At 39.2% G+C, this 123,207-nt stretch overlaps 2 protein-coding genes across 6 annotated transcripts in view; one reads left to right on the forward strand and one right to left on the reverse strand.

The window, feature by feature from the left end:
* G6PC2 (glucose-6-phosphatase catalytic subunit 2) overlaps positions 1-5,633 on the forward strand; it is a 6,977-nt gene extending 1,344 nt beyond the window's left edge. Inside the window, exons 3-5 of the mRNA XM_027590401.1 lie at positions 1,407-1,521; positions 3,523-3,638; positions 4,427-5,633. Of these exons, the coding sequence (XP_027446202.1) occupies positions 1,407-1,521; positions 3,523-3,638; positions 4,427-4,938 (743 nt within the window). The 3' untranslated portion in view covers positions 4,939-5,633. The remainder of the gene's footprint in view (positions 1-1,406; positions 1,522-3,522; positions 3,639-4,426) is intronic.
* Positions 5,634-15,120: 9,487 nt separating this feature from the next.
* On the reverse strand, positions 15,121-105,539 carry ABCB11 (ATP binding cassette subfamily B member 11). Of its 5 annotated transcripts, XM_027590501.2 has the most exons (28): positions 105,448-105,539; positions 95,745-95,847; positions 94,082-94,103; positions 91,592-91,643; positions 90,161-90,399; positions 78,356-78,443; positions 77,109-77,242; positions 75,244-75,415; positions 72,298-72,422; positions 70,555-70,729; positions 64,675-64,788; positions 62,116-62,226; positions 59,638-59,763; positions 58,013-58,216; positions 55,879-56,049; positions 55,169-55,370; positions 54,044-54,119; positions 49,372-49,474; positions 41,884-42,048; positions 37,036-37,140; positions 36,787-36,948; positions 31,344-31,547; positions 29,638-29,879; positions 27,277-27,433; positions 25,955-26,152; positions 22,012-22,218; positions 19,946-20,092; positions 18,842-19,096 (listed from the first exon to the last, which is right to left on the reverse strand). In XM_027590501.2, exons 2-28 carry the CDS (start codon positions 95,818-95,820, stop codon positions 18,896-18,898), a joined length of 3,978 nt encoding a protein of 1,325 aa, XP_027446302.1. In that variant the 5' UTR covers positions 95,821-95,847; positions 105,448-105,539; the 3' UTR covers positions 18,842-18,895. The 5 variants fall into 5 exon arrangements, with proteins under 5 accessions (XP_027446304.1, XP_027446302.1, XP_027446303.1 ...); XM_027590502.1 differs by lacking the exon at positions 105,448-105,539 and having other exon boundaries at positions 18,896-19,096; positions 90,161-90,427; XM_027590503.2 differs by lacking the exons at positions 36,787-36,948; positions 37,036-37,140 and having other exon boundaries at positions 15,121-19,096.
* Positions 105,540-123,207: the final 17,668 nt, after the last annotated feature.

A 123,207-nucleotide genomic window follows, 5' to 3' on the forward strand; every position in this document is an offset into this window, starting at 1 on the left:
GCCAGTAGAGATTATTTCTAATTTTAGAATTTCTTTCTTTCAAACTTCTTTTTTTGTCTTGTGTATATAGCATATAAGTAAACTTCTTGGACCGAATGTAAAATCTTTGCTATGAAAGTTGAGTTTATGAAAAGGTTTATATATATATAAGGGAAAATTGCATGTTATGTAATGTGTGATACTGTACCTTACCACAGTTTGTTACATAGCAAAAAATTCTTGCCATTTGACATCCTGAAACTAACACTGAATATAGTGAATGTATAAGTTCCTAATGAGTTCCCCAAATATATTTCTTTCTTGCTCCCATAAAAGTATACATCCATTTGTCATACTATTTATCACACTGTACTATAATTAATTCTTTACATATATATGGCTCCCCCAATAACCTGTCCCATCAGGGCAGGGATGACGTGTATTTTATCTTTGTGCAACCAATGTGGAATGGATGGATGGATGGATGGGTAACCTTTGAGACCATTGAAATACTACTTTGGTTTATCCCAGCATTTCCCAGCAATGTTCTACCTCATAAAACATTTTCTGAAGAAAAAAAAAAAAGAGAGAGAGAGATTGTATTCTACATTCACTCCCTGAAGATTTACAACTCATGTAAGCATATAAGAGGCTCTGAAAAATCCTGTATAAGATATAGCTTTGAAAGAACTATAGCTGTAAGAAATAGATTGTCTTTGTTTAATGTAGTGTTTTTAAAAAACAGACTGGTGTTTAATCTGAATAAATCTCCAGTTGGTAAAAACTCATGGTGAACATCAAAGTAAATGAATTTTTAAAAAATCAAGCTGCGTGGGAAACACATTCTGGAAGTAGGAAGGCTGCCCGGCTTCTGTCAGGATTGATGCCCTTTACAGCTTCCCTCATTCATTTAATGACAAAGACACCTGTTGCAGTGACCAGCCACAAGGTAGGCCCAGAGGTAGCCACTGGTACATGGTAGTCTCTTGTAAGTCAATTGGTAAAGCAGAACATAGTAATGATATCCTTCAGATATTTGACTTTTCAGCCCAAGGAGAATAAACTGATTGAGGATCCAATGCAGGTACTTTAATTTTCTCATCAATTAAAAACAATTAGGCATGAAAGACATGGAGGGCTGTGACAGATTTTGGTACAACAGCCTAAGTTCTTAATTAGCCTCGAACATTTTGATTTCTGGCATTTAATGAACTTGAAAATATCTGAAAAAATTTTTCTTGAAATAGTGTTTTGAGGCTCCATTTGACTCGATTTCTTTTATTTCTATCTATTTCTAAACATTACATGTAGCCTGTGGTTTTTTTCCAAGTTATGTGTAACTTTCATGGCTAATATTCTACTGTCTATTTCTGATACCGATACTCTATTAACCACCTTTCAAATGGATCGGCACTTTGTTGTTGCAGGAAGTCCATCTGGCCATGCAATGGGCTCATCATGTGTCTGGTACGTCATGGTAACCGCTGCCCTGAGCCACACTGTCAGTCAGATGGATAAGTCGTTGACAACTTACCTGCACAGGTCAGCTTTGCTCCAGTTTCTGTAGCACTGGAATGTGAATACAGAAAGTCTTGAATACAGAAAGCCCTTTAAAAATTTACTTTGGTGTATTTTTAGTTGTTGAAATGTGCTTATTCTATTCGATCATAGCCAAAATAGCAAAATGAATAGAAAGTTAATATTTTGCTTTAAGATAATGTCCTCATCAGCTCAGAGCTGTTGCCACATTATAAGGTTGGAAATGTTTAATTGATTAATGACTCGCTGGAAGTGCCTTTAGGTTTCCATAATACAATAATCACTTTGGTAGCTCATAAGTCATCTAAAATTATATAAGGAAGTATTTTTGCATGCATATTCCCTTGCTTTAAGATTAACGAGAAGTTTGGGAATTATCACTCCCCTTGAATGTATCAGTTTAGAAAAATTATGTTTCCTTCTTTGAATAACCAATGTTTTTGACATCAATAACATATATTCTAGCCTTAAAGACTAGCAACCTTTTTAATTAAAAACATTCTAAAGGCAAACTTAAATTTGTTAGTAGACTTAATGTTAGTAGAATCATAGTGTTTAGAATGACCTGGAACTTTAATATAAGATTATTCATAATTCTTATAAGAATTGGGATGTTTCCTTCTCTTTTCTCCTGAAATACTTACCTATCATTAAAACAATTCTGAGCACCACTTTAATCATACATTATTAGGCTACTGAGATAAGATTTGTCAGTTAATTGCTTAAAAAATACTATAACATATACCATTATTTAAAGTTCTTCTAAAATAAAAAAAAAAATTCCAAGATCCATCACATATTGCACTTTTTTAGAGTACTATTGGGCAATATAAGAAACCAGCCACCAAAGAAATTTGGGTATTTTCACAAAGTTTATTCTAATGAGACCACAACTTGTACACCTTAATGTGTTCGTTATCCAACCCCAAACAACCAGTCAAAAGTTATAATTTAAAGAAATTAACATTTTCTATCCATGGACACATTTTTGAAAGAGAATCTAAATAATCCTCACCTTTTCTCTGCAGTTAATTTCTTCCTCAAAGTTCCAGACCTTGCGAAACATTTGTTTCTTTTAAAAAATAAGTTCTATAATTCCCTTTAGATTTTTATAACTGCAACATTTCCTTTGTCCATCCGTATTTATTGAGTGCCTATTCTTTATCTTAATATTACCAAATCCCTGTTTATTCTTCTTCCATATGGATAACTTCTATTTACTTCCTCTTGGAAAGTCTCATTCTTTCTATTTCTTAGTTTTTCAATAACAGTTTGCTCCGATTATCAGTAAAAAACATTCAGCAGCAGAAACCCAAGGATTCCTATAACTGAATATCACTAATTCTTTATGAAAATGATGAGCTTGGACTTTAGTATTTTTGTAAGCTTTTTGCAAATTGCTGCTTCCAATCTGAAGTATATAATGTCTAAGTCAATTCCCTTGTCTCTTATTTTCCATTTGTCAAAAAACAAAGAATCAGAACTCTTGAGCATCTGTAAAATTAAACCCAGTGAAAATTTGTCCTTGATGAAATGCTTGTGTGACTTTCATCAGAGTGGTAGCTGCCTCTCCAGTGAGTTTTCTTCAGACAAAAACATGTTGGGACAGAAAAAAAAGCAGCACATACAACAGAGAGTAAAAGTGTATATGATCCATTCTAGGTCATTCTGGATTATGAGTAATTCCCCCGAATTTGAACTGCCCATATTCCATTAAAATAATTATCAGGATGTCAAATTGGCTTCCTTTTATAGCACTTATTAAAATCTCAGGATATTGCACTGGTTAAGCTTAATGCATTGCTAAATGGAAAAACCTCTGTTGAAGCTTTTCAGATCCTATGGAGCACATGAAAACATTGTGAAAAAAAATGACTCTCGAATCATAGTTATGTCACAGTTAGATGGATTCCTCTGAGAAAGATCTTCTGGTGTCACCCCCTTAATTTTAAGAGTGATACAATTTCTTTGCTTTTTACGTTTATATCTATTCTTCCATCGTAGACTGACCTGGTCATTTCTTTGGAGTCTTTTTTGGTTGATTCAAATCAGTGTCTGCATCTCCAGAGTATTCATAGCAACACATTTTCCTCATCAAGTTATTCTTGGAGTATTTGGTGGTAAATATGATCACTTACCTTGAGTTGTGTCATTGGAAAGCTTTAGTGTCATTTGTTTTATGTCGTCGGATTCTCCCTGGTAGTCAGTACCCCAGTCTCAGGTAACTCTGTCAAGCCACTGATACCAAATGCTACCCTGGGAGCATAAGGAGTTTCAACACACCTCTCAAATCCTCCATGTACACGATGGCATGGTCTCATTCGATGGCATAAAGACATAACCTCTCAGTGAGTGGGGCTTCTCTGAAGGGTGGCTAGCGCCACATCCAACACCCAAGCTATCAGCCCAGACAGAGGGCTGGTATCTTGGTTTGGGGGACTTCATAATGGCCCTCCAGGCTGCATGCCACGCCACTCTCTTCGATACACCTGAAGTGATTATTACATGACCTTGGACTTCATTGAGCAGCTGCTTTGTATTCCTGAAGCGGCGTTCAACGTGCTTGAGTTTCCGCCATTTAGCCCCACATACCTTTCAAAGGCTCTTTAGTTAATTGGCTATGGCAATTGGAATATTAATTGCGAGCACCTAGGGCTCTGCCTGTAGAGTGTTTGCCACCCAGTGCCACGGACTTCTGAACGATTCACTTGTGGATGGATGGTGGAAAAAGCATGGGGCAAGTATTTTAGCTACTGCCTAGGGAAAGGGCTTTGTAAAATGATTAGGACCTAGATGTCTAAAGCCTTTTATCATGAACACGATGGTAAATTCTTTAATACAGAGAGGAATGATTCCTGAGGAGCTCAAGGGCACATGGTCATCTGCAGTGTCTTTATCTAATCCCCAGGCATGCTTGTGGCGGAGGCCTTTGAACACACTCCAGGCATCCAAACAGCCGGCCTGAGCACATATCTGAAGACCAACCTCTTCCTCTTTCTGTTTGCGCTCGGCTTTTACCTGCTTCTCAGACTGTTTGACATTGACCTGCTGTGGTCTCTGCCCATAGCCAAGAAATGGTGTGCCAACCCTGACTGGATCCACATTGACACCACGCCTTTTGCCGGACTCGTGAGGAATCTTGGGGTGTTCTTTGGCTTGGGCTTTGCAATCAACTCAGAGATGTTCCTTAGGAGCTGCCGAGGGGAAAATGGCTACAAGCTGAGCTTCCGGCTGCTCTGTGCCGTGGCCTCGTTGATCACACTGCAGCTCTACCATTTCATCAAGATCCCCACTCATGCAGAGCATTTATTTTACGTCCTGTCTTTCTGTAAAAGTGCATCCATCCCACTGACTGTGGTCGCTCTGATTCCCTACTGTATTCATGTGTTAATGAAACCAAGTGAAAAGAAGATTAATTAGAGTTGTGCAGGGGCTTAGTGCTCAGTGGTCCCAGCTCCTCCTCCATCTTCCAGCAGAACCACAGAGCAGGGGCAGACGGGAGGCTTCCAAGCAGAGGTTACAAAACGGAGGCCACAGACCCCATCCTAACCTATGCTTAGTTTTGCCTTCACGGTGGTCTCCCCCCAGCCTCCATTTTAAATTAGTTACCAACATTTGAAAGCCGGAATATTTGACATAAAAATCTGAATTTCTGTATTTTCTTGACAAATCTGACAATATGGCACCTCAGGGCCTGCATTCCTACCTGGAAACAATCTACCGTTGCTGACCGATTATCCCCAGTAAGGAGCAGCCTTCTCCATTTTCTCACAGTCCCAACGGGAGCCTCAGTATCAGTTACGTTCATCATAGGAAGGTCAGGCCGTTTATGGCTCCTGTGGGCATTTTAGTGGGAGCCCCAGTCAAACCCAATCCTCTCAGTTTTCAGATAAGGAGAGGGAGTTTCATTCAGCTGTGAAAGCACTTGCTGTTGTCACACCATTGTCAGAACAGGAATTAGAACCCAAGTTTTCTCACGGGTATTTTCATTACACTGTTTTGTTTCTTCATTTTTAAGAAGTAAAAATCTGTTAAGAGTGAATGCTTCTGTGATGATTGCCATGTAAATCAGCTGTTTTTCCAGAAATGTCATTAAAATCCCACATCCTCTTTGACTTGCACTGTGCAGAGTGTTGATGGGGCCAGCCATGGCTCTAGGTATGGCTACATATACAGGGGAAACAGGTCAGGTTACTGTCTGGACTTGAACCTCTGCTTAATTCCTGGTCTCTGTTTTACAGTAGTGCTTTCTAATATTTCAATAAATGCTGCTGAAGATGTCCTGCTTAGAACATTATTTACCAGTCTTTCAAAGCCTAGGAAATCAAGTGCTTTCCTCAAGGTCATGCTCCAACCCAAGAAAACCATTAATTGAGTTAATCTTTGTATATACTTAGCTGTGATGAAGATCTATAGCTTTACTTTATGAAATTATTATTGAAAGAATATTGATATTATACTAAGAATTTCTCAACAAGAGTTTTTTTTCTTCTTCTTTTCCCTCATTGGATCTAATAATTCTGGACTTTAAGTTGATAATTATGTCATTTCAATCAAGTACATTTTGAGTCAGATTTTGCTACACATCCTTGTTACCTGTGGTCCACCACAATGTTTTATGTAACTCTTCTCAAGAAGATAAAGACATGAATTATTTTAGATGATGATGTATTAAATCATCCATAAATATTTATGAAAACATAACAGTTAAAGCATGTACTATTTGGCAAAATATTAGTTGAAGATAACAAAACCTCTAAAAATCAAAGTAATTATTGTTTCTTTTCTAAATGTATTTATAGAGTATATACTATTGTTTTTACAAAACGCACATAACAGCTTTGTCTTTAAAGGTAATATAACTTGATTTCAGTGGTCAGGTGATTCCTAAGCAAGAAGCTGAGGAATGATGAAAGATAATCTTAAGAATGAAATTTGTGTCGTGTTGATGGGACATTGAAGGGGAGAAAAAAATGTTCTTTTTTTTTTTAAAGATTTTATTTATTTATTTGAGAGAGAGAATGAGAGAGAGAGAGAGAGCATGAGAGGAGGGAGGGTCAGAGGGAGAAGCAGACTCCCCGCTGAGCAGGGAGCCCGATGTGGGACTCGATCCCGGGACTCCAGGATCATGACCTGAGCCGAAGGCAGTCACTTAACCAACTGAGCCACCCAGGCGCCCGAAAAAAATGTTCTTAACGTGGTGACCCTTGGTCATTGGTTCAAGTCCCCCTCCCCTAGTGTTTTCCTCAGAAGTTCACTTCAATCCTTTAACACTTTATGATGAATTTGTCTCATCTCATACTCTTCTGCACTTGTCAGAGAGCTCGTTCCTGTCTGGGATCCCTTTGTCAAAGCTTTATTTGAGATTAGTAATGTTAGTCTGGAGGAATCCTCCATTTCAACACAGTCTCAGACTGCTGTCACCAAGCATGAGAAAACTGGGGCATTAACAGCCAGGGGATTCTGCTCCAGTGCTGACTCCACCATATATTCCTCCTCGGTTCCCAGAGAGAAGCTTTCTTCACCCACCCATACTGAGGGCTATCTGTTGGGTGACATGTGATCTTTGGAAGGGGAATAAGATGAGATGTGTGTTCATTATCTATAATTAATCCCCAACAATTCCACCCCTATCTGCCATAAAGCCCAAAAGTCCCCCAGGTGATGAGATTTCCCATTTTACTCTAGTTGAAGTCTCCTGGAGGAATCCATATGGAGGCAAATTGCTTTCACAATGGAAACTGCTTAGGCAGCAAGAGGAACAGCTTCTCACAGCCTTGGAGAAAATGCCTCCCTTTAATAATGATGGAAAAGACTCTTCTGCTTCCAATTTATTTGCCAAACGTAAGTGGAATTGAGCTCATTTGACTCATTGTTAATATATCCATATATTCAAAATGTCTACATCTCCATATTCAGGAGAAAAATGTCAATATCATGAGCTTTCACGATGAGAAAATCAAGACAAGCAACTTGAGAAACTGTCCAATCAAACATACATTTGTAAAGAAAAGCGAAGTAATTTATTATTGCCAAAACTAGCTCTCAAGACGAGTGTTGAATCCCTTTCTTCTGACAAACTATTGGTTGGACATCTGCCTTGGAATGTTAAATTGGTGCCTTCTCTAGACCTATTTCAGTATAACAGAAGGGAGATTTTAAAAAATACATTATAAGATGCCCTTGAAAGTTTTATTTCTAAATGCTTTATATTTATATACAATCTGTAAATAAATTCAAGATCCAATTGGTACATACATATACAAAAAAACCTTGCCATAAGAGAAAGTCAAAGATTTGGTTTTAAAATGTGCCTCATCTCTTAAGTATTATAAAACTGTATATTCTAACACTCTTCAATGAACTTTTTACAATGATGGAAATGTTCTATATCTGTGCTGTCTAATATGGTAGCCACTAGCCACATGTGACTCTTGGGATCTTGAAATGCAACTAATGTAATTGAGGAGCTGCATTTTAAAATTTTATTTACTTTTAATTAATTTAAATCTAAATAGTCATGTGTGTCTAGTGGCTACTGACAGATCAAATTGCATAGTGCTTTTCCCTGAAAAAAAATAAAGTATTTTTTAAATTGTCACCTGTCCACCATCCTGTGTGAGACAACATGAAGGGTATAAGGGTATTAACTGCTTTATTTTACATGAAGAAAGCATCAGTGATTTGCTCATATAACATGGACAAGGTACGTTCACCCCAGCCCAGAGATCTTTAATTAACCCATGGATGTTATTTGCCAGAGGAAAATAATACTAATTACTGTTAACAAGGTCTAAGACACGTATGGTGACAGGAAAATCCCATTGTGAAATTTACATATTAAAAAAAAATCAGCTTGTGTGGTAACTGACACTAAACATTTCTGAGGCTGGAAGGACCAGAGTGTGCCTTTAGAAAGTGAGCAGTAGACTCCGCTGCATTTCCCTGGGGACCCCCTGAAGATCTAAGGTGCTGTCTGTACACAGCATCTTCTCTCTCCCTCTGTCCTGCAAGCTCGAGCCACCCTGGTCTCCCTGGACTCTCAGCTCTCTGTTGCCTCAGATCTGGGGCTCTAGGTTCCCTCTTCCGGCACTGTGTCCTAGAACCCTCAAAGGGCCACAGAGTTGGGTAGAGTTTTACCCACTATTCATGACCACATTCTGGAAGTTTGGATGACCTTCTGACCAAGCTTTCCTGCTTGTCTGGGCCTACTGCACCTGTACGCTGCACACCGGAACTTCCGTGTATATTCGGAAACTGGTCAAAATAGGATCCCTAGCGTCCAGTTGCACGTGTGGATTTTGCTCTCATTGAATGGCTGTCCTGGCCACTCTGGAAATTGCAAACAGCTTTCTGGATGAATATGTGGACCTCAGTGCTGCCAAGAAACCAAGGTGGAGTTTTAGATTTTTCCTCCTCCCTTAACTTTAATGTTTTCTGATGGTGATTTCACAATGAAAGTAATGTGGTGCCGCTTATTAATTAAAAAAAAAGACTTCTTTTTTTCTTGAAAAGAATTGTTAGCAGCAGGAGAGGTCTACAAGAAGCAGCAATTCCAGAAACTTCTGCCAAATGACAGCTACTTATGGGGAAATTCTAGGAATTAGCAATGCTTCTCTTAAGCCGCTCAAAGGACAAGTGCGGTCTCCATCAAATTTGAGGCTGGTTTGGGGTAGAGTACTAATTACTGTCTTTGCTAGTCTTTGATGGAGATCACAGTAATGACTTGGGAGGAATCACACTTCATTTCTTTTGGCAGCACAGAAGTGATTGCTCTCAGGGAGGGAGAAAATTCAAAGACTGAGGTTATCAAGGTTAGCGTAAAGGCGCTTAATTATTTTCTGTTTTGAATTTTTAAATTTCTTATAATTTTTTTTCTAATATTTTGCCATGTGATACTGAAAAGGAATCTGTCCTCAGCTCAGAAACTGTGATTATTTCCCCCAAAGAGCACTACGTTCGGAAGGAGCTGCTGGGACGGAGAAAGGTAATGAGCAAAGGGCAGCAGCTGTGGTCCTGCCGGGTGGGGTTCAGGGCACAGATCAGGGCCCAGCAAGAGGAGCGTTCCCTCAGGCAGGACCCTGGCCCAGTTCCAGGGCTGGCTCAGGAGAGAGAAGAAACCATTTCCCTGGGACAATCTGCATACTCTGCAGGAGCAGCAAGCCGTGTGTGTGCCTGGAAAATAAAGCCAGAACTCATTAAGATGAAGATCTTCTTTCCTCCGTTAGCTGTCACCTGCCCGTGCACATCACTTAGACCAATCACACTCTTAACTTCTGTCCAAGGAACTGACTTCTCCCTGGATTCACTGTGTGTCTTATGAACAGCAGTGGCCAGATTGTCATCCTTGCTCACACATTCTGCCATTAACGGGGTTTTTTCTAAAGGTGGCCATTGCATTTACATATCACTGCCTTTCCTAGACACCAGCCTTGCCCTCAAGCTCAATAATTCCACGTTAAAAGCATCTGGTCCTTGAGATTCCTTTTTCTACAGGATCGCTCCAAACTCTGCCTTTTTACAGTTTTTTGAATGAAAGAAGTGGAGGTGTTGCTATTCTTCTATATGAAGATTGCACTGACTTAAAAAAAGGGCAAGTATTCCTGTCTGACTTTGTGAGATTTTATTGTGCATCTCATTCTCTTAGCTTCGAAATGTTGACACCCTGCTCATGCTGGCCCAGTCAAGAGGCACTGTCACACATCCCTATGTGGATCCCAAAGGGGATCAGAACACAGCGGGAGAGGTGCTAGAAAATTCTAAGACGGATAGATGTATGAAAGACTTTGAGGATTTTGGCAACAACCACCCCGGACTGGAGTCATTGGACCTGCATTCAGGCTAGTCTAATGGGTTTCGGCATCTAACCACTGTGATGGTGGGAGGCCAGTTAATGTTGGAGGCCTCAGTTGAGTAATTTCTCCAGTAAGGGACTTAAAATGGGCTTAGAATGGAGGGTTCATGTGCATTCCAGCTCTGACATTCTGCAACCCTGAGGGTCTCATTCAATCAAATCGGAAGAAGAGCCGGAGCATATTAAATTTTACTTATATGCAATGAAAAAGGCTGTAAATTCTAAAAATTACTCCATTTTTAATTTGCTACTTTAATAAACAATTTTAGATTTATGGAACCCATTTCAATCTTTAAAACATTCTATTCCAATTAGAATCCAATTTTTAGAGCTATGGAAAGAGATGCATGGAATAATTTAACCGATGTTACTGGACAAAATTAACATGAGAATATTCAGACTTCCTGTTCACCTATCTTACAAAAGAGACCCTATAATTAAATTACCAGCTCCATTTCCCCTTCTTCAACGACCTAATGAGGAAATTTTCCTAGCAGGTAGAGATAATAAGGGGGTATACATACTAACAGGCTGAGTGAGAAGAAGGGAAGAGAAGGGAAGGAGAAGGGAAGTTTGCTTTGTGGCAGAGAGATTGGAAGTGCTTGACCAACTGTACCATGTGGAGAAAGTGACTAGAGGCTTGAAAGAGCATTTTAGTAGGTTTGTTGTGGACTAGTTATGGATCTCCCGAAGATGTAAAGACAAAATTTACTTCTTAACTCTTTATGGCTATCGAAACCTGTGCTTCTTGAATGTGACACGAATTCTAACACCAAATTATACGGTGCCAAGATTTTTGAGGACTGCCCGTGCTAAATGAAAATTAGAGATCTCATTCCAAATTGCTTCTAAGATCTGCAGCTCAAACAGGACCCCTTCTGCCCATGCTTATATTTCCTCTTGAATCTCCCTGGGTGCCTACCTGAAAAATACTTTATGTACTAAAAGTGCAAGGATGAGTTCAACATAGGCCTGTGGGCTTGGAAGAACTGGGTTGAGACTCTATCCAGCTACAGATTGGATGGTAACATTATTCCCCACCTCTTCCAACCCACCGTGGTTCAAGTCCATTTTCTTTTTGCATCACTTTCTTTTCAACTCTGGCTATATTGTGCCAGTAGAATCTAGATCATTCCCAGACTAACAACAATTCCATATGTGAGATGAGCCATGGTGTGTGGCTTCTGACCAGATGACCACAGCATGCCTGCTCTGCCTCCAGGAGGGAAGAAATGAGGAAGGAAATAGCCTTTCTTCAACCCACACTTTATTCCAGAAGGAACAGCCTCCAAAGAGACTTGAGCCTGTATTTCACTAATCATCACGGTATCATCTGGCCTCCCCTAGCCTCAAGGGAGTCTGGAAAGGTAAAGGCTTTACTTTCCAGCCTCTGTAACAGAGGCCAGCAAAGGAAAGCGATGTAGATTGGGGGTCAAGCCAGCCAGCCTACGATACCCACCAGAGCAATTTCTTGCATATTTAACAGTAAACGCAACTTAGGGCGGCATCCCTTCCCTGCAGCCTGCTAACTGGTTTCACAATAACATACAAAAACTATGAGGGCAAAAGACTTTTTAAAATTATGAAATGCTTTGTGAACATTACCACGGGGTAGATTTAAATGATTAATTGGATTTTCATCTTCCAAGAACTTTTATTAAGCTCATCTCTTCGTTTGATTCCGTACTTGGTATATTAGGAATACGTACTCTTGACAAATAAATTCAGAGTAGTTTCTTTCTTTCCTGTAATCATTCATAATAATTTTAGGCACTTGTTCTGGGTCACCTTGGATGAACATTTCCCTTTCTATCTCCAGCCATTCTGTTGTTCTCAAATTTATCCTTTAGTATCCGAGAGTAGGCGCTGTACCTGAATCATACAAAGGAGGGAACTGCCAATTCACCAGCCATGCATTCTTCTTCCTTTTTCTCCTGCACATTCGGTCTTCGTGCTACTTTATCGGGTTGAGTAGTTGCATCCAGACAGCTACATGCCAATCACGTGTACCCTGATTACTCATTATGAGCCTTAGGATACCAGACAACTCGCTAATGAGCACATTATAATGCTGGCCAGTGCTAATTAGATGATAATCATGTGCACTGCTTTATTTACAGTCTATCCATTTAAATTAATTGGGCATTTAATTGAACACAGTGTGCAAGAAATTGGAATTGGGTTTTAAAGTTTATTTAAGTTATTTTCACCTCCCATCTCTTATAGGCAGGTGAGATTATTCACTTGATCTGGAAATTTAGAGCAAATACAAATGGACTAAACGCTTATTTTATAATGATACACACGCATATGTAAATTTATCTCAAGATGTGTTCAGAAACAGCAACCAAATTTGCAATTTTTTTATCTCCACTAACATACTTATGTGACCTGATTACAGAAAGATTCTGCACGCATAAGAGATATTAATAAATCCAACTCTTAGTTGGAAATATGAGGTGGGATCCTAAACCAACCTGATGGAAACGTTCTGGTATTTTCTTAGGATAGGAAATTTGTATTTAATTCATGAATAAATATGTGGCCAACTATACCTAATTATGATCCTATGTATTTTCCTCTTTCAGGACACAATATCAAAATATCCCATGGTTTACATTTTTAAATGAGTGTATAATTGCCAAAAACTGCATGCATGAATGCACTACTAAATTCAAAATGTCCTTTCATTGAAATAATTTCCTAAGAGTATATGTAGAGTACACCCAGAGTAACTATATGGAAAAAAGTTTCTAGACAAAATCATGCTCAAATAATAGCATATCCGGTTTGTGGTCACCCACTCTCATGCAATTTTGAGATGTATCAAATGACTCAAGATCTCTTCTCTAAATAAGTTGGGAAACATGCTGCTCCAGTTGTTTATAAGAATTGTTCATAGAAAAAAAAACCGTAAACGGTTCTCCTAAATTAATTGAAAGAAAACATGTCTTGGGAAGGGAACTCAAGGGGATTTAGATCAAATGGCAGTTTTTGCCGTTACATTGTATTACATTAAACAATCTTAGTTTTCTCTCTTTGTTAACTCAAACAGGTAAATCAACTAAAATAAATGATGTAAAGAATGTTAATCACTCTGATAAGGGCCAATATGATTCTGTTTGTAACTTCTGACATCAGAATGTTTGATTTTGCTAGGTCCTATCATAATGCTAGTTAGTCCAAATGAGTCATGATCTTTAACCGAAACAAGTTTTACCAAGTTTCCAGGTATGGTATAAGAACATGTTCCAAGGGAGAAGCTGGGCTCATGTTTTCGTAAGAGTCAAATCATGTAGGATCAATGGAGGCCTAGACCAGGAAATTCAGGAAACTGGATATTCTAACCCTGTCTTTCCAATATAGTAGCTTCTAGTCACATGTAGCTAGCAGGAACGTGACAAGTGGCTAGTCAGTGCTGGGCTGTGCTGTAAGTATAAACACACATCTGATTTTGAATATTTAACATGATGAAGGAAACTATCTTATTAATAATTTTTATACTGATTACATATATTAATAATGTTTTGTACATACTGGGTTAAATGAAATATGTTAACATTAATTTCACCTGTTTCTTTTTTCCTTGCTGTGACTAGAAAATTTAAAATTACTGATGTACTTTGCATTAGTGACTCATATTTTTATTGGAAGACACTGGTCTAACCTAATGGATTAGTTATCTTGGGGCTGACAAATTATTGACTACTTGTAAAAATTTAAAATGACTATTCAGCCACGATGTATTGAGCTATCGCTTTATACCAAGTACTGAGTAAATTACTGGGGATATTAGGAACTAGACACAGTCCCAGTCCTCAAGGACCACAGACATTTAGTATGTGCAGGGAGCTTTGTCCATGTAGTGGATGAATGGCTGGAAATAAAGTCTACCAAAATTTTGGTAGAAATCTTTCCAGATATCTCTTTATGCATACAGGTCCATATAAGCTCATAAACACAGACACATATACACACATAACAGATGTGTGAGGTGTGTGTGTGTGTGTGTGTGTGTGTGTGTGTGTGTGGATAGAGGGAGAGAGACAGAGGGACAGATGGCATCATACCACCCATAATGATCCGAAACTCACTTCTACACAACATATAATGGACATCATTCCACAAAAACAATAAACATAGGTCAATATCATCATTTTGTTGGCTTCATGGTAAACATCACTATATATATGTATATGTGTCTCAACTAATTTTATCTTTGCCCCATCCTCCTTTTTTGAGGTTTTAGATTATTTCCAAGTTTTTCTGAGTAATGCAAGAAGAGACGACCATGCTCACTTTTGTGATTAGAAATTTAGCATACACTATGAGAACTGGGATTCCTGGTGAATCTATTTCTGGACTCTCCTTTTCCTGTGATGTGTCTTTCAAATCCTGTTTCAGTATCTACTGTTTTAAATATTGTGCCTCTGTGCTATATTTTTTCTCCTTTTGTTTTAACTTTTTAACTTTAATTTTAAATTAAAGATATGCATGTACACAAATCTTTCAGCTGCTTCTTTTGGTATTTACTTTCATCTTTTTAAAAAACTTATTTTTCTAACTTTATTGAGATATAATTGACATAAAAGATTATATTTACCTTTGTCTCTTAAAGCAATATGTTTTATTGACGTTTGTTTAAATTTTTGAAATTTAATTGTTCAATTTAATTAAATTTGTTAAATTTAATTTAAACAAATTGACATTTGTTTAAATTTGTTTAAATTTTTAAGTGTTTAATTTCTACCAGGGAATATGAGGAATACACCCATACCCAAGGAATATGAGGAATACACACATATCCTCATAGTAGAAGCTATACAAGCTTCCCCACACCTTTTTTCTCCCTTTCCATAACCTGTCTCTAATTTGGGTTTAGATCAGCATTCAGCATTTACATTGATATGGCTTTGTAAATAACATTCTTGGGTGGGTCATGTAGTATAATATAAATATATTTCCTTTCATGTATAAGTTTTCTTTTACTCCAGAGTTAATAGCTAATAATCTTCTCTCTCTTTCTCTCTTTCTCTCTCTCTCTCTCTCTCTATGTCTGTCTGCATTGCTAACACATCGGCAAACTCTGCCAGGGGGAATGTCACCATAGTCTAGCAGCATCACATTTTTCCCTAGACACAACTCTTGTGGAACCTCATTTCCTTGTTTCAGTCAGGCTTGGCTGCTCACTGAGTCGCCAGCAAACCGGGTTCCTGGGATTTGCCTTCCTAATCATCCCGGATATTCCCATCACCTCATTCTTTTATTTATTTATTTATTCAAGAGAGACAGAGTGAGGGAGAGGCAGAGGCAGAGAGAGAGGGAGAAGCAGACTCCCCGATCAGCAGGGAGACTCGATCCCAGGACCCTGAGATCATGACCTGAGCCAAAGGCAAATGCTTAACCAACTGAGCCACCCAGGCGCCCCCCCATCACCTCATTCTTGAGTTAGATCACCTGTTTCCTAGGTCCCATATCTTCCTCTTTCTTCATTTACTTTTATTTTAGGGAAAGCCTCCTGTGGCTTCCTAAGAAAAGATGTATGGGGAGGGAAAGTTTTGAAACCTTACATGACTGAGAGTTTCTTTAGGTTTCTCTCACCCCTGAGAAGAGTTTTCAGGATATGGAATTCTAGAATGGAAATAATTTTCCCTCAGAATTTTGAAGGCAAATCTTTACATCTTCTGACTTTTATTAGTGTTATTGTCAAGAGATTCTATGTCATTATGATTCTTTATTATATGTAACATGTTCTACCCTCTCCTGGAAAATTTGAGTATCTTCTTTTCCCAGTTTTCTAAGATTGCCTAATAGTGTGCCCACAGAGGATCTTTCCTTATTTATTATATTCGACATTTGTTGAACCCATTCAAGTTGAAAGTTTATATTCTCCAGTTACAGGAAATATCTTTGGACCATTTAATAATTTACTCCCCTCTAATCTTTCTTTCTGGAACTGCAATTAGCTAATTATTATACCTCCTGGGTTGTTCCTCTAAAATTTTTCTTTTTCTTTTTTTCTACTTTTTGGCTCTATATTTTTGTCTTACCTTCAGGGAAATTTCCCCAACTTTGTCTTCCAATTCTTCAATTATTTTTTCTCCTGTAAACTTTTATTATTTGGGGTTATAGCATGAACCCATCCTGAAAACATTAGAAATCATAGAAAGACTTGAGATAAGTGTCAGATAGAACAGAGAAAGCAAGTACCCCCTTTATCTGAGAAACATTAATAATGTAAAATTGCAGAGACCAAATCTTTGGCTAGCAACATTGGATGTGGGATAGATATGAAATTATTGGCGCTCCCTGGTGTTGTAAAATAAATTTGCAACTTTATTTATTCTATATTTTTAAGGTTATAATCCTTTACCTTGTCACTGAGCCTCAAAAAACAAATGTTTTCCCACATTATTTCAAACCCTCTGTGGTCAACCTTATCCCACTCGTCAATAACTTTCAAGTACCTTATTTGAAAAATGACTCTTATTCATTCATTTTTCACACCTCACACATTGCACGCCAGGAAACTGACAGCCTCCCAGCACGAAGCTTATGTTCTTCTTTGAAATGCGCACTTACACAAATGGATTTTGGTCTCCTTTCTTCAATATTACAGGACGAGCCCATGCATACTGCAAAATTTAATTCCTTCTTGCAGGCATCTTTATTCTGCAATGTACTTGTCCCTGCCATTTTTCTTGACTTAACTAAAATGCTGTCCTCTACCCTCTCCGCCCCCTGACTTGGCAACCATCATTTCTTCTGACCTGACTAGTGACCTTGCTAAACCACCTTTATGGTTATTTACCAGGGAACACTGGACAGACACATAAATAATATATCTCATTATACAACAGCTCAAGCTTAATTTGTAGGCAGAATTTCACTTGTTGGCCATGGGAAGAAAATATATATATATACACATCGAGTGCATTTGGGAAAGAGATAGAGCAGGAAGACATCTTGAGGGCGGGACGACTTGATAGGAGCTGCTACTGAATTTTTCACCTCAGTTGTCAAGAGCTCTTTTTTGTATTTTATTTGCATGTTCATTTTTATGAACTCTTGTTTTTATTTAAATAGATGGGACTATTTTCTCATCTCATTATGCGAATTTATGGGCATTCTTTGTTTTCCAAATCTTTGCATTGGCTCTGTTACCTCTAATGTCCTTGTTCTGGGCAGTCTATTGTTGTCATTTTGTTTTTTGTGTTAAAATATCTCCTCAGTGCCTGGTGATTCTTGACAATCTATTCCTATGGAAGGGTGAGACACTGAAAAGCCAAAGGGTATGTGTTTTTGGCAGGTGGGCTTCAAGGTAGAGCAATCTGGTTGGGGAGTTTCTTTGGAGGCTCTCTGCCCCTGGTAGTCTCTTTTCTGTAGTCTCTTTTATACCTCATTATACCTCATTAAAAGATAGTCTCTTTCCTTTTAACTGGATTCTCCAGTTTCCCCAGAGGCTACTCCTAAAATCTCCTGCCAGGGGAGGAGGGAGCTGGAATTTTTTTTTTTTTCTGTTCATATATCGCTTTATATTCAATCCCCTTGTCTTTAGCCACCCCTTCAAATGTGACTTGGGTCTCTAAGTGCATGTTTCTCAGTGAGCTTCCCCAATTCTTTTGCTAGAATTAGAGAAGGGCAGCCATCCTACTGCAGGAGAGGTGTGTACTTCTGTTCCCATACAGGCAACCAGTGTGGAGGGTGGTGACAAGGATTAAAGGCCTGGGATGGAACCTTTATCCCAGCGTGCTGTCCTTTGCCTCTCCAGTCTATTCCTGAAATGAAGACAGTGCCTTTTATCTTGTTGTAGCTTCATACAGTGTTATACAAAAAAAGCCACCTTGGCCAATTGTAGTGCAGTCAATGTTGACTCCACCACCCACCTACTACACCCTGAATCTATAAATCCACACTCCTAACTGGTAAGTCCCTGCAAATTCTTGCCCCTTTCTGCCTTTCCCAGCCTCAAAGCCCTCCCTTTCCTGTCCTCATCCTTACAGATGAATGAATCTGCTTTCACTTGCAAGAAAATTTTAGTCAAGAAATAGTTGGTTGTCAGTCCTCCTGTTCTCTTCACATATGACCTTGGTCCAGCTTGATAAACAGGCATTGAGTGCCTATTGTAAGTGCACTAGGCTCTGTGTACACTGAAGTTTCAAAAATTCGAAGGATAGTCCTCTGCCTTGAGGAATTCAAAGTCTCATTTACTCTGTGACTTCTTGTTGATTCCCATGTAGTAACTGGGGCTGGCTTCTGCATGGAGAAAGCCACTGGGTAATGGCTGAGCACCTGCTTGACATTGGATTCTCACTCACACTAACCCTAGTTTCTTTCATTTTCTATATACAGATTTTTAAAACTAAGATATTATTGAAGGTCATTAGAAATTAGCTTGGATCCGAGTGTATGACAATGTCTGTAAAAGTAAAATATTATCATTTCTCCTTAAAGGAAAAAAAAAAAAACCCACGGCCCTCCTGTAATTGGTGCCTCATCTGTACACGACGTTCTTGAGTCAGCTCAACTGATGGGGGCTCCTGTGGTGACGAGTTTGTAGTAGGCTCCTTTCTGGCCCATCAGTTCTTCATGGGTCCCCTTTTCAATCACTTTCCCCTGTGACATGACAGCAATGATATCTGAGTTTTGGATGGTAGACAAACGATGAGCGATGACAATGCAGGTCCGACCTTCTCTGGCTTTGTCCAGGGCGGCCTGCACCATCTGCAAAGAGAAGGTGGAAAGCTGATGCAAAGACACACGTTTGTTCCTTGGCCCTATATTGCAAGAATTCTGCTGAATGCTACTTGAGTAACATTGTGATACTCAGGGGTTAAACCCAAAGGCTTGACAAGAGGGCAAGGATGACACACGTATTTGCTGACTGCAATGCATCAGTGATTTCAATTGTGTTCTACAAGCTGAGAAATTTCAGTGAAGCAAGAATGAAGCAAACTGGAGGTCACTATGTAATTTTACAATACTTGATGGTCTAGTTGGCAAAAATGCAACCAAGGAAACCGTGTAAGGTAGCAGTTAAGTGGTCATTACTGATACTGTTCTTCGCTGAGGACATTTTAGTTTTCTCCAAAAGGAATCCTGATTTTTAAGGAGTTAATTGTAAATGGTAAATTTCATAATTTTGTTTTGCCCAATTGCATTTGCTTTCATGCAAGCTGCACATTAGACACCACCTCTTACGTTGTGTTGTATGCTGTCTACCTGCTCTGCTGTGTAACTTTGAAATTATAAAATATGAAATGCCTAACAGATGACCTAGATTACTTTATTTCACTTAAGAAAGCTAATTACTTACCCTTGAAAACGTGTCACCTAGCTTAGACAGTCTTAAAAACAATTCTTATTTTAAAGTTAAAATGCATTTTTTTTATTTGAAACAATCCCATTTTGCCTCACTTCCTCTAGATTATTGTCTTTTTGTTCCACCAAGTAGGACCATTTATACTGTCAATGAATCAGAAAATTGAAAATAGTGCCATTTTATAAGGGCATACATTACAGCAAAAGACTCATTTATAATGATCTAAGGGACTTTAGAAAATCAATACATACCTTTTCACTTTCTGTGTCTAAGGCAGAAGTAGCTTCATCTAGTAGCAAGATTTTAGGATCTCGTACAATGGCCCGAGCAATAGCAATACGTTGTTTCTCTCCTCGAGATAGTTGAGACCCTTGGGCCCCAACATTAGTTTCATATTTCTGGAAAAAGTATGGTAAGTTTGAGACACAGAAACAGTCATTTCTCCTATGCTGTATGGAGCCCACATCAAGGACCTCTCTGTGGATTTAAACAATTTTTTTGTTTTTTAAAATTGGGAATAATAAACGAGTCCTTCTCTAAAGGATGTCAAATCCACTTAGGGATATAAGAAAAATATGGGGTGTGTTGGGAAAATAGGGGATTTTATGTCCCCTTCTCTGCATTTATTTTAAGTTTGTATTTTTTTTTTCTTTTTCCCTGTCTATGAGATCTCTCTGATTTAAGATTCCCTGATTTCCAAACTCTTGTCTGGAAGATCTTTCCAAGGTAGAATGATCCTACCAATGCAAGGGCCCTTTGAGAGATCTTCTGGTCCATCCTCTTATGAGAAGGCATCATTCTGGATCACAAACCTATGTGCGAATCTCCACTCTGTTGCTTATTAGCATGAAAAATTATTTAAATTTCTTTGAGCGCCAACTTGTCTGAAAAATGCAGATATTAATAACTAGTTCATATATTTGCTGTTTTAGGTGAAGTTATGAAGGAAAATCCCTAACTAGATGCCTGGCATGACTACATAAAAAAATAGTTAACATTCACAGAATATTTACCATGCTTTGGGTATTGCATTAACTATTCCAGGCAGATGATCATTTAACATTCACAGAAATAATTTTCTCTCTACGGGTTACAAAACTTAGGCACAGACAGGTAAGAACATTGTGCAAAGACAAACAAGTACAAAGCAGTGAAGGTGAACTCTAAATCCAGGTGCGTCTTGTTTCTGAGACTTTGCCCTTGACCACTACTCTCCCCTGCCTTCCACAACAAGTGTGTTTCCTCCCCGTTTCCCCTGCCTCCTGACAATGCTAACCAGCCAGGGGAGACTCCTGACAGCCTGCTCTGTCCTCATGGAAAAACAGTGCTCAGTGAGGGGTACGATGGGTAAGTCCGTATGAGAAAGAGGCCATAAACTGCCTCCCAGCCACTGTCTCCCACAAAATGAGGACGTGCTCAGCAAAGATTCATGGAATAAATGAATCTCTCAGGGACACACAAGCTTTGCTTTTCATTCAGTAATTTCTACATGCTTGTGGATTTCACTACCCAGGCTAGAACCAGGCTAAGACTTAGGAGCCTTTGTGAGAAAGAACAAAGGAAAAAGCCCACCACAAACAGCACAAAATTTATAAACATAATCACTTACAAAGAAAAGTAATTTCCCAGTGGGATTTAAAAGAAGGGGAAAAGGTGAAAAGTTTGGTTCCTAAAATTTCATTTCCTTGTGTTAATTTTCTTTGTGATCGACCCCCAAGAGGCTCTTGGTGGATGGAAAAATGCAGAGTCAATATTGTACTAAGTTTAAATTTGGCTCTGGAAAAGTGAGAAGCACGAAGGCAGATGCAACTCACCCCACCACGCACAGTATATGCTGCCAAGTAATGCAATCATGATGATGACCATAATAATGGCCACAGTTTTCTTTGGATGGCTAATTATGTGTACTCTCTCATTTTAATGTTATTTTGTGCATTTTGCTGATGACCGAGTCTCAGAAAAGATAAGCAACTGTTATAGTTAGTAAGTGGCAGAGTTTGGGTTCAAAGCCATACCTGCTCCAAATCTCAGGATTGTTTCCCATCTTGCTACACCGATGCTCAGTGTAGTCGTGCTTTATGTACAATAAGTTTCATGGCGTCTTTTGCACTGGATAAAATAACACTTTCCAACACTAAAGAGTATGTTGATGACGGATATTTATTTTGCTTAAAAGACAGAGGCAATCCCAGAGCACCAGGAAATGACCCGTGTTGCCTTTGACCCTCTCCTTGAGCCACAGTCATAACACTTTCTGGCCATTCTACCTCTACACATCCCTGTCTCCCATAGGGAAAGACTTTGACCTAGTCCTCACCTCTGGGAGGGACATGATGAAGTCATGCAGCTGTGCCTGCTTTGCGGCTTCTATGACTTTTTCCTTGGGGATTTCCTTGGTGTTGTCTCCATACTTGATATTGTCCATGATGCTACAGGCAAACAACACTGGCTCCTGGGAAACAATCCCAATGTTCGAGCGGAGAAACTGGACATTGACTTTTTTGCTGTCATGCCCGTCTATCATCTGCCAATAGAGGGGACCAGCAGAGCATTAAGTTTTAGAATGCCAGCAGCGAAGAAAGTTCATATTCTAGAGGTAGTATTATACAAGACATTTGTTTTGCTTATGAGATAAAAATCCCAGGAATCTTATAAAGAAGTTATGTTGCCTTTGACCTCTGGAGGTAGCGTGTGTCAGGAGTGGTGTCAAAGTTATGATCAGACTATGGTTTTTGTTGTTTCCCAAACTCTAGCTTTACAGGCAATACAAAGGAGAAAGACACTCAGGACAGTATTTTGTTAAAAAAAAATTTCCCCTTATACTTTGGTGCAGCACATGCTCTACAAGTATGAAGAATTACTCAATTTTGAGACTCCACAGGTTATGAAACAGGCTCTTCTGGGGCGCCTGGATGGCTCAGTCGGTTAAGCGTTTGCCTTCGGCTCAGGTCATGATCCCAAGGTCCTGGGATCCAGCCCCACATCGAGCTCCCTGCTCAGCGGGGAACCTGCTTCTCCCTCTCCCTCTGCCGCTCCCCCAGCTTGTGCTCTCTATCTCTCTGTCAAATAAATAAATTAAAAAATCTTAAAAAAAAGAACAGGCTCTTCTATGTAAAACTATTGGACAATATAAGAATTAAAGCTGTTTCCTTGATTTTACTGACACTAACATGAGATAATAGACCCAAGTAAGAAACAAGTATATTTATTCACTTAGTCAGTCAACAAACATATATTGAATTTCCTGCCACAAGGGCACCGTGCTATGGCTGCTAATAATGAAAAAATAATTTCTGTGTTCTTGTTATTCGTGGGCCATACACTTGAGTACAGGAACTCAAATATCTACCATTTGAGCTGTTTCACTTAAAAGCCTTAAGATAGTAAAGAGACGGTATGTCTAATATACTACTATAAAGTGTTTGGCCTTCTGATTTCAGAAAAAGGTTATGTTAAATGCTGTGAACATAAGATATTTTAGATAAATACTCAACAATGGAAAAAGCAAACAAGAGTGGGAAAAAATGTAGGGCATTCCTCAGCAATTAGCCCTGGCTCATCTTCCTCTACTTATTTTCCATAGTACTTATAAATTGCAAAGCACAATTTGATACCTAAGTAAATACTGGACCTGTTTGCTAATTACTGTACATGAGGTAGTATCGTAAGCTCCTAAAAGACAGAAGACATGCTTCACGTTCCTTAGAATCTCCCACAGGGCCTAAAACGGTACTGCATATCACAGGAATTAAATGTTGAAAACATTGAAAGTTGCATTTGGTAGCTTCCTTAAAAACAAAGACAATTTTTTAAAAAATTGCATAAAAGATGGTATCTTTCCACTTAAAAAGAGTTCGCAGAAATGTTTTACAATGATACAATAAAATATATTGTATTTATGAGATGCAAGGAATCATGCTGATTTCTTCATGGGCATTGCTTCCTACCTATGACCAGAACAGGCACTGAGCACATTGAGAGAAATATACTTAATGTATATGTTAATGTCGGAAAGGTCAAACGTGAAGGATTTGGGTCCCTGTATGTCTCATAGCTCACAGTCTACCTAGGGTGATAGACGGGATGATCTGACATTTTGGGAAACTGGACCCTCTCCTTTGCAGAGATCAGACCCCAGTGCAATGACCTTTCTAGGTTCCTCAATCACTATGTACTTTTTTTTTTTAAAGATTTTATTTATTTATTTGACAGAGAGAGAGACAGTGAGAGAGGGAACACAAGCAGGAGGAGCGGGAGAGGGAGAAGCAGGCTTCCTGCTGAGCAGGGAGCCCGATGCGGGGCTCGATCCCAGGACCCCGGGATCATGACCTGAGCCGAAGGCAGACGCTTAACGACTGAGCCACCCAGGGGCCCCAATCACTATGTACTTTTAAACAAATTAAAATCTTTATACCTAAAATTAATTTAAAAAGTGATTATAAATTATATATAATCAACTCTTACTCCTTATTTGCATAATTTCCTGGATTCTACCAATATCTGTTCACTTGTTTCTTTGTTTTACTTTATTCAGGGGAGTCTTTAGTTGCCTCCTTCGAGTTTCTCTCAGAATTTCTCCTCATAATGTGACCTGTCCTCATTGCAATGAAGATCATACTACCCAGGGAACTCAAAAAGGCCTTTTTTCTCCCAAAATATTAGAATTCAGCACTCAATCAAGTGTGGAGCAGAATAAAACATGTTCAGACCTATGCCTCTGAATCATTTCTTAGAAAACTACTGGTGGATGCACTCCAACAAAATGAAAGTGAAACCCAAGAAAGAGGAAGATATGGGAATTAGGAAATGATGGATCTAATCCCAAGAAAACAGGCAGGAAACTCACAGGGTGACAAGTGTTCGGCAGCTACAGGTTGTTAATTAGTCCAGGCAGTGACAGGCATGAGAGAAAAAAGCTGGTCCCTCAGAAAAGGTAGCAGGATAGAGACATTGGAAGAATATAAACATTTTATAAAGGCAGAGGGTGCAAGAAAAAAGAAAGCCTTTAAGAAAACGATCAGGAAAGAAAATGTAATGCTGATGTACCTCACCACTTGACTATGGGATGAACAATATTTACATAATCATAACAAAAGTCGTTAGTTGATTTTTAACTTTTAGAGTCAGCCTAGAGTGAAAGCATGAAAGATAATAAATGCTTTAAACAGAATGTTAGTGTTTTGCATTTTGATAATATAAAAGTACAGTTATTAGGACTGGAGAAATAAAAGGAGGGAGGAAGAGGTGAAAATAAACATAGGATTGCTACTATCATGTCAAAAAGATGAGAATTCAAGAGATACTATCTGAAGGTGGTGGAAAAGAAGCAGAATTATATTAATTAAATTTACAAGCAGAGAAACTGTTTAAAGTGATATATCTATATTGGGAGGAGGTGTGTAAAAAGAGGGGGAGAGGGAAGGGTAAGCTAAATTTCCATCTCTTGAGAGTAAGTCAACAGAGAGTCTGAATCTGTTAAATCGTGAAACAGCTGCGTAATCATATTCTGTAGAGATGTTGAGATAATCATTGAAAGATCTAAAAACATCGTGTAGTTAAAAATAGCTGTCTTTGAACAGAGAAATGGGGAGCAGTGGAAAGGGTAAACTAAGAGGTTGCTTTTTATTACAAATCTTTCCTATTTTATTTTGTATTCTTCTGCATATATTATTTGGAAAGAAAGACAAGAAAAAAGGCAGAAAAGAGAAAGAAATGCTCTGGAAAATGAGCAACAAAGCAGTTCACCAATTTTTCAAATCTCCTTGCCAAAGCTTTGTTGGCACATAACTACCAATTTGAGTTCTTTATGTCATGTAGACATAAGCTTCTCGAACCAGGATTGTGTCAGGTTTTTCGTACTCAACCCCCCCCCACTTATTTATCATTGCATTACTTATCACCCCGTCAGTTTTTCCCTTCGCGCTCACTAGTTTCCTGATTAGTTTGCACTTTCTGCTCCATTTACAGGTAAGTGAACACTTCTGTTAAACACACTCATCTCCAGCTTTGCCGTGCGCCCAGTTTGCTTTGTCTAACTGGTCAGCAGGCCATCTGGAACTGGGAAGAATATGATGTTAGAAAGTCTGAGGTAGAATCAGGTCAACCAGCAAATGACGGGAACCGGAAAGTATCCACAGGGGTAAGCGTCCGAGGCAAGCACTTTAGAGTGAATCTGGCAAGGCGGAATCTTGAAACCACTTCGAAGGGGTTGGAGATATTCTGCAGAAAGCACAATTCTCTAAGGCATTTGCGTTACTTACCACCTCCCCTTGGTCAGGATCATAGAAACGCTCCAACAGCTGAATACTCGTGCTTTTGCCACATCCACTGCTTCCAACAAAGGCCAGCGTTTGACCTGGACGAACCGATACTGAGAGACCGTTCAGAACTTGTATATCAGGTCGAGAAGGATATGTAAATTTACAGTCAACAAAGTCAATCTGGCCCTGGAAGTTGTCCTGTGGATGGGAAGATGGGACTTACATAGGTTCCTACTAGAATCCAGAATACTGAAAATGCACCTAAATCTGAGTTTTAAGTCCTTGCTTAAGATACCTTCAACAGCACGCAGCCATAGTGCAAAGTCTAAAGACAGCCACTTGATGAAATGCCATTCTGTTCCTTATTTTGGCAGGTAGAGAATAAAGGGAGGTTTGAGCAGTGAAATGAAAGATATGTGACCTCTCATTCCCATTCTAACCTAAAGGGATGTCCTCGTCATCCTTTCCTTGATATTCCGAGTGGAAAAGAACAAATAGAAGATATGATTCCATCACAGAAGCCAAGAACTGTCCAAACCCCTAGAGTTATGCTCCCCCTAAAGATTTCTAATAATAACATTATGCTTCAAATGACTCAGAAAGTTACTTGCACCCTGTATTGCGAAGGTGGATACCTTCAGTTGGACTATCCGAATTATGAATTCCAGAAAGGGATAGAACTTAATAACAACAGAAGGAACAGGTCACTTGACCATTTTACAAAGATTTCTGAATTTTGTTCAGCTTTACTAGGGTTTAGTTTTGTTTTGCTCTCTTGAAAACACTGGAATATTAAAAAAATAGGCAGGGAATATTAAAAAACGTCTGTGAGGACTATCAGAAGAAAAGATATTTTGCTGAGATCAAATTAGTGTTCTGGGGATCCACATGAGCTAAAACTTGAGCCTAGATAAACATGAATTGAATCAATATTATTGGGCAGGAAGAACTGGTTTTTCTACATCCCGTACCAGAACACTGGTAGAAAACATGGTGGTTGAGTAGGTCTCAAAAGATATCCAGCTTCATTCGTTCTGGAACTAAGTGTGTTTTCTATTACACAGAGTTTAGCATTCACTGGATATCATTGCCTTATTCAAATGCCAGCTTTATGAATAATTTTAATGCTAATTTACTTCATTCCTTTACATTTATAAATCTACTGTCTGTGCATTCTGAGTGCATATGAATGAACCCATAAACTTCAGGAATTGAAAAACTAAGTGATATCTTCTGACCAGCTCCAAAGGCTGTTCTGCACATACACACACCCATAAGCACAGTGCCCCCCCAACCCCCTCTTTATCCCCCTCAGTACTTACCCACTTTTCACCTGCACTACTGTACACCTTGATTGGGGGGTGTCGGTCCAGCAGTTGAAAAAAGCGTGCAGCTGATATCTTGGCTTTGGCATAACTAGGGGTGTAAGAGGAGGCTCTTCCAAGAGCTGTTGCACTCAATACAACTGAAGAGATCACCCTGCAATAGACCAGACACCCGGGTGAAGAAGGAGTATGGGGTGATTGGTATGACAGCCTAAGAGGAAGGTATGGGGGGGTCTGGCCCTGGTTCTGCTAGGAAAGAACGGAGCAGCCTTGAGCAGGTCGCCTTAGACTTGTCTGGGAATGGGGGCTGGGAGAGACTAGCAGTTTGCAATGAGTTCTGTGTAAAAACGGTGAGGGGAGAATTGCACAAGGGGTGTTCACACCTCCAAACCCTGCTTTAGCTACTATAGCCTCTTATTCAAAAACTTGTTTGGGAAAAAAAAAAAAAAGACTTCTTAGAAAAAAAAAAAAAGGAGAGGGAGGGGGTTTGAAAGATCACCAGATTGCATTGAGTTCTTACAAAGCTAACATTCTTTGAATCTATGGTAAGTGTGTAAAAGACAATGATCAGTGATATAAGCATCCTTCTGTACCAAGCATGCATGTCATTCATGCTTCAGACACCATGGGAAAGATACAATTGTCTGTTTGCTTCTAAAACTTTTAACTATAGTCACTATATTCACTATAACTACATTGTGTGTTCTACTGCTCAGTTCATAAGCAAGGAATTCTTTTAGGCCAGACTTGCAAACCCAAACATCTCTAGGAGCCCAGCCCAAAACTTAAAGCAATGAAAAGCACCTGGAATAAAATGGGAAATGGTGGAAGGTGATCTTTCACCTTCTACCTTTCACCAGTTTTTTAAGAGAAGCCAGAAGTTGGGAATTTTCTATAGTTTCCCAGTTTTTACATATTGGCAAATAATTCTTCAAATATCTCACATAAACTAACAAGTCAACAGTTTGTGATTTCTGATTTGGGGGTTCACAGCTCTCAATATGCCAAAATTTAGAAAAGAGGCTTTCCTGATTGGGGGTGGGTTGAGCGGGGCAGGAGAAAAAGCTCTTCTATATTTCTAGAAGAAATATAGAAGGCAAGAGGACAGATCTCATAGCTTGAGAATGACCCCAAAAGAACAGATTTCTGTTGGGACCACTTTTCCTAATGTCCTCCCAAGGCCTTCTCAGACAACCTCTCTCTCATCCCTCTAACATCCCCCACCCCACCACACTATAGCCATATACACCCACCCCCAGTCCCTTGGTACCCTGACACCCTTTGGCTCTCACCTCTAGAAATGTGAGAAACTAATCTTATCAGAAGAGCAGACACAGACTATAAAAAAGGAACATAATTCCCCTGTCCTGGCCTTTACTTTCTCTACCTGGGAGGATTAAGCTGGAAACATGCCCTTCTTGCAAGAAGTAGATGGTTCAAAGAAGTCTCTGATTCAAGACCTCTAGATTTTCTTAGCATTAACCAGTATGACAGACTGTGTAAATGGTTCATTTATCCTATTACTCTGAACAAATCCCTTTGCAATATGACTTTTTCACTCCTCTGTGATACTGTGATTTATAGTAAGAAACATCTATTTGGTCTTTGGCTCCCATTCCTGGCACAGAGCTCTTAAATCCTCGGAAGTTCCTAAATTTGGAGAGCGATCAAGGTATCTTTGGTAATGTTAATGAGGTGACTTTGGAAGGCTGCTAGTTGCCAAGGGAAATAACCACACAATTAGAAAGGTGGAAATTTCAGTCCTCTCCCTGCCCCTGACCTCAGGAAAGGTAGGGTGTCTGAAGGGTCTAAGGAAGGTGATATGGGCAGTCTTGGCAGGACGGAGCCCTTAACCTGTGGGATCCGACGCTATCTCCTGGTAGATGGTGTCAGAATTAAGTTGGGATCCATCAGGGTTCAGAAGTGTGTGTGTGACAGCAGTGTGACCGTAAAGGAGAAACACACTCAGGTCCTCTCATTAAAAGGTAGATTCCATTCTCTTTTCTTTAAATCTGGGGTGGTTGTATGACTTTCCTCGGCCAAAGAGATATTTGAAAATGTGACGCCCACAGGGACTCGAAAAGTGCTTTCACATTGCACAACGGGGCTTGCTCTCTTTTGTTGTGCTTGGAATACTGAGACCGTGATAGGAAGAAAGGCATGCAGAAGCCTGACTGAATCAGTCTAGTCCAGAAGAACCACCCTGACAACCCAAAGAATCTTGAGAAATCATAAATCCCAACTGTTTAAGACACCAAGGTTGGTATGGTTTGTCAAGTAGCAAAGCCTACCTTACAGAGCCAGGCTATTCCTCCCTAGAGTGCTGGTCTTTTATGACCTTGGCCTGATAGTCCTCACCTGAACACATAGGTGAAATGGAGCCCTTCGTTGGGGATTAAGTAACCTCCATATCTGTAGGAAGCAGAATTAGCAACAAACACCATGCACTGGGAAAAACCAAAGCATAATCCATAAACATTCGCTTTTCGAAAGGCAGTCTTGAATGGCTTCTCCAGCTCAACCTCAAATGCTTCAATAAACTGCCTCTCCTTTCCAATCCCAGCAACAGTGCGGATATTACTGAGGGCTTCATTCGTAATCTGAAAAGTGAAAAAGAGTCTTAGGAACAAAAGAGCAGAAATAACTACTCTCATGACATTTCAGCTGCTACATGGACTCAATCTGGTGCGAATGGCAGAAGGTGGTATGAATCTGTGGCAGAAGCATTATCTGGGAACACAAAGAAGTTGTCTGAGGTCAGCTTACCTGGATCATGAGTTGGTTAACCTCAAGTTCTACTTAATACTAACATGGCTTTGTTGCCTCCACTTGTAGAAGAGAGAAAGGGGAAAATGTACCCATGCTGATCCTTGAAAGCTTTTAGCTCTTTTGTGAATTTATTTGAAATGTCTAGAATGATATCTTTAGATGTCTTCCGGCACAAAAGATACTGAACAATGTAAGTTCAAAATACGATTCTATTTTCTTAAAAAATTAATCTGACCGGGGCACCTGGGTCGCTCATTCGTTAAGCGTCTGCCTTAGGCTCAGGTCATGGTCCCAGGGTCCTGGGATCGAACCCCGCGTCAGGCTCCCTACTCCGCGGGAAGCCTGCTTCTCCCTCTCCCACTCCGCCTGCTTGTGTTCCTTCTCTCGCTGTGTCTCTCTCTGTCAAATAAATAAATAAAATCTTAAAAAACATTAATCTGGCCAAATATTACATAAGTTTAAAGTTGATCTTTAGTCTATACTATGAATTTGTATTTGTTTCAGTCTATACGCTAGGGTAAATCATCACTGTTTCTGAATTTGCATTTTCTATCCTAAAATAGCACAGAGGTGGTCCACTCTCTCCCATCGGTATATGAAATCTTCTTGGCTTCTGTCTACTTGGGCAATGTTCACATTTCCTCCCTTAAGAGACAAAACCTAGATAACAGTAAATTTGTTCAAAGAGTAAAGGTGTGTATATGTGTATGCATGACTCTTATATCTGATAAATGTTTATGCTGCCATCTCCTCATTTACCTGATAACCAGATATTCATTAGAACACACTTTTAAAAGTGCATCACCGAAAACTAAGAGTAATTGAGACCTAAACTGAATGTCATAGTTCCATTTGGGAAAGACATTTGTTATAAGTCTAGCAGGCACTAAAGTGTGAAAATTAAAAGTGTGTGCCATTCAAAAGATGATAGTGCCTCTCTCTGTGGGCAACATGACCTGCGGAAACCATTTAGCTAAGAAACCAAGCAGACAGAAAACTGAAGTCTCCACTCTTGCAAAAAAGAATACACCGAAACAGGAGGTGGAGAAAATAACCATTGGAGAGGAAATTGAATATGTAACCCACTCTGTTTGCCCCGCTATTTCTCTACATCTGCTCACACTCACTGCATCAGTTTTATTGCCACAGCTTAAAAAAGGCTAGTGGGAGGCTTCCAAGGATGAACGTTTGTAGGCTAACACCTTCCTTAAGTCTCTCTGTACTACTCATCCTTAACGGTTTGTCTGACAGCCACTGAGTTGTAAGCAGTTTGAAAATTGGGTCTGCAAGATTACCTGGCCAGCGATCTCCAGAGCCTCCTTGTCTTGAGAGGCAAATCCTGTCAACATTCTGGTCTGTATGGCTCCCGATAAAGCCAAGAAGGGAAAGAAGCACATTATGACCAGGCTTAGCTTCCAGCTAAAGAAGAAGGCAATGATCATGGCCACAGTGACGTTCGTGAAGGAATTGACCATCATTCCGATTTGAGAGCCGGTTGCCTGCAAACCAAAAGCAATCAACCGATCTGAGACACACAGTCTCTTTTACCAAATATCACTATGTGAAAAGGCAATTTTATACAAAAAAAAAGAAATTATTCTGATAAAATATGCATAACATGATGTTTCTCATTTTAGCCGTTCATAAGTATAAAATTCCGTGGCATTAAATACATTGTGTTGTGTAACCATCACCATCATCTATGCCTAAAATCTTTTTATCATCTACAAGAACTCTGTACCCATTAAATAATAACCCCTCTTCTTCCCTCTCCCTAGCCCCTGACAACCTCTATTCTACTTTCTGTCCCTATAAATTTGCCTCTTCTGAGTATCTAAGTGGAATTGTACAATAGCCTCTGTGTCTACCTTATTTTACTAAGCATAACATTTTCAAGGTCCATCCATGTTGTAGCACATATCAGAATTCCATTCCTTGAAAAGCTAAATAATATTTCTTTATATGTATGTACCACATTGCATTTATCCATTCATCTGTTGATGGACGCTTGTATTGTTTCACCTTTTGACCATATGAATAATGCTGCTATGAGCATTGATGTACAAATACCTGTTTGTGACCCTGCTTTCCTTCTTTTGGATATATGTCTAGGAGTGGAATTACTGGGTCATTCGGTAGTTCTATGTTTAAAAAGATTTTTTAAATAATGAGCTCCCTAATGCACTTGAAGACTGGATTAATAAAAGTCCATTTTATTCACAGCTTTGTGGAAGCTCATCTATTGACTGATCTTATTTCATGGGTGTCAGAGTTAGAGCAGTCAGTATGAGACTAATTCAGCCCTAAGCAAGGGCGGCATGTATGTCAGGTGACTAGGCATTTGGTCTGCTTGAAAATACCCAGGCCTTGGTCTTATGGTAATAGTTCTGATTATTCGGTGAAGATTGATGCTTGTTCTTTAATTATAGTTTTGAAATTTGTACAAGACTATTATAAGATTTTGATTCTCATTGAAGTTAACCTGCTCATTGGTGCAAAATCACATGCAGACTTAATAACTAGCTGTTCAGTCAACACAAAATGGAGAAAACGGATTCAGTCGCAATACAGGTGGAGAATGGACACTGGTGGTAATTACTACTTATAATCAAAATTATTTGATGGTTCCAAATCTCCTTTCAGTTGCAATTGTGCAGATGTGACCACAGGTTGGTGTCTTCTGTGTAGGAAAGACTTGCCTGGGTACAATTGCAAGATTTTTGTCAGTATTACAGAGACTTTAGCATTATTTAAAAAATAAAGAAGGCAAAACAATCACAGGTAAGCTTTTAGGTAACCATAGGTACTGAGGAAGTGCTATGCAAGAATAATTTGCATCTTCATACTGTATTGAAGACTCAAATGGAATATGAACTCTCTGGTCCCAAGAACTCCCATATATTGGTTATAACTTCCTTGAAGACAGGAAGGAAAAGCTAAATTAAGAATTTATTTGTACACCTATATTTATAGCAGCATTATCCACAATAGCTAAGGGGTGGAAGCAGCCCAAGTGTCCACCGATAGAAGAATGGACAAACAAAATGTGGTCTATACAAATAATGGTATATTATCCAAGCCTTTAAATAGAAATGAAATTCTGACACATGTTACAATATGGAAGAACCTTGAGGACACTAAGCCAAGTGAAATACACCAATCATGAAAGGACAAATATATGATTCTGCTTATACGAGGTTCCTGGAATAGTCAAATTCATAAAGTCAGCATGGAATGGTGGTTATCAGGGATTGGGGGGATGGGAAGTTAATATTTAATGGGTACAGAGCTTCTATTTGGGATGATAAAAAGTTCTAAATATGGACAGTGGTGATGGTTACATAACAATGTGAATACACTTAATGCCACTGAATTGTACACTTAAAAATGGTTACAATGGTAAATTTTATGTTTTGTATATTTTACTATAGTTAAAAAGAACAAAAGAATTTCTAGTTGGCAAGGACGGTCAGGCATTATAGAGAATTTGGAAAATAGCTGCATAGTTCTTTGGAATTTCATTATTTTGTTTTCTTTCACATTTTAGTCAATCAATATTTTTTAAAAATTTAAAAAGTAATACAGCTCAAGACATGTAAAATATATATACATACATAACAATAAACATTTTCATAAAAAAGGGATCAGTCTAGATATTACTTTGTACTTCGATTTTTTTTCACTTGGTGTAACGTTACCACCCCTCCAAATCATTACTTTAATACCTTTAAAAATAGCTGCCTACTTTTCCTTAGTATGGATATATTCACTCAACTATTTTCTTATTGGTGGATATTCAGGTAGTTTCCAGGGAATTTTATTAATTTTTTTGATCAATATAACATACATTTGAATGCACATTGTCACAAAATAGGAGAGAATTTACTCATATGAATTTTAGTCAGAGGCTTTGCATACCTGATTATTCTCTAAAAAATGTTGGAAGAATTCAAACTGTAACCAATATCTTACAAGACTGTCAGTTTCTCTTCATCCTCACAAATATAGGAAGTTGTCATTCATGAGAGTTTTTATTGAGTTGGTAGGTGGAAAATGGTGTTTCAATGTTTTATTAGTATTTTTCTATTAATAAGGTTATACAATTCTTCATTTGTTAATTGTTCCATTGCATTTCTTTTTTTGTTGCTTGTCCATATACCTTTTTTTAATCTTTATTATTTGGTTTATTTTTATTCTATAACCAATTTTAGGAACACTATGCATGTTAGACTTATTAGGTACATTAATCCTTGTTACAAATATTTTCATAATCCATCATTTGTTTATACAAAGTTTTAAGTTTTTTACGTAGTCTGACAAGTCTACTTTATGTATTTTTGTCTTGCTTATGAGAATCTCCTCTACTTCCTCTTAGCACTCTACTCAAGTGTTTGAAACTTCTAGTATTGAAATAAAATGAGAAAATAAAATAGTTGGTATAAGAATTGAAAAAGAAAAAAAGAGATATAATTATCTTTCTTTGCATATAATTTGATTATATACCTAGAAATTCAAAAAGACTATATTAAATTTTTTAAAAATTAGTTAATAAGAAAACTTAAAAAAGTGGATGGCAATAAGATAAATATACAAAAAGTAATAGCTAAAATCTCAATCTATGACATTCATTCAAAATTGTGAAAAAAATACATAAGAAAAAATGAACAAGATAGAGTGATATATTAATGTATCTGTGTATACATACTATACATAGCATATAGCATATCATGTAGTTATAAATCTTACTAAAAAACTAAAGATTCTTATTTATGTCTCTCTTGGGAACTGTTAGCATCCCCACAACAGCAATCTTTGTGTGTGGGGGGGGGGCGGGGGGTGCTGCATGGATGTATTCAATGGGAATTAAAATAAAATTTTTGAAGAAGCCAAGATGATTTTAAAGTACATTAGAAAAGTAATGTCCAGGAATAAATAAAAGAATTTTGAAGAGGAAAAATTATTGTGTAAGGATCTACCTTACCAGATAATAAACACTTATCATAAAGTTATATAACTAAAACAGTAATGTCCTGGCACAGAATAAATCAAACTGAGCAGTGAAAGAGAATAGAGAAACCCCATAGCCCCAAGTATCCATGGGAAGTTGATAGTCACAAAGGGGCAGGAGGATTCAAACAGCTGGAAAATGAAATCTACATTAAATTTTGGTGGGGGAATATTTTCTATTCAGCTTGAAGAAAAAAAAAGCCAGATTTCTACTTTACACCAATATTAAAATAAATTTGACCCAGGTTAGCAATCTCGTTTAAAAAAAAAAGTTTAACAAAAATATTAGAGAAACTCTTAGAAACTTTTCATTTTTTAAAAAAATAAGTAAAATTTTTGTAAGATGGTTAGATGCTACTCTCTGAATTCAAGTGAGAGTGAATAACCTTAAAAAGGCCCTTGCAGATTGAAGGATGGAAAAATAGAAGAGAGAAGGTGATGGCTTATTTATTTGACCTAAGCTCAAGAGTCAGGTAAACTGGACACTAGAATACTCAGATGGTAAAAGTGAAATTGCTACAACTTCCTTCAGACAGTAAGACAATGCACATTAAAACCCTTCAAAATGATTGTACATTCTGATCCAATGATTATATTTTGAGAACAAAAAAATAATAATCAAGGATAAGCCAAGCTTGATGTAAAATGACATAAGTTGCTTATAAGGCAGAAAAACAGACATTTAATAAGGAATTCTTAAATGATGACACATTAAGATGATGAATTATACAGCCATCAAAAATCTACTTTAGAAGAATATGTAATAACGAAAATATGCCCACATCAGATTGTTGTGGGGAAAAACAGAAAGATTACAAAACAATATGTACAGTGTGACCCAAAGTCTGTGAGAAACACATTTATACCTAGAAAAAAGCTCTGAGGAAGAGGATCCCATGCTCCTCTGAAAGTCTCTCACACCATTGTCTGTATTTCTGGTTGAACTGGCTAGGAGTCAAGACATACATTACTCAGTTTTTCAATCCGGGCAGGGGTGGGGGGGGTGGGGAGGGGGTTCTTCCAAGAACCTCACAAACTGTGGTTTTCCTTTTTCCTCTTCCTTCCTTCCTTCCTTCCTTCCTTCCTCTCTCTCTTTCTTTTTATTCCCACAGAAAGTGAGTAGAAGTGCTGGACTGCACATTTGACTCTCGTCACTTTCATACAAACCCCTGGTTTTCTAAAAGCATTGCCTCACCTTACAATGGCTGAGTCACCTGAACAAGGCTGCCGGTTCTGGGTTTCAGAAACCACAGCTCTGTCTCTACGAGTGCCTCAGGATTCTAGATGGCAATCATTTATTTCTTTTCTTCAGTTTTCTGACTAGCGTTTACAGAGGAAACTCAGATCTCTTTTCCTACGACTACCTGCACGCTGGGCACCTGTGTAAGGAAGTTTTGCTTCCACCTCTGGGGGGTGCCATTAAGTCTTATAGAATCTGAGCCTCTGGGCCTGAAAATGATCTGAGAAATAAGTCTCAGGAAAGCTCTCAGTTGCTAGACTCCCAGGAAATCTAAAACCCTGACAGATTTGGACCCGTGGCACTGAGTCTGGACATTGCCTGGGAGAGACTGCTGTTTGTCAGCATCGGAAATGGTGGGAAATGTGGCTCTGAGACATCTCAATCCCATGAGTTCCTATTTCATGGGAAACATATAGGTGATTATCAGAATGCTCAAAGGAAAGAATGTTTACTCCAGTTGATAACACCCCTGGTTTTCCCCCAGAGCTTACCCCTTGAACTTGGGAGGCATCTGTAGCAAGCCTTGTTGTTAGTGCCCCAGGACTATTTCTGAGGTCATCAAACCAGCCAATGTCTTGCCCTAACATTGCTCTGAAACCAAATTTACGTAGTCTTTTTGTAAGGAGTTCTCCAGATTTAGCAAAAGCATATTCCTGAAACATAAAGGAGTCTTTAGTGATATTTTAACATGAAATGGGAAGAAATAGCTAAATCACTTACTAAAAAATAAAATTCCTTACCTGCAGAAACTGAGTGCAAAAGGATACACAGCCCACTACTACAAAGAGCAGGCACACACCATTGATCTGTGACCTTTGTTCTTCTTTATCAGGAAGTGAAAAAGTCTTTGAAAGATAGTAAGCAAAGATACTACTTTATTATTACAAACAATAGCAAAAGAAATAAAATATGTTTAAAAGAAATTTCTCTTAAGCATTAGGTTAAGAGAACATACTAGTAATTAAACCAAAGTTAGCTGTGAATCTGTGTACCTTAATTCCCCATGGGAAAGGAAACTTGGCAAATGAAAGCCAATAGCAACAATTCGCAGAATTTTGGTCTTGTTTCTTAGCCTGATGTAGGTAACTGTGTTGGCTTTTCATTGATACGGATGAAAAACATGATTAAATATCTCAAGTCCTTTATGTAATAAGGCAAAGAAATAAGGAAGGGAAGATGGAAGGAAGGAAGAAAGGGAGGGAGGGAAGAAGGAAGGAAGGAAGATAGGAAGGAAGAGAAGAATGTTATCTGGAACAAAGCCCAGAGTATTATGATTTCTGTCCTTCTCAAATAATAGAAACAATAAAGATGACTTTTCCCACTCAGGTGCCCTACATGTTTATTAGTTTCATATATATATATATATGAATAATAGCATCATTAAAAAAAGCAACCAGCTGTCAAGTCATTAACTGGAATTGGCTTAGGAGAAAAACACTTTCCATCCATCTGAGGCTGAGGTTGTTGTTTCTAAATCAGGAGAAGTTGAAAACATCCCCCACCCCCCCCAAACAACTATGGAAGTTGTGAATGGGGTTTTTGAGTTCCATAAGAAGGAGTAAACTATACTTCATAAGTGTATTCTGAACTTGCAGGCGTATGCTCAAGCAACTGACTGGGGGACTCAGCTGTTGCAATAAACAAAGGGAGAACAGCTGCATATTCTAATGACACTGCCCTATAATGAAATGGATTCCAGGTACAACAAAATTCCTAACTTGGGCTAAGTAAAGGAACCCTGAGTTCAGAAAAAGTATGCATTAGACAGCCTTATTCATTGCTCTAAATTAATTTAAGTAACTAGAACAATACAAGCAGTTGCTCAAAAGAAACCATTTATTCAATAAATATGTATTGAGTGCCTGCCACATACCAAATAAATCTCTTGAAAACAATGTATACTACTCCATTAACAAATCCTTTTTGTAAAGCAAAGTAACATATTCAAATCATCACAAATTCCAAAGTGGAGGGAGGGGTTCTAGATTAATAAGATTAACTGTTTCAAGGACAGTTTCTAGGGTCTTCATAGTATGTTCTTAATACAGATGGAAGTAGGTTCAGAAGTTTCCACGGTCATTCTTCCCAGCATAGAATAATTCATATGTTTACTCAACAGAGTTTACAAATTCAGGGATTTAAAGACCTGTTTCATTTTGTTTTCTAAAAAATCACTATTCAAATCCCCCAAACTGTGACGCCACAATTCTCATCGCCCCCTCATGTCACCTATTATAATCATGGACTATAGGACCAGAGAAGTGCAGATGAGTCAGCTTAACTCTTATTTTATAGATGGAAAACTAGAGTCCCAAATATCAAACCTTCTAAGTTCATTTAGCTAGTGGTTATTATTAGATAAGGAAATGTCTATTTTTCTGATTCCAGTGGTTTTCTTCTTGGCAGCCTCTTTTGGCTCTTGGCATTACTCATCTTGTCAGTGTTAAACAAGTATTAGGCTAATATTAAATCCACATGACTCTCCAGTTCAAGATTGGGCATCTGTCTCTCCATAACCTTTTTTCACAAAATTCTACTCCATGAGTCCTTGGTATAACCTTGCTGAAATGCAGCACAAAAAGCTACCCATCCATAGGTTCCTCTATGATACATCTGTGCCATTTTTGTAATGATAAGTTTGTTTAAGAAGAAAAGAAACATTCACTAAACTCTTGCTATTTACCAGATGCCAAACGTGTTACTTAGCCTATTTTAACTTAAATGAAGATTTCCTTAAGTTAGGCTTCTTAAAACAACCCAGTGACGTAGATTTTCTTGCCCCTTATCACAGATGAGGAAACTAAGACTCATCAAGGAAAAGCCACTTGTTCGAATGCACACAGAGAATACAGAGCAGAGATCCAGGGCTGGCTGTCACCAAAGTTCATGTTTTCTCCCAGCATGCTACATACACATTGCTGTGCTTGGAACACTTGTACACTTTCCAAGTCAACTAGACCGATGGAAAGCGAATCAGATAAATTATGTCTTATGTGTGAATTGATGCTTCACTAGATTAACAACCAGGCTCCTAATAGCGTGCAATCATTTGCTGGGTCTACGTTCCAAACTGTGGTCTCAATACACCAAATGTGAGTATTGTGCCCTTTAGGTATGTCAGGATGAAAATAGCATAATTACAAACAGACTATTATCTGACTCATGATTATACCCTCTGAGATGAAGTATCATGAATCTACTGATGAATATGTGGTAATTATGCTAAGAGACAAACAGAAATGATCTTCTTTATCAGAGAGGAAAAATAGTACTTCGTTTAGCATCATTTGCTTAGCAAATATAACCCTGTGAGAACATTAACCGTGAGCAGACTTTGGATTTCACCAACTAGATCCTGTTACTCTGGTACTGCAGCCCTTAAGCTAATTGCTTAAGCTAAGTTTTTCCTAGGATTTCTGGTTATGACCCGAAGAATCACAGAAACTATTCTCACTACCAACAACTGGTGGGTGATCTAGGAAAGCAGGGGTTATAACTGAATCATCAATTTTTTTCTGACTTGGCCATTTCATAGACTAATAGAGCTGGAAGTTATCTTAGAAACCATTTTTGTCAATCCTTCATTTTATAGCTGAGGAACGCAAGGCCCAGAGAAATGGCATGGTGGGATCCCAGGGCATATAGTGCTTGATAAGTATCTAGAAGAGGAGCTAGTTTCAGAAAAAAAGATCTCCTGGTTGGGAGTCCAGCACTCTTTCCACAGAAGCTCATGTACAGGGTTTGGATAAGGCTGAGTGAGTATATTCTTTGCTCTGTTTTTCTAAGAAAGTGATGATCAGCAAAGAAGATGGTATCCCAGACTTATTTTAAAAGCAAACATCTACAGCATAGTTGGGTCTTTACAGAATTCAACCCTATCCACCACACCTTCTACAATCTCATCACTGTGCCCTGAGATGCATTTTCCAGAGCCTTTCCCTACTAGAATGTTAGCGTAATGAGAGCAGGGAGGGGCTTGGTTTTCTTGTTCCTCCCTCTATCTTCAATCCCAGCAACAATGTCTGACAAACAATAAGTGATTCATAAATATTTGCTGAATTATGAGTAGATTTTTATGTTTAATGTCTGTCTTCCTCATAGACTAGAAACTCTATTAGAGAAGGCAGCATGACTGAATGCAATCCCAAGTCCCTTGAACACAGTGTCTATGGGAGATAATCAACAAATACCTGTTGAGTGAATAAAAGAACATTTCCATTGTATTTAGGACATTGTACTTACCAGAAAGTAAGGAATATAAATTAATTATTTAAAAGATTGTCATCACAAACGGCTTCACACAACTAGAAATTCAATTTACCAGAGTTGAAGGGCCTCGTTTCCGATCTCCTACCTCTGCGAAACTACCGTGATTTCCTCACTTACCACAAGGGGGCAGTATGGAAGCTAAAGCGGTGACTGAGGCCTTCCCGACCCAATTGACTTGATTTTGTTTGTGGACTGTCCAGGCCTTTCTGTATGATTCATGCCCATGGGGACATTTTTCTGGTCAGGACCTCTTGAGAGAGGCCACAAAAGAAAGAGAAGTAGAGGGTAAACTAACACTCAGGACTCTTGGTAAGCTCTGACAGTGTGGTGTGCTGGCAAATCCTTTAGCCTAGGCTTCGGAAAAGCTGGATTCTAGTCCTGGCCCTACCACCTAATGCCTGTATCACCGTGAACAAATTAATTAGGTTATCTAGATTCTCGGTTTGCCCTTGTTGATCTCATGGGATCTGTGTATGTGGGTAAATTTCAACTAAAAAACTTGGCAGCATTTCGATAACTAATTTTGCAATGAGAGTTTTATTAGAACCTGGCTCTCCAGTCACACTGGATTTGAATCTCAGATCCATTATTTGCTATCTTAAGTTCTGTATACCTTGGTTCGCTTTTTTTTTTTTTGTAAAAACGGGGACAATAAGAATACCTACCTCGGTAGTTACTAGGAAAATTTAGTGAACTATTATATATAAAGTGCTTAGAGAGTGTCAAATAATGCTTGTAGTTATTATTATTTTTATTGTAGCAATGAAGTCAGATGGAGACTATCAAAACTCCTAGGGAGTGAAAAAGTGAAATAAGCTTATTTATCCATGCCTTGTTTTACTTCTCCCTTTTCCTGTTTCCTCCCCACCTTGCCATTTCAATGGTGCAATCAGCAGAGCAGACAATCCTACAACATGCACTCACACCTGCTTTTATAGGCCAACTTTGCACCTCAGCTGTTTCAGCAAGATCAAAAAGGCCCTAAAATCCTTCTGTATTATTCAACGAACCTACTTTGCATTCCGATTTTGTTTGCATATAGGGAAATTGCCCTCTCCTGACACTACCTTTGCAGCCATCGTGCAGTTTTTTACAGACACGATGACTAGGAGCGTCCTGCCAGCCCAAATGAGAGTGCTCAGCTCCCTCTTCCTACCTGCTGTGTCATGGAGACTCGGGGCACTTGGAATCCTTTAGAGATGAGGAAAAGAAAGCTAAATCCATCAAAATACAGAGCCAACCTATCAAAAAATGACAATATCCCCCAATAGAAAAACAAAAACTATCAGAAGAATAAAGCTAATCCAGCGTTTGCTTACCCCAAGAATCTGGCTGAATAAAAAGGCATAGAGTGGTGTGACCGACCCATTGACAGCAGCACCCACCGCCCCTACCAGCATGTAGGGCCACTCTGGAGCATTGAATTTCAGAATCCTCCTAACTGGGGCCGGTTCAATTTCTTCTTCCACAGGAATGTCCTTGTCCTTGAGGGGAAAAAGGGTTACATTAGTCATCCCGAGGTACACGCAGACGTTTTTGCATATGTTCTTTTCTTATACAGCAGACCCTCTGGCATTCACAGAGATTCAAAAGTCATGGTTTGATTGGTTACGAGTGACCTCAAAGTTCTATGAGATGCGGTGATTCGTTGTTTTGTTTGAAATGGTTTTGAATTGCTGGAGACAATGCCGTGACTTGGAAGGGATGCACTAGATTGGACACTCATCTGAAGGCGAGCTTGTGGTTTTCATTTCACAGTTAGATATGTGTTGAATCTAGGGGAGTAATAAGTATGTTGGACCTTTGAAAAAAAGTCCCTCTAATTTAAAAAAGTTTTTTGTGCTATGGTGGTGTTTACATATTTGAGGACTCGTAACAATTTCAAGGTACATCCTTCATAAATGGCAAAGTTCTCCAATCTAGTAACTGACTAATGTGCTAAGGCAGGGCAGTGTATCTGACACAAGGCAAAGTAATTATCAAAATGTATTAAACGGTGTCAACAGTTATCATTTACATGCTTTCTATAAGATTTTCCTTAATTAGTGCCCAGAAATAAATGGTAATCCATTTGGGATTTCTAAATTCTATGTATCCTTTGCAAGGCATGAAAACTTTTTTAATATTTCCCTATTCTGATCTCTTTAGTTGTCATTGAAGTGTCAGAGCTAACAAATTTTTATCCTCTTGAAAGCAAATATTATACTCAGAATTCCATCATTTTTCCTATCATTTTTCCTCGCTATAGATATTACTCAGTGCTTGATCTGTAGGACTAATTGTTCAGTCATTTGTTAAATGTATTACTGACTTTATTTAAGAAAGGATCTTAGGTGGCTTGTATAGATTTGCATTATTTTTTACTCTTTCTATTAAAATATACAAAAAATATAACAAATTGACTACAAAACTATTAATTAGCGCTCTCTTTCATTAATACATGGTAATTTACCCTTCAGGTAGTTGGATGTCAGGAACAGAAGCTCCAAGGAAATTCAAATACTCTCCTTTCACTTCCAAAGTCAAAGACCACATTACCAATTTAGTTTACATAAAACCTTGTGTCTTGTTACGGCATTATCATTGCAAGCCAACTCGGGTAGAGGAAGGCAGCTTGGCTGGTGATGGATTTCTTATTGCCTCCATTTCAAATTCTCTCTTGGTCTGCCCTTAACATTTGCACTTGTCACTTTACATTCATGTGGCAAATCCTTCCGTTCAATAATTTCATCTCTGACAACCTACTAACTCTAGGAAATCAATTCCAGGGAGGAAGAGGGGTGACTAGGAAAGCATGAACAGGACAAGCATAGAAAGAACGGGGTTACTGGACGAGCCCAGTGGAGCCACCCATGGAATATATCACCAAGCAACTTAGCTCTCCGGGGCTCAAGTGACCTCATCCTCAAAATGAGAGCATTGGCCTAAGTTGCTTTGGAAGACAACTCTCTGTGGGTGTCTTGTGTTTCTGCCCATCTTAGGCGAGGCATTGGCCACCTCTATTCAGACTATTTTTTTTAAGGATTGTTTGCATATCAGATAGCCTCAGAGGACAGAGATGGTATCTCCATCCTAAGAAAAGAGCAGGTGTGTTACTGTCCATTATAAAAGAATCATGCTCCTCCAGCTCAGGATTCCTCTCCTGTAACACATTCCTTTCATTTGCTGGTATCATCTGGCCCTCTTTAAATGTGGGGGTTTGCCTGGGGAACCAGTGCAAGTGATAGACTCTGGTTACTACTCTTGCCGTGAGTAATAAAGTTTTTGTCTCTGGCTCAGAGGCCTTTGTATATTCTGCCAGCATCCATGAAATTGTGTCAGGCTAACTTGGAAGCTTGCAAGAAAGCAAAATTTAGATGCTTTACACTTCTAGACAGTGGTTGGTGTCCAGATCAGGATGCTTGCCGGACTTAGGGTGGATCCGATGATTAAAAATACAGATTCCTGGGGTCCCTATCACCAGAAATTCAAATTTAGTAAGTCTGAGTGTGAATCTGTGTTTTAAAAATACTCCTCAGATAATTCTAATAATAAAGCTCAGTCTTCGAGATTCCCAGCAGTATGTAACCTCCAAGACTCCTTTAGGAGCAGAATGCCCTAGATTCCATGATTATAGGTTTGGAAAGTGTCAGCTGCGCTGTACATCCAGGCACATTAAACTCCGACATTTCCCAGAACCACTGCCCTACGAAACAGCCCACTCACAGCCTGAACATGACAGAAATTTCCCTGACCTGATTCTTGAAGGTATCCCTAGCCCTTAAGCAATAATACCTGAGACATATAAAAATAATATGAAGTGATTTTTTCCAGTAGATATCATTCCAAGATAAACTACAAGAGGCAAAATTTAATTGATTTGAATAATTGTCTTTTGTCCCCTTTCACTAGAGTTGGACTTCAAGGGAAACTGTCCCCTGATCCACACCCAAAAAGATGCACCATCAAGCCTGAATGATGCAAAAACTAGAAAATCTGTCCCTGAGTAGTTGACTTCTGATTGACTTATATTCTATAGCTAAAAAAAAAAAAAAGTAGGAGAGTTTAAAAAAAGAATAGTAGAAGAATAAAAGAACACAAAATATAAAGCCATTATGTATAGAAGATTTTTTTTCCTTTGATCTTTGCAAAGCTAAAGACAAATTTAGTCAACTAAAAAAAGCAAAGATGATTTTATTCATGTTCCCGGTATTTGGGGCAAACCAGTAAGTCACAGAGAGGGGTGAAATTTTAAAAGCTGATATGTTCCCTTTATTGTAGCAAGGTCAAGTTGCACCATGCATATGTGTTTATCACATGTAAAGAAGTATCCTGCTAGCAACTCCAGTGCAGGGAGAGGGACGGTGGCTCTTGTTCATCTTTGCATCCATAACACAATCCCTGGCCCACAACAGATGTACGATCAATATTTATTGGATGAAAGAATGAATGAAACTCTTATGCCCATGGTGCATACATGCATCGAAAAATTTATTTAAAAAAAAATACGGAGCTCCCCTTACTATGCCGATGGTTCAGTAGTAGACACTGGGCTTTTCCCAGTTTCCTTCCTTCCATCTCCTCCTATAGGTCAAGTGAAAATATAACTTCCTGCTTAAATCTTATGTTCTGCTTTCTATACTTTGTTACACTGGTTTCTGTGTGCCAATCCACAGGATCTCCTGCCTCCATAGTGACTTTAAGATTTGATGATAAGAAATGGGTAACTATGACAAAGGAGCAGAGGTTCTCCAAATGGACATATACTGAGAGTAATTTGTAAGGGTCCTGTCTCTGTCCTCTTAAACAATCCTTAACCCTATCTTCTAAATTGGCCGCGATGAAGTGATGGGTTTCAAACCTTTGAACTTGACTTGAACTCCCATAGATTCTACTTTGTTTGTTTCCCTGAGAGACATGTCTCAATATCAGACACTGGCACCTCTGGCCTGTAGGTTTCCCCTAATCCTCCACTTAATTTTATCAGCGTTATAGCTGAGATTTCACTCCACTTATGGGAGCCCAAAGCACAACTTGGAGAGTGGGAAGAAACAGGCTGCAGTCTTAGCTCTGTTATCAGCTAACTAGGAGACCCTGGTCTCATGTAACCCCGCTTAGGGTCTGGAAATACAAGCCTCTCACGCAAACATCTCTTCTAAATGCCCAGAGGCAAAACTCTTAAGAGACCAAAAGGTGGAGATAATTCCTTTGTGTAAGTAAACCTTTCGCATGGCAACATAAGATAGAACACTTCCCAATTAACAGATTAAGGTTAGAACTCCTCCATAAGATGAGAAAAAGAAGGAATTTTGCCAGTGTTGGCTTGTGGAATTCAGTTAACTTTTTAAAATGCTTTAGAATCTACTTGGGATTAGAATATTTTACATATATTAAAGTACTTTAAAATATTACTTGGGATTAGAAATTCCCTAAATTAAATGCTATCAACCCTAATTCAATTGTTTCTTTTTAAAATTAGTTGGGGGCACCTGGGTGGCCTCAGTCGGTTAAGCGTCCAACTCTTGATTTTAGCTCAGGTCATGATCTCAGGGTCTGGATCAAGCCCGCATGGGTCTCTGCGCCCAGCGTGCAGTCTGCTTGAGGATTCTCTCTCCCTCTCCCAATTCCCTCTCTTCCCTCAAATAAGTAAATAAAATCACTTTTTAAAAATTTTTAAATAGGGCGCCTGGGTGGCTCAGTTGGTTAAGCGACTGCCTTCGGCTCAGGTCACGATCCTGGAGTCCCGGGATCGAGTCCCGCATCGGGCTCCCTCCTCGGCAGGGGTCTGCTTCTCCCTCTGACCCTCTTCCTTCTTGTGCTCTCTCTTTCTCATTCTCTCTCTCTCAAATAAATAAATAAAATCTTAAAAAAATTTTTTTAAGTAAAAAAATTTGTTAATTTAAATCTAAAAAACTCTGATATTCGTTACCATACAAATGAGCAGTAATAATATAAGATTAAGATCTTATTTTCTTGGAGCTTTAGCAAGATCCCTTTTTGCCCCGTCTTCCTCTTTCTCTCTTAACTGGAGAGAGAATATGAAGTGACATCTTTTAAACATTACATTGGTTTACATTCAATTGTGTTTAATTATTCCATTCTAATTGACAAGACTGATAAGTAGACTATTATGTGGAGCATTTTTATTTCTCTAAAACTAGTCTGTATATTTGATTTAAGTTTCATTTTATTTAAATGGTTTCCTCCATGTCATGGGAACCCTGTGGGAATCTGATCTCCAGCTCTCCAGGAAGATCTGATCTCTGCAGCTGTGCTGGCCACCTGCCAGTTTTCAACAGCAACAACAAAATCAGCTTTTTTTTCTCCTTCCTCCCTCCCTTCCTCCCTCCCTTCCTCCCTCTCCTCCCTCCCTTCCTCCCTCCCTCCCTTCCTCCCTCCTCCTCCTCCTCCTTCCTCTCCTCCCTCCCTCCCTCCTTCCTCCCTCCCTTCCTCCCTCCCTCCCTCCCTCCCTCCCTTCCTCCCTCCCTTCCTTCCTTCCTTCCTTTCTTCCCTCCCTCCCTCCCTTCCTCCATTCCTTCCTTCCTCCCCCCTCCCTTTCCTCCCTCCCTTCTTCCTCCCTCCCTCCCCTTCCCTCCCTTCCTTCCTCCCTCCCCCTTCCTTCCTCCCTTCCTCCTCCCTTCCCTTTCCTTCCCTCCCTCTTCCCTTCCTCCCTCCTTCCTCTCCTCCCTCCCTTCCTCCTCCCTTCCTTCCTTCCTCCCTTCCTTCTTCCTCCCTTCCTTCCTTCCTCCCTCCTTTCCTTCCTTCCTCCCTTCCTCCCTCCCTTCCTTCTCCCCCTTCCTCCTTCCTCCCTTCCCTCCCTCCCTTCTCCCTCCCTTCCTTCCTCCCTCCCTTCCCTCCCTCCCTTCCTTCCTCCCCTCCCTTCCTCCCTCCCTCCCTCCCTCCCTCCCCTTCCTCCCATCCTTTCCTCCCTTCCTCCTCCCTTCCTTCCTCCCTTCCTTCCTCCCTCCCTTCCTTCCTTCCTTCCTCCCCTTCCTCCCTTTTTTTCCCCTCCCCTTCTCCCTCCCCCCTTCCTTCTGTCTTGCCTTCCCCTCCTTCCTTCCTTTCTCTTGCTTTTCTTGTCAAATAGTTACAGAAACTAGAAAAAAAATAATGTAAAAGTCACATACTCTCACATTTGAAATCTCAATGTAGTATTTGGTTCTTTGTCAGTGAAGCTTTACTAGGCTCCTTATATAAGGCATCTTGCCCTATTAGTGGCAACACCATGGACATAAACGGAATACCCATCTCTAGATCTAGAAGAAGATTTGACTCCTTAATGGCAAGATGCAGTAAGCAATCATGCTTGCTAAATACGTTTCCTCTCTCTGCTGCTCCTGAGAAAAAGTGTTTCTCTATGAAATTTACTTAAACCAACTCTATTGAGACATCTATTTATTCATTCTTAATACGCTAGAACAAAGAGAGCCTTGATAATCCCTCTGTCACAGTCACAAGATCATAAGGAAGACGGTACTTTATTCTACGTTTGTCAGCGTGAACAAAGGCTTCTAATTATTTCCAAAACAGATTCTCATTTAACTTTTTTTAAAGCCAGTTTGAATTGACATCATGCATAATGGATGTGCTTGTAACTGAAATATTCTCTGACTTACTTGCTTTGATAAATCTTGGGTCCCAAACCACAGGATTTAGCAAAGCTTATTTAATTGCAGAAATACAATTTTTCAGCCTAGTTTTAAAATCCCCTGATAGCCTCAGAGCTACAGGGCACTGGCCTAAGGGCCTAAGGTGATACAAACACAAAGAATATATGGTCACTAACTGTAAGAAGCTTGTCATTTAGTAAGGGACTAAGACAACATGACCCCAAATGAGGCTCAATAAGAAAACTGTCATGGAAAGGTTCAAATAAAGAGTAGTGGCAGATCAAAAGTGAGACCCTCAGGACGAAGAATAAAGTGCAGGCATTAGGAAAGGCTTCGAGGAGGGAGATTATGGGTACCTGCTGTGAAAGTAAGATGCCCATGACAGCTTTGAGGACCTGCATCCTTAGGAAGAAATATTGCTCTAACTGTTGATTCCTCTCCTATTTCTTTCATCTTTGTGTTGTTTTGAATTATATTAACATTAATAGTGTTAGTTTTAGATGTATTCTTTAAAAATTTACCTCACTACGTGAGGTAAACAACTGTCCATAAAACCTGTTCATTCAAAAATCATGACAACCGGGGCAGGCCTGGGTGGCTCAGATGGTTAAGCGACCACCTTCAGCTTAGGTCATGATCCCGGAGTCCCGGGATTGAGTCCCGCATCGGGCTCCCTGCTCAGCAGGGAGCCTGCTTCTCCCTCTGCCTCTCTCTCTGTCTCTGTCTCTTATGAATAAATAAATAAAATCTTTTAAAAAATCATGATAACTTCTATAAGGGCTAACGTTCTCAAATACCTTTGCTTGAATAACACTTTTGCCAAGGTAGTTATAATTTAAGGAGGAGATTTAAAAATTTGACAAAAATTATTTTCAAGTATTCTTAAAAACTTTTAAAATTATACATACATGATCGAATAATCTAAGCACATGTAATTTGTCTGTGTCTGTTTCAATGGTTCATCTAAAAACCATTGAATAAATGTTATAGTCCAGTTTTAGTTACCAGATGTTCTTAAAGTAATTAATTACTCTGCATTTCTTTTAATATATTGTGTAGAATTTAGAGTTTTCTCAGGTCCTCGTGGGTTCTCCCATTTAATCTGACATAGTGAACATTACTGGATATATGCCTTGAAAACTCATATTCTCAGGTTTATAGGTCATGCAATAGTCCCCGAAAGACTCCTCCAATCCCCAAGAATGACTGGTGCCTGACCTTTCTGTCTTCTTCATAAGTAGACTTATGATCTACAACAGCTAATGGAGGTTCATGTACCAAGTAAGAAAGCTGAGACTTGGAGCGTTCTCGGATTGAAGCTCTGCAAATAAACAGAAACATGAAAGAGTCTGTAGATTATGGGCAGGTTGGAACAGGACTTAACTCTTGTTCAAGCTTACATCACACGTATCAAATAAACAGGAATGTTTGACAGGTCACATCGCAACCAGGTAAGGGAGCTTCCTGTTAGGTTTCACAGAACTATTCCTATGGCGTAGCTATTTCAATTGGATCCTCTGAGTCCCGAGCTAGACTCTGACTCAGAGTGTGCTCAAGGAGGGAGGGAGAGAAGGAGAAGAAAGCTGTCCCACCAGTCTACCAACAAAAGGTCCAAGATTCAAATCCATTCCAAATCCACACGGTCTGCTAATTGCTACCATGGCAACGGCCCAGCGCCTTTACCTTCCTTTTGGTTGTAGGTTGTAGTTTTGATACCTCTTTCTTTCTATAGTTACACCTGATGTTTACTTTAGTGTAAGGCCACCTGGATACAAATGAGCTAGTAGGAGGAAAATAGGGCCCCTACTGAGATTTTCTTTCTTCTTTTTTTAAAAGATTTTATTTATTTATTTGACAGAGAGAGAGAGAGAAAGAGAGAGAGAGCACAGCAGAGGAAGAGGGAGAAGCAGGCTCTCTGCTGAGCAGGGAGCCCGATGCGGGGCTCAATCCCAGAACCCGAGGATCATGACCTGAGCCAAAGGCAGACGCTTAACTGACTGAGCCACCCAGTCGCCCCCCCAAGTGAGATTTTCTTTAGGCTATGTACTGCCCCTAGAAATGCATTTAATTAACAAATATCTTATTGAAATAAAATTTATTTGATTCGTTTATTCATTTAACAGAAGCGTATTGGGCATCTATGACATGCAAGCCAATGCCCGGTGTGGGGATTACAGAGACTGGTCAAACACAGACTTCACCCTCAAGGAGTTTAAAATCTTACAGAAGAGCAAAACATGTACTCAACCCTAACCCTGTAAGGAAGAAATGTGCTAAGTGCTATAAAGCAGGTTTGAATAGAAAGTACGAAAATTTAAAGGAAAAAGAAACATATGGCAGGTGTTCCCATGAAAGGCATCATGGAAAAGGTGGCTACGGTAGGACTTGGGTATTTGTAGGAAGAGCATTTCTGATGGAGAGGATAATATAAACCAAAGCATGGAGACAGGAGAGAACAGGGTTCCTTAGTACATATACTTAGTGTAGCACAGACATAAGAAATTGGTTCAGGTGGTTTTGTCTTTTTCCTGAGATTTCTGAGAAGGAGACTCCTACTTTCCTCTAGGTTAAACGTGAAAGTAGGCAGCGCTAGGAGTTGCTGGCAATTATGTCAAGACCCTCAAGGAAAGAAGCCTCCTGAAAAATGAGGCAAAAAAGAAGGGGGGGGAACAAAGCAGAGCTGAGAAAGAAAGAGAAACTGCGTGCATCTCGGACACCTGATTAAAACCCCAGGTTTGCCTGAAGCTAAGACATCCTTGGACTACTTCGTCAGGTAAACTGATTCTCTTCCTGGTTGAGTTAAGTTTCCAGTCATTTGCAAAAGTGGTAAGAGGCAATGCTGAAGACGAGAGGAGGGCATTACATTATTAAAGCACCTAATCTGCAGTAAAAAGGTGTAAAGAGAGAGACATAGAGCCAAGGATCTAGATGGAACCATCCACAAGTCCCTCTCCCTCATTTGTATCCAGGTGAAGACAAACGTCAGGGGCTGCTTGCTTATGACACATGTTCATCTGGCCTTCCTGGGGAGGCACTAACACCTTCATTCCTCTGCTTTGTTCCCACGTCCTGTTGGTGGCACTGCCACCCTCTTAGTCACCCAGGTTCAACAGGTGCATGTAGCTCGAGTCCTTCCTCTTCCTTGCTCTTGCACATTCACACTCTTGCCACATCTCATGATGATCGGGCCTGGAACCACTGCTCACCCCACCTCCCTGCTATCAAACTGCCGACTGGGACTCCCCAACTCCCTCCCGCCTGGCTCGAGACTCTCCAGCAATAGAGTTGCTTCTTTGGGTTAGTTAACTAAGGTCAAGAAGTCTTCTTCAGAATGCACGAGGAAGAGGCGTGTGTCAACCGGACAGAGCAGAGTACATGGTAGGGCTGAGACGTAAGGTCATGGGCCTAGAGAGACTCCCAGAGCACAGGAAGCCACGGTAGAATATGTGGGAAAGGAAGTATGGTTGACTTCCTCCCAGTCTTGAGCACGGCAAAACATATACCCTTGTTCCTTCTGGTTTCTACTACCTGAATCCTTCACAGACCATGCTACCTGTCTAGCATAGCCTGTCCCACTGAAAACCTGGGCCCACCTGGCAGCTCCCTCTGGTCCACCATAAGCACCAGAGTTAGAATTCTATCACACGCCTTTTTAGAAACCGACAACATGAGTCACATGGGTGGCTCAGTCGGTTAAGCGTCTGCCTTCGGCTCAGGTCATAATCCCAGGGTCCTGGGATCGAGCCCCGCGTTGGGCTCCCTGCTCCCTGCTCCCTGCTCCTTGCTCCCTGCTCAGCGGAGAGCCTGCTTCTTCCTCTCCCTCTGCTGCTCCCCCTGCTTGTGCTCTCTCTCTCTCTGTGTCAAATAAATAAGTAAAATCTTAAAAAAAAAAAAAAGAAAGAAACCGACAACATAGGCCAGTCCCTTTCTCAGAAGCTGTGTAGCACTTCTCTCTGCAAATAAAAACAGCTAATTCGGGGACTAAATAACTCTCCCACTTTCTCTCTCTCTCTCAACATTATTATTCAGGAAATTAGTTCCTGTTATCCATTAAATTGTTCTTGAACCCAAAATATATTACTAAAGAGAGACTGAGCTGTCAGAAAGACCAAAGCCAAGGAAATAAGATATAAATTAACATTTAATTTAGTCATCATTTAGCAAAAGTATCTGTCAGCATACACAATGAGATATTTTTTAACAGACCTTCCTACTTAAACTTATAAATCTTTCTCTGCAGGAGGTTAATAGCTACTTTCTGGGTATAGATTATATTTCTGGATTTCTCGTCCTAGTCACCAAAATGTAGAATTTGTGAGAATTAATAGCCAAATAGGAAATGTTTATATTAAAAATGGTTACTTGGTCCTAATAATAAACTGTAAGTAAACTACTTAAAACAAGTAGAATTTTGTTCATCTGAAAAGTTAAGAAAATATTTATTTTCTTGTTGACATGATGATGAAATATATCACTTCCTCTTTACAACCTTTAGCCCAGTAATCAAAAGAGGTGCCTAGCCATGTTCTGTGTTTAAGAAGGTAGTCAGTATCTTCAGGTTGTGATTCCAATGACCCTTATAATTTTTTTCCTCCAATCAGAGAAGCATGGTTAAACATAATGCCTAATATCTATAAAAATCACCTAACAATTTTGGCAATTTTTTTAGCTTTTACTTTACAGAGTAACTTGAAGTTATTGCTTTACTATTTTCCAAATTCAATAAATTTGACAAAACCAGCATTTCTTGAAATTTTTATGAATAGACTTATTCTCAAAAGGAAAAATAAAAACTAAGCATAAGCTCAGTGAACTATTCTTTTTTTTCTTTTTGAGTATAGTTGATATACAATGTTACACTGGTTTCAGGTGTGCGACATAGTGATTCAACAACTCTATATACATTATTCTTTGAATATTAAAGATAAATCTGTGTTTGAATTACTTGGGGTTGTTACCTAAATGTTTTATTTTAAGCCTCTTTAAACCAGCTTTCAATAAGCAATATACTACCTTGAAAAAGCAAGTCTTATAACTGAGCCTTTGCCCAGAGTACAGCCTTGAATTAAACATCCTAGAAATGGTAAAGGTGACAGTAAGGAAATCTGCTGTCACCCATTGTTTATGAACAGCCTCCTAACTTAGGGAAAAAAATCTTAAGTAATATCTTCATGAAGAGAGATACTCTTGGGCAGAATTCTTCCTAATATGCAGACTTTTAACATTAAAGGAATTTTTTACTGAAACTCTTAAGTCAGGATGAAAAACTAAAACTTACAGTCTTGCTAATAGCATATTCCAAAAATATGTTTGAAAGTCAATACCCCTATATTCATCCACAAAATAAATAAATAAATAAATAGCTGGGGTTTAAGGAAATTCTTTTCAAATGCTAAAAAAAAAAAAACACTTCTTTTTTCATCTAGTTAAGTAATGATTTGAATTCAGATGGGTCACTCTGGAAGCAGGAATATTTGTATTTCAACTGCAGCTCAGCAAGTGAAAGAATGGCCCTAAAACCATGAACTTCACCTCCATGTAAAACAATGGTTTATACCATGGTTAGATCTAGGGGACAAGACCAAACAGATTTTTTAAATACCCTTTCTAAGCTCAATTAACAACATTTTAATTATAAAGCATCTCTGTCATGACCCTACCCACAATAAGACAAGAAGCTAAAGTTAAACAAAAAATCCCCATGAACTGGAAACAGAAAATGTCAATATAGCAACCAAGGATTCATTTGCACGTTCATATCACATGAAACCTGGGGCTATGCTCAAGGCTATCCTGGTTTTACCTAAGATATTCCCTGAGGATCATAGGTGCAGAGGGCTCCTAAGAATATTTTTAAAACCTTAACATCTGCCCCATGCCTTCAACTTACCTTAAACTAGCCTGGTAGCTCCCTCTGCAAAAGGTCTGTTTGTTGTCAAGTGAGGCCCCGTCCGTTTTATCTTCTCCTATTCAACAGAACATGAACGATTCCTTAGTGTATACAATAAGGAGAACCATATCAAAAGAAAACTTCTTACTGTGCTCTTGCCTAGCCTATCATTACTATGTCTGATGCTAAAACATTCTATTAACTTCATTGTGGCAAATAAAACTTAACGCGTATCCAGCACATTCTAACAAAAATAAAATGTCAAGATACTCAGCAGGGGGTGCCTGGCTGGCTCAGTCCAAAGAGCATGCAACTCTTGGACATGGGGTTGTGAGTTCCAGCCCCACCTTGGGCATAGAGATTACGTAAATAAATAAATAAATAAATAAACTTAAAAAAATACTCAGGATTGAATTTTTTGAGCTGTGTGATACCCCCTGTGTTATCTCCAACAAATAGATATCTGAAAGAATGAATCATAAAAAACGGAAGGGAAACCCACTAGAGGTCATTTCTATGGTAGAGTCACCAAATTAAAAAAGAAAAAGAAAAAAAATCTTTTCAGAAGAGATCACATATGTTAAATATACACAGTAGTTTTACCCGGTGGGGTTCACAAATCGAGATGTGGTATGTGGTATGGTAGAGAAAGTTTGAAGTGGTGGTTGGTTAATGTAGGTTGGGATAAGTTACCAAATCTGAAAATTCAAGCTAAAAAACAAAGGATGCACTAGGGCCTGATGTATCTATTTGCTATTTGCTTTAGTGAAAATGAGCAGTGTTTAGTCACTGATTGCTTTACTCAATCAGCAAGAATAGAGGTCCTACTGGGCGCCGGACACTCTAGGAAGGCTTTCCGATTTGCAAAGTGGGGAGAGGAGAACAAAGGGGGTGGCCTTAAAATCATCTTCCCCAGAAGACCTGGGTTTTAGCTCTGACTCGATCAAGTAACTGAACCTCCTGAGATTCTGTCCTTTCTCTTACCATCTATATAATGCCTCCAAGGGCTTTTGGGGGAACAAATAAGACAGTGTTTATTAAAATGTATAGAAATCCACGAAACTATGAGAGCTAACAAACATAATGCTCTACAGAATGTACAAGTGTAATGGAAAAGACACTTGCCTTTTATGCCTTCTACGTTAGCAGCCTGATCACCTTGACTCTGCAAAGTCACTAGAGTGAAGTAGACTCCTTTCCGTTCCAACAGTTCCTCATGGGTGCCTCTTTCCACCGCTGTACCATGTTCAAAACCAATAATGACATCTGCAGCTCTGACTGTGGACAGGCGATGAGCAACTGAAATGATCGTATGTCCCTGCTGAATCTGTAAGAATGTACATTGCACTGTTAACCAAACGGTAAGACAGAGCTGACATTGACATTTGGATGGTCTCAGAACCCACAAGTGATCAGAGCCTGGGTCCTTGGGAAAACCCTCAAATAGGCACTCTGCAGGCATTAGAAAAGGCCGGCGCACTTTGTCAAGGTCATGAACACCCCACACGTTGGTCCAGCTGCTGCTATTAATCAACAGCTAAAATCAAAATTGAAATTTTTGAAATCCCATATTATAAGTTAGATTTAATAAGATTTAAAATTTTGCATTTGTTGCTTTTGGAAGCAAGCCATTCTGACTTCTATTCAACTGTGAGGAGCAGTCTAGTCGGTATTTTATAAACAGTCAGACTGGAGACACTGACCCATGTAGTCCTTCTCTTTCCCTCCCCTTCTCCATCCCTCCATTCCCCCTCTCCCTCCTCTCTCAGTGAGCTGCCTTTCCCACAGCACATTTCCACATGGTCTTGTAAAATGAACTCAGACTTTCAACAGACCTTACTCAGTGCCTCTTGTACCATGGCTTCACTCTCGTTGTCCAGTGCCGAGGTGGCCATGTCCAAAAGCAGGATCTTGGGGTTTCGGACAAGGGCTCTGGCAATGGCCACTCTTTGCTTCTGGCCACCACTCATCTGGCCTCCTCCCTCTCCGACAAGAGTGTCAAATTGCTAGGAAGAAGATGACACCGGTAATGAAGACGAACAATTTGATGGCTCCTGGCAGTGATCATTACAAGATCCTTTCTAGCTCCCTTCTCAAGCATGAATTTTCACAGGCGCAACTTTCACTGAAAGAAATACCCTTTCCTGAAACAGGTTACTATCTGATCGATATTTGTGTGTAAGATAAAGAAACTGATTTATTCTTGGGGCGCTTGAGTGGCTCAGTCAGTTAAGCGTCTGCCTTTGGCTCAGGTCAGGATCCCAGGGTCCTGGGATGGAGCCCCACATTGAGCTCCCTGCTCAGCGGGGAGCCTGCTTCTCCCTCTCCCTCTGCCACTCGCCCTGCTTGTGTTCTCTCTCTCTCTCTGCCAAATAAACAAATAAAATCTTTGAAAGAAAAAAAAGAAACTAATTTATTCTTTCATTCCCGGGTTCACTGGGCTGTATAAATGTTTCTCTCAAGCTCAACTTCAAATAAAATGTTTTCACCAAAGTAGGGGCACCTGGGTGGCTCAGTTGGTTAAGCATCCGACTCTTGATCTCAGCTCGGGTCTTGATCTCAGAGTCCTGAGTTCAAGCTCTGTGTTGGGCACCACACTGCGTGTGGAGCCTACTTAAAAAAAAAAAAAAGTTTCCACCAAAGTAAAGGTTGATCAGGGTCCTGAAAACCCATTTTAAAGGGTTAAAGCACCTATCAAATTCTTCCCTCTTTTCTCTAGCTAAGCAACACAGAAAAAGAAATATTAAAGCTGTCTCTATATTACAAATGAAAGATCAAGCTGGCTGTACAATCATTACCATCGACAGCAAAAAGTTACTGAGTATCTTTCATGTCTAGCATTATATTGGAATCTCACAATGATGTCAGGCTCTTGTCTTGTTTATTATTAGCCAACATGAGTTGAGCATTTACCATGTATAAAGCATGAAGTTGAGCTCTTTACACATATCACCTCATTAGTCCTCCCAGATGCCCCATGGGGCAGGTACTACTGTTCTCCTCAATCAACGGGTAAGGAAATGCTGGGGTGTAAGGGGCTAAAGTAACTTGCCCAAGTTTATAGAGCTTGCAAATGGAGAAGCTGGGATTTTCATGGAGGCAGTCTGATTCCAAAGCTTTATACTCTTTACCACTGGACTATATCATACTCACAGCTGCAATCCTATTCACACAGGTAATCTAGAAGGCTGAATAGGAAATGATCTAGAGCACAGACTCTGGAGCCAGACCACCTGGATGTGAACCTTGACTCTCCTGCCTTGAGCAAGTTATCTGACTTCTTGGAACCTTAGTTCTCTCTTCACAGATGGAAATAATAATAGTAGCTGCCAGCAGGATGGTTGTGAGAGTTAAATGAGATGTAAAGTGCTTAGAACAGCGTCTGGTAGGTAGTAAGCACTATACATATGTTAACTGGTAATAACAGCTCTTCTTTGACTTAGGAGACCATTTGACTTAGAAGCCACAAAATACATATAAGTGTAATAATATAGAGTTGGTTTTTGTTGTCATTGTCTAAAATGAAGATAAATGAGGAATTTTTGAATATGTGAGATACAGTACTGAGGCCACAGAATTAGCTGCCTAAGCCCAAGAAAAGGAAAGAACAATGACACTGGTAGGCATCAATGAACATTGTGTAAGTCATTGCCACATAACAAATTTATCAATTGCTTAGACAAATGCTCAACAGATGGAGTAAGAAGATTGTACCTCTGTCAAAGGGAGCTTTTAAAAGAAAGTTCCCCTGTTTGTAGATTTTAATATATCAACAACAATACGCTTTCAGGCAAAGGGGAAAACTCATGGTACATTTCCAGGAATGAAACCTAGCATGGCATTAAGAATTTAATGATTTGGGATTCAAATGGAAAGAAATGTATAGTATCGTGTAACTTTTTCTTTTTCCTTTTACAACTTTCTGAGTTTTGCTCCCCCACCCCACCCAGGATGAGAGGCCAGGGGTACCTGTGGCAGGTCCATGATGAAGCTGTAGGCATTGGCTGCCTTGGCAGCTCGAACTATATCTTCCATTGTTGCGTCCTCTCTGCCATAACGAATGTTCTCTGCAATGGTGGTGGAGAACAGAACGGGCTCTTGCTCCACCAACCCAATCTGAGCTCTAAGCCACTGAATGTTAAGAGAGCGAAGGTCATGGCCATCTAAAGTCACCTAGAGACCATAAGCACAACGTCACATCTCTTGGAACCCTTCAGGGTTCTGAATCAAAATGTTATGTTCTACTTGACCTATGGGGAGAAATAATAGAGACCCACAGGATTATAACAGAAATCATTCCTCCCATAACGAGGTTGTTTATATAGGAGTGTTGATATATAGTTGAAATCAAGTCTAGCTGTAGAACAATTCGTTGTAAAAACACAAATGATATAAAGGTCATTTAATGTAATATGACTGGCCCAGGAATGGAAAAAAAAATCTAATTCTTCAATAGAGTCAAGTCAGTTATTCACCATACTTTATATATTTTTATTATCGTTTGACTTCTGACCTAAAATGGACTTCAAAAGCTACAAAGAAAAGAAGACATGGTCCCTATCGTGTAGGTATGGTTTACAGTAACTCTTACTTTCTGGCCGGATTCATCAAATAGAACTTTACTGTTCAAAAGTAATTGAAAATGTAAGTGGGATAAACAAAAATCACTATTAGCAAAAAAAGTAAAAATCTTACATCAAGAGACCATGATTTCTATGTATTCAAGAGTATAGTTATGCTGGTATGTAGCAAAGAATACCTGTAGGATGAACCGTCCATAACAAAGAAACATTCCATTATGTTTGTCATGTCAGTGTAACAGCACACCCATGACAGGGAACGCCTTGCATTGAAGCCACTTGATACACACTCAGATGATTCTATCTCAAAGCATCAAGGAGATGTTGACAAGAATGACTTGGAGAGCGTAGAAAGAGCAGAGCCTTTGACATCTCAGGGCCCTGGGTTCAAATCAGAAGCAGGTCTCAATCTCTCTGACTCTGCTTCCTTTTCATAAAATGAGCATATATACCTTGGGGCTCATTTTGAAAATAAGTAATCATCTTCACAAAGGACTTGACATATGTGATAAACAAATGGCAATGGTGGCTATTTATTTTCTTAGTTTCAGTCTATGTTTATAGGCAAGTAAACACACAAGGAAAAAAGAGATGAAGGAGTTGGTGAAATTATATGATTTGTCTTTAAAACCTAAATTCTCAAAGCAGTCATCATTCATTCATTCATTCATTCCAGCCATGCAACTTTTCCTATACTTGGCATTTGGAAAACTTGAAGAGACAATAATGATTTTGTTACAATACAAAGAAGGAAATGGAAATGCAAATTCACTGACAAGGCAGCAACACCATTTTGAATGTGTGTGCACATCCCTGAGCAAACGGGCTGGTCGTTCATTGAACACGACCGCCGTGCAGGGAATCAGTCCAGTCAATTCAGTCAAAACCTCAGGAAGTCAATTCTGTGTGCGTCAGGACGGTCTCTGTGTACCCTAGGCCTTTGTGCTTGACCAATGTATCCGCATTTGCACTCTCCCATCCCCATGCATTGAGAGGCTTCTGGAAGACACCCACCATGCCTTCACTGGGGTCGTAGAAACGCTGAATAAGCTGCAAGGCTGTGCTTTTGCCGGATCCACTGGATCCTACCACAGCTGTCATTTCCCCTGATTTAACGACCATGCTGAGGTTATCTAAAATCTGCAGAGAAAAGAAAAGAACAATGTTCAGATTGTCAGCAATTAGACTTGTAAGTTAGGACGCTTTGTGACGAAACTCTGTATGTATTTACTTATGCCCTCAAAGCAGTAACTATCAATATCTGTCAATAACCAGAAAATCAGCAAACAGTGCCTATGATGAGGTTTTAGCATTTAGCACATTACTCATTAATAAATTGATAGTGGCACCCAAGAAAGAAAATGATGTGTGGTAACACTGTTGAAGTAAATAAACCACGCCAACTTGTAAAAGTACGCTCCAGAATCCACATTTAAAACATTTCTGATAGGGATGCCTGGGTGGCTCAGTCGATTAAGTGTCTGCCTTTGGCTCAGGTCATGATCCCAGGGTCCTGGGACCCAGCGCCTGATCAGGGAGCGCACTTCTCCCTCTGCCTGCTGCACCTCCTGCTTGTGTTCTCTTTCTCTCTCTCTGACAAATAAATAAATAAAATCTTTTAAAAAAAATGAAACACTTCTGATATACTAGGATGCCTCAAGGAGACTGTCCCAATTAAGGAAAGAAAGCCATTAAGTTAGAAATACAATACTAATTTACTGATCATGGATTAACAATAAACTAATGTACAAATTTTAAGCTGTCATACACTTGTATTGCATGTGAACATCTTATCTGAAAAACTTTCCCTAACAAATGTTTGTGATGTGTTTATTAAGTTTAAAGCACTGTTAAAGGTAGAGACTGAATGCTGGTAGGTCTAGAAAGGGAAGAACAGGAATCTAATTCAGAAGCATCTGTTGGATATTTTCACCAATTCAGTGGTAATTTTTATACCTCTTATGTAAAGGTGGTTTGGGGTCCTTTGTGTGACAGAATCTCACGTCTTTCATTTCACACTAGAGAGTTAGGCTTGCAAATATACCTTCATTTACTGTAATCTCCCCCAGGGCGGGCAAGCGTAGTGTGTGCTTTTTCTCATTATAGCCCGGGACGTGCGGCACCCAGCAGGGCTGAGTACATATAGGTGTAAGTAAGAAGATTTTATTAAAACAAACCACTGGTGTTGGGAATAGAGGATAAAACAGAAATGAAATAAATGTGTTTTAATTCAACTGGTATTTATGAAACAGCTATTATGAGCTAGTTCTGAACAGATTTTCTAAAGCAAGTTTTAGCCATCCATTAAAAAATCTTTACTGAGTACTATCTTGTGGTTTATCTTTCACAAGGTACTTTGACATATGTTGTGACATTTAATGTTTCCATATATATGTGATATGTAACAGTAATAGAAAATATACTTCAGCAATTTAATCAGAATATATAGGTACCTGTGTTTTATATATATATATATATATATATATATATAATGTATGTGTGTATGTTTGTGTGTGTATGTATGTGTTTACCTATGTTTTAGGTATGTAGTATCAGAATTAGGTTGCAAGGGATTTAGTTCCCATAACAGAAATATTAAAAAAGGGTGGCTAGAGGTATTCTTCTTTTTTTTAAGATTTTATTTATTTATTTGACAAAGAGACACAGTGAGAGAGAGAACACAAGCAGGGGGAGTGGGAGAGGGAGAAGCAGGTTTCCCGTGGAGCAGGGAGCCCGATGCGGGGCTCCATCCCAAGACCTGGGATGTGACCTGAGCTGAAGGCAGACGCTTAACGACTGAGCCACCCAGGCGCCCCGGCTAGAGGTATTCTGTTAAAAAATTAGGAATAAATCTCATTTTGAAGTCAACCTACTCAAGGAGAGTAGATCCTAATTTTCCTATAGATGAAATTGCCTTTAAAAATACTTGCTCTGTAGGTACAGGAAAACTAAATGTTCTTCCGCATGTGCCCTGGGCAATCACCTAGCCCAAGACACATGAGCATGAGGCCACAAGATTACCCTTCCTCCAAAGACTGATCTAGTGACCCTTGTGAACTTACAGATAGGAAGCGAAAAACTACAAAGGCAGCAGCTTTTCTTTGCCAGAAGTACCCTACCCACTCAGTGTTCCGCCTTCTGCATCTGTACTTCTGGATTGTTCTGATTGCCTTGCAGTTTATTCAGCTTATGCTTACAATGACAGGCCCTGCCACTCATTTCAACAGAGGATCGTACTTAATTTGACCTAACCTGAATGGGTTGCCAGACTGTGTCCTCCCCAGAGGGATTTGCACATTGTCTACTACAAAGGAATGTGACTTGTTGCCTAAGAAATGACATGATGCCTAAGGGTACTTCTAGACAAACGTGCTTCTATTCCTTCTTCCTGCAAACTGTCATGCTTCAGAAAAACAAGTAACTTGTGGCCCTGGATATGAATCATCAAAGAAGAAAAATGCCGTCATTCCTAGAGAAAAGATGAACACTTACCTTCACCTCTGGCCTGGAAGGGTAGTGGAAGGTCACATTATGGAATTCAATTTCACCCTTAATTCGATCCAACTTGTAACCCTCCTCTGACATGCAGTCAATGATGGGTTTCTGGAGTAGAATATAAAAGGAATATAGCTACAACAAAGGTATATGCATCTGTTGTCCATCCTGGTTTGAATTTGTTCATAAAACAGAACAACAACCAGGTAAAACACTGCACCAAAGGTGCTTCCAGATTAAATATTTATTAATAATAGTAATAATACTAACATTTACTGAGATATTAATATGACATATTATATTACTAGATATGAATAGTATTAGCATATCATATTACACACATAATATATTAATAGATAACCAAATATACACAAAGAATTAATACATAATTAATTATAATGAATATGAAGTACATGTCAATATATAATTGACATATACCTTCACATTAATTAAATGGAATCAACTTAATTATTATTACCATTTGTTGATATATTGCTATGACATATATTATTATATAACAATATAATAACAATATATAACAATATTATAATATGTAGTATTGATCTATAGTTATGTTAGTATATAACATATTATTATTATGTATTATTATATTATTGCGATACCATGGAAGAAAATTTACAATTGTCTTTTTTCATTTATGTGATTGTCACTATAACCTAACTAGACAGGTGATACGCTCAATTGTTCGTTGAGGAAGTAGAGAACTCTCAGAGAGGTTAAGTATCTTTCCTAAAGCCACACAACTAGTCAGCCAAGCTGGAGTCCAATAGTACTCTACATCTGAATACCTATCGTAGATGATAATTAAAACTAACTGAATGTCCTTAAGTGGTATCCTCAAATACTACCAACCTTTAGTGGTTATTCTGAATTTCACCTCTGTTGTTGTTAGTGTGAGCCTAATCTAGAATTTAAACATTCTAGTTAATCAGACAAGAATGAGGGCTACCCCCTGCCACCAGAACACTCCAGGGTCAGCTTCTTCTCCCTTCTACACTTGTGAGAGAAATTCATCATCATATCTCTATCTGGGGCAATAGTGTAATCTACTTTCTTCCTCTTGGGTCTCTCGTAAAGATAATAAAGTAATTTTTAAAGGCCTTAGTTTTTTGTAATAGCTTCAAAGGCCTTTTAGACTCATCATCTTATCTGAGCATATAATAACCCTAAGAATGAGGTAGAATTTGGATAACTCAATGTGTCTATGTGGTTTTCAACAATCTGTTTATACTGCAATATATGAAGCCCCAGATATAAAACAGATAAAGCGATGAGCAGTCTCCTCACGCAGGTTTTATGCTTCATAAATACTGAAGATTTAGGGGACCAAAGAAACACTTCCGGCTTTCCATGGCTTCCAGAGAGGAAGAACAACACATCTTGCCCGCTTCCTCCTTCTATTCTCAGATTTTGACTTTCTAGCTGGATCTCCAATGCGCTTCAGTAGATTAAATCCTAGCTAGGCTACCAGAATCCTTTACAAGCTTGTAGAAGCTTTCTGTCACAGTTAGAAGATAATCTAAACCTATGAACTTGGCTTTAAAGACCTGCATTATCTGGCCCCTTCCTCTCCCTCCAGCCTCTGTACTCTTGCTCACTCTGCTCAGACACACTGACCTTGTTTTAGGTCCTTGCATTCACCAATCCTTTTCCAACCAGAAGTGCTCTCTTCCAGGAATAGCCTCCCTGCCCTCACTTCCCACGCACGGCTCCTCCCCTAAACCTCACTTTGCATGGCTGACTCTCCCTGCGGTTCTCAGCGCAAATACTACCTCCTCAGAGATGATGTTCCCCTCACTTGAAGACTCCTCCCCTCACCCCAACCGTTACCACGCTATTTTATTCCCTTTATTGCACTGATATTATCCTAGCTTTGAATGTACTTACTTCTTTTTTCAACTTTTATTTTTCACTGAAGTATGTTTGGTTTCAGGTGTACAGCATAGTGATTCGACAATTACATTACCAAATGCTCACCAAGATATGTGTAGTTACCTTCTGTCATACAAAGTTATTATGGTATCACTGGCTACATTCTCTATGCTGTACTTTTCATCCCAGTGACTTATTTATTTTACAACTGGCAGTTTATCCCCTTCACCCCAACCCCCTAGCCCCCTCCTCTCTGGAAACCACATTTGTTGTCTGTATTTATGAGTCTATTTCTGTTTTTTTGTTTGTCCACTTGCTTTGCTTTTTGGATTCTCCATATAAGTGAGATCATATGGTATTTGTCTTTCTCTGTCTGACTTATTTCACTCAGCATAATACCCTCTAGATCCATAAACGTGCTTACTTCTTTATTGCCTGTTTTCTAGTATGATAAGAGAGCAAGGGCCTTATTTGTTCTATTTCACTCCTGCAGTCCCATCTCACTATGGGGTCTGGCTGATGACAGCCCCTATTAAGTATTGCTGAATTAAGGTCATTGTGATAGCCCCTCATTTTTCTTAACATTGAGGGTAAATTCCTCAGAACTTCATTTTTCTCCCCACCCCCAACCTGTTCATGGCCTTTACTTTGGCTTTCACCTACCCGGTCTATTGTCTGAAAAATGCTGGTGGCCGCTGCACGCCCAGTCGCAAAGGCTTCCAGACAAGAAGATGCATTGCCAAGATTTAAAGCTCCTAATAGAATACTGAGGAAAATCTGAAATGAAAAGAGACAAACATAGTTTTCGTGTGTTTTTGTCAATTTGTAAATAGTGCCATCATTTGGGCTATCCACGTGAGCTCAGATATTTCTCAGAAATATTCTTCCATGGGAGTTTGAAAGCTAAATAGCTCTTTCGAAACACCTGGAATAGTTTTTGTTCTGCAAAGTATCTCCAATTTTTCTATTGTTATGGTTTAAAAGACTACATTATATTTAAATGACCATCTATGTGTAGAACACGACACTACAAGAGTGTAGAACAGTATTCTACAAAGAAGAACATATTTTGAAATGAGTATGAGGTCTAAGCAAGGCAGCATACAGACACAAAGTGAGTTAGAATGGTGATATGATAATTCAGTTTGTAATATAAACAGGCTTATATAGTCTTCTGGTTAAAGGGTAACTGAAGCAATGAAGACAGCGATCAGCTTGATTGCTCTAGAGATAGGTACAAGCAATATAGGTTTGCTACTATATTGTTGCTACTAGTAGACTATTACTAGGATAACTACCGCTGTTACTACCACTACTACCTTTACTATTGTATATTTCTAAGTGCTTTACCTGTATTACTTCACTTAATCCATACAACAGAAGAGAAAACCAAGGTGTATGGACGTTCCCTAACTTACCCTACATTACAACATTTATTAAGTGGTAGAGCAGTATTTGAACCCAGGCTCTTGACTGACATTCTGTTTCGCAAACAGGCCCATCTGCTGCTGGTGGCATGCAGTTGGTATGGCGAGGTTCCTGGGCAATGCTGAGGAAACTGTCCTTTAACTCACCAACCCAGTCATCTCATTAAGTTAGGGGAAGGCGACTTGATCATGAGCAGATGTTCCTACCAAATAGCGCTCTGTGTTTATCAGTGCTGTTTCTAAAGGAAGAAGCAATGAGGCAATTTGTCACATGCCTCTAGGAGGAGCACAAGAGTTCTTTTGACCAAATGGGTGCTGGTCACATGATGCTTACGGGGGATGTTTCATTGACCACCATCCTTCATGGACCGGAGTTACTTGCTGAGCTGAAGATCGGCCGCTGCCTGAATGTAGTCTTCAGGCAGTCAAATGAACCCAGTCTGTGATGGTTTCCCTGCTTTCTTTCGATCTTCTGTCTGGACCATGAGACTCCTCAGAGCCTCCCAGCTACCTCCCTTCGTCTTCAGTAACCTCCATTCCACATATCATGATGATGTACACCAGTGCCCTCTTGCCTTCTCCCTGAATTCCCCGCTCCATGTGTGGGACAAACATTCCCTTTTCATCTTTCTTGTTCCTTGTCCTGAATTACACAAAGTAGTTCCTCCTATGGGCAGATTACTTCATCTTTCAAGCCCCAATTTCTTTATCTGTAACACAGGGGTACTAAAAGCATACACCCCATGGGACTTTTATGAGCATTAAATGAAATAATTAGTTTAAAGGTGATGAATCCAGTGTTAGCCACATAAATAATAGTGATGTTGAAAGAAGCAAGATTCCACACTTAGGAAGTGATACAGTGAATAGACAGAACAGTACATCTCTAAATTGGGTTAAGACCACATTTATCAGATTTCTTTCCAACTGAGCAAAGGAAACCTTCCACATGTCCTAGATCAGGGGTCAGGAAACATTTTCTATAACACGCCAGAGAGTATGTATTTTAGGCTTTTTAAGGCCAAATGGGCTCCGAAGCAATTACACAACTCTGCTATGTACTACAAAAGCAGCCATAGACAATAGTGAACAGATAATTGTGGCTGTGTTCCAATAAAACTTTATTTACAAAAACAGGCATCAGGCTGGGTTTGGCTGGGGGATCATAGTTTGCTGACTCCTGCTCTAGATTCTAGGTTGAATCACTAGGGGCCTAGGCTGAGGTTTGCAATCAAACCCTGCTCAGCCTGGCTTTGCAAATGTCTCCCTCGGGGTACTTAGGGAAAGAGTGCGTGGGACAGGACAGAGGCCTATACCTAGTATCATCACAATGGCTAGCACCCATCCCAACAGACCATCATTTCCCACCCCAAACATTTTACTCTAGCCCCGTGGACAGCAGCGTGGGAGTGCGAAAGGCCCGGGAGACCACTGGGGAACAATCTATCTATGGGTGTGCTGTGTTGAGGAAAAGGTGGCTCCTTGGAAGTCAGACCCAGAAGCAGGAAAACAGTGGTTAATGAGTCAGGCCCCCGGAGGCACAGGCATGTGAATTTATATCCCCCTCCATGCCTCTCAACACATATTTTTCAACCTCGTGGCTCCATTTCATTTTTAAGTGGTAGTACAACGACATCAATACAGAATGAAGTTTTGATATGACATATGGTATTTATATGAAATATGCTACTTAGTGCTTGACACCTTATACACACTGAATAATGTTACTATCTATTCCTGCTGTTATTTTTTATTATTGAGTCCTGAAACCTGGGGAGCACAACAGAGCAGCCTTCTGCACTCTTCAATTCCCTTTCATCTTCTCTCCTAATAGATCACAGGGTTTGTTTTTTGTCTGTGTACAGGTGATACCAATCACAGTCATTTATGTGAACCACTTACCATGTATGCTCAATTACCATGCAGCCAATAACGATTTTATTCATGAAAAAATATATTCGGTTAACCTAATTGTTAATTACTTTAGTGGATTGATAACACTCAACTCAGCTCATGTATACTCAGACTTCATAGTTTGCTACTCAGAAGTATGGCCAAAGATGTGCCTGCAAACATGACTGAGAGAAAGAGAGAGATGGAGGGGTGGAGGAAGGGAGGGAGGAAGAGAGAGAAAGAATAATCAATGATTATACTGTTAATGGGGAGGTCTCTCATTTTCCCAAAGGGATCTTTCTTAAGGTGTAAGCAGAGGCTTGTAGGAAGGTGTTGGAGTAAGAGGTAAGGTTAACAATTGATGATTAAAATGTTAGAGACACATAGTATGTCACATCTGCACATAATAAGTACTCTCTCAGCCCAATTATTTACAGAAGGTATAGACAAGAGTGGACACTTGAAGCTGAGGAGTGTCAGATTCGTTAAACAAGGAGGCCATTAGGCTGAGGTTGATTTAATGCCTTAGTAGCCTGCATGAGCAAACCAAAACCTAAGCGCAAATGCCTCAAGGTTAGGACATCAAGAACCTAAGGGCATCCAATCACAAATGGTCAATTAAGCTTCCCCAGGCAAGGCAACTGCTTAAGCCAGAGCCAATCAAATCACTGTTTTGCTTTCCTTCTGCCTCTTCTCTATAAAAGTCTCCCCCACCTCCCACCCCTGGCCTCTGTAGGTAGAGAGTGGCTTCTCATCACTTCTGGCTTGATGCTGCCTGATTGGAATTATTTTTGCTTAAAGAATCTCCTAAAAATTTTAGTATGCCTCAATTTATCTTAGAACCATAACACTGGATTCCTGCTAAAGAGAGTAACCAAGGCGTTTTTAAATTCAGTGTTTCCAACTAGAATTGTGTATTATTTAATTTTCAATTTACCAATTCATTCTTCCCTCTGAACTGTTATTTGGGCACACCTTTGTCCTCTCCTTGCAGTCATGGAATGACGGAAGGATGTCTTTTCTCAGCGCATGTTTTTCTGCAGAACGAGCAGATAGAAGCATCTGGGACTGCAGTCAACTGGTAAATGTTGAAAGTTCTTAAGAGTCATTAGACCAACAAAGATGAGGGATTTTGTAGTCAGGTTTCTGACCTGAAATACTTTCACTGGACTTTCAAATGTGCAAAGCTATGTTAGAGTTGTTAAGAAAGTGCTTAAATTGTAATAACAGCAACATTTTCCATCTATACTATCCATTTAAGGTTCAAAAGACACTTTAACACGTCTTATCATATTTAATTTTTTAAAACAAGTTCAAGTGATGCCAATTGTTCATCTTGCAAAGAAGAACTGAATTTTAAAAAGTTGTTCTTAGTGTATCATCAAGCTGTTAACGAGATAAAGTCAGTAGCTTAGATTGACTATGGTTTGACCTCACCACTGATAATCATTTGTAAATAAATACATTTATTTGTTTAATAAATTTAAACAAATAAATAAAATTCCATTCAACTTTCCCTAGAAATGTATTTATATTAAAGCAGTAGATCTCAAATTATAAGCTATCAGCTAGCAAATTTCTAGTAGATAAGATTTTGGCATTTTTCATTGTTTAATGAACAATGAAAATCTATCTCACCTAGAATCTTTTTTTTTTTTAGATTTTATTTATTTGACAGAGAGTGAGAGAGAGAGCTAGAGAGGGAACACAAGCAGGGAGAGTGGGAGAGGGAGAAACAGGCTTCCCGCTGAGCAGGGAGCCCGATGCGGGGCTTGATTCCAGGACCCTGGGATCATGACCTGAGCCGAAGGCAGACGCTTAACGACTGGGCCACCCAGGCTCCCCCTCACCTAGAATCTTGAGCCAAAATATTTTATTTAAGAATCATATATGAAACTGCTTCACATCTCCATGCTTTAAAAATTAATATACTTAATTACGGGGCACCTGGGTGGCTCAGTCGGTTAAGCATCCGACTCCTGATTTCAGCTCTGGTCATGATCTCAGGGCTGTGAGATTGAGCCCTGCATCAGGCTCTGCCCTCAGTGCAGGGTCTGCTTGAGATTCTCTCTCTCTCTCCTTCCCTCTCCCTCTGCTCCTCCCACCCCTTGTGTGTGCGTGCTCAATCTCTCCTCTCAAATAAATAAATAAAATCTAAAAAAAAAAGATTAATATATGTAATTAAATAATTAATAGGCCAAATGAAACATGTATTTCATGTTTTATCTCCCTGGCCTCCTGTGTGGGGGCAGGAAGCGGTGGGCACAAATGTAAACAAACCCAAATGGTCAATTTCATTCAAGGGCTCTGAAGGAAAAGTTCAGCAAGCCATACAAGAGAATAAAAGATTGGGTGAGCACGGGAGGTCTTACTGGGAAGGTGCTGTTGAGCTGAGAATTAGAACAATGACAAGAGTCCCACTGTTATGAGAGGAGCTGTAAGCTAAGGAGGAAAAACGTTGGGTTTGTGAGCCGGAAGAAGAGATTTCTCTGATCCTAGCCACACTCGGTTACCCTGCTATTCACTGCTAACATCCTTGTCTTCTATAGCATTGTCATTAAGCATTGATGGGGTTGTTTAATTATTGCCTCTCTTCCCCACTGATCTATAAATCACACCAGGAAAAGATCACATTTCTTTTGTTCACTATTGAATCCTCTGTGCTGGCATATAGTAGATGCTCAAAAATTCTTGAAAGAACAACGGAAAAAATTCAGAAAATTAAAGCAACCAAGGCATTCATGATAGCATGGCTCTAGCACAAGTGAACAATAAAATAGGGTCGTATTACCTGTTCAGTTGAAGATATTATTGGCTTGGTATTTTAGTAACTCATTGTGTTTCACAAATACATCCATTAGCACATATCTTGTACTATTATTAAGCTTAAATACATGAGCTATTAATTTTTAGCTGAGAGATCCCTGACTTCCCATTATCGTGGCATATTATCTTTTGAACTCAGTCAGAAAATCATTGTTTTACAGCTATAGAATTTTTAGTTAAGCGGAAATCATTAAATCACTGGTCTCATCAATTCAAATGCTCAGTGTTCCTTTACTATAAAATGTGTAAGCATTGCTTGTTTCTGCAGATGGACTCCATCAAATCGTTGCTGTTTTCCTCCCTCAGGCGCTAAATGAATAAACAAAATGCCTTAACTGTAGGTTTTTCCGAGATTCCAGCAGGAAAAGTTATGTTTAGGTCAGTAAGATCAAAGTACCTGGACAAGGGTTCCTGGCGTATATTCTCCATCCTCTAGGACAAGTTTGGAGCCATACCAGAAGGCCAGTGCATAACAGAGGAAGATGAGACACCACATGAATCCAGTAAAGAATCCCATCACGATCCCTTTTCTAATTCCCCAACGCTGGGCAAACACAAGATTTTTCTCGTACCTGTGAAGAGAAAGCATTTGTGTCTACATCGGCAGCAGCAGCAGCTCAAGTTAGAATGTTTAAATCAGCCACAATGCTGTGCTTTTACTCAATGGTCATAAAAATCACCCCAGACACACAGCAGCTTTCGGAAAAGAAAATGACAAACTTCCGTGTAGTTATTTAGCTTATTTCAACCTGGCAATGAAATGTGTTGAAGGAACAATGCCTAACCAAACCTCACAGCTGATTACTTCTTGGAAAAGAACAGTGTGAGAAAAGTGGGAACTTTACCCCAAGAGAAAAGAATTTTCAACACAAATGTTTGGACGTGAGGGATTTAGTACTATTTGTGCTTGGATTGTTTTTACCAAGTCACATGGCATGCTTTCTATCAGAAAATGATGCAACTTTTTCCCCCAGGTTCAGAACCAGTGTTTGCACCAACTCATCTCCGTACACTCACCCATCTGCCCCGTGACCAAGAATGCTATGTTGTAACATGACCGGTCAGGTTCACAGCCATGGGATACGGATAACTATGTAGAAATTCAATCTAAGCACTAGGCTGCAGTGATTCTATGATCTAGCCATTAATAACTGGCATTGTCTTGAAGTTCAGACATTCTGTAACTGCCTTCCTTCATCTCAAAAAATATTCATGGAGAACTTTTAATATTTTGCAGGACAAAGTGAAGGTCTATCCTATGTTCCATTTTCAAAACATTTACAAAGCTGCTATTAATAACAATAATGAGTATCTTTTGTGGTGGAGGAAGTATGCTACTGAAATTTTTTGTGAGAAACTAGGTAACTTCACTCTATAAACCAAAAGAAGGAAAACAAACAAACAAAAAAAAAAGGAAAAGAGAATAGAAATTGTAAATTCTATTCTCTTTTTTATTTGGTAACAATTGAGACTGACATCGTCATACTAGATCTCAAACTCATGAAATAAGAATTGAATTAAATTGGTGGCTATTTTATGAAATCAGTACCTGGCACTGGTACTTAAAAAATACTAGGTAAGAGGAAGAATTAACAAAATCAAATTCTCAACAACTGTGTTGTTTGGGTTTCATTAAGAATTAATCTTCTGGAATGATGGTCTGTAATATACCAACGCTAAATTTTCTTTGAGTAAATGGAAATTTCATCAGACTTTATAAAGAGCATGTAGTACAGTAGCTGAATAAAAGACACTGAATAAAAATGTGGTGAACTGCATTTTAGGTATCTCGCAGCAAACAGTGTTATGGGCCATGAGGTATAATATGCATACATACCATGAGGTATAATATGCATACATATGCATACATACACACCACCAGAGTTGAAATAAATCCCTAACCTAAAATGGCATTCTAAAAACCTCCAACTACAATGTTTTCAAAAACACACAGCTAAAGGCTTGGGGGTCCTTGTAGTGCTTTGCCCAACTAATTACTCTCAGCTACCTCTTGAATAAAATCTCTCTCACGGTAAACAGACCAAGGTAAATCTGCCACTTTGTACAAAATAAGGAAGATTCAGGGTAGTAGGCCAAACGACGAAATTCAGGAAAGTGGCGGACGTTTCAATAAACCAACCTTTCAACCTCTTTTTTTTCACCACCAAAAGCAGCCACCGTTCGCATAGATGAAATGACTTCATCAGCCACTGACCCTGCTCTGGCATAGGCCTTCAATTCATAGTCCGTAAACTTGGACACACTCTAAAATTCAAAAGAAGAAAACAAAACCAGGGAATTAAGTAAGTCAGTCTGTCATTCAGTGATTCATTTAGCAGAGTAAGTACGTGGTGTGCTTTCGTACAAGACTAGATTCTCGCCGTTAACGGTGTTCACGGAGGAAAGAATCTGGTCCAAGTTTGACCCGTGTTAAGCCCCATCCACGAATGTCTGGTTGTTAGCATACCAAAATGACTTCTTTAGAAGTCAGCCTCAAAAACCTCACAGAGTAAGTCCCCAATAGGGAATTCTGTGAGACCACAGTGTTTCATTCATCATACTAATGAAGTTTGCAGGTGACTCCATATCACATTGCATTGCTATTGACCACAGGACGTTTGCACAATTTACGGACAAACACCAGAGACAGAGACTGGAGGTTAGTCAGAGTATATAATTGGGAGAGAAGTCCTGACCATACAGAGGCTCATGATACTGCAGAGGTAATTGCACAGGAGAAAGCTCCAGATAAATATTACACCATTTTGACTCAACTGTAGGGGCTCAACTAACTAGTTTTGCTCTTTACAAAAGGAACCAAAAAGACATTACACTTAATATTTAACAAATTACTTTTTCTAAAATTGGACTTGGACTGAGTTGTAATTAGAATTAATCACCAAAGAAATCCCTGGCACAGATGAAGATACCAGAATGAACAAAAGCAAATATTGTAGAAGTTCGACTAACTCAGAAATCTAAAATATATATAGTACCCAGACTAAAGGAGTTTATCTTCCAAGTTTTTCCAAACTTTTAGCAGCTTAACTCTTCTCAAACAAAATCTTAAACGGAATTCTAAGATATAAAATAAGTAAATGTAGTATTGTTACAACAAATTTATGTCACAAGTCCACACTTTATAAAAGTTGTGAATTGAAAAGGCAACAATAGGGAAAGTAGGGCTATTTTCATCAACATGAAAATATGAATTTAGGTGTTACGAATGACGTTACAGTTTTTACCACAATCCTCTTCTAATTTATTTCTAAATTATGTATTGACGAAATTAAGTAGTTGTGAATATTAATAGTTTTACTGTAATTTAATGTACATTAAATAATCTCAGGATACTCCCATTAAATTGATACAGGAGTTTAAAGATGTAAATTGGAAAATATTTAATGATTGTTCATGATTCTCATGGTAAATATAAAAGTTAGACGCAGGCATACAAAACCCACAATAACATGTAACATGTCATATATTTTGCCCGCTCTTACTTTTTTTTTTTCCTTTGGGTCCTGCTTTTGAACTGCTTAGTGAAGTTGCTTATATCATTTTATACAAACATGCACAGACTTGAATTCAAGAAGAAACCAGTGCAGAGCTACAACATTCCAAATCAGTGACACATTTACAAGAACTTGGAATATGGGCACTTGAGATAGCAAGAGAAACCATGCCCTAAGCCTGTTAAAATCAAGTTACCCAGGCTACATCTCCACTGTGTTGAAATGTGACATCTGACTCATCTGAGTATGAATATTAACCACAGGTTTGAGGAAAGAAATTAAGTATATGGGGGCGGGGGGAAGCTGAATCAAATGTTCGCAGAATCCCTGAAGATCCCCCACGGATGGTGAGGCTTCCCTGGAGTGAAGCTTGAGAGTGTTTAGTAGGAAAGACTATCAAAAAGCTCACACGTTATGGTGGATTGGAAAAAATAAAAGCTAGTGTCTCTCGAGCAATTAATTCTGTGCCAGATGCCACACTAAATTCATAACATGGATTATGCCTTAAGTCATCACAATGACCTTTATCCTTCTCTTCAAGATGAGGAAGCTAAAGTTTTGACAAGCTAAATACATCTTTCTTGAGCCAGATGGTAGAGTCAGGGGCTGACCTATTGAGAGGAGTGAGCTCTTTGCCTTTGTCAGTCTGTACTACCTGGGAAACATTTGAGTAATATAGCCAGTCGATTGTTGAGAATATTTTGCTAGAAACTATTATGGAGATTGGTTTCCTGCTGCCCAATGATGGGAGTGTATTCAGCTTTCCACCTGAATTCTATTCTCATTTACAGCAAATTATTAGTTTGCCTGATCCTGTGACCTGCTATCTGATGTGTCTGCTCTAAAAGTATGATATAAGAATTTATTAATCCTTGGGAGTGTTTTCTAATGGATGACCCAAAATTCCTACTCCTACACTTTTTCTTGGCCTGCATGCCTGGGGAATGGGGATACCGCTGGGAATGGGTCAAGTGACCTCTTCCTGAAACTGATCAGACTGCATGGAGAGCACAGATGTGAATGCAGAAATCTCCTTTATGTGTTTGTTACTGATCTGAGTACATCTGTTGGGCCTTTTTGAAGAAAACATCTGAGCTTGGGAGACCATGGGAAGCAACAGGCATATGAGAGAGTGGATGGGGATTTGGAATCAGGCTCCTTTGTATTTGAATCCAGTTTTGTCACTCACTAGCTGTGCAGTCCCAGACAAGTCTCTTTACCTCTCTGAGCCTCCATTTCTTATGTTTAAAATGGCATTAATGCTTTATAAGATTGTTGTAAAGATTAGAGATAATAAATATGAAGTTCCTAATAGTGCGTGGCAAAAGAGTAAATGCTCAATAAATGTAGTTGTTATTGTTATTAATACAATAATAGTTATGTTATTAAAATATCATCAGTCCCTGGATTGATGGAATGTTATTTGATACTGAGGAATAACCAAACAAAATAAATCAAAACAGTGATAAATAATATTGACTAAACATACACAGGAAAAAAGAATCAAGTTTCACATTTCTGGCTGTTTCTCAGGGCAGATGTCCTGGAGAAAAGTGATAAGACATTCTTACCAGACCAATGATGGCCGCTCCAATCCCGATGAGAGGACTCACAGAGATAATGACCAGGGTCAGTTTCCAACCCTGGTAAAATCCCAGCAGGAACCCACAGATGCTCGTGGTCATGCGCTGAATGAAAACGGCCATTTGGTCGGCAATGGCATCATTGACTTTGTTAATATCCCTAGAAACAAGAGACTTGGATCACTAAAACTGAATTTGGTCAATTCAAATGCCTTGTTGAGAAATCCCAGCCTTTCCCTTCTACTGCCATCTCTGTACCCCATTGCCTAGGAGAAACATAACAGCCTTTCACATGTGAAGAAACCTGCTATAGCTTGTGAGGCCATCAAGCCTCTCCCTCCCTCACAGCCAAGTAAAGTTTTCCTCAACCCAGGTTTGCCAAATGGTGTCCATTCAATGTTGACAAAGACTTTCAGAAACCATCTTATCCGTGCCTTTCTTTCTTATAGTTCATATTCTTGGTCTGTCCTGAAGAGCCCTACTTTCCTTCTTTATACCTGCTAAATCCTTTCAGCCTCAAGGTGCAACCCACACACTACCTAATTCATAAAAACCCTCCAGGAAAAACTAATATCGTCCTCCCTGTGTTTGCATAGCAATGTAATGAGTCTGTGTTTGTGTGTGTACGGGTATATAATTATTGCATTCTGCTTATAGGCAGTATAGAATAGTGGTTAAGATCACAGACTGTGGGGCCAGACTCTGAATTTGAGCACAAGCTTTTCCTGGGCAAATTACTTAAACTTTCTGTGCCTTAGTTTCCTCATCTGTAAAACAGGGATAAAGACAGAACCTACCTCAATGGGTTGTAATGAGGATTAGTTAATATATATTAAGTATATAGAAGAGTGCTTAGAGTATAGTAAGCTATCAATGTGTCAGCTTTGTTTATTTATTTGCTTGCAAATTTTATCCCTCCTACAAGGCTGTAAGTTCCCTGAGATCAGGAGTTGTGTGGTTTATCTTTATGGCTTACATATGGTAAGTCCTCTAGAATATTGGTTGAATATAATTACATTAAATTCATATTCCTAGGAACATTCTCATAATCTCTTGTTTAGATGGAGCAAACAGGGCTTAGGACTTAATAGCAAAAAAAGGACCTAAGATATTACCCAGAGATTTGACAATTGTATTCCAGCAAGGTTAAGTATTTATTCAAAGTCACAGTAAGTAAGGGGCAGAATGAGTGCTAGAATCTAAGTATCCCAACATTCAGTCTTTGATCTTCACTATACTACACACATGGGACCTCATGGGACTCCAAAGTTCAATTCAATAGGGTTCAATTGCTTCTAATTACTCAGGGCTCTTTCAGAATACTTGGAGGAGGAAGGGAAGGGGGGGCTATCAATCACCCCAACTGGTCTTTAGGTATAAACCAGATTTAAATCCAATTGTTTAGTTTCAATCTTTCTCAAACTACTTTGGATTTTTTTTTTTTTTGGTCTTTGTTTTTATGTGCAGAAATGGCCTCAACAGACAAGGCAAGATAATTCATTCTAAGTACATTGTTTTTCCCTATACACACATGGACTGTGACATCTCTCAGTCTCTCTTTTAGAGGCCAAATAGCCCTACTTCTTTAAACTCTCTTCTGTAATCCTTCATTTCTAATATTTTAATCAAGGGCCTACAAACAAAATTGTAGTATCCTGGCTTTCAATTGTTAATGATCATATCGGATAAAGCATTACCTATGAAAAAACATGCTACCCGTAAAAGCCCAACTTAAGAGACAAAATGTATCCAAAATAACTGAAAATGTGTTTCTAATTGTTATTTAATTTAGAAACAAGTGTTCTATGATCAAAAGCGGACACATATATTAAAACCTCCTACCAGCCACTTACTCAGAAAATCTTGTATTCAGCTCTCCCACGGAATTGCAGTCGAACCATCCTATTTCCATTCGCATTACTTTCCTAAAGGAAATTTTTCTCATTTTCTGTATCTGACGAGCTGCAGCAATCACCCAAAAGCATATCTGAAAATGGAGCAAGGATGTTTGGCATTGTGGTGTTAAAAATATTCATTCATTCCTTCTCTTTTCAGAAGAAAATACTTTCAATATAAGCCTTGAGAAATAGAGGAAAGTGATTCACAGAATGCCGAGTCATGGGACGTGCTGTGTGAGCTCAGGCACCTGCTGCTGAAAGCGGGGTGAGCAGAACAGCTGTGGCCAGGGAAACCGGAAGGTTTGGGTGTGAATTTGGTTTTGCCACCTGTAGATCTAGCCTTACCAAGCTTCACTTTCTGCATGTGTAAAGGAAGGCTCACAGTGCCAAAAAGAAATTCTTGCTCTTATATCCCTATTTTTGCAAGGAGCTTCTGAGTGTATTCCCCCCCGCCGTCGCCCGAGAGGCCTGCCAACAAGTATGTATGCATAGTTTTCAGACTGTTGGACAGTGATTTTTCAGAGAAAGGAAGACAAAAACAAATTAGCTGTCCCCAACCAAGCAAAGTCAGGCTGTAATTAAAACTCTCAGTACCAGAATGGGAAAAATGGATTCATTTCTCTTTACAATGAACATGAACTTCCCGGAAATCTTGAATGAATGCGGGTTGAGGGGATTCATTATTTCTTCTACAGAATAAGGTAAAAGATGAAATATTTTTCTTCTTTAATAAGGGTTAAGCAACTCCAGGCCCTTCCATGGCTTAAATCTAGACTAGATTCACTTTACAGAATTGGGATTGGGACACAGATTGGTGAGATTTTAGCAGTGAAAGAGAAAAAAAAGTAAAGTTTGCTTTCCTCCAACTCCTCGTGCCTGGCTTTCTCCAGGGTGCCCACACTCCCTTTACAAACACACCTACAACGGCCTATTTTTGAGTTTAGAAGATGAGATAGAGGGGGTGGGGGAGGACAGGGCACTGAAATTCAGTCTAGTCACTGTCCCTCTAGACAACTGCATGTATTTTCCTCCCTGTCTGAGAAGAATCCTTCCCCATTCTCTCACCGCCCCCCACCTCCAAATAAAACTGTAGTCCTTAGGGCTTCCAAACAACTTAAAAGTTAAAGAGTGCACTTTGCAGTTCGTTGTAATGTCTCTGAGCCCAGATGTTGTTCTATAAATAAAATGGAGGCACCACTCACTTGCATATATCCTGTGATAAGTACTACCAAAGCGATCCCAGCATAGTAACTGGCAAATTTGATCATTTCACTTTCAATGTCCAGCAACCTTCAAAAGAGGGGGGGTGTAAATGTTAAGATTCAGAAGTAGGGTCAAGCTTACCAAAGATTACATTTGCGGGTACAGAGGAAAATAAAATATGAAATATGGGTAAGGCTTCTTACCTATGTAGAATTATCATCGATCCAACCAAATCTCTACCTAGACCTCGTGTGGTACCAACTCCAGCAAAGCTGCCTACTCCCTTCGTTTTCATTTTGTTTTTTTAAAAGAGATTATCTATTTATTTGAGAGAAGGAGAGAGCGCATCAGTGGTGGGGGGGAAGGGCAGAGAAAGGGAGAAGCAGACTCCCCGCTGAGCAGGGAACCCCATGCAGGGCTCAATCCCAGGACCTCGGGATCATGACCTGAGCTGAAGGCAGACGCTTCACCAACTGAGCCCCCCAGGCGCGCCCGCCCTCTTCCTGCTTATAGGCAGAAATGACTCACTGGCAGTTGGAAGCCAGGGGCAGTAGACAGCAGCCCAGTGCTCTGTCTACCGAGGCCCTTCACTCCAGCTCGTTACTCAGTGATGGAGTAATCAGTGCTAGGGAGAGGTTTTAAAAAGCCAGACTGGTGTCTGCAAAGACACTGACGTGAACTGTAAATCAGGAGGCTTTACTATTACCTCCTCCAGGAATCTAAGCCAGCTTTCCAACTCTTCCATCTCAAAGTGACACTCAAAAAATGTGTGTGTCATCATCCCAAAGAAGGACAAAAACACTTTATCAGCCAGTCCTTCTGCTGACTGTAGCCCAGGGGGTTTCACTCTGTGGGACAATTTCTAAGGTGAGAATTTGTGGGGAATAGCGAGAAAGCTCCACAGCGTTTTTTTCAGCGCAACTACCACGCTGTGGCACAGAGCTTGGGGATTGGCAAGGCTAGGGAGGGGAGGCACAAAGTAGTCTGAAATTGCTTTCAGAAAATAAAGAATAGGGTACTTGGAACATTGACATCTTGGTTGATAACAATTCTGACCCTTGAGGATGCTCTAAACGATAGCAAATCCATTTCTTTAGAAAACCAGAAAGCAGCATCTTCCACAGAGATGCTCTCATCCTCCGAGCTCTCTGCTTCCCGTCAGGCCTCTCTTCTGCAACACAAGCTTGAATTGTTCTCTCCCTCTACTGAACTTGGACTACGTGGTGAAGTAAAATTTCTTTAATTCAGAACAAGCTATTATTATTATCATGCCAGATTTTATTGCCATCTTGCACTATTATTCAATATCTTCATTGAATGTATTTATACTGAATAGATTTATGTTTATTTGCTAGATTGCAAGCCACTTGAGGGCAAGGGCTTGGTTTAGGCTGCTTGCTCACACTGCCCGAAGCCTTGCACAATACCTTACACATAGCAGACACAATACCTCAACAAATGTTTCTTTATTTCGCTTTGACTTTTAAAATACTTATATGGAAGGGATATAATTGCCTTGGTCAACCTTCTTTGGAGGGATAGTCTCCAAAACAGCTAATATGTCTGTTCACCACATTTCTGGTCTTTTATGATGGTTTAAGGGAACCCCAAGAATGAACAAGACCTAAAAACCTTATATATAAGTATCCACAATCAGAGGTTCTCACAAAAGTTAAGTATCTCTGGATAGGATGCATAATGAAGAAAAAGACTTCTAATGTGTAAATGAGGCCATACTCTTAGTTTTCTGTGAAATCTTTCATTGTGAAATGAAATTAGGGTGTCCAAAAACAGAGAACTTGGAGTATTTGTCAAAAAAAGTTTTACTTAGATTTCCTGTGGTGCATTCCTTCTACACACGCTCTAAGCAGAGGGGACAAAATGGCTGCCATGAAAGACACAGCTGCCAGGTACAAACAGACCCACTCACGCTGAAAATACTGAGCACTGACCCAGCTCCAGAATTTATTGGGGCAAACTTCAGGAGAATTATGTCATTGCTGGATGGTATGGTTAAGGACATGTGTAGTTTATGATTCAGTTCATTCCTGAGGCAACCCAGAGATGAATGGTGAACTCATTTTTATTTTATTCTTGGGGATAAGAAGTTATTAGGATTTTAGAAACTACTTGAGAATATTTCTGGAACAACAGGACAAACCTGTCAGACTGATAGGAAGGAAACAAGCAGGCTGGCTTGGCTCCTTTGACTGCACACCAAATTTTTTATCATCTGGTGGAAAGTTTTCCTGTGGTTATAAAATCCTGGAAAGGATTTTTTAAAGTATGCAGGCAATTTGGCTCACCAAATGGGTGCCTTTCTTTTTAACAGCAAAATTGACGTACATCTACTTAACTAAATTAAGATTCTCCTGGCTCATTTGTTGAAGAGAGGAGAGGGCAGAAAGATGACAATTAGGGGGGAAAGGTAAGATATATTTTACAAATTATTAAGATACGTGGATTCTTACTTGCTTTTAATGAAAAATAAATGCAGCATAAAATCAAAGTACTCATTTTATACCTCAAGGTTTCAGATTTACTAAAGCCATAGGACTTTCGTTTTAAATACCTAGGAGGTCTTTATGACAAGGTGCATTGCTTAACATGGAGTTTTCCTTTCAGTGGTTTTCATGCACAGTAGACCCGGTAGCATTAACATTTTAGAGTGAAATCAGTGTCAACTCCAAAATGAGCAATACAGGTTGGCAGAAACGTGCCCACATCCTACTCTCAGAATGTTGGAGGCTCTGTCTTAATGCACAGGACATCAACCTGTGGACAAATGGCTGATCACTGGGTAAAGCTGCTTTACAGAACATCTATACACTGTGGTAGCTTACTGTCAGAATGGCTGGAATTTCCTTTCAGAGAATCTATGACAATTTTTTTCACCCAGGAGGCTATTTTTTTGTCGGTTTGTTTTTCATGCAACTTTTTCATTTGAGGTAAGTGTGGATTCTCATGCAATTGTGAGAAGTAATACAAAAAGATATACACCCTTTGGTAATACCTTGCAAAACAACAGGACAATATCACAACCAGGATGTTGACATTGATATAATCAAGATCAGAATGTTCTCATCACCCCAACGATTGTTCATGTCACCCTTTTACATCTACACATGCTTGCATCCAGCCTCCACTCTCCCCTTAGTCCCTGGCTACCTCCTATCTGTTCTCTATTGCTACAGTTTTGTCATTTGAAGAATATTATACAAATGGAATCACACAGTATATAACTTTGGTATTGGTTGGATTTTTTTTTACTCAGCATAATTCTTTAACGTTTCATAAGTTATTTGTTCCTCTCTATTGTTAAGTAGTATGCCATGGTATAGATATATCACAGTTGGTTTAACCACTCACCCATTGAAGGATATCTGGGCTGATTCCAGTTTTTGTTACAAATAAAGCATCTATAACCTTTATGTATAGCTTTTTATGTATACATAGTTTTCATTTCTCTGGGATAAATCCCCAACAGTAGAATTTCTGGGTTATATAACACTTGCATGCTTTTTTTTTTTTTTAAATTGCCAAACTATTTTCCAGAGTGGCTGCACCATTTTGCATTCCCACCAGCAGGGTATAAGTGATCCATTCCTCCACATCCCCACCAGCTCTGGTGTTATTACTATTTTTATTTTAGCCATTCTGATAGATTTGTGCTGATATCTCATTTTTATTTTAATTTGTATTCCCTAACCACCAATGTTGCTAAATACCTTTTCATGTGCTCATTTGCTGTCTTTATATCCTTAGTGAAATGTCTGTTCATGTGTTTTTCCCATTATTCAAATTGGAGTTTTTCTAACCATTGAATTTGGAGAGCTCTTTTTATTTTCTAGATCCTAGTCCTTTGTTAGATACATAATTCACAAATATGCTCTCCCAGTCTGTAGATTTTCTTTTCATCCTCTTCACAAGGTCTTTTGCGGAGCAAAAGTTTTTCATTTTGATGAAATCCAATTCAACAATTTTTCTTTTTATGGATTGTACTTTTAGTGTCAAGTCTGAAAGCTCTTTGTCTAGCCTTAGACACGAAAATGATCGCCTACATATTTTTCTAAAAGCTTATAGTTTATTTCTAACATTTAAGTCCAAAATCCATTTTGAGCTATTTTTTGTATGGGTTCATTTTTTCCCTATGGATGTCCAACTAGTCATGCACCATTTGATAAAAAGTTTATATTTTCTCCATTGAATTTCCTTTCCACCTTTGCCAACAATTAACTGGACACGTTTGCTTGGGTCTATGTTTGAGTTCTCTGCTCTGTTCCTCTGTCAATACCACACAACCTTAATTGCTGTAGCTATATGTCTTGAAATCAGGTAGACTGTTTCCTCACACTTTATTCTTCTTTTTTAAAGTTGTTTTAGATATTCTAGTTCTTTTGCCTTTTGATATAAATTTTAGAGTTATCTTGTCTATATCTATAAAAATATCTTGCTGAGATTTTGATAGGAATTTTATTATAGCTATATATCAGTTTGGGGGAATTGACATCTTTATTATACTGAATTTGCCAGTTCATTAGCAAGGTATGTCTCTCCATCTATTTAGGTCTTAGATTTCTTTCATCAGCATGTTGCATTTTTCAGCATATAAATCCTGTACATGTTTTGTTAGATTTACACCTAAATAAATTTTTTGAGCAATTGTAAATGACATTGTATTTTGTTTTGTTTTTTTTTAATTTTTGGCATTATATTTTGAATTTTGGTGCCCATATGTTCAATGCTAGTATGTAGAAATACCACTAAATTTTGTATATTTATCTGGTATTTTATGACTTTGCTAAACTCATTTATTGGTTCTAGGATATTTTTGTAGATGCTTTGGAATTTTCTATGTTGACAATAATATCATGTCCAACATAAATAGGTGTATTTCTTCCTTTTAGATTTGTATTTTTTTTCATTAAAAATTTTTTGACTGTGATAAAGAACACATAACATAAAATTTACCAACTTAACCATTTTTAAGTGTACAGTTCAGTAGTGTATTAAGTATTAAATCAATATTCCTTTCCTTCCTTATTGTATAAGCTGGAACTTTGAGTATTGTGTTGAACAATAGCAGTGAAGGCATCTCTCCTTGCCTTGTTTCCAGCCTTAGGGAGAAAATATTCAATCTTCCACCTTTAAGTATAATGTTAGCCATAGGACTTTTTTGTAGATGTCCTTTTTAAAGTTGAAGAAGTTCCTTTCCATTCTTAGTTTTCTGAGAGTTTTTATTATGGATGGATATTGAAATTTTAAATGCTTTTTCTACATCAATAGAGATCATCACGTGGTTTTCTGTATTGGCCTGTTAACATGGTGGATTACATTGACTGTTTTTCTTATACTGAACCACGTATGCTTCTCTAGAAATACACTCTACTTGGTTATGGTGTATTTCATTGATTTCCTGTTATTTGTTTGTTTTACCTTTATTATATCCTCTCATACATTTTCTGCAGACTTATTTTGCTCTTCTTCTAGGTTCTTGAGTTGGAAGCTTAGGTGTTTAATTTGAGATGTTTCCTCTTTTGTAATGTATGCATTTAGTGCTATAAATTTTCCTCTCAGCCCTGGATGAGCTGTGTCCTACAGATTTTTACATTTTCTGTTTTCCTTTTCATCCAGCTCAATTTTTAAAACTTTTCCCTTGAGACTTCATCTTTGACCTATGGATTTTTAGAAGTCTATTGTCTGATTCCCAAGAATTTGGAGGTTTTCCATTATCTCTCGTTTTGATTTCTACTTTGATTCCACTGTGGTCAGAGAATGCACTCTATTATTTCAGTTATTTTACATTTGTTGAGGTTTGTTTCATGGCTCAGGGTATGGTCTATCTGTAGGCACTTGAAAAAAATATGTATTATGTGGTTGTTGAGTGGAAGGTTCTATAGATGTCAATTAGATCCTGTTGGTTGCTGGTGTTGAGTTCTTCTATATCCTTGATAATTTTATGTCTACCTGTTCTATAAATTGGTGAGAGATGGATATTTAAGGGGTCTACTATAATTTTGATTTGTCTCTTTTTTCTTTCCATTCTATCAGTTATTGCTTCACATGTTTTGCAGTTCTGTTGTTTGGTGAGTACACATTTAAGATTGCTGTGTCTTCCTGGCAGACTGACCCTTTTATCACTGTATAATGTCCCTCTTTGTCTCTGGAATTTTCTTTGTTCCAAAGTCTATTTTATCTCATATCAATATAGCCATTTCTGCTTTCTTTTGATTGTTTGCATGATAAATCTTTTTCCATTCTTTAGAGAGAGAAAGTGCAAGCAGGAGGAGGGGCAGAGGGAGAGAGAGAAGAAAGTATCTCAAGGAGACTCCCAGCTGAACACAGAGCCCAAGACGGGGTTCCATCTCATAACCTGGAGATCATGACCTGAGCCAAAACCAAGAGTCAGACACTTAACCGACTGAGCCACCCAGGCACCCCTCAACTTGCCTATATTTTTTAGTTAAAGTGATTTTCTCATAAATAGCATGTAGTTGGATTATCATAAAACCCATTCTGCCAATCTCTGTCTTATTTAGTATATTTAAATCATTTAAATTTAATATAATTTTTGATATGTTAGGGTTCAAATGTAACATTTTATTTTTCGTGTTCTGTTTGTTCTCTCTGTTTTTTATTTTTCTGTTTTCTTCCCCCTGATTTCTTATGGGCTACTCAAACTTTTTAAAAATTTTTATATTTTATTTAATCTTATTATTTTATTTTAAGTAGGCTCCATGCCTAGCATGTAGCCCAATGCTGGGCTTGAACTCACAACCCTGAGATCAAGACCTGAGCTGAGATCAAGAGTCAGATGCTTAACTGACTGAGCCAGCCAGGTACCCCTCAAACATTTGTTAGCATTCAATTTTAATTTATCTGTAGGGTTTTGACTGTATCTCTTTGTATAGCTTTTTTAGTCGTTGCTCTAGGAATTCCATTATAGGAATATCACTTAATATAGTCAGCTAGTGTTGTCATTTTACCAGTTTGCACAGGGTATAACAACACTGACTCCCGGGGCGCCTGGGTGGCTCAGTCATTAAGTGGCTGCCTTTGGCTCAGGACATGATCCCGGGGTCCTGCGATCGAGCCCTGCATCGGGCTCCCTGCTCAGCGGGAAGCCTGCTTCTCCCTCTCCCACTCCCCCTGCTTGTGTTCCCTCTCTTGCTGTCTCTCTCTGTCAAATAAATAAATAATATCTTTAGAAAACAAACAAACAAAATTAACTCCCTTTATGTACCCTTGCTCTCCCCTGTTAATGACTTAATTGTCTTTAATATTTCCAAATCACACTCACCTCAGACAGTGTGTTACAATAGGACCATATCAGACAGTGTTTGCATTTTTGCTTCCACCATCAAACATAATTTAGAAAACTCAGGAGGAGGAGGAAAGTCTATTATATTTACCCATGGTTTTGCTTACCATGTTCTTCCTACTTAATATCCAAGATTTCTTTTATTGTTTCCTTTCTATTCAAAGAACTTCCTTTAGCCATTCCTTTAGGTAAGTCAGCTGGCAATAAATTCTCTTCATCTCCCTCATCTGAAAATGTCTTGATTTTCTCTTCCACAGGGGTGGTGATGAATGTCCTGACTCTCTGATCCTACCCAAGCAGGTAGGGAGAGAGGTTTCTCATTACATTGGGGGTGGTTGAAGCCTCCACATATTCTTCACTGACACCAGAGGAGTTGGGTAGGGGAGAGACACAGCAGGGGCTCATTGATACCTGGCAAAGACGAAAGTCTAGGCCCCCAACTCAACCTTTGCTGGCAGGGGTAAGAGTGAGGTTATTTGTCTTTTGTTTTGTTCTGTGGTGTTGGCTGGAGTAGAATAGTTATTGCCTGAAATTCATCTGTCAGGCTGCGTCTTTGTGGTCTATTATCTAAAGAGAGCAGAATTTTATTGAGTTTTGTGGTCTGTGCTCATTGGTATTTCTAGGTACAGCTTTCCCAACACCCAATCTAGTACATATAAGGCCTAAAGAAAATCCAAGGAACTCACAACCATGTCATTATTTGGGTCCTGAGATCTCTAACCTTCTTTTATCCACTCTTTTAGACTCAGGTAGGTTGGTTTTATATGTAATGGATTAAATAATCCAGTCAAAAGGCAGAGATTGTCAGACTGGATAAATTAAAAAAAAAAAAAAGCTCCAACTATAGGCTGTCTACAAGAGACACATTTTAGATTAAAAAATTTGAACAAGTTGAAAGTAGTATGGAAAAAGATGTGTCATGGTAAAGAGCAACCATAACAAACCAAGAGTGGCTATACTAATATAAGATGAAATAAACTTTAAAAAATTGTTACTAGAAATAAAAATCATTTGGTAATGATAAAAGGGTCAATCTATCGAAAGATTATAGCAATTTTAAGCATATATGCATCTAAAAACAGAGCCCCCAAACACATGAAGCAAAGTGTGACAGATTCAAGGGTAGAAATAGATAGTTCAATGATAATAGTCAGAGATCACAACTCCATACTTTCAGTATTGGATACAACAACTAGGAATAGAAGACTTGAATAACACCATAAACCAATTAGATCTACCAAACATCTTTTGAACATTCTATCCAATAATAGCAAAATACATATTCCCCAGAAGTGCACATGGAGCATTCTCCAGGATAGACACATGCTAGGCTGTCCTAATTCATGCTACAGTATGATGAACCTTGAAAACATTAAGTTAAAGAAGCCAATCACAAAGGACCACATATTGTGGGATTCCATTTGTATGGAATGTCCAGAATAGGCAAATCTACAGAGCCAGAAAGTAGCTTAGTGGTTGTCTAGGGCTGAGGAGAGAATGGGGGAATTGGAGAGTTACCGCTAAGCGGTATGGGTTTCTTTTCGTAGTAATAAAAATGTTCTAAAATTGATTATAGTGGTGGGTGCACAACTCTGTGAAATACTAAAAACCATTGAGTTGTACACCTGAAGTTGGTAAATTTCATGGTATGTGAATTGTGTCTCAATAAAGCTGTTTTAAAAATGTATGGTTTTACAGTGTCTAACTTCAACATAGTGCTTGAATGCTTACACTAACTGAACATTGCTAACAAAACAGACTGAAATCCAAGAGAAAATGCAGGCTGGTTTCTACTTTGATGCATTCACATGTAGGGGAAATGAGGAATCAATCTTCTCAATGGCTGCAGTAGTCAGTCTCTAAGGAGCCCCTAATTGTTCTTGTCTCCTGGTATTCACACTGTTGTATGGTCCCTTCCCAGATTATACCAGGGTTGGTTGTGTGACTAATAGAAAATGGCAGCAATTATGGTATGTCACTTCCACAATTAAGTCACAAGACTTTGTGGTTTCCATTTGAGTTTTTACACTTCAGTTGGATAAAAGAAAATAAAAAGAAGCAGCACTGTGGTATTTGGACTCTTTGGACTTCCCCTTCAGTCATTTCTCATTCTTTTGCCTTATTATTTGACTATTAGGGGCAAATAAATTCTGATAAACTAATCAGGAGGCCTGATGTTCTATAATACTTTTCAGCATTATGCACTGAAAGCCATTTGGAAGGCTTTGCCTAAAAATTCCATCCAATGGATTACAATTGATATGTAGAAACCAACCAGTGAAATGAAAGAGAAAAACCTGCTCCTACCATTACACATGCATGCTTATGTTGATAAAATCATGGAGTAGCCTTGTCCAAGACTAATATACCTAATATAATAGGTGGAGAAATTGTACTTTTAATGATATACTTTTTCCAAGAAAAAAGGTGCCAAAGAGTTGAGTAATTCTGGAGGCTTGTTAATTACTTACAGGTAGGAAAGTGTCCACTCCCTTCTATTCTGTTCCACCCAAGTCCATTTTCACAGTGATCTTAACTACATAAAAGCCAAACAAATATTTACCCAGAAGTAAAACAGTAGTCATGTCAGGGACCATAATAATTCACAGTTAAAGTATTTAACTCATCAAAGGAGATCCTGGTAAAGAAAAGGCCTGAGAAAGATGTGGTCTACACAATTCCAGATACTCGCATGAAATTTTTTTAAAAAAGGACAATTATCCATTTACATGTTCTGTATCATATGAATTCAGCAAAAGCCAATGAGCTTCTGAAAGCCCCTACTTGCTTTGCACTATTTGCTCACCTTCAAGTGTATGACCTAGTAAGAATAAATAAAGTGTGAGTAATGGGTAGCCACAGTAAATTCCTTTCTACTGGATGTTAGTGATACAGATGTTAATGGTAGATTCATTCTTTAAATCATCTAATAAATATTTATGAGCACTTGTTATCACGGATATGTCTCAAATTTTGGCCCCTCTAACATTTATTACCAAATTTTAAGGCATAACAGGCTATACTTTCAGGAATTTTCCCTAGAAAATTTTACCTTCATAAATGTTATTAATGATTTGGGTCAATTTACATCGTACATAAGTCCGAATGCCTTTTTTTCAAAGGGGGAAGTAATTTAACCTTACATTTTGTAGTCAAACTACTCTGTAAAAAGCAATTCATTTTTGTCCTGCAACATAAAAGAAAGACTTAAAAGACTGTTATTGACAACAGTAATTCTTTTATACAAACTGTTCTGAATCTTACTTCCAAATTTAGAATACATACACATTAGGAAATTTATTTCTAATAGTAAGCTTATTATTTTTTAAAGGGTAATTCTGCACTTTGCATATTGTCTTGTATTTTTCTGTCAAGTACTAACCAACTGTAACTACATATTTATTTGAATGGTCTTTGATTTAATGATGATTTTACCGACTAGACCTAAACACCATGTTGAAGATAAGGACCATGACTCAAGATAACCACTGTATCCTTGAGGCTTATACAAGTTCCTGGCGTGTAGTTGATGTTCAAAAAATTTTGGTTGAATGAGTGAATGAATGAAAGACCCTAACAGTAGATAATATTATGGAACAGATCGGTGGTTTAGAAGGATTTGTTCATAATCTAAATGAAATATGTAGAAAAAATTTTAAATGAAGGTAAAAAATATAAATTCGCCTAAGGGAGCTATTCCAAGTGACTTTCTAGTCAGGATGTGCCCTGCCCTTGGCTCTTGAACCTGAGTGTGCCGGTTCATACATGCAAATGAGCTTGTTCTGGCCCTGAGGCAGTGTGAGCCAGGCTGCAAAGTTCATGCTGTGACAGTGAGTCAGCACCATGAACACTACGGACTCACTGCTTACAAGGCAGCCTGTTGGGCTTATCACAAAATGAATAGTACCACAGTGGTTTCTAGTTAATACGGCGTGGCTCCCTTCTGTTGATAGCACCACACCACTCTTCCATAGAAACTCAACTACTGAGACAAAGCAGCCCCTACTCCAAGTGCTGTAGCACACTAATGAATTTCCCATTATGGAAAGAAGGCTGGGAAGATCAAGTTGACCATTAGCCACAGCCACAGAAGCCAAGAAACAGAAAGGAGTTAAGAAACTAAAAGAAGTCTTGCATATAAGACATGAGACATGACAAGGACTCAAGTAAAATTCATGACTCACCTTCCTAGTATACTGGTAGTGTCCATCCTCAAGCCTATAGTCTATCAAGTGCTTAAATTTGGGTGACACATTTAATGGATAATTTCCAATTCTGTTTTTTTGTTAGGATTTAAAAACCTGGTAAGATAGGAAGAACCTCAGGGCAGAGTAATTTGCAGAAATATGGGTTAAATTTATGTTTCTGTTCGCTCTGTGTTGGATATCACTCCAGTTCAGCTAATAAAATCCCATTTACACATTTTGAGTTACAATTTAATATATGAGCAAAAAAAGCAAAAAATAAAAAAAAAGCAGCTTACCCACACTGAGTTCCATTTGTCACATTCTGGTTAAGGGAGCTGTTGAGCCATACTATAGTGTTGTTCACACATGCTTTTCCAGGGATCTTGAGTTGTTGTAATTCAGTGTCATATTCAATAAAAACATCTGTCATTGTGCCAAAAATGAGCAGCACGCCTGGATGGGATAGTCCATGGAGAAATGCACATAAACTTCCCACAAACATCAGCCAAATGTCAGTCGTTGAAGAGAATCGAAACTTGAAAAACAAAGGATTCAGAGATCATCTATGGTGAAAAGCAGGAGAAGTAGGACTATTTAATTTTAGTTACTAGATTCTGATAAATAGCATTCAGCACCAAATTTTATTAGAATCATCTTCATTGAAAAGTAGAGTTTTCACTAATTATATCAACATAAATGGTATATCGGGGGACCTGGGTGGCCCAGTTGGTTAAGCATCTGTCTTCGGCTCAGGTCATGATCCCAGGGTTCTGGGAACAAGCCCCACATTGGTCTCTCTGCTTAGTGGGGAGTCTGTTTACCCTCTGTCTCTCCCTCTGTGATCTCTCTCACTTTTGCTCTCTCTCAAATAAATAAAATCTCTTTTTAAAAAAAGTCATATATCAATTATCTAAAACACTAGACTCTTACATTGCTAGTTTATGTTATTTCTTTCCTAGTCTTTGAATTCATTCTCTTTACCTCAAGAACTGACTTCAGGTCTTAGCCATTGATTCACAACTTCAGTGGGAAGTGGTCACTGGCATTGATGCCATTGCTGTGTAGAAAGACTGTGTGAAGCATTCAGCAATAGCATGAATTTATCCCAGAACTGATATTGACAAACAAGAGTGACTATTCGTGCCTAGAGATGCCTCTACCTTGTGAAAATTTGGGGAAAATACCACACTATGGAATTTCCAAAGATATGTCATAAGGATAAATATACATCATATGATTACTGTGATGATTTTCTTTACTAAAATAATTATGGGCTTAGTGATTATTTTCCAGGACACATTTCTAATCTATCAGATAGGATTTATGTGTTTAATATTATTTTATTTATTTATTTATTTATTTATTTAGAGGTGGGGAGAGAGAGAGTGGGGAGGGACAGAGGGAAAGGGAGAGAGAGAATCTTAAGCAGGCTCCACACCCAGTGTGGAACCCAACACAGGGCTCAATCTCACAACCCTGAGATCATGACCTGAGCTGAAATTAAGAGTTGGATGCTTAACCAACTGCGAAACCCAGGCGCCCCAGGATTTATGTTTAATTACCAATATACTCTAACCATTTAGCATGTTATTACATAAAGTTTCTGACCGAAAAAGTGAACACTGTACTTAAAAACCTGCCAGTGACTAAAGATTTAACACTCCCTCCATGATCTGAACAATTTGCAGTTGCAAAATTTATGTCAAAAATCAGCACAGTTTTATTACCAATTGAAAGAAGCCAACTGGACTGCTGTCACCTTTCCTCTCATCTTGTAACCTGAGGAGAAAAACATATGGATTTATAGACCATTCTTTCCAAAACAAAGAGAAATTCTCCCTGGGTAAGAATTTTATGAATCATCCTTTAGTGAGAAATAAAGTCCCCACTGACTGAGAAATTCTTGCCAAACCTGGCATCCTAAAAACAAGCTCTTATTTTTCAGATTTACCTCTTCCAGAGATTTCAGTATAGCTATATCTCATGTTCAGCAGAGATTCAGTGAAGTTTTTCTGAGAGGTATTGAAAGAAAATAAAAAGTGCTCTGTACTCCCAGTTATTCTAACATAAAACTGTTGGACCTCAGCCTTGACCCTCAACCTGTTTCTGTTTACATTTCATTGTAATGTAACTTGAGGTGGTTGGATTAGCTGATTTAAAGCTTCCTTCTAACACTTAAAAACCTTCAAATACATTAAATAGTATTGATATGATGGGAAAGTTTTAAGAACTCCCATACTTCCCATAAAATTGTATTTCCTTAGTATTTCTTACTCATTTCATGTCTCATAAAGTTGTATCTAACCCATCTTTGACCATCTCCACTCCAGGGATCTCTACTTCACCTGAGTCATCCATTCATGGAAACACCCTGGACCTTTCTTTCACCAGAAACTACTCCGTTGGCATTCTGGGACAGCCTATGCAGCCTGTTTTGTCACTTCCTTCCTCCTTCTACACCTGTTTGTCATCTTAGTTGAGATCTGCAGTCCTTTAAACCCTCATTAATTTCCAAATGTTAAAACCCCATCAAGATTGTGCTTCCTTCCCCATGCCTCCCAGATCCCACACCAGCCATTTGGACTACATTCTTACCATCACCATCATCCTTAATCCTTTTCCCCACTACATCTTTGGAAACTCCATCTCTGCCTCCATGCAGCTGTTTGCCCCTGTCCTCCCAAAGCCAGGCTGTGGGGCCTGCTGGAGACAAGCTCTCCACCATGTGAACTGATGCCAACACATGCCATGCCTGACAGTCAGCTGCCCTAAGCTTCCCCTCCAGCTCAGAGTAGAATCCCAAGTCCTTGCTGAGATGCCCAAGGCCCTCCACGGTATGGCCAATTGGCTCTCTGACCTTGTCTCCTCCTACTGCACTCCAATTCTCAGCACCCGAGCCACTTGGCCTCTTTGCTGATCTTTGTTCAGGTCAAATTTATTCTCACTTCCGACCATTTGCACTTGCTGTTTCCTCTCGCCAGAATGCTCTTTCTTCAGATACCTGCATGACCAACCCCCTCATCTCCTTCAGACTTTCCCTCATAAGTCACCTTCTCAATGGGACCTTCCCTGGCCAAAGCCTTTAAAATTTCAGCTTTCTCCCCACATCATTCCATATCTCCATTCCATGTTTGCTTTTTTTCTTCTTAGAAAGAAAGTGATAGATTATTACTAGCTACCATGCTATATATTGTATTTATTTTTGGTGCATATTATGTCACCCTCACTAAAATGTAAACTCCTCAAGGACAGATATATTGGCTCATTTTGTTCTTTTCTGTATCCTAAGCACTTTAATAGTGCCTGACATCTGGTAGGCACTTAATTAATATTTGTGAAATGAATGGATGCATGAATGAATGAATGAATGAGTATGATCTCCAGTCTTAGCTCAATCTACAGCGCTGTACTTCATCTGTCTACAGATTGTTCCATTTCCCTCCACAGCTTTCTCAAACTTTCACCATGATCTTCTCATTCTACATTACCACATGTATCAGAAGATGGATTCATCTCCTCTAAAAACTGAAGAATTCACTCAAACTTCCTATTCATTCTCTCATTGCCATTCATCTACACCCACACCTATTTTTATCTTTTTTCTACCCAGTGAGAAAAGCGTGGTTCTTCTAGGCCCAGGCTGACCCTAGCACTCTACTTACTTAGAATTTCCTATGTAATTACTTAGAATTTCCTATATAACTTCAACCTCTGCCTTCCTACCACCTCTTTCTAGGAACTTGCCTGGTGCCTGCCTTCTGTCTTCTCAGATTACTCTGTCTAGTCCTACTTTTATACCAGTGTATGATTAACTGACATTTTTATATGAGGATTTAAACTTTCAAACTAAAGAGAAGTATCTAATAATTAAATTTTAGGGTTCTAGTATTTGTCTGTGGGAAGAATTTGAGGTTTATGGATCTCCCCTGTGCTCATGAAATCATACTTGTTCAACTTTTCCTCTGCCCATATAGGTTAGAAATTCTGTGTGTTGCTGGATACACGGAGGAGATTTGGACTCAATACAGAAGGAATATTTCAAAAGGTTTTTGAAATCAAATTACAGCAATGTTTTAAAGAGAAAAGGAATGGATTACCTATGCCATTTTATAGGAAGTACAAGATGCATGAAAATATTATTTCTGCTTTGTGCCTTTAAAAGGAATATTAAGGAGTTATTCTAGAAAAGATGATGTATTGTTAAAATAGTCACTTACCTTGAATTCTTATCATTGTTATCTGTCAGGATAAAAACAATGCACAAAACAGTTAGTAATGACAAAACAACATAATCATTAACAATTTTGCTCCAGGAAAACATTCCCATAAATTAGCTTTATTCATGGAACACAGCAAAATGACTATTTGCCTTTTTCTCCTTTTTTTTCATTCTCTCTCTCTGTGTGTCTCTCATTACACAAGAAAACACTCTGTCAGGTTCAGGACTGCTAGCTTGATTACATTTTTCAATATTTCTACAGGATATGAGATATTTGTATTTTCTGGATGTCAGCTGGAGACCAACATTTTTAAGTTAGCTGAAGAAAATCTAATTTTTTTAACTACTGAGTAAAATGAGTATTTATTGTTTTGTTCCTTGGAGACATCAGAATTTATCTGTTTAAAACTGAGACTACAAATTAACTAGACAATAAGATGGTGATGACACTCCCATGCCAGGAGAAACCACAGGATTGAGCTGGATATGATTTTCCCCAGCATAGATGAGAGCAAAAGGAGGGTAGGAAGTGAAAGTGGAGGTGCAGGGTCATGGGTATAGGGAAGAAACAGGGAAGGGAATTTCATGGTGCTAATGTCAACCAACGCCATGGAACAACACATCCCGATTCCCTGCCATTTTAATTCATTTAATTTAAGTAAGTGTAAAGAGACTTTATAGTACAGATAGAGATTAAACATCCTGGGTTTGGGAATCAGAACTGGATTAGGATGATGGCTCCATTAATTATTGGTTATGTAATCTTTGTCAAGTTTTAAAAAATTTATTCAAGTCTCATTTTTTCTTCTGTAAGTTGTAAAATCATAGGATTTGTTTAAAAAACTAATAATTGCAGGGCACCTGGGTGGCTCAATCAGTTAAGCGTCCGACTCTTGGTTTAGGCTCAGGTCATGGTCTCAGGATCCTGAGATGGAGCCCCCTCAGTTGGGCTCCCCCTCAGCACTCAGTGGGGAGTCTGCTTCCCCTGTGTTTTCCCTCTGCCCCTCCCCCTGCTTCGGCACTCTCTCTCCCTCCCTCAAATAAGTAAATAAATCTTTAAAAAATAATAATAATAATAATAATAATTGCTTGGAATCACTTGTGCTCACTAGATGTTAGGTCCTCTTTCCCATTATCTCATTCTGGCCAGCATAGTCTTGGTAGTTTCTCACTAAATAATTACTACTATAATCAATTATAACAATCAATGGATAAAGGCAATAATAATAACAATGCTGGATATTTACAGATGAGATACTTTCATTCACCCACACTTTGTGCGTTTTTTTTTTTCCCCTAGGTTCTTAATTTACTGTACAGGTTGAGAATTACACGATGAGGTGACATTAGCTTCTCCAGGCATGGGAACTTAACAGGTAGCACCTGCCATGATTTCAGTCTTGCAAAAGGTAACCAATTCCACTGGCTGTGTCCTTCAGTGTACGCAGCCACCCCGCATTCACCCACACATCATGTGTTTTTCCTATCATTTTCAAACATTCCATTACATTGATTCTGGAGAGAACCACCCATTTGTGGGTAAGAAATGCATCCAGTAATTGTTCTCCATATTATTGTTGGTTTTCTTCTGCCCCTTGAAAGTTCACTAGCTTGTCTAACCTCTTTTTATATGAGACAGTAAGAGGAAAAAGGCCACTTACGGAATCTTTCTGACTCTAAACCATAATTGTCCTCTCCAAATTTCTTCACACTGCGAAGAATTACTGAGTCAGACATGGTGACTGCAATCTGCAGTCAATAACCCTATAAAATAAAATAACCATTGCAATTATTTCTTTTCTCTTCTTTAAACAAAGTAGTCAAATGAAAGAACAGTTTGGTACAAGAAATAACTTTCACTAACAATTTTAATCTTCACTAAAAAGCAGATTTTTTAATCGGTCAATAACTCCATGAGTCTAATTATTAGGAAAGATAAAGCCAAACCATTGATACGGCTTTCTCTAGTTGATGAATGGAGAGTTACTTTTTATTCGTTTGTCCTTTCTGCTTGTCTATCCTACCATCTTTCCTTCCATCCTCCCTTCCTTCCTTCCTTCCTTCCTTCCTTCCTTCCTTCCTTCCTTCCTTCCTTCCTTCCTTCCCTCCTTTCATGAGTAAAAATAAAAACCACTAGAGCTGCACAATCAACTGGTGACATTCTTGGGTCAGTGTCTGGAAGGACGACACTTAACACTGGTGAGTAACCTGCAGTGCTCCTTTGTAAATGCATCTTCAAGACTGAGGATATGCTAAGTCCCACGTGGACCAGGGGAAGAGCTATTCAACTCATTTTATAAAACAAGTATAACCTTGACATTGAAACAAACAAGAATGTTATAAGAAAAAATAAGAGTTATAATTACTTTTTGAAAATAGATTTAAAATTGCTACATACATTAAGTATAATTCAGCAGTTTATGAACAAAATATAATGAGCAATGTTGATCCCAGAATGCAATAATCATTTACTGAAAAATTTGATCATTTTGATAGATGCAAAAAAGGTATTCAATAACAATCAGTATCCATTGCTGATTTCTAAAACCCCATAAAATTAGAGAAATCATTATTTACAACTCCAATGAATAGATTTTGGGTAATGATCAGCAACGAATGCTAAAACCATTCACTGAAATCCTGGCAAAGATTCAGTATCTGGTAATACAAAGTATTGCAAAGATGTAGAGGGAAAACATTATATTAAGTCATTATATCTCCTTAAGCTCCTCTTGGCTCTCACCATTTCTCAGACGTTCCTTGTTTTTGATGACCTTGACAGTTTTGAGGAGTATTGAGCAGTTATTTTGTAGAATGTCCCCTAAAATGGGACTTATCTGATATTTTTCTCAGGACTTTTCTCAGGATTAGACAGGCGTTGTATATTTTGGGGAGAAAACCACAGAGGCAAAGTACCCTTCTCATTACATCTTATCAAAGGAACTATCAACATAATAGTACCAATCAACATGATTTATAAAAAATAAATTTTAAAAAATAAACTAAATATTAAGAAGTAGAGTGAGAAATATCATTTCATTAAGCAATTTAGGAGGTCAGTAAAATTTTAAAAAGAACATCAACTAGATTCAAAATTCTTTTATTCACCAACAAAATTTATTCACTATAGCAGTATTACATTCACAGAATGCAATGCTCTCGGGTTATATCATTTTTGAAATTTTAACCAAAAATTTATTTTTCAAAAGGAAAAGAAATACTTGGATAATGAGAAAATAAGAATACTTTAACAATAGTTGTACTATTACATATAATTTTAAAAGAAGACTTTAAAAAAAATTCAGTATTCAATGGTTTTTTTTCCTGGCTTAGCTCCTCATTTAAAAAAGGTTTCTTTCCACTGGTGTGCAAATATTTGACAGCACTTAGAGGCCAGTGGTGTAGCGTCTTGTCCATGAACTTCAGAGTCTCACAGACCCTCTGGCTTCTCTCCATGTTGTTGCATATGTTTTTTAACCTCTCTCCAGGCCCTGGATTCTCCATCATTCAAGTCAGTGGTGGTGACGGTGATAAAATCTGCCTTGCAGGACTAGTGTGAGAATGACATGAAACTGTGTCTGCACATCAGTTGGCAAAAAGGGAGAAAATGGCTAACATTCCTTTTGGGCTTCAAGCCTAGAAACTGTCTTCCTACCCCTCCCTCTGGGGTCACTTGCAGTAACTCACCCTCTATCAAGGAGGAGACTGATGATCAACCAACCTACTCTCTTCATTTTCCCTCTCTGTGCCCTCCGCAATTCTGTACACTTGCTTTCACACTGGGTTTGCTTACATTTCGTTTCTTTCTGAATGCAATGATTTTTGGGATCTCTATTTTACTATTAAAGAGTAATATTCTCAAACACAAAAATTCATCTATAACATGGATTTCCATCCCCATAGCATTGACAGTGCCCTTCAGCCAAAGACCACTGGGAGCACAACTGTAGTTGAACAATCTGGATTTGTTACTTATTGCAGTGAGGAAGAACATGTGGTGGAGATCATGGGGGCCTCAGTAAGAGGGTGTTAGAAAGAACATCTTTATAGGAATTGGACTTCAGTTAGGTGATTTGGGAGAGGATCCAAGAAAGTGGGGGTTTGCTCCAAATTGGATGCTGTCAGAAAACCAGAGCAATTTCATGATTGGGTGCAGAAATAGTCACTCATAGCAAGAGAGAGGGATGTTTGGTATTTTGGGGGGTTGCACAACGAATTTGTTTTTGCCTGTGCCTGGGCAAAATTATGCACTGGACTTGCTTTGTTTCATTTTTATCCTGGTTTCATAGTGAGTTTGTCTGAGGTTGGTGGGATGGTTAATTTTATGTATCAATTTGAGTGAACTAAGGGATGCCCAGATAGCTGGTAAAGCATTATTTCTGGGTATGGCTGTGATGGTGTTTCCAGAAGAGATTAACAGTTGAATCTGTAGAATACTGTCCTGACCAGTGCAGATGGGCATTATTCATTCAATCCTTTGAAGGCCTGAATAAAGCAAAGTGGCAGAGAAACTAAATAGACATTTTTCTAAAGAAGACATCAAAATGGCCAACAGGTACATGAAAAGATGCTCAACATCACTAATCATCAGGAAAACCCATATCAAAACCATAATGACATATCACCTCATATCTGTTAGAATGGCTATCATTAAGCAGACAAGAAATAACCAGTGTTGATAACCATTTGGAGAAAAGGGAAACTTCGTGCCCTGTTGATGGGAATATAAACTGGTTTAGCCACTATGGAAATCAGTATGGAGGTTCCTTAAGAAATAAAATACAAGGGGCACCTGGGTGGCTCAGTCATTAAGCATCTGCCTTTGGCTCAGGTCATGATCCCAGGGTCCTGAGATCAAGCCCTACATCGGGCTCGCTGCTCCGCGGGAAGCCTGCTTCTCCCTCTCCCACTCCCCCTCCTGCTTGTGTTCCCTCTCTCGCTGTCTCTCTCTCTGTCAAAATAAATAAATAAAATCTTTTAAAAAATAAATAAATAAAAATAAAATAAAATACAAGGGTGCCTGCATGGCTCAGTCGGTTAAGCGTCGGCTCAGGTCATGATCTCGGTGTCCTGGGATTGAGTCCCATATCCGGCCCCCTGCTTAGCGGGGAGTCTGCTTCTCCCTCTCCTTCTCCCTTTGCCCCTGCTCGTGCTCTCTCTCTCTCTCTTTCTTTCTCTTTCTCCCTCAAATAAATAAATAAAATCTTTAAAAAAATAATAAAAAATACAGCTATCATATGATCCAGCAATCCTACTTCTGGATACATACCTGAAAGAAATTAAAATAGGATATTGAAAAAAAAATAGGATATTGAAGAGATAACTGCACTCCTGTGTTTATTGCAGCGTTATTCACGATGGCCAAGATAGAGAAAAAACCTAAGTGCCCATCAATGGATGAATGGATAAAAAAGATGTGGCATATATATATATATATACACACACACACATATATAGAATATATAAAAAACTATATACATATATATACACACACATACATATACACATATATACAATGGAATATTAGTCAGCAATAAGAAAGAAGGAAATCCTGTTATTTGTGACAACATGGATGGACCTTGAAGGCATTATGTTTAATGAGATAAACCAGACAGAGAAAGACAAATATTATATGATATCGCCTGTATGTGGAATCTAAAAAAGCTGAACTCATAGAAATACTAGAATAGTGGTTACCAGAGGTTGAGGGGTGGAGGGATTGGGAAGATGTTAAAGGATACAAACTTGCAACTAGAAGATGTTAAAGGATACAAACTTGCAACATCTTCTAGTTGTGCAATCTAATGCACAACATAGTGATTATAGTCAACAATACCACATTGTATACTTCAAAATTGCTAAGAGGCTATATCTTAAACGTTCTTACCACAAAAAAGAGATGACAATTATGTGACATAATAGAGGTGTTAGTTAAAGCTAGGGTGGTGATTATATTGCCATATATAAATGTATCAAAGCAACAAATTGTATACCTTAAAATTTTAAAATGTTATATGTCAAATACATCTGAGTAAAAAGTTAATTTTTTTGAAGTCAGGAAAGGATGAATTTGCTCTTTTACTTTAGCTGGGACATCCATCCTTTCCTGCCCTTGGACGTCAGAGCTGCTGGTTCTTGGCCCTTCAGTTGGTTGCTCAGTCAGAAACTGGAGCTAGTTCCCTTATCTCTGCCCAGCTCAGAAATGGCAGTGATGACTTTTGAAGGACATGGTGTTGAAAAAGTTTATGACTTGCTGCATCCACAAAGACAGTGGCAATTTTATAATGTTCAATCTGGGAAAGTGCAATGAGATACAAAAATTACTAGAATGAATAAGCAAAAGCCTTGCTTATGATATTTTCCCGGAAAGACGATGTTTCCAGATGTTAGTTGAATTGCCTCATATCATTATAAGCATAGAATGAAATTCTGGTATATCATTAGACCATGTGTTCTTCCACTGGTTAGTTCCCTTTTTATTAGATGAGATCCCGGGAAACATAGCAGATGCTGGAAAGTATCTCTGATAGTTTCTGAAACCCTGGAAACAGAGTGGGAATCTAGTTTTCAGTGATAAACAGGTTTGTTTCACAGGGTCGCAAGAATGTGTCTCCTCCTCACCAGGTACATTCCATCATTTAAGCGTGCTATGGTGTTTTGTCACATCATTTCCCCATCAATATCAGCAGATGTAATGTCATCTAATTCTACTCTCTCAGTTGTTATCTATAGTACCTAAGCTAACAATTTTGTTCTTGAGCTTCCTAAAGTGTGTGAAAGGTTCTTGGGTATCACACATTGCAGGAAGCTTTAATTAAGGTTTCCCAACAATTTACAATAACAAAATTTTACTTTAACCACACAGAAGAACTCAGAATTGAAAATAAGTTACCATGCTATTTTCTTTTCACTCTGCCTTTTCATAAAGTAAATGATTTTAATCTGCAAAAAAAAAAAAAAAATCTCTTTGGAAACAGATTGAGAACTTTCAAGTCTTCCAGGAAGATGGTCTTTCAATAAACTTAGAAAATCTAGGAGTTGAAAGTCAGAAACCAAGATTTCTAAGCACTGACTGGCAGACTTTGGCCACCTAATTGTGGAACGCCCCAAGAATTTTTAATTGTCCATGCCAGCACCACCGTCCCTCTTTGCTAAATGGCATGTGGTCTATGTGCAGACTATCTGTAGTTCTGTTTAACTACCCAGGGTTGAAGTTTTCTTTTCTTTGATAAGATGTGTAATCTTATCAACACAGGACAGTCTCCTGACCTTTACTGGTAGACACATCACAGATAATTCTACTTTAGAACACTAGCAACAATATTCTGGAAGACCACTACTGGGGAGGAGAGAATTCAGAAAGTAACACCTGAATGGGTTGCCTGACAGAACCTAGCACACTGACAAACCTCAGAAAGGGGATAAATAAGCAGTTCCATGGAGGACTTGAAGCTGTCAAAATTAGATGAGATAAAGTTCTATAAGCCATATCAGGGACAAACCAAAAATCCAAAGAATACAAAATGTCAGTGTCCACCATGGACCATTATATCAAGGCTGCTAAGTGTGACTTCAAGATACCAGTCTGGCTATTGATGCTGCAGGAGAGCTGAAAGAAAGAAAGAAAGAAGAGAGAAAGAAAGAGAGAAAGAAAGAAAGAAAGAAAGAAAGAAAGAAAGAAAGAAAGAAAGAAAGAGAGAGAGAGAGAGAGAGAAAGAAAGAAGGAAGGAAGGAGGGAAGGAAGGAAGGAAGGAAGGAAGGAAGGAAGGAAGGAAGAAAGAAAGAAAGAAAGAAAGAAAGAAAGAAAGAAAGAAAGAAAGAAAGAAAGAAAGAAAGAAAGAAAGAAAGAAAAGAAAGAAAGAAAGAAAGAAAGAAAGAAAGAAAGAAAGAAAGAAAGAAGAAAGAAAGAAAGAAAGAAAGAAGAAAGAAAGAAAGAAAGAAAGAAAGAAAGAAAGAAAGAAAGAAAGAAAGAAAGAAAGAAAGAAAGAAGGAAGGAAGGAAGGAAGGAAGGAAGGAAGGAAGGAAGAAAGAAAGAAAGAAAGAAAGAAAGAAAGAAAGAAAGAAAGAAAGAAAGAAAGAAAGAAAGAAAGAAAGAAAGAAAGAAAGAAAGAAGAAAGAAAGAAAAAGAAAAGAAAGAAAGAAAGAGGAGAGGGGAGAGGGAGGGAGGAAAGAAGGAAGGAAGGAAAGAAGAGAGAGAAAAAAAAAAAAAAAAAAACAGGTCAGGGGTGAAAATAGTTCTTTCAGACGGTGGAATCCTTCCAGGCTGAAGATACAAATATAATAGGAGCATTCGGCCCACTGCCTGTTTTTGTAAATAAAGCTTTATTGGAACTCAATCATGTCTATTAGTTTTAATTTTGTCTTTGGCTGTTCTTGTGCTACAATGGAGGAGTTGAGTAGCTGTGACAGAGACTATACTTACGTCCCCCCACCCACCCACCAATGCTTAAACCATTTATTTTCTAGCCTTCTGCAGAAACTGTTTGCTGACTCCTCTATTATGAGGTCAGTTCAGGACAGCTTGGTGCCTGGGGAGAAATATTGCCTGATTTACCCAACCTAAAAATCATATGGAGCACCAGGCCTCCAACCTGCCCTGTCCTTGGGGAACTCACAGTGTGGCAGGGAAGACAGGTGCCACATAAGAAATGACAAGCATGGTGATTGTGAGTGAAGGGAGAGCATGGGCATCTCCTAGATCCTCAAGCAGAGGCCCTGCCCTGGTCTAGAGAGCTGGGGGAGGCTTTGGAGCCAATGCATTTTCAGCATGGGACATAGGAGATGAGGGTGAGTTAGCCAAGGAAACAGGAGAGAGAAAAGCATCCCAGCCAGGGAAGAGCACATGAAAAGACCCAGACCCCAGAGAGAGCACATAGGCTCAAGGACAGAAGAATGTCCAGTGAGTGTGAGGGAAAGTGGATGGACATCTCTGAAGGATGTGGTTGCTGGATTCCTCGGGGCCTCATCTTTAACACTGAGGACTTGGGACCTTATCCCAATGGCAAGGGAACTAATAAGGACTTTTAGGCAAGATAAATATATGATCATTTTTATACTTGTTAAAAAAAAAAGCCACTGCTCTGATAAGGCTTGGAACTTGAGAGCCCACACACAGAGGGACTAGGAAATCTGGTTGGGAAGGGTGAAACATTCTGCCAGGCCAGGCAGCAGGCACCCTCATTTAGCAGGGCATGGACCACACAGTTCATCTGTCTCCCGGGCAGATAGGCCTGAAGCGACCAAATGAAATAGGCTTGTGGTGCCCCATAGCTAAGCCATCAGTGCCCAGCTCCTGTCACTTTAAGCTCTTGTCAGTTCTCTACTCTATCAGTGTTTCATGTTTTCAGTTGTCTCTGGGGAGATTTGTTCTGCTTTCCATCTCATTTTCTCCCGAATACTATCTTTGAAACATGTTGATCTTGCTTCTACTGAATTCAGGAGGAAGAGGCTGAGGTTTGTCTCATCCAGACCAAGATAATAAGGAAGATCTAAATGCCCTACCAGCCATTGAGGTGCTGGAGGGATAGTGAGGGGTACAAGCCAAGCTCAGGGGTGGAGTGGCCTTCACCCCACCCCACAGCACGCTGTGAATATTCTCCTTGGCTTTTCTCTTGTGAGGCCTTTGCTTTTGTAAAAGCTATCAAGGCCGCCAGCACCACACGCTCCCCCTTCCCTGGACTGCTCAGAGAGACAAGCAGAACTGCTCCTGGTCCTTTTGAATTTGAAAGTCACCTCCTAAGCCACAAATTCTGATTTTTTTTTAAGCCCTGACAATGCCTTTCACTGCTGACATGTAGAAATGCAGGTAGCACACTTTTGATATTATTAAACCCAGCAAATGATTTGTTTCTCCCAAGGATCATTGAAAGGAGGAAAGAAATATTAGTTTATGCTAAGAAGTAAGAAAAATAGAAAACTACTGCCTTGCAGATAAGCCGGTTGTAGCGTGATAGTGTGTGTCGACAATGTGGAAGATAGGCTAGGATAAAAATGAGGCCCCTTTAGCCCCGAGGGCTGCAGCTGATGGGCAAGGGAATGAAATTAAATGGAGGACTAAAGAATTGCTCTCAAACAAAAGAGTTTAAGGTCAACGTCACTCCCAGCTTTTCTTGGTCTCTACACCCATAGTTTTCCCATCTTCGCAAAGCAACACCCAACTCTAACACTTAATTCTTGCAATGGAACTTGGACATTTTTTTTCTTTTTCTTTTTTTTTTTTAGCAATTTCAGTGTCTTTTAAAACCATGGAGTGAGCAGGGTTTTTTTTTTTTTTCCCTAAATTACTTCCTAATCTACTTCCAGCGTTCATCAGCAAATATTTGTCGCCATTACTGTTAGTAGGAGGACACACAAATTATTCCAAGGCCTTACAATCAAGTGGGGGGGCAGGGCATGTAAACAGTAACTCCCAGGCAGGGAAATGGGGGCTCCGGAGATAACAGCAGAGGGTTACATACAGAGCAGAGGAGGAGGGTACCCAAGTCTGGAGGGGTAGGGGGCATGTGGGGCTGAGGTGGGGGTGTGGCTGCACACAGAAAGAACTATTAAACAAGAGCCTATAAATAAGTTAATACTTTATAAGTTTAATGATAACCACTATTACATCCCAATATTAAGAGTTTGGGGTGCAGTCATTATAATTTGTCTCTAATATGTCTAGTAAGCTGGTCTTCCCTCAAAACACTTGGAAATAGCATACCTTATTCCCAGATATCATTCAATATTTGATCAAGGTGTTCAAATCATCAACAACATGTGATTTCTACTAGCTAGGAACCTAAAAAGGGAAATTAGTTTCCAGAAATCAACCTTTCCCCCTCTAGCCATGCATCCAGAGCTCTTATTTTTTAGTATCTAAATTATTGAAAACTGGGAGAATGAGGAAATGAGCATGGTGTTGGAGAAAAGAGAAAGCCAGTATAGTTCTCTATTAAACCAGCACCAGCTTTCTGGGATGGGATTTGTGGTTATCTGTGCAAATAGCATTGTGCTTTCATAAAACCAAGATTTAGAAGTTCACTAGCTTTTTTACTTTGGGCAGATTATTCGATCCGTTCACCCATTCACACCACACACCCCATACACCACACGCACACACACACAGATTCTCAAGACAGCTGATGCATAAAGTAGTATTGCTTTATAAATGAGACAGCGACCAAGAGCCATCTGTATTGTACATCATATTATGAAGTTATCGGTGTACTCTGCAAGTTCCTATCCAAGCATTACAGTATTGTTTATCACATGACAAGAGGACAGCCTTTAGTGAACCAGAAACACAACACCCCACGAAGTAGAAGCTAGAGGACATGGACTTGCAGAATGTAGTTCTCAATGCTATAGAGAGTAGAAGTCACTTACCTGCGAGTGTGAACTTGAGGAAGCCAGAGAAACAAGAGACTCTACTGTGGAGAGTCAAAGGGTTTTACAATCTTTTCCAACTTCAGTTTTCATCATTATAAAACACTGAACAGAATTCAAGCTTTTTTGAAAACATTATCTATTTGCTGACAGGTCAATGCCCCGAAGGCCAACCCAAGCACAGTTCAGTGACATCTGAGGAAAGGTTGAGCACACTGGAAACAATAACCCCAAACAACAGTGTGCTTGGGAAGTCGTCTGAGGGTGCCAACAGGCTTTGGAAGGTGTAGATTCCCTTGAAAGGAGACAGAGACCCTGGCACGGCCCGCCCCTCCCCACCCTCAAGAGCGCTGTGATTTTGGCTCCCTCCACCCCTTCTTATCATAAGCCCTTGGTCTTAAGAAGTTACTGTAAAACATGACAAGACCAAAACTGAAAAACCTTGAGACTTTTCCCCTCAATTTGAAATATTACTCTTGGAAAATCCTTATGTTGCAGGCCCTGATATTCCTGTTGGAGATAGATAACCAGGAAGAGCACCTGAAACAGCCTTTTGCTCAAAACTCTGCGTGCTCACATGACCCTTGCACCCTGGCCTCCACAGTCAATGACCTCAGACTCTACCTGCCAGAGGAAGCCTTGTGTAAGGAGAGATAAATGATTTTTTAAAAGTTTTAAATTAACAGAAATCCAAGTCAAATAAACACATATAGCTTCTCCAATGGCTTTGTGTACGTATTAGAGACAAATCCGGATCTGTTCTTCTCCCTTCTTGTTAATTCTTCCATTTTCTCAAATGCTCTTATTTTTTCTCTCTCCTTGCCTGAGCTAATCCTTTCCTGAGTGCGCCTCACTCTGGCCTTCAACAATGAATAATAATAGCCAATGTTGGTCAAGCCCTTGTTGAGTACCTGGCTCAGGTGAAGAGTTTTATTTTTACCCCCCTTATTTGGATTTCTCAATAACCATAGGGGTTAGGTACTATCATCATCATCCCCATTGTATAGTGGAGGGAACTGAAGCACAGAGAAGATAAATAACTCACCCAAGGTCTTACAGCTAAGGTATAGAACCTATGCCCCTAACCACTCTTTGTAAAATTCCCCCCCATGCTCTAAAATGCAGGTGATGGGCTAGTGCTTCTCAGTTTACAGAAAAGAAGATCAAATAATAAGATTAAATTTTCTCAACTTAAAATTTGTCAGCCATAAACTTTTTAAAAATTCAGAATCCACAGGACACCTCGGTGGCTCAGTCAGTTAAGCATCTGCCTTCAGCTCAGGTCATGATCCCAGGGTCCTTGGGATCGATACCTGCGTGGGGCTCCCTGCTCAGCAGGGAGTCTGCTTCTCCCTCTCTCTCTGCCCCTCCCCCTCTGCTTGTGCTCTCTCTCTTTCTCTCAAATAAATAAATTAAAAATCTTTAAAAAAAATTCAGCATCCACTACTGTTTGTCTCTACTGGAATCCATATATATGATGGTTTATAATTTAGCCCCAAATTTTGTATGTTATTATATGTATACGTTAAAATTTCCATATATCAAGGTCAGCAAACATAAGAACATTCTAACATGTTCCGCTCTCTGAACTGGTTTGAGAAGCCCTGAGACAGGTTGACTTCTGAGGCAACACAAATGTAGTGATATTGGGTTTGGCACCAGTTAGGACCCAGGACAAAGAAATTTTCTCTACACAAAACCAAAAAGACAGCACAGCTGGGGGGTTGTAGCCTTGATTGGGAGAAGATTCTCAGTAGAATGTTGTGACCTTTGTTCTGGTAAAATTGTTGATAATAAGCCACAGGATGGAAAGGAGCTTCTCACTGGCCCCAGTGTCCTAAGCCTTCCCTTTGTGTGACATGTAGATGTACGGGAAGATTAAAAAAAGAGAGTTCTAGAGCTAGAAACAATATTGCAGATATTTTGTTCAGCCACCTTATCTTGTAGATGCAAAAACTGAGGACAGTGCAATGACCTGTCCTGAGTGCCTTGGAGGTTTAATAACATCTTCTTCTGCTCCTTCAACTCTGGCCCCTCGACTAGCCAGGACAGGACGAATACCAAGTTAATCATTCCTATTTTGTTTCAGCAGTAGGTGAGCTTTCTTTATGGCTTGTGGTCTGAAAACAGGTAGGGCTGTGGTACCTGCTGTCTTCCAGTTAAAACGTCAGCTGAAACACTTTTGAGTTCTTACTGTGTGACAAACACTGTTCTAAACTCTGGGATACAGTATGAGCAAAACTGATGTGAATTCCTGCCATCAGGTATCCTATATTCTGGTGGGGGTAGGGGCAGAGGTAGATAGTAAACAACAAGCACAACATATGTGCAGATGGTGATAAATGCTACGGAGAAAAAGATTAGAGGAAAGGAATGGGATAGGGAGTATGTGGATGTGTGAATGTGTGTTTGTGAGGTGAGCAGGAGGTTCACCATCTTAAGTCAGGTGGTTAGAGAAGGTGACATATGAGGAACAACCTGAGGTGAGGGAGGAAGTACATGAGAGTCTGAAGGAACAGTAAGTGCAAAGCCCTGGGGCAGGGGAGCACCTGCTATCTTTAAGGAACCACAGGGAAGTCCGTATAGCTGGAGTAGAGTAAGAAAGAAAGAGAACAGTAGTAAATGGTATCATTGTAATGGCAGTAGGGCAGTGGTTCTCAAAGTATGATTACTAGACCAGCAGCATCAGTGTTAGCTGTTAAAAATATGAATTCTGGGGCCCACCTTAGATGTCCTGAAAAAACCTCTTGGTGTGGCACTCAGCATGCTGAAGTTGGAGAACCACTATCATAGAAGCTTGGAGGTCACTTTAGACCAATTAGGACCATGGTTCAAACTCATACCCAAAAATGCCTCAGGGAAGGCCCCAAATGATGAATATAGAATTCAGCCAAAAATTGTTCCAGAAACTGTACTGAGGAAGAAAAAAACTGTATTGAGGATCATTCCGGACACTTTGGAAGAAACAAACGAAATCACTATTACTTTCATTCTTTGAATCATTCAAACACAAATCATTGAGCATCTTCTATTTGCAAGATACCATGTCAGATGTTATGCTGGTTGCCGACTTGTACACATTAGAGTTAGTGTCTTCGAGAATGTATAAATCTTAAAGGGAAGATAAAGCTCCACATAAAAAGCAATTAAGAATAAGGCAGAACAACATCAAGTCAAAATGTTCAATGCATCTCTTAAATATTTTTTAAAAATGACACATCAGTGGGGAGAGGAATCACCAGGGAAAGAGTTTCCGAGGAGAGGGAATTGGAGTTATGTGTCAGAGTATGAGGAGGAGCCAGTCAGGAACACAGCATGAGCAAGGTCATAGAACACACACAGGCAGCATTAAGAAGAACCAGATGAGAGAAGAGGGTAGAAAACAGTGGGGTTGTTTTGTTTGTTGGCAAACAGTGGCGTTTAAGTTTGCTGAGGTAGGTGAAGACAGGCAAAGAAGGGTTTTCAGTGCCAGTAAGATGAGTTGCAGATAGTCTGACCGAAGCTTCAGTCCAGAGGAAGTCATGCACATGTACACCAAAGACAGGCTCTTTTGCTTGGTCATTACTATCCTGAAAAGTCAATATAAATTGTGAAAATCCAGCTTGACACAATATAATTGGCTGTGTTGTTGTGGCATAAAGACTAGTAGAGAGAAAATGTTGGAATTAGAACTTCCTTGGGTAACTTTCTGTTTTTAAAGCAACCCATGTGGAAGGATACAATCTCCATAGTTTAGTTCACTGCAAAAGGAGGCAGAACAGACCGTACAGTGAAAAGAGCACAGGTTTATGGGGTAATGAGAACTGGGCTCATATCCTGCTTCTGTCACTTACTTGTGATGTGATTTTAGTTTAGGTAATGATACTTACCAATTATTTCCCCCTCACATCAAGTTCAACAGTCTTTGAGTGAAGGGAAGTTGATGGCCAGAGAAGGTGCTCGGCTCTATAAGTCACTCAGAAATCCAGGCTGATAGAGCCTCTGCTATCCTCAACGTGTGACTTTCTAGGTCTTGGACATTGGCGTCTAGCCATCACACAGTGGAAGAGAAAATATGGAGTGTTGCATATGGACAGTGTCCACAGACCAAACCTAGAAGTGGCATCCATATGCCATTGGCCAGGACTCTGTCACACGGCCCCATCTAACTGCTGAAGAGACTAGGAAATGAGGTTTAGCTGTGCACCCAGGAGGTGTGGTTAAAAGCTAGCCAATCTCAAGAGATGGGCTTTGGAATCACAGCAATTTGAATTCACTTCCCAGCCATGTGACTTTGGGCAGGTTACTTAATCTCCACCAGCCTCAGTTCCTTCATCAGTAAAATGGAAGTAGTAATAGCTTCATTAGAGGGTGATGAAGTCTGCTTGAACTTACCTGTGCCAAGAGCCTGGGCAAACATGCTGCATGTGGGAAAGAAAGTATTTTGGATGCGGGGACATCCTTTTACCTAATCCTCAAAGGAATCCTCTAGAAGTGCCCACCACTAGTTGATCTGACCCCCAGGGATTATGCCCTAAAATGGGTAAGTTTCAGTTTGGAGTCTGAGATTTCAGTCTATCTGGATGGCATGTGGATATTCACCCCCGACCCAACATGCCCCAAGCTAATGATTGGTGTAACCTCCTTAATCATACTGCACTGTGAGTCTGGCTGGCTCTGCCCTAAAAATACATGCTTAAGATTTTTTTAATGAATTTCCTCAGTCTCATTCCATCTAGTTAAAGGTATCCACAATTGATACCCATGATAAGATATTAATAGCACATATTTTCCCAGAAGCCCTTCCAAATAAGTCAGTGCTATCCAAAAAAGCTTGGCTCTCTGGTTGTGCAGGGGTGATCCAGTGTTAGTGTAGTAGGAACACTGTGAACCAATGACCTGTATATTTTTCTCTTCCCCTTTCCTTATCCTGTGATTCTTCTCCAGTCAGGCAGTTAGGTGAATTTTGTATAGCTTGTATCTACCAAAATCCGTATATTCCTAATTTTGTTTTGTAGACATGTAAAAAAGACTAGCAGAAAAATATAAATGTGATTATCTGCAAGTTATAAAAATTGAGTGTGGATGAGTTTTATCTGCTTCTTTGTGCTTTCCTGCATCTTCTAAACTGTATACAATAAAAGCAAACTATTTTTAATATACGATTTATTAAATGAAAAGAATAAAGTATATGACAAAAATAATGCTTAATAAAATTTGAACTAATAATAATTTTTTAAGTCTATCTGGAGGTTTTGAATGCTCTCCAAATATGAGCTCTTCTCCCTGAAGCCTCTAGTGTCTGCAAAAAATATGGACCCCTCATTTGGACATCACAGGCAAAATTTCTGTGGATTCGAAGTCTCTGTCTGCATTGCAATCCTGGTTTATCCTAATGCAGATAAGTCCCATGTGGTGGTGCGTGAAGCTCCTACTCGGTGGTATGGTCCAGTGGTCCTAAATCTAGAGGCAGCCCCATCCCACTCCAGACCTGTGCCCCTGGGCCCACTTCTCCCAAAAGCTGGCTCTAATCTGAACAGGCTTCGGGGTCCTCTTTGGCTCTTGTACAGTCTGTCTCAACCCTAGGTCATGTCTGGCTTTGGCTCCTGGTCCTTCTCCAGACCGCCACTTGTTTGGCCATTTAGAGTAAAACATTTGGCACATAAAACACTTCATGTTGGTCTTCAAATCATGCTTCCTTTAAGATGGTTATGGAGATAAAAGTTAAAAATAGTGAATTAGGTCACCTCAGTATATTTTTAGGTGTTTTATGCTCCCCCTATAGAACTAACAACACCAAATGAGAGTTATTCATCACACTCTCAGCAAGTTGTAGCTTACAATTATCTGATGAGATGCATTGAAATCCACAGCTATTTATCTTCTTCAGCTCTCAGTACTTGGCCAGAATTTCTATTTCTGATTCCCTCTCTAATGAGGAAAACTGACACAAAAAATGTAGACTTTATTCATGAGCAAATCTTTTCATACCTTCAAGTGAGCTAGTTCTCATTTTCCCCTGAAGGCTCATAAAAATTATGAAGGAACATTAGTATCTGGAGAAGAGAGAAGAGTAGGTGAAAAAAAAATAAAGAGAAAGAAAATCAGAGACAATCCTGCTACAGAACAACATTTGTTACCCAGTGATTGTGCCTATGGCGTCAAGTAGTCATTTGAACGGTAAAATGAGTTCATTTCTCACGGGAGAGGGACAAGCCTGCTGAGGCTCTGGGAAGATTGGGTTTTCGTATCTTAGCTTCACCCAGAACACCTCCCTCCTTAAAGTGATGTATCAGTTTTGGAAACTATAGTCAAGCATAGGTCATAATGATCTATGCCAAGTGGTTATAAACGTGTGAGTGGGAGTATCTACTACTCCCTAGCTTAATGCAAGGCAATTCGTTCTTAATACAACATGCCTTGGCAACAAGGAACCAGTTTTACCAAATTAGCCCATCGTATCTTCGGACAACAATCTAATAGCCTCATCAAACCAAAATCTACTTCTCTTTTCAGTAAGCTTTTCAATCCAGGTGGATGTTGGTAAACTAGTATTTTTAGCTTTGAGGAGAAAAATTGAAGTTACATTATTTTTACTGTTCTCTTGCAAATAGCCATTCAGAGCTCCCCAGTTCCACTCTTACTAACTCAGGGTGACTCCTTACTACACAGGAAACTTAGTTTGTGAAATGCTACCTTAAAGCAAGGAGCTATCTAGACCTAATTCCCTAATTCACTGCTCCTCATTGACACTTGTCTAGGCACACATTTGAAAATGTCACAATTCCAAATAACAATGATTTAGAGTGATTAATTAGGGGACCCTGGTCATAAGCATCAAATCTCAAACTAAAGTAGGATAAAATTAAGGACTTGCAGCCAAATTAAACCTGCATCTGACTCTGCTAGAAATGTTGAGGTTGCTGCCATAGTACAAGGAAATCTTCCAGTTCAGACCAGGCTTTCAGTTGACCTCATGTCAGAGTCCATACTTATCTCTCCCAGGATGTAGTCAGCCAGGCTTACCTTTAGACCACAGTCCATCCCACGTTCACTGATTCGGCACATCCTCACTTCCTTATTGAGTATGGAAGGGCGGCTGCCTAAGTTCTCAGAAATTCATTTTGGGATTTCCCGTGTCATTTATGGGCATGTACAAATGACAGTCACTAGGTCCTTTCTCTTCTGGAATGTTGCATATGTCTTTATTTTTAGTATAAATGAGTGTGTATGGAGTTGTGTGTGTGTGTGTGTGTGTGTATACAAGTGTTCCAAGCAGAGCACAACTCATAACATCTCATATACTAAGTTATAGTATTTCCCTCCAAGTCAGACCTCAAGGAATTATATCTACATATATCTATAAGGGCTACATGCTAAGAATAATGGGGCAAAAAGAAAGAGCATGGGCCTTGATGATAGGATTGGGCCACTGAACCAACCCTGAAACCAAATACCTCCAGATTTCATACAATGTGAAATCATTGCTCTTATTACTAATGTCACCACCACTAGGATATGCAGCCAGATATATGCTAACTGATACTCCTTACATTCCTAGATAGCTCCAGAAACTACTCCGCATCATTACTTCTCAAGGAAGTATAGGTGCATGCACATGCGCACACACACACATACACATGCACACAAAATTTTATACATTCTGCAGATTTTGTGAAGGAGAATTCAGAAGATGCCACAAGAAATTAAGTAAGAAGAGGGCTCCTGGGTGGCTCAGATGGTTAAGCGTCTGCCTTCGGCTCAGGTCATGATCCCAGGGTCCTGGGATCTAGTCCCGCATCGGGCTCCCTGCTCCTTGGGAGCCTGCTTCTCCCTCTGCTTCTCTCACTCTCTCTCTCTCTCTGTCTCTCATGAATAAATAAATAAAATATTAAAAAAAGAACTATATTAAAAAAAGAAATTAAGTAAGAAGAGTAAATAAGGAAAAAAACAGTCTAACTAAATGGCTCCTTGATGATTCATCTCAAATCTTCATTCCCATCACTTATTACGGCTTCTCCCAGTAATTCCCCCACCTAAGTGAATATTGACTTTCCCCTCACCACTCCCCTTAATTCCTGATGTGTCACTGCCAATTCAAGTTTATTGTTGAAGCATTAAGCTTTTCTCTCCTCCACTCCTCTGCTTCCTAGATCCCTTTTGTATTATCAGTCTTGTAAAATATCTAATCTTGAAAAAATCTAGACCTGATTCAGCCAGCCACTCAGGGTGACAAACTTTCCATCCTAGCATCATGGTGTTATTTGCCCATTACCTCACTGAGAAGGCTCTGGTGCTGATCAATGCTGTTTTGACTCACTCAAAGCCTGGATTAGCCACCGTTGGGCATGATTTTAAGGTTAAGCTGGTTCCTCCAACCCCTGCTGAGATTCCTGGAACTACTTAGAGCCCGAAAAATAATCATCAATAGTGCTCAAACTGGTAGCTACAAACAGCTCACAGGTAAGGAAGCTGGGCTGAGTGGTTTGGTGGCCACTGATGTATGGATGTGGTTTTATATCAGTGAGACCATGCGCAAGCACTGCATCATTGGCGGTAATGTCTGAGGACCAGTCTTCAACATCTGATCATATTTCATGTACTATTTGAGTGTTCTTGGACCATGTGTGATCACACTGGTATCTGAATAAAATAAAGTGTAATAAAAAATACCTATACCTTCTTCATGCATAAAACCCCATTTATAACTTCTAATATCTCCTACTAGATCCTAAATTCCAAAACATTCTCATTTAAGTGTCATAATAGGGATAAAATTCACAGCAGTGCTGTTTGCACAGCCTTCCTTATGATTTCCAGCATTGTTTCTCAGTGTGGCCTTTAAATCTCTGAGCCCTGAAATTTCTGATAATTTCCAATTCTGAGAAACCACTTCCTCTTTTCTTCACATTCCCATTGGATTCACATTTTTTTTCTTTCCCCTTGTGAGGATCTGCAGCTGTGTTTTTTGACACAACTATTGAATTTTACCCTAATTCCAGTGTTATTTTCTCTCATTTTGTTTCATTTATATTATTATAACATTTCTGATAAATCATTTGTATAAATGCATGGCTTTTTAAACTTCCTAAATCATCCAGTGGCTTTTCTCCTTCATTGGCAATTAACCAATTCATCCTGAGCATCTTGAGTCCTCTCTCACCCTTGGCTCATCTTGGTGTTCAATTCCTACATCGCAAAGTCTTTGAACAAAGCAAACCACATTCCTGACACAAATGAGGGGGAGAAAAACAAGGGAAATCAGGGGTTTGCTCTCATTACTGGAGTGTGGGCCGGGACACAGGAAATACTTAATGCTCATTACTCCTTGAAAACAAGCAGAATAGGACTGCTTCTGACCCCTAGTCCACCCATTCTTTCATTTATTCATGCAAAAATATTTATCAGTGACTACTAACTTGGCATCTTGATAGGCACTATGGATAGAGATGATGAGAAAACAGACATGGTCTCATGAAGTTTATAGTCCTAAGGAGAACCAATGGCAAGTAGTAATTATAGAAATAACCATAGAAAAGTTTATAAGATCTATTAGGGAAGAGTTCAAGAGGCTGTGGGAGAGTCGGGCAGAGCATTTTAACTTAGACTGAGAATTTGGAGAAGGCTGCCCTAAGGAAGGGAGGCCCGAGGAAGTGGCCAGGAAAAGGGCAGGAGGAAGAGTACAAGAGCTGAGGGAAAAGCGCTCATACAAGATCCTAAGGCAGGGGAGAACTTGTAGGTTAAAGTAACTAAAAGGAGGCCACTTTGGCTGAATCGTGGTGACAGAAGGAGAGCATGGCATGGCCTGGGGCTGGACAGGTATGTGGAAGGCTGATCATGCAAGAACCTTGTAAGCCACATTAATGAGTTATGATTGAACAGAAGAGTGATGTGATCTGACTTGTGCTCTTAAACATTCACTGTAATTGCGGGGTGCGTTGTGGGTGGCAGGCTTGTAAGCAGAGACACAGGTCGAAGACTGTTGGAGGAATACAAGCAAAAATATGATATGGCAGCTTATCTTAGAGTGCTGACAGACAGTTGTCAAGAATTGGCCACTTTCAAAAGATAGGTATATATATGATTAATTATTAAATTTAACAGTTTTGGGAGGTCAGGAGTGTTAAGTCAAGGATGACTCCAAAATCCCTGTAAGAAATGACTAGATGGATAGAAGTGTCATTTGGTGACATGGAGAAGAACCAAGGAGAAAAATTGTTGCAAGAGTGAGAACTAAGTGTTCAGTTTTTAACATGTTTATTCTGGGATATTGTGAGCCATTAAGAGGAACACTGAGTAACAACTGGGTCTGAAATTCAACAGGTAACAGGACTGGAGATATTAATTTTGGAATAATTAGAGTATCCATGGCATTTACAGGCTTAGAAGGATCTAAACACCCCTAGAAAAGCATAAAATGAAAAAAAAATCCTGCGATTGGTCCCTGAAGTACTCCATCATTTAAGGTTGAGCCAAGGAAGGGGAAACGAGGAAGAGATTAAAAGCTGACTGCCAGAAATGTAGATTAAAAACCAGAAGACTCGGGCACCTGGGTGGCTCAGTTGGTTAAGCGACTGCCTTCAGCTCAGGTCAGGATCCTGGAGTCCCAGGATCGAGTCCCACATCAGGCTCTCTGCTCGGCAGGACCCTAGGCCCCTCCCCCCTCATGCTCTCCTCTCTCTCTCTCTCTCTCTCTCAAATAAATAATCTTTTTAAAAAAATAATAAAAATTAAAATAAAAAAATAAAAACCAGAAGACTCTCTAGTAGCACCTTTGGGAAACTAAGCTTTTCAGATAGTCCATCTTTTTAGGATAACAGAGATCCAGACATTGAGCCAGGAAAAAAAAAAATCCTGCCATTATCCCCATAATCATCAAAGAAGAAAGTATGCTAGACTGTAGAAGTTAAGTCAGTCGTATTTAGATCAGTCTGCCATCTAATTGGAGATACACAAAAGGGCTTCAAACATCATCCAACTGGATTTATAACATCAGTGAAGATCACGGAGTAAGGACTTCAAGGGGCTTGTGCTTCCCCAGAAACACCAAATAACCTGTCAAAAACTGTAAAAACCAATCTTTTTGGAACACTGCAAGATGGCAAGTGTTTATAGCAATCAAGTGAACAGTTAACCAGGAGAAAGGCTGCTAGAACACAATAAGAGAATTCTGTGGCATTTTGACTTAGCCCCACCCCATCCCAGTATGGTGGCAGTCTTCAAGATGGCAACTTGAATCCTCGGTATGAATACATGGTACTAGAGGGAGGAGAGAAAACCTTGTTCCCAAGGAGTCACATTTGTTTTGATCTGTCTGTGGTTTCCCTGAAGAGCTAACACAAGGAGCCTGTCTTTGTTCACCTAACTTGTAACCCTCTTAGGGTGGAAGATGTTCCTCAAAAATATTGACAGCCAAGTGCTGCCACCTGTCACAAAAATTAACAATTGAAGCATACAGTAGACAAGACAAAAGCCAGGAAGAAAAAGGTGGGGAGTGAGATTCTCTGGGGAATAGGAACTTTGAAAAGCTCTTGAGTATACTAGCTCATCTAGAAAACTGTGTGCATGCCCAGGGCAGCAAGCATGCTCACAGTTCTCTAGAGAAGACAACAAGCTTTCACTTTTAGTTGATCTTTAGGCTCAGCATAAGCAGGAAGTGAAGGCCAATTTGGAATTATAAATGGCCTGGCTAAGCACTGAGGAAAAGGGAACATCATTTTTATAACTGAGGTACTGTTATGGGTTGAATTGTGTCCCCCAAGAATTCATATGTTGAAACTCTCATCTCCAGTACCTCAGAATGTTAGTGAATTTAGAGATAAGGCCTTTAAAGAAGTATTATGTTAAAAAGAAGCTGTTAGTGTGGAAAGAGCCAAGATGTCCATCGACAGATGAATGGATAAAGAAGATGTGGTATATATACACAATGGAATATTATGCAGCCATCAAAAGGAATGAGATCTTGCCATTTGCAACGACATGGATGGAACTGGAGGGTGTTATGCTGAGTGAAATAAGTCAATCAGAGAAAGACATGTATCATATGACCTCACTGATATGAGGAATTCTTAATCTCAGGAAACAAACTGAGGGTTGCTGGAGTGGTGGGGGGTGGGAGGGATGGGGTGGCTGGGTGATAGACATTGGGGAGGGTATGTGCTACGGTGAGCACTGTGAATTTTGCAAGACTGTTGAATCACAGATCTGTACTTCTGAAACAAATAATGCAACATATGTTAAGAAAAAAGAAAAAGAAGAAGATAGCAGGAGGGGAAGAATGAAGGGGAGTAAGTCAGAGGGGGAGACGAACCATGAGAGACGATGGACTCTGAAAAACAAACTGAGGGTTCTAGAGGGGAGGAGGGTAGGGGGATGGGTTAGCCTGGTGATGGGTATTAAAGAGGGCACATTCTGCATGGAGCACTGGGTGTTATGAACAAACAATGAATCATGGAACACTACACCAAAAACTAATGATGTAATATATGGTGATTAACATAACAATAAAAATTTTTTTTAAAAAGTGGCTGTTAGGGTGGATTGTCCCCAATCCAATTTGACTGATGTTCTTATTAAGAAGAAGAAATTTGGACACACAGAGACATCATGTCTGAGAAAGCACAGAGGACAGGCCATAGGAGGACATAGAAGGTGACCATCTGCAAGGCAATGAGAGAGGCCTCAGAAGAAATGAACTCTGTCAACACCTTGAACTTGGACTTCCAGCCTCCAGAATGGTGAGAAAATAAATTTCTGTTGCTGAAGTCCCCCAGTTTGTAGTATTTTGTCATGGCAGCCCTAGCAAATGAATACAGGTGCACAGATCTGAAAGTGACTTTCTATAGAATCTACACACACGCATATTAGAAAACTGTTCAGCAATCTTAGTAGAAAGAAAAGAAATGGGAAGACACAGATTAAGCGAAATAGAAGTAAAATATATGAGGAGACAAAACAATGACCTAGAAAGATAATAGACGGGCGCCTGGGTGGCTCAGTCGTTAAGCGTCTGCCTTTGGCTCAGGCATCCTGGGATAGAGCCCCGCATCGGGCTCCCTGCTCAGTGGGAAGCCTGTCAATAAAAACAGAACTATATCTAGTTAGTTCTTAGCAAAGAAAAAAAAAAAATCAAATTACAAGGACAGAGGGGAAAAGTCCTGAAAGCTTCCAGGCTGAAAAAAAGGTTAAGCGTTAAGACTATCATTGAATGGGATTGCTTTCCATGGCTGACGATCATTTTTAAAAGTTATTGGTGCTGTTGTAGTAATGATTAAATAATTTTTCAACTCTTCGCAAATATAAAACATTGTCTTTGTCCAGAGAACCACAGAAAATTTGCTTTTTTAATAGGTAAGCATATAAACTGTTGCTTCCCACAGAGTTAATGGAAATGCCAAGGAAATTAAAAGATATTTTGCATATTTAAAATCCATATAAATGACTTGATAATTAGAAAAGACGAAGAAAGCACTTACTGCCAGGTATAATGTTATCAAGCCCTCCCAGGGTCAATGTTCCATCTTGGACTTGCATATGACCTTACATAAAAACGAGTATCTGCTATTCAAATGTGTATCAGTTAGCTTTTTCTATATAACATACCAACCCAAAACTTAGTGGCTTAAAACACCATTTTATTTACCGACAATTCTGTGAGGGAAGCGTTGCAGTGGGCTCTGCTGGCTTGGGCGATAGTTGGAGTGGGGGTGGAAGCAGGTCTCACTGGGGCTCATGCACCAGGCTGCAGTCATCTGGTAACCCAGGGTCTCATGGACTAACAGACTGACGGTCTGAGGTGGCTTGCTCAGACGTGTGGCCATTGTTGCTGGCAGACAGCTCTTTCACAGGACTCTAGCAACCTAGCCCAGGGGCGATGGGTAGCTCAGTCAGTTAAGCACCTGACTCTTGATATCGGCTCAGGTCATGATCTCAGGGTTGTGAGATGAAGCCCCGAATTGGGCTCTGCACTTAGCTCAGAGTCTGCTCATCCCTCTCCCTCCTCCCACTTCTGCGTGATCTTGTGTGCTCTCTCTCTTAGATAAACAAATAAATAAATAAATGAATTCTTAAAAACAAAAGGATTATTCATAATAATGAAAAGTTAGAAGCATTCTAAATGCCCAATTAGTGGAGGTTAGGAGGCAAACCTATGATGGGATACAATACACCTTTTTGTTTTTTAAATCACTTAACAAAAGAATACTGATAGCAGAAAGATTCTAGATAAGTTTATGGTAAATTTTTTAGAAAGCAGCCAACAGGGGCACCTGGGAGATTCAGTCAGTTAAGCATCTGCCTTCGTTTTAGGTCCTGGGCTCCCTGCTCCCTCTCCCCCCAACACCACCCCCTCCCGCCGCCGCCCCCTGCTGGTGCTCTCTCTCTTTTTCTCTCAAGAAAGCATCCAACAATACTCTTTTGGTAAAACACATGGAGACAAACATATATCATGTGAGAAAAAGACTGAATGAATGTACTCTAAATTGTAATCGTGATTTTAAGTATGCTGATATGGACTCTGAAGACAGATCTGGGTCTGAATAACTAGATAAGTAAATTAGATCAATTTTTTAACCTCTCTGGGTCTCAGTTTTCTCAACTATAAATTAGTTTGTAGTATAACAACTGATCAGGCTGTTACGAGGATTAAAGAAGCTAATGCTTGTAGCATAGTGCTTGGCAAACTAAATTGAAGTTTGTTAGTATTACTCTGATTTGCTAAATAAGGAATGATTTTTCTGTTGATTTTTCTCTGATGAGATTAAATTACTTCTATTTAATAACAAAAGTAAAAGAATACTAAAAAATATTTCTTGGACTCATTGGGATTTTGTTTAAATGTTCAACAAGCCTCCATACAGATGGAACAGAGCCAAAACGCAAGTTCTGTAGCCCCAGTTCAGCAACGGAAAGGCTCTCATTCAGGGGAAAGCTGGAAAAACCAGCCCCCTCCTTTGAGAAGCTGTCCGGCAGTACTCCCGGTATATTGTAAAGATAAGAAACAAAGTTCACTTGGGACATTTACTTAACAAATGTTTGGTGATACACCAGAGGTCCACTGGAAAGCTAACCTATATTAGGCCAGATATACTTCACTGTGGGTCATTTTCTCTGTCTACAGCCAGTCAACGTCAACCAGCTATTAAAACAAGGGACGTGTCCTTTCTTTTGGGTAGGTTTCATTAATAACATTAATAACAACATTTCCATTCCCAGGATGCGATGTTCTGCATCAAATCAGCTTATAGGCAGTTTGCTTTCAAACTAATAATTCACATTGCAAAATAAACAGCCACCAAAAAGCCAAGTTTACTTAACTGTATTCAAGCAGGACAAGAACATTATATTCAGAAATTCAGAAAAGCTAATAGCGTTTCACAAATTTCAGTCACTATAATAATGTCCATAAATCTTGCAGACTAAATGAATCCAGTGCATCTCTTGCTTTTAAACCTAAAGATATTTAGGTTTAAAAGCAACAATTGTTCCAGACATTGCAAGCTTGTTGCTGGCCAAGTTTGTTCCCTATAACTTGTATTTCCCATAACACCTGGCAAAGTATTTTGCACAAGAAATATTTGGGGCCTGCCTGGGTTTGTTGATTAATAGCCAAAGCACTTCACTTGACATTTGGGTGCTTGCAAATATAGGCTCAACTCTATGACCATAAGGGAAGCATCTGATGTGTTTTTTAAAATAGCAGTGAGGTCATCATTGTGACATCATTATGACAAAGAAGTAGGGAAAATTTGAAAGCATATTTAGAAGTATAAAAAACCTACAGCAAACCTACACCTTCCATTAGGGTGGCAGTCTGTTCTTAATAAGGTATTTATTCCAGTCACATGTTATGAGGCCTGAAGCTAATCTCAGTATGCCCCTCTCCTCCCCAACAACGCTTTAATTCAATTTTGAACTTTAGTTCAGACGAACATTGATTATATGCGTGTGTGTGTATACACACATATATAAAATTAGTCTTTCTAAAACTATACGCATTTGTAAAAAATTTTTTTTAAAGATTTCATTTATTTATTTGACAGAGAGAGACACAGCGAGAGAGGGAACACAAGCAGGGGGAGGGGGAGAGGGAGAAGCAGGCTTCCCGCGGAGCAGGGAGCCCGATGCGGGGCTCGATCCCAGGACCCTGGGATCATGACCTGAGCCGAAGGCAGACGCTTAACGACTGAGCCACCCAGGCGTCCCTGTAAAAAATTTTATATAAATAAAAAAAGTGTGGTTATATCATGTTTTAAACTTTGTATGATAGAATATTCCAAATCTACATAAAAGTAGACGGGTTGGTATGCTGAACTCCCACGTACCCATCACCAGCCCCAGCTTAAACCTATGACTAATCCTGGCCCAGCCACACCCACATCCTCTCCTCCCATTACTGTAGTATTTTGAAACAATTCCCAGATATCATATTATTTCATCCATTAATATTTCAGTAATTAACCTAAACAACAAGGGTTCTTTTTTTGATAACCCTAATACCATCTTCACATTTGGAAAATTAACAATAATTACTTAATAGAATCAACTATCCACTATTTAAATTGTCAATTGTGTCATAAAAAATTGCTATAAGTGGATTTACTGTCGTTTTAAAGTATATTCCTTTGACTCAGGATCCAGATAATTTCTGTATATTGCACTCAGTTATTACATCTTATTTAAGCCTCCTTTAATCAATAGATTTCCTCTCTATTTTTTGTGTGCAATTTATTTATATGGACTAAATTAAGTGGCTTGTCCTTAAAATCTCCTCCATTGGTTTGCTGATGGGACCTCCAGAGTATAATTTAATCTGTTTCCTCCATTCTCTGTATTTCCTGTACACTGGTGATTGGATGTAAAGTAAAGGCTCTAATAGATTCAGGTTTTGTAGGTTTTGGTGCTTTTCTGGGGGGGCATTGGAGGTGGGCAGGACTTTTCCCTAGCTGCCATTGTGTTGGATCATTTCATTCCCCATGTAGTCTTCAAAAAAAAAATCCTTTCCTTTTTCTCTTGTCTTATCCTCTCTTGTTTCACCTATGCCACCTAACTACCGTGACTCATATTTAGACTCCAATGCATATCCCTCCATATTTTCTCCATGTTCATAAATATCTTTATGCAGGTGCAGAGATTCTCTGTCTGCTTTACAAAAATGACATCATAAAAAGCCTTCCAAGCCAAGGAGTAGAGCTCTAATTTGCCCTATTTAATGGCTCCAAAATAATATTCCATGGGCACATCTACCACAATTTATTCAGCCATCATATTTCAGGTGGCAAATACTTTATTCTTGGGTCTTGTTGCCACATCTTACTCATATACGCATATATACTGGCTTTTGTTTTGAGAGTAAGATTGCGGGGTCAAAAAGTATTCTGTATATTTTATTTTAATAGATGCTTCCAGATAGCTTTCAAGGAAGGCTGTAGCAGTTCACATAGCCACCAGCAGAGGATGAGGTCACCCTTTCCTCCACAATCTAAAACAGTCTCAAGGAGCAGAAAAAAAAAAAATAGTCACAAGTAAAAGTCACATGTTGGGAGCCAGCAAGGAGCAGGGTCATCTAAGGAGCGGAAGAGCTCGATGGGATTCTCTAATCAGCAATCCATGAGCTATCGGTGAGCGATTCTTCGGAAAAGGCCCTATTCATCTTTGTATCTCATGAGCCTAACACAAGCCTGGCACAAAACAAACAATTCCGAATATCCCAAAACAGGGTCTGAAAATAGTTATCTCTAACTGCTAAGAGTTACCTTTAACCCCTCTCCTTTTCATGGATCC

Source organism: Zalophus californianus, chromosome 3, assembly GCF_009762305.2.
Source record: "Zalophus californianus isolate mZalCal1 chromosome 3, mZalCal1.pri.v2, whole genome shotgun sequence".
Classification (NCBI taxonomy): Eukaryota; Metazoa; Chordata; class Mammalia; order Carnivora; family Otariidae; genus Zalophus; species Zalophus californianus.

Excerpts from the sequence above, each read along its gene's own strand:
- ABCB11 (XM_027590501.2), bottom strand. The coding sequence starts at position 95,820 with ATGTCTGACTCAGTAATTCTTCGCAGTGTGAAGAAATTTGGAGAGGAC. Across the intron at positions 78,444-90,160 it reads ACAAATGGAACTCAGTGTGG|GTTGCTGGACATTGAAAGTG; the intron begins GTAAGCTGCTTT and ends CCTCTTTTGAAG. Across the intron at positions 29,880-31,343 it reads CTCTGGAGATCGCTGGCCAG|ATTACGAATGAAGCCCTCAG; the intron begins GTAATCTTGCAG and ends TTCACTTTTCAG.